Here is a 144,179-nt window from a genome sequence, read left to right as displayed (position 1 = left end):
GGCCCATTGAGTTCTAAAGACAGAAGTTTGTACTGGACTTGGATGGCGTGATTTCCTCCCAACTAATTCAGTAGTTCAGGATTAAGATGAGAACAGGGCTCAGGTTTGGGTGTCTTAAGGCAAGAAGACAAAGCACTGTGCTAGGTTGAATCAGTCTGTATTCGACAACCCCAACAGGTTCTCTGGATAATGCCTGCAGAGTTCAATCTAGGGAATAACTGTCAGTTCCAGCTTATGAAACAGACCCACCCAAACATCCATATTCTTGCATCCAGGCTGTGAATCCGCCAGCTTCTCCCTGGCTGCTCTACTTTTCCACTGACTGCTCAGAGCTCAGAAATCTACTAGTTGGGGCTGGTATTCAATCAATCATTGGCACAAGCAGCTGGGAGCCCTTGTCAACTCTGGGCAAAGCCAGCTGCTTTCAAGTCATGCATCCCCCAGGAATAACCTAGGCTTTTCCCACCATACCCATAGGAAGTAAATGCCCCAGTGTTTTTAGATAAGGGGAAAAACCAGCTAAGTCTAGTGATATTCTTGGGCATCTTACCAATGTGTCCAAAACTGAACTCATTATCTTTTCCCCCAAGCTTCCCTCTCTCCAAACTTCCAGATTACTGTAGAGGGCAACACCAATCCTCCCAGTCCCCAAGGATCACAACCCGGAAGTCATTCTGGATTCCTCACTATCTCTCAACACCTCCAACTGCCAAGTTCCTGCCAAGGCCTATAGATTTCACCTTTGCAACACCTCTTGAATAGGTGCCCTTCTCTCCTCTGACACTGTCACCTTCCTGGTGCAGATATAGGTGTCATCTTTGACTCATTACTCTCTCTTACTCTCCATATCCAAGCTGTCACCAAGGCCTGTTGATTGCCAAATACACTTGCCAAAATGTTGGGCATTATCATGGAGGCTCAGCCCAGAGCCCAAGTCAAAACAGATTCCCTACAGATAGGAGGGCCACCATATGTTCTTGTTTGTGCATGATATTGTGCGAATTGTACCAAGACCTGAAACATTTGAGCGTTTCTTAAGTCAGATCCATAATCACTTGAAACAACTGTGATCTGTCCACGTAAGAAAAATCAAGTGGTTGAAGAATGTCTATTGCTCCAACAAGAATTTATGGCTGACAACTTTTCCATCTCGTGTGTGTGTGTGTGTGTGTGTGTGTGTGTGTGTGTGTACAAATGATCCCCAAAGTCTCAGTGAGAGCTTCAATCTCATCAAGGCAGCTTGGTGTTGCAACATAGAAAGTGCTGAGCCCAGAGTCAGGAAGACCTCAATTCAAATCCAGCCTCAGACACTTGCTAGTCATGTGGCCCTAAGTCATTGTATCATTTGCTGCCTCAGTTTTCCTCAGCTGTAAAATGGGGATAGCAACAGAACTTACCTTCCAGATCAGATGAGATTATATTTATAAAGTACTTAGCGCTGTGCATGGCACACAGTAGGCTCTATATAAATGCTCATTCCTGATCCAATGCTCTTCTTACAATGCATTGATACAGGTGGCAGAAATGCTGGGTAAGTGGGTTTTGCCAAGCTATTTTAGCTTAAAGCTGCAAGTCTTTCCCTGATATGGATTTTCAAAAGCAGCAACCTTTTCCATATCCAGCCACTACTAAGTAGGATGAGGGGTGGAAATCTTCCTAAGGAAAATCCCTTTCAAGCTTTGGTGTGTACCAAAGGACTCTGACTGAATCCAGAAGCTGCATAATGATGAGTCCAGCGAAGCCATACCTGGAAGAAACCAGCAGTGACCACAGTACCAGTGGAGTAACATGGAGCAACATTCACAGGAGACCAGCAAGAAACAAAGTCTGGAAGAGAACGAGTGGCCAGTGGAGACTCTGTGGCCAGTGGATCCAGAGGGAGCAGCATAGTGACCTCCCTGGAGGACCTGACAGAGCAGAGGCATGAGCTGGCCATTGCACTGAAATGTGCAAGTCACCCATGCCCTACATGCATGCCTCTCATCATGTGCTCCCACTGTATTATCACTCCTCCCATTGACAGTGTATGTGTATATGGTAGGGGATGCCCCAGGCTTGGGGAGAGCTGAAGAGGGAAGGAAAGGATGCTATTTTGAGGGGAGAAGGCAGGGCAATTGGGGTTAAGTGAATTGCCCAAGGTCACACAGCTAGTGTGTCAAGTGTCCGAGGCAGATTTGAACTCAGATCCTCCTGACTCCAAGACTGGTGCTCTACTCACTGTTCCACCTAGCTGCCCAGGGAAGGATGTTTTATTGCTACTTTTCTTGTTTGTCTACTAACTGTTTTCACTTTGAACTGCGTCCTTGGTCAGCCAGTAAAGAGAAATGTCAGTGGGACTTGTGAATTATTCTTTTGAATGAAGGCAGCCCCAAGTACATTGAATTTAAGGTTGCCTTATGTAGAGGAGGGTATGCCCCTGGTTCCCATAAGGATATGAATAAACATACTCCACACATCTCCAGCGCCTGGGTTCCACTGACACAGCCTTCAAGCAGGCTCACCTCCATGCCACAATAAGGCATCAAACTAGGACTTATTAGAAGATCAAACCATTATGGGTTCATAAAATGATCCATTTTTCACACCTCCCTCAGCTGTGAAGGTAATTTAAAATAAATTATTTCAAAGTGGTCAAAAATGTTGGAGAATCATTTTGTTTTCTTTTCCATTAAAATACTAGCAAGCCGAATTTTTTTATGGGAGAAAGCCCTGTTTTAAGATGGGCTTATTAAAGAAATTAATTTAAAAGTCATTTAATTTGAGGAAGAGGGGATCTCTTAAGCTATTAAACCCACCTATTTTTCCTCTCCACTTTAGCTGATAATCTATAAACAAACACTTAACTGCATTAGGAAATCTATTTAACGGAATTTGGGGGTCAGCCTTCCTGTCCCATGAGGGGACCCTCTTGTATTATGAGAAGTCACTTCTCTAATTTAACTACTTTTGAATTGGGATTTTCATATCATGAGTTTTCCTAAACTGAGGCACACATGTCTTCAATATCATTCCCTTTAACTTCTTAGGAGACTGGTTCTTTCCCTTTGGTTATTTAAAGTACTTTATTACTTCCTTATAAACTTCTTTACATCTGACTTGGGCTTGGGATACATGTGTATGTGTGAGTGCTGAGTGAACTAAAAACCTCTGACTGGACACAATTTCCCAGTTCCCTCTCCTGGATCATTCCAAATATCTTTGAGATCTGCCACTAAAACCTTCTTAATCTTCCCTATATCAGATGTGCCATTATCTAGTTTACCACAGATTCTGACAAATCCTTCCCAAAAGTTTATGGTCTTTTCCAAAGTATTTCCCAGCACTTTCCTAACCCTGGGCCCAGTTCCTAAATAACCTCTATGTGGCCCTATGACTCAGATTTCTTTTTTTTGTCGGGGGTGGGGTTCCATTCTATTTAAACAAGGACATGTTCCAATGTCTTGGCCATTTCAGAAAACCACTTCAGGTTCTATGTTCACATCAAGGACATCTAGGTCCCTGGACTTAATTTGCTCTATTAACATAAAATAATAATTAATATTAACAAACTAATAGGCCCACGTTCTATTAACATAAATAATATGTTCTATTAGGATAAGAGGCAAAGTGGCATTTAGGGAAGGAGGGGACAATGCCTGTAAGGATCATAGGGGCAAGAGGAGGGATTTACAGTTTTAGCAAATAGGGAGTTTTTTATTCCTAGGAGAAACCTGAAGCCCAGAGATGCCCTACATCATGGGGTCTTCTGGGGGATTATCGATTATTATTATTATTATTACTAGCAAAAGGATTTAATCTAGTTTCCTTTAGATCACAAGTAAGTTCCCCTAGTATAAATATGATATAAAAGTTTAAATATAAATATAAAAGAGCATTAGCACCAGGATCTAAAGGGCTTGGCTTCCAATTCTGATGCTGCTAATTCCTGCTGTCATGTTAATTCTCCTCCCCTTCTTGATCTCAATTTCTCAATTTCCTCATTAAAAAAAAAGAAAGAAAGAAAAAAGGAAAGGTCGGACCAGATGGTTTCTAAAGCTCCTTTAGTTCTAAGTTCTATAATCCTATGAATTTCACACTCTTTGGAGGAGCTGGGTCAATTATGTAAAGTGAAGTGTGCCATATGGAAATAGCCACCCACTTCAACAGCAGCCCCCTCCCCATGGGTATGTTCGTGTCTCATGTGCACCCATGTATGTAGGAATCAATGTGAAATATGCACATCCACACAGACACAATGACAGATCACATTAAGAAAGATTAAGCTGAAATATCAGGTTTCTTAAGAGATGCTTCTGTGGTTCTTTGACAACCCCCAAGCTAGGAGCTGGAGATCTCCAGGATCAAGAAGCTTTGCCCCGCATGTTTACTTGCTCTGGAGGAGAAGGACAATGTTGAGTCAGAACCTGAAAGATTTTTTTAAACACACACACACATATACATATACAAACACACACATACACATACACACACATACACACATACACACACATACACACACATATACACACACACACATACACACACACACACACACACACACACACACACACTTTAGGGCCTCAAACTTAAGTTAGTCATTTGCTGCACAGCCAGGTTCATCTTTGACAGCCTTAATGGACAAATATCAACAGCATAGAAAGACATTAACTCACCACTTGGCACTTTTCATGCTTAGGACTCAGGAGCAGAAAAGAGCTGTGTTCTCCCTCATCCTGCGTGCACACATGTGGGCATGTACACACACACACACACACACACACACACACAAACACACACACACATAATTTCCTACCCTAATGGGTTTTCATTTAGCACTTTTTAAAGTTTATCATCATTATAATTCTTTTCCCAATTTTCCAAAATGCCCAACGGTTCACTATATGATAGAATTTCTAACATGCTCCCAAGTTTTCTACATAGTAACAAAGCAAGCCCTGCATTTAAACATCACTGTTATGAGCCTTTCCTCTGCCCTATGGGTCACCCATGATTTTGCTTCTTTGGGCATAAGTAAGCAGTGGTGTAGGATCACTAAAGACAGACATGTAAGAAGGAGCATAAAAGGCATGATCCAGGAAATGCATCATGGGGATTAAAATTGTCCAACCTACAATAAAAGAAACTGAGGCAGAGCTCTGAGCTAATGGCACTTTATTAAAGGGACCATGGTCCTCTCTAATAAAGTGGACCTCAGATCTTCCCCATCTGAGGTGCCCCCTCCTTCCAGGGCTTTGTATTTATAGAGTTTGATACCCCAATATGCAAAAGAGGCATGGAAAATACAGGATCCCATTGGGTGACATATTATGAATAAGCTAAAATAAGCAAAAATGATCTGTCAGTAGGACCACGAGTTGGGTGAAGCAAGGAATACCTCCACTGACTAGGGGATCATAAGATATATGGGCTCCTCCTTAGGGTAGGCAAGAGGAGATGGGACAAGCCATACATATGCTCCAAGAACATGTCGGGGGTGGGGCGGGACTTTTTGAACCATGCCACCACCCGTGCTTGGTTTGGTCACAGAATTGAGCAAGACAGGATGGAGATATCTTTGTCAGCACAAGTAAGCTTCTTAGTTGTTTAACAGGTAATGAACATTACATTAAAGTTTGAAGTCCTTCTATTGGGGCCCTTCTATTAGAATCTATATTCCTATGTAACTTACACAAAATATGGATTAATACACTGCTTATTCTTATACCTATTATTAGATAACTAAATATATATTACTAGATGAATGTATTGAAATATTTACTAGCAATCATTACCCCCTTAAAAAACCATAATGAACTGATTAATACTGATTAGAGTTTGAGTAGGGGTCCTCAATGAATCAACTTTCTTATTATGATTTGAAAAGGAACTGGTGACAAGAGCAAAGAGTCATAGATGGACAGTGTGAGCACTCCTTTGACATTCAGAGAATGATAAAGACCTAGAGGAAGGCTTCTAGAATGTTGGGCAGGTCCCCTTGGAGGCTTTCTGGGAGGATGGACTGGAATCCAGCAGGGTGAAACAATGTGGATGTTGCAGTAGAAACTGTCTTAGAATTGAAGCAAGGAGATCTGGGTTCCAATCCAGACTCCACTACGAACTATATTGTGACATTGGGTGAGGCATCTCACATCTCCAGGCTTCAGTTTCCTCATCTGTAAAAGGTGGGGCCTTAACAAGAAGGCTCCAAGGTCCCTCCCAACTCTAAATCTAGGATGTTAAGAGAGGTCTCCATGTGCTTAGTGCAGGGAGTCCCTACAGTGTGGTGGTTACCAGAAGAGCAGCACCTACTTACCATTTCCACTACAGCACCTTTGAATGAATGTTTAAATCATTTTACAAACCTCTTCTCCCTGGAGCCTTATAACAACTCTGTGAAGCAGGTATGACAAACTTTATTTACCATTTGAGGAAACATTTGAGGAAACTGAGGCTGCTCAGAGAGTTAGTGCCAGAGGCAGGATTTGAACCTAGATCATCCTGACTAAGACCAACACACAATCTAAGCTCATGGGGGACATGAACTGTGCTCTGCATGTTCAAGGAGGAAAATCGCTACCCCCTGGCACACGCCAGGCACTCAAAATTATGAGTCATTGATTTTAGCATACAAGGTGTCCCAAAAGTCATAGTACAAACCCTTAGCTAAGACTTTTAAAAATTTTTTTAAGATTTTTATCTAAAGTTATAAGTTCCAAATTCTATTGCTCCCTCTCTCTCCTCTTCCCCCTCCCTGAGATGGTAAGCAATCAGATATGGGTTACACATGTGCAATTATGTAAAACATTTCCATATTAGTCATTTCGTACGAGAAGACTCAAATAAAAGAAAAAAATGAAAGAAAGTGAAAACAGCATGCTTAAGTCTGTATTCAATCAATATCTATTCTTTCTCTGGAGGTCGTATGCTTCATTAGTCCTTTGGGATTGTCTCGGATCATTGTATTGCTGAGAATAGCTAAATCATTCAGCGTTCTTCATCAAACAATATCACTGTTGCTGTGTACAATGTTCTCCTGGTCCTGTTCACTTCACTATGTATCAGTTCATGGAAGCCTTCCAGGATTTTCTGAAATCGTCCTGCTTCTCATTTCTTACAGCACAAAAACATTCCATCACAATCATGTACCACAACTTGTTCAGCCATTCCCCAATTGATGGGCATCCCCTCAGTTTCCAACTCCTTGCCATCACAAAAAGAGCTGCCATAAATACTTTTGTACAAACAGATCCTTTTCGCTTTTTTGGATGTCTTTGGGATGTAGACCCAGCTAGGTCAAAGAGTAGGCGTTGTTCCAGAATGGCTGGATCAGTACACAACTCCACCAACAGTTTAACTAAGATTTTTATGGCTAAAGGAGTGTTTCACTCTTCATTTCTGCTACATCCTGGTTTTAAAATAAAGCAACAACAATTCCATTTACTTCCCGGGACACAAGCAGGCACTTAATAAATGTTTGTTGGATGGGCTTTACATTAATATATGATTTAACACATACCTCATTTCATTAGACCAAGACCTATAACGGACTCTATAGATCATCAGTCCAATTCCCTTATTTTACAAATGGGGAACCAAGACTCAGAAAATTGAAGTGACTTGCCCAAGATCACACAAACCAGAAATAGCTGAGCCAGGATCTGGAGCCAAGCCCAATTCTCTTTGTACCATGCCATGCATTCTCACAGACCATCCACATCCTCCTCCCACACTGACCTTCCTACTATTTCTTCCCTTCAGGCCTGGGGAGTCGTGACTCTAGCTATTTCCTTCTAACCTAACATAGAGAGTCCAACTTCAAGAGCTAAGGTCTCCATAAAAGGCACTAAAACCCTCTTCTTCCTCTACTTCATCTCAAGTCCTGTCATTACTGTGACCTCCCCACAACAGCTATGAATCACTCATAGACCCCTTGGCTCACCCAGTGCCACCATTCAGAAAAACATCTGCTCAGGGTTAGGGGCATAGTCCACAGCTTTAAAATTACTTTTGTTTGTCTGCAGTTTAGACACTGGAATAAAGCTTCCAAGTCTAACCAGCCCAGACTGAGATACCCAGAGATCAAAAACGATAGAAAGAGGATGATAATAGCACCTGCCTCACAGTGTCCTGACAATCAAATGACACAATGGATGTCAAGTGTTTTGCAAACCTTCAAGTGCTATTAGAGTCGCCACCTATTAGCATCACCCTCGGGACACCTCAAAGTTCAAATGAAGCACTATGTTGAAGAATCAAGTTCAAATTACTTTTGAATGTGAGAGTTTTGAACCCAGGTCTTCTGAAAAGCCATAAACCCATGGTTGTTTGAGATTCCGTGTCGGTAGGTCACTTACACATCCCTGATCACTTCTGTCATGCATTCTCTACTGCTCAGACCTTCCTACCTACAGCTCAAATATGGAGGAAACAAGGAAATGCTGTTGACTCATGAGAATTTAGGGGCCGGGGTGAGAAAGCAGAGCAGGGCAATTTCCACAATAGGAAATGAGCATCCACTGTCCCCAAAGACAACTTATAGGTTCCCACTGTAACAGTCATATAGAAACGAACATTTGTCTGAGCTAAAAGGGAGGTGGGGAGAAGAAGGCATCCTGGGGACATTGAGCCCCAACACATCAGGATCCCTGGTAGGGGTCATACATCACCCTTCTTACAGCAGCATCAATTGTTTCCATAAGACAGAGCTCCATCTTCTATCCTGAGACCCCACTACACTCCATCTTGCTCCCCGAGACCCTAATATCCTTAGGTAGAATGGCTGGAGAGGGAGGCAGCAGCTACTTCCCCTTAGAGCAGAGGGGAAAGGGAAAGACATTGGCAGCGACTATTGCTATAGTAAACATGCTCGCTGTCTGAAAAAGAGTAAACAGACAGCTCGTGGACTAGGGGGAGCAACCACTCCATTCCATCACAAGATGAAGGGCAGAGGTCCATGCTCTTTCACGACCAGGTTTCCTATGCATCTTTCGGCTAGTGTCTAAGACAGCAAGGATTGCTACATTCTACTTTTGATAAAATGATCTCAGAGATCAGGGTAATCAACATGTCAGAAAATGGCTGAAGCCCATAATGTGATCATTTCTCCCAGGAACTGGAGAGAGAAAGAGAGTAAACTAGAGTAGGAGAGAAGGCAACCCCAGGGGATCTGCTCGACGAGTGACAACCCCTGGAGACCTGCTCACCAAGTGACAGGACCCCTGGAGTGGATGTGCAGTTGTCAGACAGCCCTCTTGGAAATGCCACCTGGCCTCCCTCCCCTTCCTCTAATCTGCCTCCTGCCCTGTTCCCATCAAAGCCTCTAGCTGTGCTTGTTGGATTGGTTTTTAACACCTGAGACAAAGATTCGATTAAAAGAATAGAACAGCTCAAAGTAAACCAAAATTCCCAGTTTGAAAACATCACCCTAGATTCCTAGCAAGTTCAGCTGAGAGAGGAAGCAGTCAGATGTCTCTTTTCACTCTCATCCCACACAGTCAGCTCTTAATTAGTGCCTTTTGACTTACTGGTATTACTCCCCCCTCAAACTCACTCTGGCCTCAAGGTCAAAGCCAAGGCATAATAAAGCTTCTTCCCAGGTGCAATGATACTTTTTCTTTAAATAGGGAACACCAAAACACAAACTCCTCAGCTCAGCACTTACAGTCTCTCCCAGACTTCCAAGAATTTTAAGGGGTCTCCACCACAATCTAGTCCTCTGAGGACCTGAATACAAATCTCCAGTAAGCCAGAACCAATAAGTGCGTGCCAGCCTTTGCTCAAAAAATTGAACTAAGGTATCTCATACCCCTAATGGCTCCACATAGGGATATCCACCACCCCACTCCCTGTTGGAAGCCTAAATTTGCTTCTTTGCATCAACTCATTGCCTCTATTTCTATTCCTGCAGTCGAACCAATGTAAGTAGTCTCCAGCAAGACAGCTTTTGAAATCCTTTCAAACAGAAAGACTCCTATCACGCCCAACCCCACCAAATACCACTACCTCTAAGTCTCCTTTTCCCCAGATGAGCATCCCACTTTTTCCCAATCCTCATACAGGATAATCTCAAGATGCTCCATTATTCTATATGATCTCCTGTGGAGGGTTTCTAGCTTATCAACATCCTTCCTAAAATATGATGCCCAGAAATGTACATACTACACCAAGAACACAAGGTGGTCTGGCCAGTGTGGAGAAAGGTGGTGATGGGACTTCCACCTCCCAAGCACTAGACCCCATGCTTTTCAGTGAAGCCTTAGATCAATCTGGTGTTTCTGGCTGCTGTATGACACTGCTGTGTTCATTCCATAAGCATTTATCAAATACCTACTATGTGCCAGGTACAGAGCTAACAGTGGGGATACAAAAAAATGAAATAGGCCTCACCTTCAAGGAGCTTACAGTCTCTGCAAGGAGGAAACAATGTGAACATAGATAAGTAAATACATGATGTACAAAAATAAATTCAGATTTGAGCTTCCAGGCCCTTCAAGTCCTAGATCTTTTTAGATGAGCCGTCTAGACACAATTATTCTGTCACGTACTTGTGAAGTGAAAGACTTTACATCTATCATTATTAACTGATATTTACTGGATTCAACCCTCCTTTCTGGCCTGCCAAGAACTTCCTGGATCCTGCCTCTCACCCAGTGCATTGACCATCCTTCTCAGCTTTATATTATGGGCAAATTTGGTCAATATACCATTTCTTCTTTTATCTAAGGAGAAGGAGAGACTCAGGAAGAGGGAAAAGGCACATCTCACAGTACCAACAATAGCCTTTGAAACTTCACAAGCCCTCAGAAAGTGTACAAAGAAAATACTCCAGCTCTGCTCAGGAAAAACTGGTCCAAAAAGGCAAGAGGGAAAGACAGATCAGGAACTCAAAGCACCAGGACTGTACATTCAAAAAGTTTTACTATTTTAGAAGCCCTGCAGTCTTGAAGTCCACATAATATATATAAGTGCCTTCACAAACAATGGGTCATCTGGATCTCTCAACAGTCCCAGGACCAGAGAAGTCAGAGCCAGGCACATGACCTCAGATTGACACATTTCATAGGCTCACATTATACCTTTTGGGACTGCCATGTCGAAGGAGACCTTGGCAGGCATCTCTCATTAAAGATAAAGAAATTGAGCTTCAGAGAAATTGTGTTTTGTCCAAGGTCACACAGCTGCTGAGGGGCAGAGCTGGGATGCCATTTCAAAAGTCAAGTGTAGGGTTTTTTCAGCCACCTCCCCCCAACCCCACCTTGCCTTCTCATTTCACAGCACTTCGGTCCCATGAGTCTTAGGCAACTCTCATGTCTATTCCAGGCCCTTCCTCTGTTATACAGGAAACAAAACTCACCATTTCCACAAGGCCTTTTTCATAATTGTTTGCGTTCTTTGCATCCTACCCCAGATCTATTACAAGTTAAAAAAGAAAAAAAATCTGTAATCCAAATGGGGCCTGCCTCCTTCTTTCAGTGGCAGCAACATCCTAGGACTTGTAGATGGGGAACAAGGTGCCCTTTGCAGTGGGTGATACTCACATGGAAAAGGATCTTATTAAGGAGAAGAGTTTGGGTGAGTATAGCTCATTTCATTCTTAGGAGAACTGGTGAATGCCTATGGTTGAACACATATAAGATTATCTGAAACCAAGGCAAAAGGAAGTGAGTCATCTCCCCCTTCTTCCCATATCCTGATATTTTTCATCCAAGCAAAACTTTAGACCCTGGCTTGTTTGGAGGAGAGACAAAATTAGCCCAGATAAAGAACTCCAAAGAGAGGACATAGTCAGGAGACTAAATTTGATACCTAAAGATGAATTAACTTAGTATCCTCCCTTTTTGGTGGTGTGGGAATGGAAGGATATCTCCTGACTTGGGATTTCATTCATGCAAGGAACTCCCAGTGTGGAGATTCCCTCTACCAATTTTAAACTCAGCAACTCATTTGTAGCTTATAGTCTGAGGTGGTTCCCAGTTGAATGTAAGCTCCTTGAGGGTAAAGACCATTTCATTCTTTATATTTATATCTTCAGTACTTAGCATAGTGATTGTCACATAATAGGTGCTTCATAAATATTTGTTGATTGACTGCCAGGGCAAGGGAGAGATGGGGGAACTAAGAAGTTAAGAGACTTGTCCTAACTACAAAGCCCATGTGTATCAGAGGCAAGACTTGAACCAAGCTCTTCCTGGTTTTGAAAGGACTTCATTGGGGCAGCTAAGGTGGCACAGTGAGTAGAGCACTGGCCCTGGAATCCGGAGGACCTGAGTTCAAATCCGACCTCGGACACTTGATACGCTTACTAGCTGTGTGACCTTGGGCAAGTCATTTAACTGCCATTGCCCTGCCTTCCCTCCCCCCAAAAAAAGAAAGGACCTCATTGGCCATCTAGTCCAATTCACACATGAAAGAGTTCCCCACAGTAGCATATATAAGAACTCACATGTCATCTCTTCTTTTATTCACAGAGGGGGAGAGGGAAAGTCTCGGGAAGAAATGAGGGAAGATGAGCATCTCCAACGAGGGGGAATTACAGCTTTGCCATGAATCCCAATCATGTCACTGACCTGTGATTTGCAAACTCCCTTCTCTCTTCTGCCAGGCAGAGCAGTCAATAGAACACTAGGCTTGGAATCAGGAAAACCTGAGCTTGAATCCTGCCTCTGACAGGTATCAGCTATGTGACCCTGGGCAAGTCACTTAAGCTTTCTAGGCCTTGGTTTCCTCCTGTGTAAATTGGGGATAATAATTGCATCTATCACCAAGGGCTGTTATCAGGATCAAATGAAATGCCATGTAAAGACCTAGAGTGCTATAGAAACAAAATTATGTGGTTTCCACCCAAAATTGGGAAGATGCAACACCACCTCCCATCTACAGTATCTCTTCTTATTCATTCTCCACAGTCCTTCAAGAATTCCCAATGGAAGCCCGGCCAGCATATCTGCCAGTTCTCTCCAATGATGGAGTTCATCTTGGCCAGGGTGAATTGAATTCATCAAGGGCAGATTGATATTTTTTCTTACTACATCCTGAACTTATCTTTGGTACCAATTCCCTGTTATCCACTTCATCCTTTTCAGTCCAAAGGCTGGAAATCCAAAGGCCACCATCTTGCATGGCAAAGACAACAACAGCTAAACAGGAATGGAGAAGCTCCACCCTCCTTCCATTGTCAGTTATCCCCATTCCATCTATTCCCAAGCACTTATCTTTTCATCCTCTTCTGTTTCCAGGATAGCTTAAGCACTTTTTGCTTGGTCCTTAGCTCTCTCCACCAGCCTGGGCTAGTTCTGAGCTTTAGCATTCCTGACACTATTTGTACAAGACCATGCTGGGCTTTTTTTGTATTTACCCTCTGTTATCTACCCTTGGTTCTATCTGCTGTACCTATCTTTTTAAAATCCAGGTTAACTGGGGAGATCTCTGTGCCTCCATGTTTATGTAACATCTTTGGATCCATCTTTGGATAACTTTTGACTTTCCTCCTAACTGAAATCATCTCCCTTTGTGTCTTCTGCATTTCATTCTCAAGAGCTTTCTACCATGATGTCTAGGACTAACCCCTGTTGAATTTTGGCCCGCTTTTATGCTAGGCAGTCCAAATGGGAGGGTCATGACATGACCTGAGGGTCACAGAATATGCACCATCTCTGAGGCCTCACATCATCTTCCTTCCACTGGCCATCCCTCCAAGAGCAATGAATCATGGAATGAAAACTGGGCAGATGAAGAATATTGGTGCAGTGGCAGGGGCCAAGGTGCCCACCTGTTACAGGAATCATAAAACTGGACATATCTGCTTCCCAGGGGCATTGTGAGGAACCGATGAACAAATAAATGTAAAGTGCTTTGTAAACATAAAGTGTTATGATAATCTGGAAGGTACATGCAAAGGTTTTAGGAAACAAAATCATTTTATATGTTGTCTTTTAGGAACAAAAAGGGAACTCCATTAAGAACAATTAGAAAGAGTACTTGATTCAAAGTCAGAGGAATTCCACTACTTAACAACCTGTGTGACATCGAGAAAGTCACTTTCCTTCATGGGACCTTGGTTTCCTCAATTGAAAAATTAAAGGCTTGGAGGAGATGGCCTCTAAGTCCCTTCTTGATCTGGTTCTATGAGTCTATGATTCTAGTAACAATTAGACAACTGTGTTTTATCAATAAAAAGTATGAATTTTTTAAGCCTCTTCAAATCTGTTTTCTCCTTTCTCCACCAAGCCATGATAGAGTTAGGCCAGATGCCAAATCAACCATTTCTATAAAAATATCCAGGCTGTTTTTATTTAGGGCAGCATCATCCATTTAAGGAAGCAGCCTTGTCTGTTTCAATTTAATCAATCAATAAACATTTATTAAGTGTCTATTATGAACCAGGCACCATGCCAAGTGCTAGAGATATGAAAAGAGGCAAATGACAATCCCTGCCCTCAAGGTGCTCACAATCTAATGGGGGAGACAACTTGCCAACAAATAAATACAAAACAAACTATATGCAGAATAAACTGGGAATGATTAACAAAAGGAAAGAACTAAAAGTAAGAGGGCTTGGAGAAGATTTCTTTCCATGCTGTTGACAAATTCCCTGATAATACCATTCAGTGTTACACCTTTACTTGCTACCCTCTATGACAAAATTAGAAGCTAGATTGTGAGAGAAAGAGAGAGAGAGAGAGAGAGAGAGAGAGACAGAGACAGAGAGAGACACTAGAGCTTTGAAAAATTATTCTCTTTCTCCTTCTCATCCTAGCAATCTGAGGGTGCCATTTTGATTTACCAAGACACTTTTTGTTGCCTTTAAGAATGGTAAAAAACGTAGTCATAAACCAGTCAATTTAATTTTTTTTGTTTGTTTTTTAACAACAGCAAAAAAAAACCTAGGGGTCTTGGTTCCAGAGAATAGAATGTGAAACGTGTTTTCCTCTTTCTTGTGGGGGGGGTGGGGGAAGGTGGGCCAGGGTGCTATGGGTCTACAATGTTGCTAACACTCTCAAAGTCTGTGTTGGTATGTTTTACCTAACTATTTTTCCTTGTTACAAATGTAGCTCAGTGAGAAGTGAGAGCCTACTCTGTTGAGTCAGGTTCTCAAGTTCTGGCTACCTTCCCCCCTCAGGGTTCTAGGGATAACCCTGAGGGATGATGGGGTTTTCCTTAATTCTATTGACTGAAGCCCCTGTTCTGCTCTGTTCTTCCCAATATGGGTCACCAGTCATAGCTTGCAGCTCCCTTATATCACTGATTGACCCAACAATTAGTGCCTCGATAACATTTAACCAATAAACATCAATTAGCTTTTACAAAAGGATAGTTACTAAGAAGACAGGAAGAACAGAAAGACAAATACATTCCCCCAAATCAGTAGCATACTGTCCCCCTTATACCACCTCAGTCCCTGGGGAGAATAAGCTTAAGCTGAAAGTGGTTGCTAAAAAAGCATTTACCTCACCAAGTCACTGCCAAATGCAGCATCGCTGATGGATCAATCAGTCCCTTGCTTGAAGGATGTGGTGTCTCATTGCCATCTCCATTCACCATTGGGCTACATCCCAAATATCGGTTTTGGGGGCTACATCGGCTCAGCAGACTCATAATTGACAAAGTCAGGGATGAACTCCCATCAGCTTGGTGACACGGTGGAAAATTAAGAAGACCTAAGTTCAAATCCAGCCTCAGACACTTACTGGTTTCCTCTGTCAGCCTCAACTTCCTCATCTGTAAAATGGGGATAATCATAGCACCTACTTCCCAGGGGATTGTGAGGATACAAAGCATTTTGCAAACCTGAAAGTGCCATATAAATGCCAGCTACTATTATGAGGCTGCTAAGTGTGGTAGTGGATGGAGCGTAGGACCTCAAGTCAGGAAGATCTGTGTTCAAATATGGCCTTAGACACTTACTGATAGTGTGACCCTGGGCAAGTCACTAAACCCCTCTCATTCTCAGTTTCCTTATTTGTAAAATGAATGCAATGATAAAATTTATCTCCCAAGATAAAATGAGATATTTGTAAAGGACTTGAGAACCCTTCAAGTGCTGTGGAAATGCTAACTATTATTAGGATCATTATCATTATAACTATTAGCACTGGACCTCTGGTCCTCTGACCTTTGGAATCTGACAAGGTCATTTCATCTCTAATATTTCTGCAGACAAAACAGGGACAGGCCCGACTTAGGCCCATGTAGCTTTGTAGCTAGGTTACAGCAGTTCCTATTCCTTACTGAAGTGCAGCCAGGAAATGCCGGGGAAGACAATTTGGCCAGTTTGTGCCTTTGGCACGCATAACCACTTCTGGCTTAACAGCGAATGCAGCAGCAGCCCTTCTTGGCCAACAGGCATAGAACAGAAGCTGAAACTCACAAGGGAGGGGGTGGGGAGAAGAGGGAATCACACCAAGCAGAGCATTTCATTGCCCAGTCCTCTTTTACGCAAGAGGAGGTTCTTTATGCGGGGGGGGGGGGGGGGCTGGGGTGATGACTGTGGAGCTTTTATTTTTAAGGGAACCAATAAAATTCTTTAAAAGAAATTTAAAAGCTTGAGGTGGAGGCACTGGTATCCACTCTATTTCCTACGGAGAATGCATTTTCCTAGGGCTGTCTGGGAGGAAAGGCATGCCCAGAATTCTCAAAGAGGAGGTACTCTGTGCCATGGAACAACTGCAGTCCAGAATGTTCATGATATTCGTATAGATGTATCCTCCAGAGGGCCCAAGGAAGCCTTAACTTCAGCTTGGGAATCTTTGTTAAGGGAGGTAAGAAATATAACATTTTAAAGGCCTCGCCTTCCCCCATGCAATCTTCTATTAGCACAGACTCCAAATATTTACCTATAGCAGCTCATAAATAATTGGAGGAGATAGGCATGTCAATAAAAGTAGGAGCCAAGAGTCAAAGAACAATGTCCCACACAGGATTAGACAGTGGCACAGAAAGACTTCCAGGAAGCTAGGGATCACAGAAGAAGTCCGACAGAGAAAGATGAGTGTTTCTCCATCTATCTGAAGAATGAAAAACAATCCACAACTAGATGGCACTCTGTACCCATAAAGTATGATGCTGGGATCTAACAGGTCTTGGAAATAAAATCAGCAATTTGAATGGATGAATGAGAGGATCACACATGACCTTAGCTCAGGAAAATAATGCTGGCATTTCCAAAAAAATTACATGCTTGGAATTACCATAATATGACCTTATCCCCAAATAACTCCACTCCTTTTTATCAGAGCCAGAAGGGCCCTCTGATGCCATTCAGTCCAAAATCTTCATTTCACAAAGGGAGAGAGTAGGGCCCAGAGATCGAAGCCACACTAGTAGGGAATTCTGGAGCCAAGGTTTGAGCCCAGGCCTCCCAACTCCAGACCCTGTGTTTCTTCCATCATACCACTGAGAGGCCTTGAAAAGGGAAATCTCAGGTTTCTCTAGGACCTAGCAGAGGAGTGTACTTGTGACATTCCAGATGGTGAATCACAGGGATGGCTTGTGTTCTGAATCTCCCTCTTTAAATTCAATAGCCTTGTGAATTTGGCAAGAGGATATATGTTAAGTACATCTAATTCTCCTTTTCAGGAAGAGATCAATGGTCCTGGACATACTTGACACTGCATGAGCCTGCCCATTATTTTATCCAGTCTTGTGCTGCTCTCTAATGGAGCCAGTGGTACTTAGCATGTCTATGCAGACAGTGGGAGCTCAATGAATACAAATGGAGTTGGGTGCTAGCCCTGGCTTGTGAGTCCTCTTCTTTCTGGGCCTCTGCTTCTGCACTTCTGAAAAGTAGAGGTAGGATTTAAACAGGGGTTTCAATTTTTTTGTATCTTGGGAAGTCTGGTGAAACTTGGTGATGCCTTCCCAGAATTATATTTTTCCAGTGTGTAAAGTAAAATATATAGGATTACGAAGAAAATCAATTATATTGAAATATAACTATTAAAATATCTTTAGAAAACAAGGTCATGGACTCCAAACTAAGAATCCCTTAACTAGATGGTCTCTGTGCTTCCCTCCAGTCCTATGAGCCTGGGTAACATGCTTTAGACAGCCAGACCCCAAGATATCTGACTCACCAAACTTGACTTTGACGGATCAGCGAGCACAATAACGTGAGGGGAGTGACGTGGCTGGTGCTGTCCATGGTACCTAGCCCAGGCATACCTCGCATATGTGTTCTTTACTTGGATTCAAAGCTTTGGAGGTGCATTTGCTGATTAAGTCATGAACTTATTTTATCAAAAAGTATCTGATTCCAAATGAGAGTGCCTGATTCCATAGGGGAAGAGCATGGATGGGAAGAGCTCTTGATTTAGAGTCCGGGGATTTGGTTTCCAATCTCAGCTTTACCACTAACCACTTGTGTGTCCTTGTACAAATTACCTCACTTCCCTTGGCCTCATGAAGGAGTTGAATGAGATGAGCTCTGGGGTCCTTTCCAACTCTACATCTATGATCTCAGAAGGAATGACTAGCTTCTACTCTCAAATAAATAGTTCTTAAAAAACAACAAATCTTCCCCTTGATGTTCAATAACTCTGAGAAATAAATGCTTAAATGATCCCATCCATTAACAAAGCACTTTATTTGTAAAGATTTACAAGCAACAAATTAACCAAATGGATATATGACAAGGTAGCATTTTCAATTTCCATCTAGACCTAGCAGAAAGAACACTGGATTTGGAGTTAGTAGACCTGGATTTAAATCCTGGCTCTGACACTTACTCTCTATGTCACCTTGGCCAAGTCATTCACCCTCCTATACCTCAGTTTACTCATCTGTAAAGTGGGAGAATTGGACAGATGATCTCTAAGGTCTCTTCCAGGTCTAAATTCTGCAACCTTGAAGTTGTTGATTATTCTATCAGTCTGCAAGACAGTCTCTCCCTTTCTCTGCCCTGGAGTCAAGTTCCAAAGAGAGTCTGGAAACACATGTGTCTGTTTTTCTTGAAGAAATAATAAAGAATGTCTTTCTTTTCCAAAGCTTTAATTTATATTTCACCCCTTGGGCAGCCACATAAGGTCACATCAGCATCCTCTCCACCACTGAGGAAAGCCTCATGCAAAATGCTGCAGGCTTAGCTAGTAGCTCAGGCTACATAATAAAAGCTGGCACAGAGAGCTTTAAAGTTTGCAGCATATATTACACACATTATTTCATTTGAACCTCATCACAAATTAAAGAACATACATGTGGTGAGGTATGCATCTCCAGTTATATTCATCAATGCTAGCAGTAAGCACCACCGGTGGTATCATCTTTTAATTATAAAAAAAAACAATGAGGCAGCCTGAGAACTGGAACAGAATGCTGAGGAAAAGCTCAAGGCATTGGAAGCATTATAATTTCCTGGGAGGTAAAAGCTCAGTGTCGCCTCTTGAATTCCCTTTAGCCTTTCTCCTCTAACCCAACCCTATCCTGTCCCACCAGACCGAAATGGCAATTTGGCCATCTATTACAAAGATAAGTGTCAGGCAGATTGAAAGGATGACCATGGAAGACATAGGGAGATGAAGGAGACTGGAGAAAGAGAAAGTGGGGGAAGGGAAACAACTACTCACATACAATTCCCATTTGCTTTATACCACTCCATCCAACCCTCACCAACACACACCCCCACACATCCTTGTCCCTTATTCTAATGATAATGTAATGGGACTTTTCATACATACACAATATCTGCACAATCTCTGGGGGAAAGGGGAAAGGCTCCATTACACCACCACCACTAATAATAATGATGATGATAACACATTTACAGACTTTCAAAGTGATATATATATATAGATATATATAAATATATATCTATATATATGTAGATATATATAGATATATATATAGATATATATATTACCTCAATGGCTCCTCAAAACAAGCCTGTGAGGTAAGTGCTGTGGTTATCTCCATTTTATGGATGAGGAAACTGAATGTGAAAACAATCAAGTGACTTATCCAGGGTCACTGACAGTGGCTGAAGCAGAATTAGAATCTATGTCCTCCAGACTCCAAGGTCCACAAGTTAGCAAGCATACCATGTTGCCTCTCAAGAAAGAACAATGCGAGCCTTCCATCACTACCGCCATCTCAGAGGCTGTCCAAGTGTCAATTTGGGTTTCCTCTAGTGCCCCACCTGAAGAACCATATTTTGGTAATTCCTTGCTTAGTGAAAAATTCTGAGAGGAGTCAGGAGAGCTAATATTTTGTGTCCAGCTCAATCAGTGAAAAGCAAGTATGACCACACTTCAATACATATTTGGATCTCTTGGATGTGGGAACATCCTCCAGTAATACAATTAACCACCCACCCAAGCCTGCCCATCCTATGGGACTTGTCCATGTCCTCTTGTCAACTTACTAGCTCAACGAGCAATATCCAACAAGTTAAAAGCTTCCCCAGTCTCTTGACATCATGGAAGCACATGGGCTACCCAAACATTAGCCTTCATTCTCATGACCGGCCCTTCTTCTTTTAGGATTGCCACTTTATTCAAAGATATACTTGATACTGCTTCTCCTACATAATCCCTACTTTGAAAATGTGTTGCAACCCCTTCACAGCTACCGTACATCTCTCCATTGCCCTTTGGGTGACCCTCAACTCTAATTTTTCAGAGTTGGACCATTGTACTTCATGAAACTTCTTCATGGGTTAAAGGTAGGGTGGGGCTGGAAGGGTTTAGGGTGTCTATCCTAGAAAAGGGAAGTACTTGGCTACCTAGCTCAAAACAAAACATAAACAGAGTAAAAACATGTTGCAAAGCTAGCTAACAGCTGTCCTGATTTCACACCTTTTTCATAAATCTAGGTCCTATCCAATTAAGGCTCAATATAGAACATCCACACAATCCTGCTTTTAATTTACTAAAAATATAATTGATAAAGGATGCTCAAGAAACTATCCCTCTACACAGAGATTGGCACATTTGAATGAGTGTAGCATAATTTACCATCTGGGCAGAGAATCAATGCTTTAAAACATCCAGAAAGCCAGCACCAGGTGACTTCGGGCTAAGCCAATCAATATCTCTGGCCCATTAACTATCACAATTAGTAGAGTAATTATTCAATATTGATCTTTGCTGTCGGTTCACATTGGGGTAGTTTGCAAAATCACCTTTAACAAGTGGATTCACCTCTCCAAATTTAACCTGTCATCACAGCTTACTGCCACCAGATGGCAGTGCTGCCCCTTGCTGTCTACAATTCAGCTCTGCTCAAGGTCTCCAGAGCTAACCAAGATTGTCTCCTCTTCATTAGAGAATTCTCTTTTTTTCTTAATTTTCTTTTTTATTCATTAGGTATTTTATTTTTCCTTGACTCTTTATTAAAATAAAGGCTGGAATTTGTATATTTAAGGCTTGCAAAGTGCTTTGCAAATATTATCTCATTTTTTATCCTCACAACAATTCAGGTGGGTTAAGTGCTACTGTTATCCCCATTTTACAGATAAGAAAGTTGAGGTAGAAATTAAGTGACTTACCCAGGGTCATACATCTAGTAAGAGTCTGAGGTAGGATTTGAACTCAGGTCTTCCTCACTTCCAACACTATTCATTGCATCATCTAGCTGCCTCTGAGTTGTGTCCGGGCAGCTCAGGTTGGGCTGTGATTAGGGAACCATGCCTCAAGTCACAAAGACCTGAGTTCAAAACCAGCCTCAGATTTTTACAGTATAACCCTGGGCAAGTCACTTAACCTTTATATGCCTCATTTTCCTCATCTGTAAAGTAGAAGTAATGACACCACCTACTTTCTAGGGTTGCTGCGAAGGTCCAATAAGACAAGAATTGTAGAGTGCCGAGCGCGGCGCCTAATTGTTAGCTAGTACTATTGTTTTTGCATGATTGTCTTATGACCTTGTCCTCTCTTATCTAATCCTGGCTCTGATGTGCGAACAACGGCAGCTTCAACGCTCCTGAATGGCCAGTTAAGTCACACTCTTGCACAGTCCCACAGATCAAGGGTTGCTTGTAATCAGGATAAAAGATAAGAATGGCCAGGCCAATCCCCCTCATCCTAGGTTCAGTCCTACACTGATCCTTGGTCCTGATAGGTCACTCTGAGTTCTAAGATTCTTGAAGCTCACAGGATCATCACTCAAACCTGATGGTTCCTTTCCACCTCTGATTTGTGTCCCTGCTTCTGGCTCTTCTCTTACATCTGCCACCTGAGACCTCAGCCTTCTGAGCAAGTACAACTTGAACTGGTGACTGCAGAGACTTAGGTCTGGTTTGCCAAACTGGGAACTGAATGTCTGGTTCAGCCCTTTCCTAGTGCCAGCTCCCAATCTACTTCACCTGAGCCTCCTAACTGTTTAACTGTTTGTCAGCAATGGCATTAAATATTAAACTGTGACTATTAATATTTTCCTTTATTTCATAGGTTGAAGCATATAATTTCAACCAGAAATTAAACCAATGCAAATGAGTCGCTACAACAAGGAGATCAAAAGCGCCCAGAGAGTGCCGTAGTCGTTAAACATCTGATTTACTCTTTAAACAAACAGAGATGGCTGCCAAAGGCAATGCCAAGTTAGACTACAAACTCATCTGTGCAATTTTATGGAGGAGGGGAATGGATAATTATGAGTGGTGTTTTATCATAAAGCAAAGAGAAGTGGTGAAAGGTAAAACCAACATAAAGAAAATGGGGCAAGATATTCAACTAAGCAAAGTTATCCCAGGAGCTTTCAAGCATAAAAATGAAAGGGGACTACAAATAGGAAAAATGGAAAAGATCTGCAAAAATCATTTCAACAGGATGTTTTCTGCATCAAGGATAGTGAAAATGCCATGCTTGGACTCTACCATTCCACAGGACCTGAGGTGCTTACAAAGGAGGCAGAAATGGCAATCAAAAGAATAATGACATGGAAGGAAACTAGTTTGGACCAATTGTATAGAGGAGACATTTGTGCTAGATATAATCGTGAGGGCATCGATAAACCAATATATAAGGTCTCTAAAGGAGGGAAAGATACCAAAGGTGTGGCGGGGTGGGGGGGAATGTCAGACCTTACTAATTACAAAAAAATGTGGCCAAGAGAACATCAACCTATAGATCTTCTCTTCTATCTACACAATATCTTTAGGAGAGTCAGCGATACTTGAAGGCATCTTCAATAGGTATATTATTAAGCAATAAGCAGGCTTTTGTGAGAGATCATCAAAAAACAAATCCTATCTTTACCATCTCACAATTGACAGAAAGATGTAGAAAACATAAGCTCCCACTGTGTTTATATCTTGTTGATTATGAGAAAGCATTTGATCTGATAGAACAAAATATCAGCATATACACTCTTTTACAACAAGGTATCTCTCCATGTGTGCATCAAGATGATGCAGGATTCCTTGGAAGGTGCAACAACATAATTAACTCTGTTCAATGACCCTCTGCTGATAAACATCAGACAAAGTAGAGAACAGTGAGATGTACTCTCTCCATAGATATTCCCACCTATGATAGAAGACATCCAGCACAGAGTCCAGGGCAAGGAAAGATCCCCTAAGAGGAGGTCCTTCACATATTCCTGCTTTCAAATGTGATGACGGCATGAGGCTCCTGCTGAATGACTGCATGAAGCCTGCTGGAAGACATCTGTAATCATTCAATTCATTCACGCATTTTGAGGGACAGCCAATAGAACTTGTCCAACAGTGTGCGTATCTGGGTCAGACAGTACAGAGAGACAATGAGCTGAGCTCAGTATTAAACAGGAGAAGGAGGAGGGGGTGTGGGATTACTTTGAGGAAACATCAAAGCTCTTTTACTGATTTCAATCTTCCTATACAAAGGCCCACCTTTTCAACACTAACATTTTACCAGCGTTGATCCACAGGAAAGAGACATAGATACGATTGGTTTTGAAAATGGGTAGAGTCACAGAGAGGTTCGTGGACAGAGGGAGTAGGCTGCAACACATAACCATCAAGAAACTGAAGAACAGGAGTAAAGGAAATGTATGTTGGGAAGAGAAGATGGGCTAGTCACATGGCAAGATTGAGGCAGGACAAGTGAACAACTAGACAGCTAGGTGGCACACTGGATGGGTGCTGGAGTCAGGACTGGACTCCACCAGTGCAAACCTGGAGCCAGGAAAACCTGAGTTCAAATCCAGATTGACTCTGACCAAGGCACCTAACTTCTGTGCCTCAGTTTCCTCAACTGTAAAATTGGGATAACAATAGCACCAACCGCCTAGGGTTGTTATGAAGATGAAATGAGACAGTATTTATGAAGTGCTTATTAGCATAGTAGGCATATTGTAGGCACTTAAAAAATGTTTCCTTCTTTCCTTGAGGGCTGTCCTGATAGCCTCACAATATCAAAGAAAGTTAAGGAAGGCCTTCAAGTACTTTGAGTGGACGTTCTGTGGTGGACTTAGGGAAGAACACGGACCAGAGTAGTACAGGGTGGGCAGGCAGGGATGGGCTGCAATGAGAATCACCAAAAGGAACTTCTGGAATGAGATTGCAGACCTACTTGAATACTAATGTTTTCTAGAAACCCCCATAAGAAACCTCAAATACAATTTAATATGTTTCTGATTCCCAAATTTTCCTTCCCTGGATCCGAGTCTATTACCAACCTTCCCTTCACATCCCAACCTTCAGCATAACTGTTACAGCCTATTCCTCTCTGAAAAACAATGACCTTTTGTTTCAGCCACAAGTGATGTATTTACTCTGCCAAAGCCCTCCTTGGCCTTTTCTACCTTTTAAGAACCTTTAGCTTTCTCTCAAACGCTGTAGTAGAAGAAAAGGAAATGGAGAAACAGCTCTCCCTTCATTCAACAAGCATCTTTTTGGGGTCTCTGTGCCAGGCACTGTGCCAGGGACCAGCCCCTACCCGTAAAGACAGAGACTAGGTTCTCAAAACTCTCTGTATCATCATTGCCTTGAAAAGTAAGCTCTCCAAAACAGACTATTTTCTCTTTTGTTTTCTTTCTCATGATTTTTCCCATTCGTTATAATTCTTCTATGCAATATGACTGATGTGAAAATGTGCTTAATAGGAATGTATGTGTAGAGCCCATATCAGATGGCATGCCATCTTGGGGAGGAAGGGGGTAAGGAGAAGGAGAAAATTTAAAACTTATGGAAGTGAATGTTGAAAACTAAAAATAAATACATTATTTTAAAAAAAAAAAAAAAGCAAGCTCTCACTATGGCCCCGCTAAATGGCCTTCTCGCTGACACCCTCTCTCAGGACACCATCTCCTATCTCAGTGCCTTGGCAGGCTCACTCCTATTCAGCCTCTTAAAATCCCTGTTTTCCTTCAAATCTCAGTTCAAGTACCACCTTCTACCTGAGCCCTTCTTGATTATCCTAGTTGCTAGCATCTTCATTTCCTCCCCACCAAAAATCAATAAAATTACCTTTTGTGTACTTTGCATATAACGACACAGCAAAGCTTTGGAATTAGTCTTCCAGAGAAAGGCTGGCTACGTTGTTCCCAAAGCTTCCAGGAGTGTGCCTAAAAGGATGGGGTGCCGTTATTGTTGTTGCTTGGTCTTCTTTTCGAAGAGGACCAGTGATGTCACAGAGCGATGTCTGGCGTCCTGGGTGCATTGGGTCTAAGTGAGGCAGAGTTGCACAGAGTGCACAGTCATCGACATCCAGGGGCAGGACACAAGTCGGGAAGATTGCTGATCAATGATGCAGTGGATGAACTTGGCATCTTCAATGTCTGACTAGGCCCTGAGCGCTCCACAGTGCCTGCTTCAGCTGCCTACACAGTGTTCTCATCCACCCGTTCCACCTGGGGAAATCTTCATGTGCTTGGTGTGAACACTCCCCCAACTCACAGACAGTTTCAAGGCCCATCCTTTACCCTCAGTCTGGTTTAGCTGTCTGGAAACATGGTTTACTAGGTTGTGGTCACTGTGCATGCGATAGCTTCTTGGTATCAGATCAAGAAATTTTGTTGTGTTCCTCCCACCATGTAAACTGCCAGAGATTGGTGCCCCAATTACATTTAATCGATTAGCATTTACAAAGGGTTGTTTACTGCAAAGACATAGCAAGGAAAAAGTTACAACCATTTCCCCCAACACTTGGGGCCACATTCTCCGCTATAACTCCTGGTTCCTGGGAAGAATGGGCTCACACTTAACACAATTTTTACAACACATGGACCCCGCTAGTTCATTTCCTCATTCTCCCAGCCAGTTACTTGACTTTTTAGCTCTTTGTTAAGGTAGGACTCTTCTTCCAGTGTGGAGGGTCTACTGTCCCAAGCTTCAGGGGTTTTGTCCAGCTGTTTTCAGAGATACTTCTAGGGACCTGTAAATTTTCAGTTTTTCCAAGGTGGTATGATCTGTGCTCTGGTCTGGGAGTGACCACAAGCACTCTTTTCTCCCTTGGAACTGTGAGGATTCCCTCTCTACCACTGTCACAAGCTCTGCCATGCCAGAGCTCCTCCTTGCCCCAGGACCACCACCCAGGACTAAGACCCAGATCCAAGCACAGGCAAAGCAAGAGAATCCTGCTTCAGTCCCAGCAAAGAGATTTCTGTGATCCCCCTCTGATCAGCCACGTGATCCCCCCACCTTCTGTGGGCCAAGAGCTCCAGAAGCAGCCACTCCCACTGCCACCACCCTGGAGCTGGGGCTCTCCTCTCCCCCAGGGCTGACAGCCCTTTCCTATTGACCTTCTATATTGTCTTTGGTATTTGTGGGTTGAGAAGTCTGGAAACCACCATAGCTGCCAGTGATTCAGTCCCTTGAGGCCTGCTCTGGCCCCATCTGTGTTGGTTCAGCCCTCACTGGACTGCACTCCATTCATAGCCAGATGTGATAGATCTTTCCTGTCGACCTTCCAGGTTGTCTTGGGCTGTAAATTTGTTTCATTCTGTCATTTTGTGGGTTCTGCTTCTCTAGAATTTGTTTAGAGTCATTTTTACAGGTATTTGGAGGGTTTTGGGGGAGAGCTCAAGCAAGTCCCTGCTTTTAATCTGCCATCTTGGCTCCGCCTCACTAGTTCATTTCCAAATGGCACATGGCTAATGGATGGATGCATCTCAGCAGTAACTGCTGTGCTTGGCACACTGTCACTCATCAAGAGGCTTCCTGCAAATCCCAGAATGGATTCTACGTTCCGGACTTCTGCTGGTTCACACTACTGGTCTTTGGAAGCTCCCACACTTGTAGCCTCCTTCGCCTATGACGAGAAAGAAAAAACACAGCAGAAACAAAAGTAACAGAAGAGTCTTGTGCTTACAGGCTCCAGGTGAGAAGGCGCCTGAGGCCACCCCTACCTGGAAGCCCACAACAACTCATCCTTCTATAATATCAGTTAGCCTGGAAAGACTCAGAGTCAAGAAACTCACCCTGGCTTTATGTCTTTTGAATGCAACTCAATTCCAGCTACACGGACATCTACAATCCACCTCCTCATCATGGGGTTCTCAGAGTGAAACCAGGAAGTGGGACCCTTCCTTTCCAGTCCAAAAGTCTTTCTAGGGGCAATCTCTTCATTCTCTTCCATGTGGGGGATTGAGGATTTCATCAGCCCCCTATTAACCTTATCTATGGACATGTTGTCTCCCCATATAGAATGTAAGCTCTTTGAGGGCAAAAGATGACTTTTTTCAAGCAGCAAGAAATAACATTTCATGGGATATTTGGTAATCTTGAGTCACAGGGCTCATAATAAAGTATTTTTTAAAACCACATAAAAATAATTATAGCTTATACACCTACATCTGTTTCAAAGGAAGAAAAGATAAAGAAATACTTTTACAACCTCAATGAGACTGTCCAAATTAAATCAAAATATATTCCTAATGCCTAGAGACTCCTCTGCAAAGGTAGGTCCATGCAAGATTGGAGGGAAAATATTAGAAAACATATTCCAAGAATAGGGAATCTACAAGGAGCCAAAGACTGGTAGACCATTTGGAAACTTCATGTCTATACATCGTAAATGCTCAATTTGAGAAAAGAACTGAGAAGCATTGGGCACGGTGAGTATAAAATATATAATAGGAATTAACAGACAGGAAACAACTTTGCCCTGACATGGGAGTATTTAGCAAATTGTCTATCTGTATAGACATATCACCAACTTGTTAGAGCATCTGGAGCCTATTCGTAGATGACATTGTACTGATTACATCAATCCCTGTGATACTGCAAAGGCTCCTGAAGGAGACCAGAGGAGTTCCATGTAACAAATCACTAAGAAAAACTAAGTGAAGAAGGAATGCCTCTCGTCCAAGGCTATGATAGGTAGGTAGATGGACAAGCCATACGTTAGTAACATAGCAGTAGTAATAAATAGCTAGTCTATCATTTATATGGTGCTTTAAAATTGACAGAGCAATATATAGAAATACATTTGATCCTTATGATTGCTCTGTGAAACGTGGGCTACTATTACTACCATTTTACAGATGAGGAAACTAAGGCACAAAAAAGTTTAGTGACTTGCCCACAGTCACACAGGCAGGATTTGAACTCGGGTCTTCCTGACTCCAAATCTCTCTCTCTCTTTCTCTTTCTCTCTCTCTCTCTCTCACACACACACACACACACACACACACATATACATTATACACACAAATACGCAACTTAGGAGGTGCAGTAGATAGAGTGCAGATGATAGATAGATAGATAAACCTTTAGACAGACCATAAAAACATACAGTGAGCTAGACCCAGAATTGAGAAGGCTGATTCTCTTTCAGAAACTGCTTTTTTTAATGATCCTAAGCTTCTCCCTGAAACAAACATCTATCTTTTTTAAAAAATACTTTTAATTCTAAATTTGAACACCAACTAAAATGGACATTTTCGGATAGAGAGTGGAACAGAAAAAAGATCGCACATAAAACTGATAATTTGCTTTTCTTTTAAAATATATGATAAACATGTAACTTCAAGGTTGCCCTGCCTGTTTCTTGCTGGCCTTCCTTCTGCTCTCTTCTGCGTATTTTTTAAATCAGTCAATGATCCTTTTTTCATTTTAATTTTTTGGCTGCTGAATCTCTAGCTTCCTTTTCCATCCTCTACTACCTACCACCATCATGGCAGGGGGAGACATTATTTCTCTAAATACATATTTAAGCAAAACAAATTTCCACACTGGCCATGTCCAAAAACATATTTTATTCTGCATTTTGAGTCCATAATCTGCCAGGAGGCAGACACCATGCTTCAGCATCAGTCCTCTGGAATAAGGGTTGGTCACCGCATTGATCCGAGGTCACAAGTCCTGTTTCTTTACAATGTTGTTGCTGTTGTATAAATCGTCCCGCTCACTTCACTGTGCATCAGTTCATACAAGTCTTCCTGGTTTCATCCGAAACTATTCCTTTTGTCATTTCTTACAGCACATCATAGTTCATTACAATCATATGTCATAACTTGTCCAACCATTTCTCAGTTGATGGGCACCCTCTTGGTTTCTAGTTCTTTGCCTGAACAAATAAGGGCTGCCATCAGTATACTTTATATAAATGAGTCTTTTTCCTTCTCCTTTGATTGTTGGCATATAGGCCTAAGAAGTGGTATCTCTGGGTCAAACAGTATGCACAATTCAATGACTTTTTAGCAAAGCCCACTTTTTTAACATCACTGATGATGAATGACTCCAAGTCACAGGTTCTTAATTTTTTGTGTGTTGTGGACCCCTTTGGCAGTCCAGCAAAGCCTATGGATCCCTTCTCAGAATAGCATTTTTGTACGAGCAAAATAAAATATGACTGCAAAAGGAACCAAATAAATTGAAAGTTATCAAAATATTTTTTCAAAGTTCACTGACCCTCGATTAAGAAGGCATGCTCTAAATCATAGAAATTTGTAGTGGATGAAGAACAGAACTTCAAGATTCCTCCAAAGAACCCTTCCTCATCTCCCTCACTTTGGCTTCCTTTGAGTCCCAGATAAAATCTCACATTCTACAAGAAGTCTTTCCTGATCCTTGTCAAGGCTAGTTGTAGATTGTCTCTAATTTATCTTGTCTATATCTTGTCTGTAGCTTTTTGCATGTTCGCCCCCATTAAACTGTGAGCTCCCTGAGGAAAGGCACTGTCATTTGGCCTTTTGGGTCTCCTCAGCACTTAGCACAGAGTCTGGCGATGGTAAGCGCTTAATAAATGCTCATTGACCTGCCAGGGATTACAGCTGGACAGTGAGTTGGGTCCAGAATTTGCCTAGAAAGGATGAGAAGCAATGAAGTCCACATTTCTATGAATCACTAAGACAGATGCTGCCCATGACTCAGGCAAGATGATCATATCTAAATTACACTTGCATCCAAGCCGGTCAGTGCAATTTGCAGTCACTAATTGGCAGCCATAAATGGAGCTATTAACAGATAAAAATAAATCATAGAATTTAAGGAAAAGCAAATAAATGTCAAAGAAGTAATCCACACAATACTTCTGAGCAGTTATGGAGAGTCTATCTTTGCTCAGTTGGCTATCTGGTCTGAAGAAGCTTTTCAAGTAGGAAATAATTTATGTTCCCAGAATAGATCATGCTCGGTAATTTAGTTCTTTTAGCAATAAATCCAATTTCCTTTCCCCTGGAACACTGGTAATAGCGGCAGTGACAGTATACCTAAAGCAAGGTGCTATAGAGCAAACACTATTTACACCCCACAAGGAGGGAAGGGGAGAAACAGAGACAGAGACAGATGGTGGCAGAGAGACAGAGATGCTGGGGGCAGAGAGAGGGAAAAGAAAGGTAGGAAAAGCAAAGGGAAACCTGTCCTATGGGACAATCTGTCCTCTTCTTTTGCAAAGACTGGCTCTCTCCCATGCTTAGAATCCTTTCCCTTCTCATCTGAACTTAGAATCTCTGATTTTCCTGAAGTTCAAGTTCAAATGACACCTGCTAACTGGTCTTTCCTGTTCCCCCAACTGCTGATGCCTCCTCACTACCCAAAATTTCCTTGCATATATTTTGCATGAACTTACATGTGTGTAGAGTTGCTTTCCCATTAGAATGTAAGCTCTCTGGGGGCAAGGTTATTTAACTTCTGTCTTCAGGGCCTAGTATAGTATCTGATGGATTGCAGTCACTTGAGAAATGCTTGTCAAATAATGGACTGTCCTTTCTGGATACTCTCTTTCCCAGTGTGTGGTGGTTCTCTTTCTCCCTAACTCTCCTCAGTCTCCTTTGCAAGATCATCTGAGACCCACCTCCTTTGTATGAGTGTCCCTCAGGGCTCTGTCCTCATCTGTCCACAGATCTCATCACATTATTCCCCTGCTCAAGAAGCTTCTGTGGCTCTCCATTACCTTTAGGTTAAAATAAACTCCTCTGACATTTAGAGCCCAGACTTTTACTTTCCTGCTTCATATCCAAACACGTCCTATGTCCCACCTTGTTGTCTTTGCAAAAGCTACTTGGCAGGTCTGCTATACTATCTCTCCTCTCCACCACCTTTGGGAACCTTTATCTTCCCTCAAAGGACTGCTAGGTGGCGCCACAGTGCACAGAGTACTGGGCCTGGAGTCCAAAAGACCTAAGTTCAAATCCCACCTCAGACACTTTACTAGCTGTGTGACCTTGGGAAAGTCACTTAACCCTGTCTGCCTCAGTTCCCCATCTGGAAAATGGGCTGGAGAAGAAAATGGCAAACCACTCCAGTATCTCTGCCAAGGAAACCCCAAATGGAGTCACAAAGGGTGGTACACAACTGAAATGACTGAAAAGACTGTATCTCACATAACTTTGAATAGTACAAATTCAAATGCATTGGAATATTTCAGGGGAGTCATTTTTGGCACCAATTAGGGTCTAGCTGTATAAGCTTCTAAAGGGCAGTGACTGTCTCACTTCTGTACTTGCACCCCCAGGCCTAGCTCATTAAATGCTTTGAGTTTACCTCACAAGGTCCGATGTGTCAAGAGGGCTACCCATGCCACCATGAAGCATGTTCACCATTCCTGCCTCAAGACAACTATGTGGAGGTTTGGGGGGGGGGGCGGGGTGCTGCTTCCTACCATGTGTGACTCATCTCTGAAGGGCTTATACTCAAATGGGTGGATAAGGAGGCCCCTCCCCTTACTGGCAGCCCAGAGCCAGAAGAGCTAGTGACTCAGTGGATGGGCAAATGAGCATTGTCCCTTTGGCTGTCAATGAAGACGTTTAATTATTCCTTGTAATTTTACTGAATCCTGTTCTTCATGCATACATGGGAGTCTTAGGTTTAGTATTTCTTGTATAGGGATAAATCATCTGTCTCACACTTGATTCCTACTGTACATTAAGTTCCTTTTTTATTTCCTGTTTTTGAGACATAAGCCATAAGTAGAGACATCCCAAGACACTCTTAATGAGCAGAAGAGTATAAGAAGCCTCCTTAATGGAGGCTAGGGTCCATGGGCTGAACCACATGCCTGAATACAGGCCAAGGAAGGAGGGATAGTACCTCCCCCCCTTGCCTAGCCCCTGTAATAATGCTTTTTAATTTGATAAGGAAAGGCACTACATAATATGACCTATCATTAACCTTGACCCAAAGGAAAAGCAGAATACTTGGGAGAAATTTAAAAGCTGTGATAGGGTAGGCTCACCCTGCAAATTCAATCCCTTTTAGATGTCCATCAATTGGGAAACTGGCTGAACAAGTTCTGGTATATGATTGTAATGGAACACTATTGTTTTACAAGAAATGCCAAGCAGGATGATTTCAGAAAAACCTGGAAAGACTTACATGAACTGATGCAGAGTGAAGTGAAGAGAACCAGGAGAACATCCTAGGCAGTAATAGCAATACAGTATGATGATCAACTGTGAATGACTTAGCACTATCCAAGACAATTCTACAGGATTTATGATGAAAATGCTTTCTACATCCAGAGAAAGAACTTATGGAGTCTGAATGCAGATCAAAGCATACTATTTTTCACTTTTTTATGGTGTTTTTTGAGGAGAGGTCTGTGTTTTCTTTCACAACATACTAAAATGGAAAAACATTTTGCATGATTACATATGCATAATTATATCAAACTGCTTACCATCTCAGGAAGGGAAGAGGGGAGGGAAAAAGAGAATTTGGAACTCAGAATTTGTTTTAAAAACTGGTTAAGAAAAGACATGAATACAAAAAAAAGAAACTACCTTAATTTAATTTTTTAAAATGCTCTCTTTTGTAACAGCTTCGGCAAAAAAATTTTTAAATATATTGATAATAAAAAAGAAATTCAACTCTTTCTCAATGACTGCAAGTTCCTAATTTGATTATTCAAGTCCCAAAAGTAGTGATATAATCTAAAATTTCTCTAATAGTTTCAAATTCAAGAAAATTTCCAAATCATATAAAACAGTGTACTGATTATCCAAATATCTTTTATTTTTATATTCGAATACATGAAAAACAGGACAACTTGTTCTGGACCCTTCCAGAATTACATAGATGTAATCATTAACTTGTTAGTTCCTTTAATTCAAACTAAACAAATGAAAAAAGTAAAATCAGAGAAGCAAAAGGAAAAAACCGTTTTACTTAGTCAAAATTGTCTTCACTATTTCTGGTCTTTTCATCATACATAGCCAAGTTCTCCGCATCAAGCTCTTCCTTTTCTTCACATTCAGAATCTTTTTCTGGGTATGCAATTAACGTTATCTTAGGCAGTAGGAAACACTCAGCATTCAAAACCTGTTCAGCGGTCATTGAATTTCTACAGTAGATTAAACTGGACAGCAGGGTCTTGACATCATCATCCTGAAAACAAAACAGAAGAATAAAGGAAGACCAACTCAAAGCAAAGTAATCAGTTACATTGAGTGTAACCTACTTTTCCTCTAAATATTTTAATGAAACACAGAACTTACGGTATTATTTTCACTAATGCCACAGAGACATCCATTGAGTACATTCATGGTCCAAAATAAAGACAAGCATTTTAAAAGGGATAAAGATTCACTGCTGAATGACTTGAACAAAACAAAATTTCAGATCAGGTCCCCTTCTCATCTCCCCACCCCCATCCCTCACCCCCCCACACACACACACACTTTTCCCCCTCCTTTGAACAAACAAACAACAGCCAATCTTTCAAGGAGCTGCTCAGTCTAGCATTCAAACATTTTCTTATCATCGTCTCTCATTTCAAATTCACACTTTCCTCTTCCTACTATGGGAGTTTCTCAAGATAATCCCCTGAACTTTCCCAAATGTCACCCAGCCTATTCTCTTCTTCCTCTTCAATGTAGGGCTGGATCAATACAATGGACTAACTACCCACCCAACTACAACAGACGTTTTCTGGCTCTGGCTTTTCCTGGGTCAAATGTAATGCCAATCTCTCTTGCGTGGTGTTGTATCTCTCTGGGGATGCTGAGCTTGATGCAATCAGCACATCTTCCACAAAGGAGAGCAGAAGAACCTCCATGTTATGCCTTACGTGGATACTAAAAAAACCTCACTGAATAAACCTACCTTTGTATTTGCATCTATCAAGGAATCTCTAAGGTTCCATTTTACAAATTCTTTTTAAAAATAATCTTAGGAGGAGAGCAGTTTTAGTAACGATGAAGTGTACTCTATGCCCAGAATGGGTGGCTGAGCTAGAGCAGCGCTAAATATCGAAGGAGTTGAGTAAGTGCAGAAAATAAGGTCAGGTGTTACAGTCATTAACACAGATAGAGAGGCAGGCGTTCACGCATTGGGAGATGGGGTAGAGAAGGGAAATCCTGGAAGAAGCTCTTTTTTATTTTAAATAATCAAGCAACAGAATTGGATGTTCTTTGCACTTTCAGTTAAGTACGGGTCAATGAAGACAGGTTCCGCAGTATAAAACTCTGCACAGTCCCGACTGTCCCTTTCTCATATTTTCATCAAGCCCACCTCAGATGCAGAGAAAGATAATCCTCCACAATTTTAGAGACAAAGACATTAGCATATTGGTCAAGAGTTACTGATGCTCTCAATTGCTTTCTAGTGGCAAAAATCTTTGGTGTTTCCTTCCTAATCGTTAGTTATCAAAAAGAAGGAACGCAATCTTGACAATCCCTCAAGGTCTTCAAAATCATGTCTCCTCCAAGACAGATGTCATGTGTGTGCCTGTTCTGTTCAGCTGCTCTTCCCATTAGTTCAAATTTGGTGGTTCTGCTGCCATGGATGATGACAACAGTTGGTCCTAGAAACAATGTTAACAGATTTCTTCCCCTTTTCATCTCTGCTCTCTTCCTTCCAAGTCTCTCTGTATCTCTAATCACTTGCACATTCGGTGAAGTGAATGAAATACAAAAGAATTAGCTCTAACTGAAACTGGACACTAGATTTCATCCAGTTCACTTCAATTATTTTAAGCACTATATACTTAGTATTGCCGGACTTCTTCAAAGATTTCTCTTCTCCACCCCATCTCCCAATGCATGGAAACCTGACTCTCTGGGTTAATGACTGTTATAACTGATCTCATTATCTGCACTTGCTCAACTCCCTGAATATTTAGCTCTGCTCTACTTACTACCCATTCTGGGCATAGCTTAAACTGCACCATTACTAAAAAAAAAAAAACCAACAACTTCTCTCTTCCCTGAACCCCTCCCTATTCTTCTAAACCCCTCCCTGGTTCTAGTTTCATTCACCTTACTACCAGTCTGGGACCTGATGGTGTCAACCCCTATTAACAATATACTCAATGTACTGTCTACATCATGTGGAAACTAAGAGATTCCCAAACTATTGGAAATGGCCAAACAAACTATAATACGTGAATGTAATGGAATATTATTGCACCATAAGAAATGATAAAATGGACAGTTTCAAATGAAATTAAAAAGATCCATATGAAATGATGCTAAGTGAAATGAGCAGAACCAAGACAACAATTTATACAATATTATAAACAACAATTTTAACTACTTTAAGCCCCAATTACTGAAATAACAAGCTATGATTCCAGAAGACTGAAGGTAAAGCATCCCGCATACTCTCTTGACAGAGAGGGGATGGCATCAAAATATAGAATCAGACATACATTTTTTCAATGGCCAATAAAGGACTCTGCTTTGCCTAACTCTACATGTTTCTTAGGAGAGGGTTGTTCTTCCTTCAACGGGGAGGAGGGACTGGGTGGGAAAATGAGAGAGAGAGAAAATAAATGCTTATTAACTGAAAAATAATAAAATTAATTTTGAGAAAAATTTGCCATGCATAAAAAAAGTCCTCTAATAAAGTGCTTTTTTCCAGACCAATACTGGGAGGGGGGAATCAACGGCTTTTTAGTTGGGGATTTTAAATCAGAAATTTCTGATCAAATTAATGACTCCCTCTTTACTTCTAAGTATTCTGAACAACTGAAGAAAATAAAATTACAATAATCATCTTACAAGGAACTTTACATCTAAGGTCCCTTTCATCTCTAAAATTCTATGATTTTCTGTGTGTAATCCTGATTATGTACAACTGGGAATAGGTACACCTATTCTACATAATGTTAGTAAAATGTTGTCCAGCTGTGTCCAAATCTTCATTACTTCCATGTGGGATTTTCTTGGCAAAGATACTACAGTGATTTGCCATTCCCTTCTCCAGTAGATTAGGCAAACAGGGTTGAGTGACTTAAGTGCCCAGGGTCACACAGCTAGTACATCTGAAGGGCGGATTTGAAGTCAGGATTTCCTGATTACAGGGCCAGCGCTCTATCCACTGAACCACCTAACTGCCTCCCAGTAAAATGTTACCTGGAGCCTAAAAAACCCAACAAGGTTCTCTCCACCATCAGAGGATGCCTCAACTACTTGGCATTCTGCCTTTCCCATCATGAGCATCTCCAACACTAAGCAACTGCCTCAATTGCTTTCTTTGCTTGTACTCCAGGACTTGGAGTGTTGCGGAAGTCAAAGAAACTCAACAATCAAGTCCACTACAAAATTCAGGACACAATCTCCCAGCATGCTCACTGCTAATTCACAAGTCTTTTGTTTTTCTCAATACCATTCCTTCCCATGGTAAAGCTTGACCAGTGTTCTCATTCTCCTGCAACCCCACCCAATCTTCCAGGGTCCTTCCTCCAGATGTATACACTGAGAAGATGCCAGGGAATCCCATGGGCTGTTCGTCTGTCACCCTTCCCTTCCAGACTTGACTGTTCCACCTCTTCCTGATCATACAGCCCTTTGGGGCTCCATTCTTTGAAAATGTAAAGAATCCCATTAAATCCATATTATCAAACCTGCTCTGTTGGGCCCACCCCACTCTTCGACTATAAGCAGATGGCTGTGACTCCATGCCCTCTGCTCTACAGCCATTGGATGGTGGCTGTCAAACATCTGGACTTCACCCCTGGAACCACCTTAGGCTTGGAGCTGTGGAACTTGGTCTTACCTGGTCCAAGCCTCCTCTACACTCCCATCACCCTTTCAAATCATGTTCAAGGGTCAGCTCCAACCCAAGGCCTTTTCAAATCTTCCCAGTTAACACTCCCTCCTCTAAATTACTTTGTATTGTTTTATATGTAATTTTTCTTTATTTATCTGTATATGTGTTACTTTCCCTCAAGGGAATACAAACTCCTTGGAGGCAGAGCTTGATCTCTTTTTGTCTTTATAGCCCAAAATGTAATGCAGTGACTGACAGGCAGCAGTTGCTTAATAAATGTTTGTTGAATAGAACTGGTTGAAAAGGAAAGGTGGCATCAGAATGTGTGGGGACATGAATTCTAGGCAAAGAAACGTGGATATAAATAGCTCAATCCACCTCAGAGTCCAACATCTTCATTTCACTGACAAAAAAACAGAGTCTAAGGAAAGTTAAGTAACTGAGACACAGGATCTGTCCCCAGTCTTCCAACACCAGAGCCTGTTGGTGGACAATAGTTGCTGCTCACCAGAAATGGAAAGCCCAGGCATGGAAGTGACAGTGGACTCCATGCCCAGCAGACAGAAGGAAAGTGATGGCAGGAGGTGGGAGACAGGGGAAGGCCTCCTGAAGAACATGGCACTTGCTGAGGAGGGGTCCTTGCAGCAGCAGGAGGAAGGATGGGATAGAAAAGCGGAAAGGGAACGTGGAGTGAGGATGCTGGTGCAGCAGCTGATGTCATGGATCTGTGTTGGGAGGAAGAGGATAAGAACGAAGGAGAAGAGACAGGGGCACACACAGAATCAAGGCCTTGTTAAATGCAGAAGTATTCTTCCAACATCTAGCAAAATCTTTTATGTCAAGACCTATTCCAAAACTTCAAAATCTCCATACCTCCACACATGTAGTGAGTGATTCACAAGATAGGAAGCCTGATGGAAGGTAAAAAAAAATTTGAATGATAAAATAAAGTTCTTAGGATATCCCTTAATTAAACATTGATTTTTCTCTACTTTTCCTTATATTAAAAAAAATTAAATCCAGAGAGGACCCAAACAAAATAACTACAAAAGACAAAAGGTATCTAGCAATCAATCTACCAGACCATACTCAACAGCTGTACAGATACAATTATAAAATGATTTTTAAAGAAACAAGGATTTAAATAACTGGAGAGCTATTCAGTGCTCATGGATGAGCCAGGCCAATGTAGTCAAAATTAAATAATACCTAAATGACTTTACAGATTTACTGCCACAGTAAACAACAAACCAAGAATATACTTTATAAAACTAAACAAAATATTAACAAAGTGAACAATAAAATCTAGAATCTCAGCTGAAATAATTTAAAAAGTAGGAGTGGAGAGGAGGTAGATTATCACTTCCAACCTCAGACAGAAACCATAAGAGCAATTTGGAACTGCTTAAAAAACAGGAAAGCTGGAAAATAGAATAGACAAAGAATTCGAAATAACTAAACTCAACAACCTAGTACATGATAAACACCAAAAAACTCCCTAAGAACAAAGTTCTTAATTGGTAGGATTTGGTGAAAAAAACAAAAATCAATTGGGCAGAAATTTGGTTTAGATAAATATCCTATACCATATGCCACAATAAACATGGATGTGACCTGAAACAATAGGAAGGTGACTGAAGCAAGCCCTCATAGGTTGAGGACTGGCTAAATAAGCTTGGTACTTGGATGTCATGGAATATTCCCATGGTATAAAAGACAATGAATTTGATAAGCACAGAGAAACACTGGAAGGTTTTTAAGAATTAATGCAAAGTAAAGTGAGCAGAAGCAGGAAAACACTTTATAAGACTAGAACAATGTAAATGGCAAGAACAAAAAAACTAAAAGAAATGCTGTAAAATGATGAGGACCAACTGAATACAGACCGAAGCATACTATTTTTCACTTTCTTTTTTTTAGTTTTCTTCTACAAAATGACTAACATGGAAATATATTTACATGACTGCACATATATAACCAATATTAGATTGCTTACCATCTCAGGGAGGAGGAAGGGAAAGGAGGGAAAAAAAGAATTTAAAATTAAAAACATGTTTTAAATATTTTCAAAAATTATTTATACATGTGATTGGGAAAAATAAAATATGATTTTTTTAAAAAATTTTTAATTATATGACCAAGCTAGATCCCAAAGAAAAGGCATGAAAAGGCATCTCCCCCTTCCCCTTTTTTGCAAAGAGGGGAGAGAGACTAGTGAGACAGAACACTACAAACATAAGACTTTTTCCATGTACTGGTTAGTTTTGCCAAACAGCTTTTCCCCCTCTTTATCCTTTGTTATAAAGGGATGATTTCTGGGAGAAGGAGGAGGGAAGGAAATATCATAAAATATAGGTGATGCATAAAACAACAGATAACAATACAAATTAATTAATAAAAAATCAGAATCAAGTAATTAATAAATTTTTAAACTTCCAAATTTGAATACCCCAAAAGATTTTAAATTTGCATTGCCAGGATTCAGTTTTATCAAATTAGATCTATTTCCAATCACAAATTAAATCTCTCAACTTCAATCTTCCCTTGTTTCAAGCCAAATTAATTCCTTTCCTCCCTTATCAAGAAAACAAGAAGCAATCCTAACATACACAGGAGGCAAGCGTATTATTCCTTGAAACCTGCAAACACAAGATGACAAAGGGCATATTTAATAGCTCTGTGCCATGATCACATTAAGGTAATCCCAATCAGAGTCATCCTCTCTTGACTGTGATTTTTCTCCTCCCTAATACAGAAAATGTTTTCTTATTTTTGTTCTACTATATAATTTCAACTCACCTATACAAGCAGAATTTAATGCTCCTGTAAACTGAACAGACTCAATAGGGTCAAAAGCCAAAAACAGAAGACAAGAGAGTTTATGTGGAGGAAGTAAGATTTTGCCCCTCTTATTAGGGAGCTAACTACCATGTCCTGTCTCTAATTCCTCAAATTCAATATAAATCCCCTAAAGCTAGTCAAGGGCTTGTTCAGCATTCAGCTTGGAATTACGTAACTCTCAAAAGGTAAATCACATCACCAAACTACCAGTGTCATCACTGCCAATTTGCTGGGTGTGAGGTAAAACTTCTGAGAGGTTTTGATGAGCATCTCCCTTATTAGTGATTTAAAACATTCTTTCCTAGGGTTATTAATAATGCAATTCTTTTGAGAAATGTCTTGTTCATATCCCTTGATCATTTGTCTACTGGGGAATGGCTTCTTGTCTTATATTTTAAGAAATATGCCAAACTACCAAACTCTCATCTAAGAGATGAGCAAATCCCCTACAGCAATATAATAATTACAAACTAAACAACTACAGTGTCAGCTTATACACTAGTGAGAAAATGAAAAGTTTACATAATCATATACACAACAATAAAGGTAACCGCTTTGCAAAGGTCTAACACAAAATCTTTCTGAAAATGTACTACCTATAAACTCAAAATATTTGATCAACATACTGAAAATACAACTTCTACCTGTGAATAAAAAACTAAAATGCAGAACTGATAATACACAATTTCAACTTACACACAAATTTAATAATATTTAACATACAATCGAGTATTTTCTGCAAGCATGCATACCCAATAGGAAAAACAAAATCTGGATTGTTTCTTTAAACAGTAGTAAGGGAAAACCTACAGCATGCTATTCCACTGCCTCGAAGTCCTATTTCTCACCTAAGATTCTTAGAAAAACTTCCCTTCTTGGATGAATAATTCAAGGCATACAGAATTTAAAAACAGCAAAGGGCCAAAATGACTAGTATATAACTGAAAAAAATCATCTCCCTTTCAAAATTTAGAAGCTTTAAAATGATGGGTCTTTTTTGGTCAAACATTTAACAGATTTTAAATATGAGTCAAATACAAGAAGTTTACATACCAAATGAAGTCCATCTACTTCAGGAATTCCATCCTCATTTATTTCAAATTCTTCATTCTGAACACAAAGCTATAAAATAAATAAATAAAAATTCATTTTAACTTTGGAAAGTAAAAAAAAAAATTGTTATGGGCAGGAACAAGCTTTAATCACCTTTGATTCCAGATGTCGAAAGAACAAGGATTACTTAGAGGAGTATAGTGACTCTTGGATAACAGCTGCATCACAAGTTCACAATAAAGAAGAAATGTGCTTTTAATTTATTCCTTCCTCCCCCAGTCAGATTTGTGCTAAAAATGATTGGTTTGTACCAAGTCGGCTTCACCAACTGCCATAAACATTTAGCCCCATTATTTCTAGAAAACTGTTAATGACAACTCTGGACAATCCCACTTAATTCTCTCAGCATTATTTCTTCCCACCATCTAACACACCTTCATAGACTTTTTATCCAATATATCCATGGACTACAAACATTTTATTAGCCCAATAAAAATAAAGAGATAAATACATTCTGTCCTTAAAAATCACTTACTATATTCTAAAGCTACAGAAAAAAGGACTTTAAAATCTTTCAGTCTTCTTCGCCCAAAAAATCTTTGCAGCAAATTTCTCTGATGAAAGCCTAATGTACAACATATATAAGAAACTGATAGAAATATTGATGAAATGGAGTACATTTCCCAAATGATAAATGGTCAAAGACTATAAAGAGACAATTCTTAGAGGAAAAAATCCAAGACGTTGGATCCTATAAAATCCTATTAAAAGGTGCTCCAAATCATTAATAATTTGAGAAATAGACATTAAAACAACTCTCAAATTCCATCTCCTATCCCTTAGATTATCAAAAGGGACAATAAAAAAGGATGGTGAACAATGAGGGGTAGAGGGAGGCACATCCACCACCATTAGTGGGGCTGGGAACTAGTCCAGCCCTTCTGGAAAGCTTTCTGGACTTCTACCTCCAAAAGTTATTCAATACCCATGCCTTGTGATCTAGTAATACCATAACTAAGCCTATATCGCCCAAGAGATCAAAGAAAGAGAAAAAGGATTCACATGCACAAAAATACTCAAAGAAGTTCCTTTTATTTAGCAAAGGACTAGAAACTAAGGGAGTCCCTCATCAATTGGAGAATGTCTGAACAGATTATGGTATGTAAATGTAATGGGATATTATTTTGTTGTAAGAAATTTCAAAAAGGATGATTTGAAACTTGTAAAAAAGTTATATGAACTGATACAGAATAAAGACAGCAAAACCGAGAGAATAATCTATACAATAATATTGAAAAGAAGAACCAACTCTGAAAGACTTAAGGACTGCTCAGCGTCCACTAGACTGCAAGCGCCCCTCAAGCAGGAACTGCCATTTACCTTTGTGGATGAGGCAAGAGCAGGGGAGGGAGGACTGGGGGAGCTGGGAAAGGATCCTTGGGATCCTATGGTGATGTAAGAAACAGAAAATATTAATAAAAACTTTTTTAAAAGGAAAAGAAGCCAATGTGAAAAGTATATGGTGAGTATGAGGAGGTTTAATAAATAATAAATATGGAACTTAGAAGAACTGGAATAAAGGCTGCCATAGGAACATATCTGAGCAAAAAGGAGATGGGCTGGTCATGAGCCAGAGATACAGCAGGTGGGCAGGCAACGTCCTCTAACTTCCTGATGTCCGCAAGATATCAGAAGGAAAAGGTGCCACATAGGAACGAGGAACATCTCGCATTTTTCATGCTTTCAGAGATTGCCATGGCTAAAGAGTTAACCACCAGGAGACCAATCTGTTGCTAATGAACAGCACACGAAGTCTGTTCCCAGGACCCAACTCAAAGCCCTTCTATCATGGTAGAACCTGCCACAGTTTGTACTCCACTGGCACAGCCTTTGGACAACATGAGGTGACTCCACACCATGATGGGGCATCACAGTGAGAGTTGGGGAAAGAGGTGGTAAAAAATGATCGATTTTTCTTCAGCTCCTATATGTATCAATAAGTAGTCAATTTTATATGTCAACATACAAGGTAAATGGAAAGAGCTGCCACACAGCAATAAAGTTAAGTCATTCACAATAATGAAAACTAGCATCAGGTCCTGAGGTTAACTAAATCTGCACCTATATATCAGTGTGGGGAGGACCCATACTGATAAAAGTCACAGATCCTTAAGTGAGTGAATATTTCTTTCAACATCATTAACTCAACATCCTGTACTAAAGTTACGTAATGGCTCCCATCATTCAGTCTTTATTTCCTTCCTTCCCTAGAGACAGAACTGTGGCAGGAAAAGTATAAAAGCATAAAATGCCAGAATTCAGTTTTCTGAAATACATTCAAAGAAACAGTAGCAATAAATAGCTGATGAGAACTAAGCTATCTAGCACATGAACGGGGAAGATCTGGGTGTAATTTACAGGGTTCAGGAAACCTCTCAACATCTAAGTGTGACACTTTCTAGACAGATGGAAAACAAGAACTAAGGCTCACAAGCAGAGTGCACACTCACGTATGCTCACTGTCTACAGGGAATGGAAGAGACTCTTTTGGGAGCCATGACTTGGTTTGGCCTAGCTGCTGGCCCTGTTTTCAGTAATTCACTTAAGCATATCAAAAGGCAAAGTGGTAAGTTTGTGATGTCATAGTCCCCAACAAAGTGAATGTATTTCAGGGTAAGTGGTTTTTTCTAATCTCTTCTTCTGGAAGCACCAGTTAAATGAACTCTTCAAACACAGGGAATACCAACTAAGAACAGCCTCTCTGGAACATTCCTCCTATACTTCGTCAAATCACAGAAACCAATTCCTCCTTTTGGGGGAAAAGCGGCAAGGACGCCAAGGGGAAGAAGCCAAGAGAAAAAGAACTAAATTGATAAACAAGTACCGCCATCTCTCAGACTCAGACACTGATTAGAACATGGACCCAAGGGGAAAATCTGTGATGTACACATTAATCAGACCAAGGGGCTCAGAGAAGGAATGCTTTATCAGCTCTCAGAATACTGTCTCTAACAAGCACTTTTTAAGTGAATGACCATATCCCCCCAGATCTGGGTGCTGAAGAATGGTCTCACTTTGGGCAACAGATGTCCTCTGAGGAGGGCATGACAAAGATAATGTGCAGACGTGCACCCCAGTACCTCACCCAGTGTGACCACAGCAAGCCTTGCACTCCCTCAGATGGCCCCAGCCCAATACAGAGCATCCCTTTGTCTCTGCTCTCCAGACAAGTTACTGACAATGGTGCAGTCTCTAGACTCCATAGACCAGGTGTCAATATACAGGATGGCAAAAGAAAAAATAGAAGGCAAAAAAGAAAGCAGTCATTTCTCTAGTGGGCAGGTGCCTGCAACCATTTGGCGAAATTGTTGTGTTAACATCACGACAGTCCTACAGTGGGCTCTCCTTTTATAAACCCACCATCTACGAGAAAATTAGGCTAGAAAATCCAAAAACTTTAAGGGGCAGTGACATGGTCACCCCTGCACTTTAGGAAGATTAATTTAGCAGCCGAGTGGGGGATGGGCTACAACTCAGACAGCCCCCAAGCAGGCTACTGCGGGATTCCAGGCATAAGGGGATGAGGGCCTGGACCAGCAGGGTATCAACGTCAGAGGAAAGAAGGGAGCTTGTCCAAGAGAGGCGGCAAGGTGACATAGTGGACAGAGTGCCAAACCTAGAGTTGGGAAGACCTGAATTCGAATCCAGCCTGACACTTGCTGGCTGTGTGATTCTGGGCAAGTCACTTCACCTGTTTGCCTCAGCTTCCTCATCTATGAAATGTGAATAACAGCAGCATCAACCTCCTAGGATTGTGGATCCAACGAGACAATAACTGTAAAGTGCTTAGCTCTGGGCCCAAAAAGGGAGGCGCTCTGTAAGCGTGAGCTGGTGTCATCAGTCACCAAGGATGGGACTTGCCGATGGATCGGACGAGAGACGAGAGTGAGGAGTCGAGGGTAACACCCAGGTCACCTGAAAAGATGGCGGACAGTCGACAGTGAAATGGAAGGGCTGGGGGAAGACATTAAGGAGTCAAGATTTGGACATGCTGAGTTTAAGATGTCTGTATATGGGACAACCCAGTATGTTTTACCGTGAAGACTTTAACTCCTTAAGAAAAGGAAGGGAAGAATCAAGGGGAAAAATACTCCAGTAGGTGATGGTTAGCAATATATTAGAGAATATAACATTAATATTTTTAAAATATCGCTCTCTCCCTTCTTCTGATCCCAAAGCACTTCACATCCTTCACCAAACCACACTATCATAACAAATACACACATTTCTTCAGAATCAAATGACCTATTACTGATTTGTAGCAATCTCTAAAGCTAAAATACAATCAAGATTTAACAAAAAACACAAATTCCATTCAAAGGAAAGCAAAAGACCAAAAAGAAACAAATAAACGGTAATAAACAAATAGTAATAATTTGAACTTTAAATATACAAATAAACAAATAACATTATTTGTTTAAACCACACACGAAGTCAGGTAAAACACAGACACCTGAGCTGACAGCTGACCAGGATTAATAACCAGGACCAATCGCTTCTTCACCCTTTCAGGCATTCTAATGGCCAAACAAATGTTTGAATCTGGGGTTCTCCTTCCCCCAAAACAAAGCAGAGGCTGCTCCCCTAAGTGAATCATTAACGTCACTACAAGTTGTGACCACACTATTCAAAACACAGACCCAGCCTGGCCTTCTAGGAGATGCCAGGTTCATGTCCACATTTCACATCACACAGGCTTCTTGGGCCATTTTTCCATCAACTGAGAAAATGTTAGCTGAATTTATCGAACTCTCAAGAAAGAGGCACAAAAAACTAAGAAAAATTAGAATCAAAGTACATTTCCAATTCTCAGTTTACATTATGTCACACTTCCACAGCGAAGGCTCATACCTTTATCCTTCATACTAAATTACATGTAAAATTCAGAATACTCATATTTAAACAATAAACATATTGGCCTTCATTTTATATCTTTCTGGTCCCTCTCTCCTACACGTATGACACTGTTCTTCAGGATTGTAATGCTTCATATAACATCAAGAATTTTCCAATGTATTGATCAGTTTTGCTGAATTTCTTCTCTTTTTCTTTCTTTTAAAGAAATTATTTGCCACAAGCAATGGCTTTCTAGGAGGGAAAATGAGGGAAACTGAAGGAAATCTAACCAAAAAGAAATCAATAAAAGCTATTGTAACTGCAGTGCTGTAGCATATGTAATTTTTGACTCATTTCTGAGGACTTTACATTTCAACTCACAATTTCAATATTCCCTTAAAAACCCCCACTGCAGAGCGCCAGAACGAAATGCTTCTTTACAAAAAAAAAAAAAAAAAAAAAAGGCTTCACACGTAACATCACAAGGAGAAAATGTGAAAAACATTGACGACCGACTTTTCAAATACTAAGATAAGAATAAAAAACAAGCAAACAAAAGCCTCCAACCCTGCTCCTGAAGTGGAGAGATCCTCCCCTAGAGTGTTACTGGCCTGGGGCAGCCTTCTGACTGCCCACCCTGCTGTTGGTCAGAGAGCTCCTCTTGGGGTCTGCTGCACAAAGCTGATGCTGTCTCACTAGGGCTGCTAGGAGGGGATCTCAAGGCATCTTATGACAATTCCCAGGCACATTCGAACATTTGCCTCCTGCCGATCCAGGCAGCATCATAAGATACATTACTCCAATAGTTATTACTGCATAAAGTAGGAAGGCCACCATTAACCCTGCTGAATTTTTTTAAAGAAGCATCCAAACCAACCAGCCCCAGTTGTGATTGACTTTGAAAGACGAAAAAACTGAAAATTCCTTTTATATGCCTCCCACTTAACAAGAACAGACTTAAGCCAGGGCAGCTGAATCATAAAGGCAATTCCAGAAAGCTCTGGCAGAAGGGCAGCAGCATCAGCAGCAACATGGGGAATAAGGGAACTGGTCAGACCATACTCAATTCTGATCATAGGTTGAACACAACCAGAGCAACAACTTCTGTGTAGTGACTACTCTGACAAAGGAAAGATCAAGGGACACTGCATATAATGGTGAGGGAGATAAGAGGAAGAGGAAAAGGGATGGGGCAGGGGATAAAGAAACAGAAAACAACAGGGTCACTTAGAAAAAACTCATTTTCCAGCAGAAACCCCAGGGTTTTCTACCTAGAGGAGAAAGAGTTTACAGGAAAACAAGCTTGGAAGAAAAACTGGCTTTTAAAATAAAGTCACTTAAAGTCTTAGTCACTGCTAAATCTTCAACTACAAAAAATTGGCATCAGTCAAGATTTCAATAAGAAACGACTTACCCACAACAAAAGACAGCCATAAGCGTACAAGTCTGAAGATGGAGAAGCTGGCTGTCCCACTTTCAATTCTGGCGACATTAGGTTCAAGCCACCAATTACCATGGAATTCATAGCGGTACGCTGGCTCTGCACAGAAGACAAGGCATATATTTTTAAAGCAGCATAAAGTTTAAAGTTGCTTTTTAACTCAACACTTTCCACTCATCTAGCATGTGTTTTACAAGCTCCATTCAGATCTTTTTACATTCCTTCTTCTCATACTTGAAAATTACTAAATTTTAATTTTATGCTCTTAAAAATCCCTTTTGATTACTTAATCTTTTAATTAGTCCCATAAAATTAAGAACTCAGCAATGACTCTTCTAAGTCTAAACAAACTAAGTTTCAGATATATATTCACTGTTAATTGTTGACTCATATACTTAAACATTTAGGTTGAAATTTTATTTTCTAACAAACTAACAAGAGGTATCGTGCATTAAGGGGCAGAATGGCCGCTGAAGTCAGAAGCCAGCTCCTCCCTTGCTCACACACTGGCTATGCTGACTCTCACCAAGTGAGCGCATCTCGGGGCCCCAGCAACTCCCTCAAGGAAGAGCCCAGAGATCAGGTGCTGATCAATGTCACTGGAAGAAAGGAGGGAAGTCATGCACCAGAGCTCCTTTACCACGATGAAATGACAAGTACGAACCAAAAATAAGCAAGCCAAAGGTCAAGGAGGGCTTCTACAGTCTAAAGAAAGTCACTTCTCATATTAACCTCTAAAAAAGCTGAAATAAATGGTAGTTGTACATGTGAGTTGTTCTGCATGGGGCAGTAAGGAATGTATCACTCTGCAAAACAGCATGATTTGTGTTGGGGCCCGGCCTTGAAATCAGAAGGCCAAGGTTATACTCTCCATGACACCATCACGGCTCCTGGCACATACTGGGCACTTAATAATAAATACTGATACCACCCCCAAGCTCCACCTCCACTATAGGGATCTATTATTCTTAATCCAAATCATTAATCTAATTTTGAAATTTTTGATAATTTAAACTAGAAAAACTAGATTGAAGGTTTTTGTGCTGTTGGTAAGGAAATCCAAATAGAAACAATCTCATGGAAGGAATATTTGACGTGATCTCGAGTGGCTACTTTTTTATATATTAAGAGCAACCAAACGTCATACAATTACCACTACTACTAATAGCCTGCATTTACATAGTGCTATAAGGTATGCAATGACGTGACATGGTATCTCACTTGATTAATGAATTAAGTACAAAACCTCTTAGTTTGCCATCATGTATACTTGGGAAATGAAATGTCAATGTAAAATAACAAACCTAACTCAGACCCCTTGTGCCAATAACTCAGACTGGCCTATGTTTATTTCGTGTGCCAATCTGAGGGCTCCTAGGAACCCAGGCACATTCTATCAACAACTGTTAGAAATCACTTCCAGCCCCTGCACATAAAGACTCCTAGTCTTTAGGGAGAGGCTAGAGCAGAGGAAGTGATTTTTCTTTCAAAAATCTGAGGTTTTCGATGAGAACCAAAATGAAAGTGGAACATCCCCTCCACTGTCAAGTTAACTTCAGTTAAGCTAAAAAATCAATCATTTAAAGAAGTTATTTCCTGAGTACTTACTATGTACACAGTACTGAAAATAGAAATAAAAATTGCTCCATTAGAAAGGTGGATAATGCAGTGGAAAGAAGAGGATTTGGGGTCAAGAGACAGGACTTAAGAAGGGCATAGCTTCCAGAAGTAGAGAAGTAATAACCCCACTGTATTCTACCCCCATCAGGCCTTATTGGGAGTACTGTATTAAGTTCTAGGAAGCACAATTTATCAGGCTACTGACCAGCTGGAAAGTGTCCAAAGGAGGGCAAGCAGCCTGGTGAAGAGCTGTGAGTTTATGACACATTAGGATCAGTTAAAGAAAATGGGCACATTTAACCTTAAGAACAAAAGACTCAGGGGAAATGTTTACATACAAAAGGCATTAAACTTGTTACCTTTGACCCCACAGAGCAGAACAAGAATGGGAGAAGCCACAAAGAGGACAACTAAGGCTTGATGTCAGGAGGACCTTGCTAAAAGGTAGAGCTGCTCCAAATGGAAGAGACCGCTGAGAGAAGAGGTGAGCTACGCCTCCTTAGACAGCTTCATGACCGCTTGTCTGGGGGGCTCTAGTGCGATTCCTTCATGCATGAGGTAGAACAATTGGAGGCTAAGGTCCTTTCCAATTCTACAGTAATGCTGTGAAATGCTGGCTCAGTGATTAGCTGGGTGACTACTCTGGTTTCCTCATGTAAAATGTACACAACAGTACCTGTGCTGCTTGCCTCGTGAGATTGAAAGAAAAATCAGACCCGAAAGCACTCTATAAGTGGGTTATCACAAAGATAACTCCCTTATTGGAAAAACTGGGCAATATAGCTAACACAGATAATTGTAGAAAGACACAGATTACCCTCTGCTTCCCAATCCAAATCACTCACTCTGCCCGTATCCTTTTCCTGTATGGCTGTATCGCCAAACTGACTTTCACTCCCTGCCCAGTGTGCCCCCTTGGGGAGATGCACTAAAACGCTAGCAAAATGCATGTAAGCAGACAATGGGAAAAGTGCTCGAGATCATTTTCCCTTGAACCATCCCTGTACAAGGATCCACAGAGAAGAGATTTTTATGGTAGGCCTGTCATTAGAGTATGCTTTTTTAAGTACTTAGCATCTACTGTCAATGGCTAACCCAAACTAGGGCTCATGCATTTTTATTTAAAATTCATAACTCAATTTTTCAGATATCCTTGATTGCTATGCAATGATAACCTGTTAAATTGAATATCTGAGAAAATCTGTTTTATGTCAGCCTTTTGCATGAGGTGGCATTTGCTCAGAAAACCAGATGGAGATCTTCATTTGTCTGCTCATTTTGTGGAATACAGTATAAAAATCTCTCTGTAGCTTTATACAGATAACAGGCATTACTTTATGATTTGAAGGTGACTACATGAAAACTAGCTGCCATTACAATCCACGATGCACAAGAAGAAATATTTTTCCTTCTACTTTTTGCAAACAAACCCTTCACAGGAGCTCCACCCTCTCAGCTGACTGTTGTCAGCTGCATTTCTACAGATGGCTTGCTCTGCTAAGCAGACAGCAAAGTGAACCCATCAATTTCTCCAACTAAAGAAATCATCATCATTGGATCAGTACCCACCATGAATGGGTAACTTCAGGAGGCAGCTATTACCAGTCAAACAACATCAACCTTCTACTTCTGTGCCTTCCTACAGGCTGTGCCCCAGGCCTGGAGAGTATCCCACCGTCTGTGAGGCCTTCCTGGAGACAAGCCAAGTGGCTAACCCTCTGCTACTCTTTCCAAAAGTCAAGAGTGCCCTTGGCTCAATCTTGCTCTCGCCCTCTTCGCTCCCTCCACTGTGTCCTGCTGACATCTGTGTGTTTGCACCCTCTTATAGGGCTGTAAGCTTCCAGAAGACAGGAATGGTCTGATTTCTCATTTGACACTCCTGGCATCCAGCAGATCCAGCTTTGCACACAAGCAACATCTGAAAAACTGACTTTGTTCATCATGTCCTTGGCTTCCACGGTGCCAGCAAATCTTGTAAAATCTACTACACATGATTAATCTTTCAATGAATATTTCTTAATTACAGTGATACTTAGCTAACACATTTGACTGTAAGGTCTTGTTTCTTCTCTGTATTTGTACCCCTGGACACATAGCAGGCCTGAAAAAATGCTGATGACTGAGTGACATCAGGACTTCATAAGCATCGTTACTAGTTACACCACAATCAGTCATTTAAGGCTCTATCTGCAAACACTACTTACCCCTCCATTCCCCATAACAGGGAAACAGCAAACTGAACAAAGCTTGACATATCCCTTAGCTCAAGGTCCAAGAGCCTGTGTTTTAAACGTACACCTAAGTTCAGGACTACCTACTGATAACAGAGTACTCACATTTAAAGTCATTCAAAGAACCATCCCCAACACTAGACTTTTTACCACAGATTTGGTGAAGTCAAAATCTCCCACAATTCCTCGTTCTCGGTTCAAGACAAATATGTTGTTGTGATGCAGCGATCCATGGATGATGTTAGCTTTATGCAAAGTATGAATGCCATGCGCAACACCCTTCATGACCTTTAAAGCTTCCTAAAGTCCAACAACACACAAAGAAAAATCAAAAAATGGTCAACTCATTCTGCTCCTGGACCTTCTCTAATCATATCAGAGGCTCAATTTCCCATAAAGAAGCCCCCCTCAAAAAACTATGGTGATTTCTCAAATAGTGATTAATCAGAGTAAAGAAAAATAACTAAATGAAGGCCAGATGAAGTTCTAGATTTAAAAATGAAGAGAGTTTAACATTTTCCTATTTTTCCAGGGCAGCAAACTACCCAAAGTCCCTCTACAAATACTCCATTTAGTCGTTGTTTTAATAATAATTACTTAAGAAGAGTAAACTTAAACTGATGTTATGAGAAAGGAGAAATGGAAAATACTAAATAGTAGAAAGATTGGAGTCATACCTCATACTATATACTAAAATCCAATTGGATACCTTAGCTCAATGTTTTAAAGTCAGAAAAAAGTGGAAAGAAAGGAAGATTTGTTCTCTATGGCAGAGAAAAAAATTATAAAATGGAAGAAATTATAGGATGGTGGCTATGACTACCAAAAAGATTTTCTAAGATTAAAAAGTAATGTTTAAAGAAAAAAGAACAGGTTAGGAAAAAATCTGGATAAATACCTGTGATAAATATACCTTATAAACATCTGACATCCAGAATCAAAAAAATAATAACCATTCCCCAATGGAAAAATGGGTAAAATGGACAAAGCAGGCAATGTTCAAAGGAAAACACACAAATTGTTAATAACTAATTGAAATGCTATTCAAACTCTACCAAACAGAAAATGCAAATTAAAAACTTGAAGGCACCACCACACACCTAGCAAAAATTGGCCCCCAAACCCTAGAAACAATTATATTCACACATGCAGGGGCTAAAAGGAAAATGGCACTCTATCACATTACTGGTATCACTATAAACTTGTGTGAGATCTGGAGGGGATGAAGAAGCAATATAGTTAGTTATAAAAACCGCTAATACCCTTTGACTTGTTTGACCACTAGGACTACAGCTCAAGGACATTATTAAAAATTAATATATGGACATATGTGAAAGGGGGCAGCTGGGTGGCACAATGGATAGAGTGTTGGGCCTGAAGTCAAGAAGACCTGAGTTCAACTCTGGCTTAGATATTTACTGCTGTGTGATCCTAGGCAAGTCACTTCACCCTGCTTGCCTCAGTTTCCTCATCTGTAAAATGAGCTTGAGAAGGAAATGGCAAGGCTCCAGTATCTTTGCCAAGAAAACCTCAAATGGGGTCATGAAGTGTTAGACATGACTGAAACAACAATAACAAAAACATGTAAAAGACTCTCGGTTCAGAAATATTTATAACTGCTTTAGAGTGGCGGAAACTGCCCATATGCTGAACAGTAGCTATAGCTGAGTAAATGGAGGCATACTAAGATCATCAAATACTATTTCATCGCAAAAATATGAAAAGGCATACAGAGTGATGCAAAGTACAGATACTAGAATTAGAAAATAAAAATTACCTACCTACAACTGTAGAAAAATAGCCACAACATTTTTAAGTAAATGAACAGAGAAAAAAGACCAGAAAAGGATACAGCACAAATAAATCATGTTCCACTACCTCGTATTATTTTATTATCTATACAAGGCACAGTGTAATATGCAAGGGAAGAAGCAAATTAGGTACTTAAGAAACACATGTTACTGGAAGTTTCCTCCTATCTTCCTTGCAAGGCCTTTGTTGAAAAGTGGGAATTTTCAAGAAATACAGCATTTGTTAAGAGAGGAAGGATATAATAAGCTCCTGGGTTAAGATGCCCAAGAACTCTCTTCCACTACTTACTTCTGCGGACAAAGGCATGCTGGCCTGGACAGCACCCAGACTTGCCCTAGGGTAATAGGGGACCATCAGATAAGCCAAAGGGTCAGACTAAGAGCAAAAAGAAGGAGAGAAAATGTGATTCAAGAGTTACAATGAGGCTGACACAATTTTTAAAGTAAATAATGGACTTTCTAGCATGTTAAAAGGAATAACTTTCCAATGAAATCTGAAACAGTCCATTTGTACCGAAGAAAATCTTTCCTAGATTTCAAAAAGGAAAAATATGCACGAATTAAACTTGAAAAATCTGTATTTTACCTTACACAGAAAGAGAAACATCAAGGGCAGTAATCCCGACTCTTCCTTGGCCTCTCTCCAAGCCTTGTGGTAGCGGGCTGCTCTCTGGATCACTGTAGCCTCCGTGTCCGTATCAACAGAATAGCCCTAGAGATGAGAGACAAGGTTGCTGCACCACACAGGGAGAGGCCAACCTGGGCACCAGAAGGCCACCATCCACATCCCTCTGCTACTTCCTACTTAGCTATAAAATCTGGATAATATTATTAGCATCACAAATGGATTTTTAAAAAAACAACTTTGCATCAAGATGTCCTGATACAGATTTGGTATCCAAGATATCGGAACGATTAAGAAGAATATCTAAGACCAAAAGGCATTCATTCCCCAATGGGTAAGTAGTCAAAGGATGTGAACAAATGGTTCCCAAAAGAATTTTTAACTATTAACAGCCAAAAGAATGCTGCAAATCACTAACAATAAGAGAAATGCAAATCCAAATGACCCTGAGGCTTCACTTCACATCCTGAAAATTAGTCATAGTGGGAAAAGACGAGAACAATGTTAGAGGAGTTGTGGGAAGATAAGTACTCTAAGGCAGTTGATAGAGTGTGGCAGGTGGGAGGACCATTCTGGAAAGCAACTTGGAATTATACAAATAAAGTAATTAAAATGTTCCCACCCCATGACCCAAATTCTCTATTACTAGGCTTATTCCCCAAGAAGGCCAATGATAAAAAGAAAGTACACACACACGCACACACACACACTATAAGAAAAGAAGCATGTGATGAAGACATAGAAACATGGAAAAGATCAACATGAACAGATGCAAAGAGAATTCAGCAGAGCCAAGAAAAACACAGACACAAATGACCACAACAATGCAAATGGAAAAAAACAACAAAAAATTCAAAAGTGAATGTTGGCAAACTTATACAGAACAAGCACAGCTCAAAAGAAGAAATATGGGAGCTAATACCCCCACCCCCATCCCTCTGCAGAGGTGAGAGGTCCACATTACACAGATTTTCAGATTTTTTTTCCTCCTCTTTTATCTTTAAAAAATATTATTTGTTACATGAGATGAAGAAGAAAAAAACAAAGGACACCAATAAAATTTACTTAAAAACCAAAAAAGGAAATTAGAATTACCTAGCTCACCTGATTGTTGTGAGATTCAAATGGGATGACATAGCATAGAGCTCAATAAAAGCTTGTTGACTGACATGTAAAACATTAAATGACTATTATCGCACTAAAAATTGCAATATGTAATGTCATACTAAAGGCTACTTTGCTCCTATCTGAGTAAAGGAAGTGACACTGCAAAACAGATTATTTTCAAATTTACAAATATTTAATTACAATTTCTTTAAAATGTTTAGTTTTATCTGATTATCAAGTTAACAGCTTCCTATATGACATACTTCTAGGAACAAAAGGGGAAATCCAGCAGCACTCTGTTTTAACTAATAATCTTAGTTGAGCCTAACAGTAAGAAAAGCAGGAACTTTGATTCACAGGAATCACCAGAAGTCTGATATACAAAAAAATAAAAAAAGACTGGTTGGCTGGGGAAAAAAAAATAATTCCAATGTTCATCAGTGGCTGTCCAAGAGTAAATAGGAAGAAAAGATAGATACTCAATTACAAACATATTCTTCCAAAGAGAACCTCCATGATTTTTGGGTTGCTTAAAAGGAACCCCCACCCCAATTTAATCCTGTAAGCCTACATTAGCTACAAGAACCAAGACTGACCTTGAGAAGAACCTTCTGCCCATCCACTTCAGAACACACCAGAGGACGCTTGCTGCTAAGCTCTTTCATGGGCTCAGCGTCCAAAAGATCCCGTTCCAGGCTAACAGTCAAAATTCCTCCAGAGTTCTGAGTAACACATGTGGTTTTGTTATCATTAACCAAAGATACATGTACAAAGCACAACAAAAATAAAGCTTTCCCGCACTTTAACATCTGAATCATATTTTATCATCTATTATTGGTTGGTGTAGAAATGCCACTTGACAGCACACAAGCCCTGATGCAGGGCCTGGGAAGGCCATGTTCTCCAGAATTCTGCTGGTCTCAGGCCCCAAAGCCCCCTGTATTGATATGGTCTGGCTCAGTTCTCAAGCTTGTCCCTCCACTCCCTTCTCCCCAAAGCTGCCAAAGTTCCTTTCCTAAAGCTGTGCTGGACTGGCCATGTTCTTCCTCCACCCCACAAATCTCAGTAACAGCCCATTGTTTCTTGGATCAACTATAAGCTCCTCGGTTTGGAATTGAAATCCTTTCCACTCTGGCTCCCACTCACCTTTCCAGGCATCCTACAGTCCAGCCAACTAACCTTGCTGTTCCTCCATTCCATCTCCATGGGTTTGCACAGGCTATCTGTGCCCCGTGCCCGGAATGCTCTTCCTCTGCATTCCCACCTCGAAGAACGCTAGTCTTCCTTCAAAGCTCCGCTCCCATGCCACTTCCTACAGGAGGCCTGTCCTGAACTGACAGTGTGCTGCGTATCTACTTGGTTTGTATACTCTACTGACTTCTCTATGTAAACTTTGCCTTCTTCCCAAAAAATGTTAAGTTCTTTTATCAAAGGGATGGTTTTCCCTCATACGTAGTAGGTGCTTGGCAGCTCATGCTGAATGAACAACTAAAACTAAAAGTCTATCATGACCATACTTTTTCCAAGACCCAGATACACCAGGTGGATGAGTAAGGCCAAGCCAAAAAGCCCTTGGTGAATTAGCACCAAATAATGATCCTGGTGCCCTCAGTCAAGGGCAAGATTCACCTGCCAACCTAACCCTCTCAAAGATACAAATGCTACCTTCCTGGCTGGCTACATCAAAAAAGGCCGAGAAGAAATTGCTTTTAGTGGGGATGGGCTCAGTGGCATCATCCCTCCTCACTCGAGGAGACTGAGGTCTGCATTGCTTCTCTGATCCTCCCTAGATTACACCTCAGCCTTCCTGACACGCTTGCAGGGGGCACCTGGGCCAGCGCTGGTGCCTTCCAATGGGCCCAGCAACAGAACCACCCACAAAGGCAAACTCTGACAAACCCCACTCAGGTCTCCGTCCTTATGAGTCAAACAGGGAACAAGGGCAGGGGAACAATCATCACGGTGCTGCTTTATTTACAAAGCTTGAATATAGAGAACCCAACAGCTGCTGAGTGCAACTTTTCTTCTTTGCAGTGAAAATTTAAGATACCAAGAACCTTCATTTTTCTGGACATTTTCCTCAGATTTCACAGTCACCCAAACTTACCATGTATTTAAGTATTCCTGCTTCTGGGTGAAGAAGCGGTAACTCAGGGAACCACTTTTGCACCAAACTAGTTAGCTTCTCCTGAAATTAAAACAACTAGTCATTATTTGAGAAAATATATAGTTAATTTATTCAATGTTTCTCTTCAGAAGCATCTATTTTACTGTCTGCCTTCATTTCAGAAGCTTGGAAGTTTGATTTCAGTCATATATGCAGTCATTAAAAATGTTCAATAACTCATTTCAGACTTTGATTTAGGAACTAAAAATGAATATCCCTTTCCTATCCAGACCCAACCTTTACAAGTGGGAAAAAACCTCCTTTGCTTTCTTGAGAAGCCTTTATGTAGCTGTACAGAAAAAGCCCAGTTATTAAAGTTATTAAATATAAAATTCCAATCCACAACCCAAAACAGAAAGAAAAACTTCAATGTTTATACTAGATTGATACGAGTTTTTAAATTGCTTATTGGTACAACTGTGACAACAGTATCACAACATATGTGTAACTATGGGAAAGGTATTGAAGCCAATGGGCAAACCAAAGAAATTCTGCCCAAATAATTGCTCTCAGGGACAAATTTTCTGAATCCTCGTCCAGTCCCTGGCTATCTGCTGGAAGGAGAGCCCACACTGCTGAGTTAAAAAGAGATTCCTAGGTGATACCAGTAATTCCTGTATTAACAACTATATACAATATGAAGCCACATGCTGCTTTTCCTGGGACCTCCTTTTGTTTTCCCAGCATCCAAGGGACACAAGAAAAGGTCTGACCACTCCCATTATAGACAGGAAGGACATCCAGGTGACAGGTGGTGGCTGAGAGCCAGGAGCCAGACCTATGGGGGCCTCTCTATGACATTGGGCACTAGAGTGCCCAGCAGCCTGGAAGCCGGCTCTTAGAAGCCAATCCCTCAATACTTACATATTCTTCCTGCTCATGGTAAATTTTCTCAAAGACACAATGACGCAACTGAATGATTTCTTCTTTTATTTTTTCAATTTCAGATTCATCACAGTCATCAGCCTGTAATCAGAAGAAAAATCAAAGCTATTCCACATGTTTCTTAGAGGAAACTGAGACAATTTTCTGGGATGCTAACACAAAACAAGCATATTTACTATTACGATTCAGTTCATTTTAATACAACTACCCAAAAAGACTTTTCCCAAGAAAAGGACAGTGGTCAAAGAGGCAGAAGCTATCAGTAGTGAATGTCAATAATTGGGATTTTTCTTCTTGAGGATTACTACAGATTTTCTTCAGCAGAAATAAACCAATTGCTGTCATCAAAGATGAGTGAGAACTCGGATCTAAAAGCGGTTCACTTTCCAGTTGCATTCTTACGTTTAACTAGGTTCAAAAATCAGCCAAAAGCGTAGGTGTTCAGTGCTATGGCAATACAAAAGATGATCTGATCAGTCACCAAGTTCTCTCAGTGATTCCTTTTTGTGTTCCCCCATAATCCCTTGAGAAGCAAGTTATACTTATCCCTTCCACATCTTGACTTTTCCCCTCACAGCTTGGAGATCTTGGAACAGCATAAGAAATTAAATGGGAATTTTGGGAGAATTTTGAGAAAGCCACAGACAACATGCAAAGTCCAGCAGACAACCCAGAAAAAGTTTAGAAACTCAGAAATGAATAAAATATATGTTTAGGATTGTATAATATCAACATATTTTATCTTTTAAAACCAAAATTATACACAATTTCTGTTCTCTGGTATGAAGGCAGGGCCAAAAGTTTTATGCAGACTTTCCAGATAGAGGGGGTGCCACACACCCAACTCCCACAATACGGAAAGGACAACTTTGGTATAATGGGCAGACCTGGAGTCAGGCCAGCCTGGGTTTGTATCCCACACAAGACACTGATTTGCCACATGACCCTGGGCAAGTCACTGAATTTACCCAGACTGCAGTGTCCTCATCTGTCAAAGCAAGGGGCTGAACTACATGGCCAGCTTCCCACAGGCCCTTCCAGCTCTACAGTGATCACCGTGTGACCGATGACCATGTGGTGATCACATATGATCACACTGACCCCTTAACTGGCCTGTAAGACTCTAGAGCCTCTCACCTGGTTCTCTCTCATTCCCATCTCTCTCCTCTAACGGTTCCATCCTTGATCCTCACAGCCAGGCTAACATTCCTGAACCACTGCTTCCAAAAGTATACCGAATGACTTGTCTCCCCCAGCATCCGAGGCCCTCCACAGCCACCTTTCAGTCTTACCACTTGGGAAGACCCCATACTCATCCTCCCTGCCTTGCCCCTGACCCCTTTCTGCAAGGTCTCTCCTTTCCTCTGTGACCATCCAGATTCCACCCACCTCCTCATGCCAATCTCAAGTTCCAGTTCCTCCAGGACACATTCCTACTGTCCATGTGACTCACTGGACTTAGGCTTCGTGCTCTTTTGGTGAGCATTTCATAAGGATGTGTCTTATTTCCCCAACTAGATGGTAAGTTCCATGAAGGCTGAGACAATATCACACCCATTGCTTTGCTAAATGGTTGTTGGAGGAACAACCCTATCCCAGTCCAGGTAGGGAAACACAATTAACATACAGTAAGCAATTAAACAACAATAAGTGTTCAACTGTACAGTTACTGACTGAGTACAACAGGAATTCAGAGAACAGAAAAATTAGTGCAGGTAGGAAGAATGTAAGGCTGCTAGGTGGCACCACAGTGCACAGAGACTCCTTTTCCCGAGTTCAAATCTAGCTTCAGACACTAGCTATGTGACCCTAGGTAAGTTATTTGACCCAGTTTGCCTCAGTTTCCTCATCTGTCAAATGAGCTAGAGAAGGAAATGGCAAACCACTCCAGTATCTTTGCCAAGAAAATCTCAAATGGAGTCACAAAGAATCAAGCACAACCGACTGAATGGCAGGGGCAGCAGGGGTGGCAGCAAGGGCAGCAAGAAGGTGGCAAAAGCTAAGAAAGCCCTCAGGGCTCTTTAGGGAGATGAGAAGACTTGAGGAAAACACTGGGGTAGGGACACTTGGAGAATCCATAGTTTAAACAACATTTTGCTTATCAGTAAGGTTCTTCCTTCATTACAAAGACAACTCTTTTCAAAAGGCAAGACACTTGCCACTGATACAGTAATTCAGTTTCTATGCACAAATAAAAGAAGATTATAATAAAAAACAAAGGGCAGTTAGGTGGCACAGTGGATAGAGTTCCAGGCCTGGAGTTAGGAAGACTCATCTTCCTGAATTCAAATCTAGCCTCAGACACTTATTAGCTGTGTGACCGTGGACAAGTCACTTAATCCTGTTTGCCTCAGTTTCCTCATCTGTAAAATGAGCTGGAGAAGGACACGGCAATACAATCTAGTATCTTTGCCAAGAAAATGTCAAATGAGGTCATAAAGAGTGGGACATGACTAAATAACTGAAGAACAACAATAAAAACAAAGAATCGTTAACTGTAAGGAAAAAACTCAAATGAAATAAAAACACATTCTCCTTTTTTAAAAATTTAAAGATAAAATAATTTGCCATAAAAAAGCATTAAAAATCTATAGTCAATGGGAAAAATCAACAGCCAATTTCCTGACTGCCTGTCTCATATCACCTACTACATACAGACCGCACTACCAGAAACCCCTCAGAGCCAGGCTGAGCTATGCCCTACAGTGAGAACAAGGGATTATTAGCCTTCTTCAAAGGACCTTGAAATTCGACTCTACACTGGCACCTCAATTGTTTTGCTTACTACTACTAACAAATAAGAAGAACCAAACTATTCTCCCTGAAAGTTACACAAACTCCAAGCACACATTACCTGCGAATTTGTGTAAGAAACACTTGACCTGAGATTTCTGGCATGATACAGTTTATAACCAAGTCTTCAAAAAGATACTCTCATGGGTATGTACCCTTAAATTAACTTGGCACTATTGATAACTTAGCTTTTAAAGTAACAGTGCAATGCATTATTTTCCCTCTGAACTGCACATGAATTTAAATGTATCTAGTATACATTCCCAAAACCATGGTATCTCTCCCAGAGTTCAATGGGCTAAATAAGCCCTTTTCCCTACCGGCAGGTTCAGCCGAGGGAAGAACTTGGAGGCCCAAACTGAAGGTAGGCAGATGAGCTCTTGGATCTTCCCTAAGGTTCCAAGCACTCAGAAAAGATAAAGCTCAAGTGCGGCCTAGACCCCTCTGCATCTTCCCAACCCCTAAGCAGCTCCAAAAACCTTCGGAATAGAGGGACAGAAGGAGAAACAGACAACTTAAAAGGAAAGATCTATACCAGGGATACCAATCGAGTTGCTTTAAGCTCTATGGTATGGTATGGAATACCATACAAACTATTTAAGAAGCAAGAATGGTCCCACCCTGCCATAAAAAGATGGTAATACAGGCTCCATGCTTAAAGGCAGAGAAGTGGCACCATAGTGGACAAAGCACAGGCACTAGTGTTCTGTAGACCTGAGTTCAAACCCAGCCTTAGACATTTACTGTGTGACCACCACGTAACATCCATCTGCCTCAGCTGCCTTAAATGAGGGAGGTTGGGAGGACCAGATGAGAGCATGTTTGTAAAGCAGCCAGCACAGAGTGGGCACGGAAGAAACACTTCTCCCATTCCATTCCAGCAGTCCCATGCAACTCGTCTCTGGCAATACCAATTACAACAAGAAAAATGAAAGTTCTGGTTTAAGCCTTTCAGATTCCACAAACAAACAAGGTAAACTAACCCAAGGGTGGCACACAAAGGAAAAGGATGAAGAGGAACTCGTAGAACCAAGACATGAAAAATGAACGTTAAATGACAAATTAGCAAAGTTTCAAGTAAGAACTTTTCAACCTCAGATGACAAGGGAGATACTTCATTAATATGAAATCACCTTTTTCCTTACTTTAAGCTTTTGGAAGGAATGTTACTTTTTCAGGACTATTTAGCCTTTTGGAAACATGATAGAATATTATTTATGATCAAACCTATTTAAAACAAAGGAAAATGTGTTTTAAAACTAAGCCATTAAAAAAATTTTTTCCAAATTTTCAAAGTTATAAAGACATTCTGGGGAAACTGTAAAAAGGTGTCTGGGATATGAAAACTCAAAAACTAAACTTTTAAGTACTCTAATTTTAACTCTACTTTTTTGTAAACCAAATAAATGAAAAATGTGAAGTAATAACCATTTTCAGTGGTGATTTTCATCTGCATTATTAAATATTCATCCTCAGATTCCTTTAAAAAACAAGCTACCTAATGGAAGCCAATTTGCCTGCAACTGCCATGAGGAACACTTGCTGAGTAACAGCAGATCCCAGGCGTAAGCAAGGGTATCCATACCTCCTCCAAGTTGTTCTTTTCAACCAGTTTCCATCTCAGCTGAGCTTTTAAGCCTTTGAGAGTCTTCTTAATAGAAAGCAAATGGTCCACATTGGGGCTTTTATTTAGCCATTCCATAATCTGCTTCTTAAACTATGAATAAAAAAATAGTTATGACGCCATTGATTAATTCAGTCCATCACCAATACTTGAGTGTGTGCTGGTTAAGAACAGTATTGGGCATTGTGTGACATTTAATTTTTGAAAGATAACTAGAAGCTACCTTTGTGAAAAACCACTACATTTTATTGGAACCAAAGATTGAGTAAATTAAAATTTCAAAGCATCCACCATTACCCATGTGCAAAACACAGTATGCAAATAAGAAATCTCTCAAATCATGGATACCATAAAGATTTATAAATCTGTTTCTCTACAGTATCACATAACCTATTAAAGGACAGACTAGTATGGTATTGTGTTTTGTTTGCTTTTTCAAACAGACCCTACTAGGAGTAAATCTGGCTATTTAGTGGAACCTGGTTTGGTAAAAGTTTATTTTAAACAAAATTACATAATTCCTCAATTTATGAGTTACAATGGTGTCACCCAGGTCTACTAGTTTCTCAATTAGTCATTGTTAAATTTAAAATAAATTAAGAAAACCTAAGTGTTTTAGCTTAATGAATTTAGTATCTTTTTTATAAATATATGTATAATTTCAACTACAGAAGATCATTTCCATACAAATTTACCTCAAAACTCAATAGAGCACAAGCAATACTTGATTTCAAAAAGAGCAATAATAAAACATATTTCAAAAAAGAAAAGGACACTTGAAAATGTTAAATACTGCAAAGTGTCACCCAAATACTTAAGTGTAAGCAAACTAACCTCAATGCTGGCCTTGTATTTGGCTTGCACTACAGTGATGAGCCTCTCCTCCGAACGAATCTTTTGCAGGACTTCATTATATGTATTCAGGATGATCTCCTTGTCTATATCACCTTGCTCCTAGATGAAAACACACATAATGGTACAAAAAACACCAAAAGTCTTGAGTAAAAACAGGTCAGTGGTGATGCCACAGGCTCACAGATGTAAAGCTGGAGGGGAGGAACCTCAGAGGCCATCAAGCCCAACTCCCCATTTTACAGATGAGGAGGTTGAAGGCCAGAGAGGGGATGAGACTCCCCAAAGATCACATAGCCCAAAGCATTTGAGGCAGGATTAGAATCCAGGTCTTCTGACTCTGTGTTCTATGCCCTATCTACTATAACCGAAACTGCCACTAAGGAAAGGCAAGATTCTTAATTCCCTTCAAAAAAATGTTTCAAGTAAATGCCCTTTTATTTCCAAATAAGATAGAAGACTTTTAACCTAAAAAAGTTCTTTTTAAATCTTATAAATTAATTTCACTTCTCATTTAATGAACTAGAGCTAAGACAGGGAAGAAATAAAAGCTACAAAATGAATTTATGAAAATGAACATTAAGACAGCAAAAACTATCTGAGGGTTCGTAACAACTTGAAGAGGTACAGTGTAAGCTCCTCTAGGAAAGGGTCTGTTCGGTTTTCCTCTATGTATCTCCAGACTAACACACTGTTTTTGTACACAGTAGGCACTTAATAATGAAAAATGGCAGAAGTGGACTGAATTGGTCATTCTATCCACAAACCCCTTCAAGACAAAACCTAACTCAGAGGAATCAAGAATGTGTGTCAAATGAGGAAAAAAGTATATCTTGACCTGATATCAATAACTGGTTCTGAGAAAACATCATGCCAGGCAGGGTGTGCTAAGGAGGGCAGCTAATTTTATGAGAACAGTAATCTGTATGACAGGTGTGAGTCCTACCTGCATGCTACAAGCACTTAATGGTACATATGCCAAGAATGAAAAAAAGCTGCTAGGATTTCAAATAATTAAGAACACCACAACCCAAAAAAAGTGGCTTTGGAAAACTATCTCTAGATACCAGAAAAATCACCCCAATGCTGAGGTTGAGATAATAGAAAGAGCCTCATGAGAAACTTGAAGTGATCCCTAATTTTAATACGGGCAGGGCAAGGGGTAGGGTGGAGACAGCAGAGCAGAATGACCACTTGGTTCCTGAGTCCCAGGGCCACCTCTCTGAGCTTTCTGCCCGTGAGCCTTAAGAACTTTAACTCTAGCTTCTTTTCTGTAAAATGAGGGACTGTGACCAGATGGCCTCTGGGCCAGAACTCTATGACATTCCCAAAGGAGATCCTGAGGGGAAAGGGTACCAATGAACCTGGTCAATGCCATCTCGGTTCTCTCCCAGATCATGTCATCCATAAGGAGTTCCTTCAAACCAAAAGGTTGGCAGGACTGAGTCATTAATTAGTATAGCAAACTCACCCATTTAAAAGATTAGCATTAGTTTTCATCTATTTAAAAGAAACCTCAAATTCAGCTTTGAAATTAAAATTTGTAACAGACCTTGCAAGGCACCTGAAGAAACCTTTCCATGATCAGATTTATCAAGTAAAATTATTTTTAAAATCACAAGTCACTTTCCTTCCTTTCAACTGTATACATGCCATAAAATATAGTGCCTGTACATATCTTAAGGACAGTAACTCACAACAAGAGAGATCTCCAGCTCTTTGCAAACATCAGATTCAATCTTCTCCAGTATTTCGTCAACGTTGCCAATTGCTTCTTCAGAATTCAGAGATTCTTCATCATTTAGATCAAAAAACTTAGTTGAAAAAAATTGAAATATGCACAAAATCAAGATTAATTTATTGAGCTGCCTTAGGTTTAAAATTTTTCTAAATTTAGCAACTAATAGTTGAGAAAAGAGTTCAGAGGTAAAACCCAAGTAGGGAGTGGGTAAGAGAACATTCAAGTCATCCAGACCAGACAACTATACCCTAGGGCAGGAAAAACTCTCAAATGTGATGGCCACTTTAATCTTTCAAAGGTCATGAAGAATGAGAAAGAAGCCGAAGGATCAGAAAAGAACAAGTATGGCCCAGATTTATAATAAAAGGAAGAGAATTAAGTCTGCAAGCCAAAGGCCAGGAAGCTTCACTTCAATCCTTGCAAAAATTATAAAACATTATTTTCAAAAGGTTGTGAATGTCCAAAAACTAGAGAAGTAACCACAAAGACACACCTCTCCTCTTCATTGCAGAGGTGGGGATCTATGAGTTTGGAACACTGAAAGATTGAGCTGATATGTCTGTTAGGTTTGCTATTTTTCTCTGTTTTTTTATTCTTTGTTAAAAGAGATGGTTCTCTGGGTATGTATGTGAAGGAGGAGAAATATTTGGAAATGAAGACAAAGGAAAACAAAAGAATATCAATAAAAATGTTTTTAAAAAAGACCAAGTCAGGAACTACATGAAAGCAAGCAACAAATCACTGACAAGAAGAATACAAATTAAAACCGGCACTTTACCTTCCACGATACAAAGTAACAAAAAATTGCAACAGACGAGATTATTGTTCACCAGGACAAGCTGACCTTCTGTTGTTGCTTCTAGGAAGTAGTTCAACCATTTAGGATTTCGGAACTTGGAATTGTACAAAAAGTAACTAAAACATTTACTTCTTTTAACCTAATAACCCCACTATTTGGGGTATGCCCTAAGAAGACCAAAAAGAAAAACAAAAGTGCAGTGCTCAGCAAAAATATTCCCACCAGCCCGCTATGAGCGTATCCAAGAACTGCAAACAAAGCGGCTGAAAAACTAGGGTGTACGACACTCTCAGCAATCTCATCAGGTCCCAAGCATTTACTCATGTACATATACAGACAGAGTGACAGATGGAAGGCAGGAAGGAAGAGCCAGAGAGATAGAGAAGAAGAGAGAGCAACAAAAGACAGACACAGAATAAGAGAGAATTTCCATTCCTAGACTTTCCCTTGAGCTTCACATCCCACCTCACCAATTCAGGCAGTTAATAAACATTTATTAAACTGTGCTAAGCACTGGGGATACAAAGGAAGGCAGAAGACAGCCCCTATTCTCAAGGAGCTCCCAGTCTAAGGGAAGGGACAAATATGCAAACAATTATGTACAAACAAACAATATACAGGATAAATTAGAAATAGTCAGCAGAAGGAGGCAGTAGCCTTCAGGCATTAGAATTAAGAATTGCTATTGGACAATTCAAAAATGATATGTCAGAGACATATCATCCTTCCCCACAACCCTCTTCCAAATTTCCTATTTCTGTCCAAGGTTCCCAGGTTCAGAACCCTCAATACCACCCTCAACTCCTCATTCTCCCTGACCCCACCAAGCCAATCTGTTGCTAAAACTTGTTATCTCTATCTCCAAAATCTCTCTCAAATCCAACCTTTCTGTCCACTCACACAGGGTCTCCCTGCCTCCAATCTCTCCTCACTGCAGTCCATTCTATACTAATACCTGTCATTGTCTTTAAACACAGATCTGACCATGTGACCCAACCCTCCCACCCAATCAACTCCAAAGATTCCTATTGTCTCGAGGAAAAAGTATTTATTCCTTTGTTTACTTTTGAAATCTCTTAACAAACTGGCCTCACTGAACATCACTAGCCCTCCTGCATTAAGCAGTCCAGCCAACAGGCCACCTCTCCATTCATTGCTCACAATGTTCCTTCCCCTATCTCCGCCTGTGCACTGGCCACTCCTTGTATGTCTGGGAAGTGCTACCTCCCTATCTCTGCCTCAGAGAGTTACTCTTTTCCTTCAAGCCATGGTTCAAGCACAATATTCTGCCTGAAGCCTTTCCTAATATCTCTATGCTGATAATTCTCAGATCTATTTATATAGTCCTAACTTTTCTCCTGACCTCCAATGGTCAATCTCCAGTTGTCTATTGAACATCTTGAACTAGGAAAACTGAAGACACTTCAAATACTAACATGTCCAACAGTTAAGTTGTTATTTTTTTCCCCAAAAGCCTCCTCTGTTCCACTTACCTATTGCCACCTGCTGGCCCACACCCCTGGTTTTGCACACTTCACAGCTACCCCCAAAGCCTACTATGAAGGATGCTACCAACTTCCCAAGCATCCAGGCTCACAACCTAGTGTGAGCCTCATGCCTCATTATCTCCCTACCACCTCCATATCCAATCAGTTGCCAAGCCATGTGGATTCTACCTTCATACATCTCTCAAATTAGTCCCCTTCTCTGACACAGCCACCATCCTGGTGCAAGCCATCATCACCTCCCATAAGGCCTACTGCAATAACTTGCTGGTTGGTCTTTGTACCTTAAATACCTCCCAACTCTAGTCTATTCTTTACTGAGTTGTCAAATTGATCCTCTTAAAATATAGATCTGATCATATCACAGCCCCCCTCATTTTAATAAATTCCAGTGGCTCATTACTTTTAGATCAAATACAAAATCTTCTGGGTACATTAATGCACTTGCTGGAGATGAACTGGTCTAACCATTCTTGAAAGCAATTTGGGATTACGAAGTTAGTAAATGGGAGGTACCCTTTGATTCAGTGATGCCACTATGAGGTCTAAACCCCAAAGAGATCAAAGAAAGAGGAAAAGGCCTCATATGTACAAAGATATTTATAGTAGCTCTTTTCATGGTGGCAAAGAATTAGAAACTGGAAGAATGTCCATCAATTGGGGAATGGCTGAACAAGTTATTATATATGAATGCAATGGAATACTGTGTTGTATTGTATTCTAAGAAATGAAGAGGATGATTCCAGAAAAACCTAGGAAGATTGTATGAATTCATGCAAAGTGAACTGGGCAGAACCAGGAGAAAATTTTTTACAATACCAACAATATTACAAAATCAAACAATTCTGAAAGATTTAGGAACTCTGATCAATACAATGACCAATCATGATTCTGGGACTCATAGTGAAGTAAACTATCCATAATCTATATAGGGAGGTGATAGACTCAGAGTGCAGATTAAAACTTACATACATGCTTATATGTATTGCATACATATGTGTATATATGTGTTTGCACATATATATATTTGTGCATGACTAACAAGAAATTTTTTTCCTTGACTATAATGTATGCATATATATATATAATATGTATGTGTGTATTTGTTTTATTTTTCTCAATTTATCAACAGATGAGGGAAGAGAAGGTGGAAGGAGAAGAATTTAGAACTAAAAACAAAATAAATTTGAATTTTTAAAAAACTTAAATTAAAATTAAATGCAATGCTCTGCTTGACTTTTAGAGCCTTTTAAAAACTAGCCCTCCCTACCTTTCCATCTTCTTACACATTAATCCTTCCAAACTTGGTAATACACAGTGACACTGGCCTTCATGCTACTGCTTGAACAAGAAAGTCTATCTCTCAAATGCAGAGTTTTCTCTGGCTGTCCCCAGAATTCTCTCCCTCCTCATCTCTGTCCCCTAGTTTCCCTCAAGTCTTAGCTAAAATCCCACCTTCTGAAAGAAGTCTTTCCTGATCCCCCTTAATGCTAGTGGCTTCCTTCTGAGATGATTCCCAGCTTATCCTGTATATACTTTGTTTGCACATCATTGTTCATATGCTGCATCTCCCATTAGATTGAGCTCCTTGAGAGAAGAGATTATTTTTGCTTTTCATTTTCCTTTACATCCTCAGGGCTTAGCACGATGTGTGGCATACAGTAAGTGTTTAATAAATGCTTCCTGACTGGCAGACTGATTCTAGGTGATGCCATTGCTTGGGGGATACAACACAATGACTACAACCACAGAAATCAAAAGGTCACTAAAAGCAAGTCAAATTTCAACTAAATGAAAACCCCAAAATGGTCCCAGAGTACAGGTCACGAAAGTTCCTCTCTCAAGGGAGAGTCTGTCTCCTCCAAGGGTGGGCTATTATCTATACTGCCAGATAGGCCCTCTTTCTATATCAGATGTTTGGCTTAGATGTTTTCCTTGATCACAAAGGAGGGTCCAATCTGGAAAGAGTATGAAATGCTCATTTTATGAAGACAAAAGTCATCAATGAAACATCTTTAAAAGTTTAAATGAGACCAGGTCATGACAATTTCTTTTCTTTCAACTGGGTTATGAGACAGATGGTAGATTAGAAAGAAATCTTGTAGATTTAGTTTACCTAGATTTCTGGAAGCTTTTGACAGAATCTCTGATTCTATCCCCCAAGAATGAGAGATGGAAAGATGTGGGCTGGACAACAATACACCTAGTTAAATTTAGAATTAGTTGAATGTTCAGAACTCAAGAACAATAAGTAATGAACTGATGTGAATTTGGAGCAAAGTCTCCACAGAATGCCCTAGAGATAAGTCCTTGGCCCTTTGATGTTCAACTTTTTAAAAAAGATGTTTCTTTACATCTTTTAATATAATCCTCATTTTTGAGTAAAGAAATACCTCTCCTTCCTTCTTTTATCCATGGGGCCTATCCTTGTGACAAAGGTTAAGAGAACAAATCCAGCAAATCCTGTTTAATACATCAATTTTTCAATATTTTCATACCTTTATGAAAGTAGATTTATAAAAGGTGAAGGGGACAAAAATGCTTGTTGTTAACTACTAAAGAAAAAGGCCTTCCAAATAATGATAATGATAGTATAATACTAAATGTTACTTTAAGCAATATCTAATCATTAAAACACACTATTAACACATGCTGCAAAACCCAAGAATTAAAAGAAAAACTAAATCCCTGAAGTATGTGTATATATACATTTGTATTAAATGAGGAAAACACCAAATACCTGTTGCCTAACTTTGCGCAAAGGGTTATTCAACTGTGCAGACCTCATGACTCAGCAATACCACTGCTGGGTCCAAAGGAGATAGAGAAAAGGGAAAATGAGCCATATTACAAAAATTTGTAGAGCAGCTCTTTTTGTGGTGGCAACTGAGGAGGCCTCCTTCACTTGGGGGAATAACTAAGCACCATATTGATACCAGGCCAGGCCTATATATAGTGGGCATTATATTGATGTTTATTCCCTTTTCCTTCCCCTTACCCCTCACAAGGTTGTTCTAGAACCCCTCAAGAATCAAGAAAATGATGTGTCCACACACATGAAGTTAAAGTTTTTAAAAAGTTTGAAATCAGGACAGAACAGGACAGGAAGGGCAGGGGTCTCCTACAGACCTTGGCGGGCAAGCGCTGCTTTACCTTTATAGTGGAACTGAACCACTTAGCGAGAAGCTGTAGGGAAGTATCTGTCTCCATTCTGACTCGGTTAAATTCCTCTCGCTTGCCGTGTTTCCACTCATAAAACTTCTGCAGGATTTCTTCAGCGTTTCTCACTTCTCTTGTCTGCCCATACACGGCCTCTAAGGAAGCAGACAATTCCTAAGAAGATATTAAATACCATTTTTCACCAAGAATGTTAGTGGGCACCCAGAATGCTATTCGTCAAGAATTTTTAACCTATGGTTCATGAATTTGTTGGGGTTTTTATATATTTTGAAAATGCATTTATATCCTACATATTTCAAGTTATATTTTTTAAAATAATATTCTGAAAAAGGCTCCAGAGGCTCACCAGACTACCAAAGGTATCAACAACACAGAAAAGATTAAGAACCTCTGCTATAAATGGACTTTAAAAACAAAGAAAGCTTTTGCTATAATTATATCACTTATTATCTCTGAATACCAGAACTCAACTCCAAATTAGGATACAAAGTTATGTTTTTAAATTGGAAATTCCCATTCTTCTCTATCTAAATCTGCATCTCCACAAAAATATAGTACATTTTCAAAGGCATGATATAAAGTTCCTGCAGTATATGACAGTGAACATGCGCATTCATTTCAAGTATGCCAAAGGACATTCATTTTGGGACTTGCAGAAGCTGGCTTTGGCCTCTCCCTGCCCAATATTAAGGAGGCCTTCTTTTCTCAAAACACACGTGACTTCCACATGTGTCTCTGCCCAGATGTTTCCAGTTCCTCTCCTTTGTACTTCCCCCCTTCCCATTTCTGGCTGTAGAGCGACTACCAGTAGCTCCCTCCTCCCACCCACCATAGCTATCATATGCCTTTGTTCTGCTCAATACCATGCTAATGTTCTTTCATTCTATGTAAATCCTACATGACTTCTACATACAGAACAAAGTCACCCCTCTCCATGAGCATCAAGCTAATGTCTTTCTCTTTTGCTTCTCCCAAGATCAGCATCTTCTGTGCTATCCACGGCTTCCAATGCAATCCAAGCAATGACCCTATCACCAGTGCCTGGTACAGTAACCTGTGCTTAGTAAACATCTAATCAACATTGGCTGAATTGAATTTACCAGCCCAGCTAAAGAAAGAGCTGCTTATTCCCATCAGCATCGGATAATGAACTGGACTGCCTTGCAAGAGAAAATACAACAGGTCCTTACTTATTGAATACAGTGAACAGAACAAGGCGGCTCACATATAGAAAGTCACAGCACCTCAAATGATACCAAGCTGTTCGCTGACACAAAAACCCATCTTCCTAAGTGGTAATTCTTAGCTTTGAGACCTAACAGCACAATCTATGAAAAATCAAAACTGCAAATAAGATACAATCAATGTGTCTATAGCATTCTCCTAATCTGCCACTCTGGTAACCCTGGGGTAAAAAAAGGAAAAGAAAAAGAAAAAGAGACCTGATATGTTTACCCCAGTATACCTGGAGCTCAGCTAAAACAAAATTAATGACTTTCATGCTATCATCTGAACAAGGTGGAGAGATGGGGGGCTTGGGTTAGCAGATTCAAAACTGGTTCAGTGGTCAAGAGCCAAGAAGTCATCATTGATGGATCACTTGAAGAAAGGTGTCCAATGGTTCACCCAGTGACTGGCCTTCCATCAACAAATTAGAATAAAGGCACAGACAGCATGCTTATTAAACATGCAGAGAAAATAAGCAAGGAGAGGGCAGCTGGAAACCATGACTATCCCCAATACAATCTCGACAAGCCAGAACAATGGACTGAATATAGAAGATAGGGATCAATAGGGATAAACATAAACTCTTTCACTTGAGTTAAAAAAAAAAAACCAACTTTCTTCCTCCAGGAGAGAAGAGGTATGACTAGGCAGCAGGTTACATCAGAAGATCTAGGGGCACCTCCTTCCCTTCTTGGCAAAGGTGGAAACCTATGGGTGCTGAATACTGCATACCCTCTCAGGCTTGTTTGATCGGGTCAATCATATTGCTGAACTCCTCTTTATTCCCACTTTCTTTTCTATCCTTTGTAATAAGAGATGGCTCTCTCAGTGGAGAAGAAGCAATATAATGGAAAATTAAAGTGATGTAAAATAAAAGAGAACAATTAAGAGGTAGAAATAAAACTTTTTTTCCAAGAATTACAAGCTATCCCCCATCACATATGAAAGACTGCTCCACAGAACCAGGGGAACACTGCCCACAAGAACAATAATATTGTTAACAATGAACACTGTGGAAAGACCCAGCTATTCTGATCTAATAATCCAAGACAATTCTAAAGGACTCATGAAGAAAAATGCTTCACATCTCCAGGGAAAGGGCTAATGGACTCAGAGCATACACCAAAGCAAACTTTTTTCACTCCATGTTTCTCCCTTTTTTAACTTATTTTTTTGCCACTTGGTTAATATGGAAATGTGTCATAGCACATGACTTCACAGGTATAACTGATATATCACTTATTCTCAATAAGTGAAGGAGGGGCAGGAGAGAGGGAGAGAATTTGGAACTCAAAATGTTTTAAATAGAATATTAAAAATAAATAAATAAAAAGTATAACTCCAAAAAAGAAAAGAAAGATTACTCTCCATCAACAAGAGAAATGAAAATTAAAACTGAAATTTCACTTCTTATTCAGCAAACTGACGAAGATGACAAAACATGGAAACAGTTACTATGTTCAACACACTGTAGGAAGACAGCATAGTAACAGACTCCTGGTAGATCCATAAAATGAATTCTGGAAAGCAATTTGTAACTGTGGGAAAAGAGCGAACGAACTCCCCTTTAACCCAATCATCTCATCGCTTGGCATACACCCTGAAAAGGTCAAATAGAGAAAGAAAGGTCCCATGTATGACACTATGTTCATAAGGGCATTTTTTTGTGATAACAAAAGGACTGAAAACAAAATGAGTGTCCACTGACTGGGGAATAGTTGAATAAGCGTGGTACGTGAACATGATAGAATATTATTATTCCACAGGAAATGATAAATACAAAGGATTCAAATAAACGTGTGAAGATCTGCATGAACCATACAGAGTGAAACAAGCAGAAACAGGAATACAACATATGGACTACAAAGTATAAAAGAAAAGATTATTAAAAACAAAAGCATACAAGTAATTGCAATGAACAATCTTGGCCTAAGAGAAGAGATAAGGAAATGTACCTCCCTCCCTGTTGGAGAAAAGATGATGAGTGCACAGAACCCTGCATGTGCAGTTGGATATACTGCTACTTGAGTAAATCTAATTGCTTTTCTTTATTACCAAGGAAGGGTCGTGGGGTGGAAGTTGAAGGAGGAGGAAGAGTTTAGTTTGAGAAAATAACAAAGCCGCTGTCATACGAAAAAGTGTTCTAAAGCACTAATACTTAGAGAAACACAAATTAAAACAACTTTGAGGCTCCACCTCACATCTGTGGAAGACAGCAAAACAGAAAAGTGCCAAATGCAAGAGGGGCCACTGTGCTTGGCCCTGTGGATTGGTCCAGCCATTCTGGAAGGCAATTTGGAACAATGCCAAAAAAGCTAATAACCTGTGTACAACTTTTAACCTAGCTATACCACTACTAGGCCTATACTCCAAAGAAATCAAAGAGAGAAAAAAAAGATAAAATATACCAAAAAAATTTAGAGCTGCTTTTTTCTTTTCTTTGCTGTTGTATGTTTTACCAAAAAAAAAAAAAAGCAGTTCTTTTCAAGGTAGATAAAAACTGGGAACAAAACAGATGCCCACTGATTGTAGAACAGCTAAACAAACTATGGCCTGTGAAAGTAATAGAATATTCTGTACCATAAGAAATAACGAAAAGGACAGTTTCAGAGAAAACTGAGATTTCTACCTATTAACTGATGCAGAGTAAAAAGAACCAGAGAACAATTTATACAATGAAAACACAAGAGGAAAATAAAACTTAAAACAACTTTAAACTCTGATCAACACAATGATAAATGAAAGCCCCCCCCAAAAAAACACCCAAAAAATGAAAAAGAATGCTGCATTCCCTTTCTGATGGAGGTGATGAGCTTAAAGTGGAGGAAACACATGAGATTTTCAGACATGGCCCAAGTGGCAATTTGTTTCACTGGACTACGCCGCAGTTACATATTAGGGGCTTGCAGAGTGGGGATGGTGGTAAGGAGGTGGAAAGGGTCTTTTTCTTTTCTCAATGAAAAGGGGGAGTTGGTGGGAGGGACAGGTTAATTTTTTTATTATTATCAAATGAGGATGAATGTGAGAGGACTTCTCACGGCTAAATGCTATGCTATTGTGAAATATAATTGTTACCGGCAATGGTTTTTTTTTTTTTTAAATTGGCTGTGATGTAAAAAGAAGCAGCATCAATAAAACTTTTTCTAACTAAGGGTGTTAGTCAACTCTAAGAGCAACGTGAGACCAAAGTATAATAGTGCACACAACAAAATTAACATGACCTTAGGCTGCAGTAAGGATCACGGGTTGTAAAACAAAGGCAGTAGGCATCCTGCTGTATTCTTCCCTGGTCAGCAAACACTTGCTCAATGCTGGGCATTCCATATTTCAATCAGTTAAGTGCCTCCTCAAGGCCAGGCATCTGGACTCTCACACCAGCAGGGTCTCCCTGCCACATGTCACTCCCCGCTCTGTGTAGTCCTCCACTCAGCTGTCCAAGTGATCTTCTGAAAGCACAGGTCTGACCATGTCCCACCTCTAGTATCAAACGATTCCTTCAAACCTTGCCACATCCTTCCCTGCTCCCAGTCTTTTTATACCTTACTCCCAAACATGCGCTCTTCCATCCAGTGACACTGGCCTCCTGGCTATTACTAGAGCAAGACACTGTATCTCTCAGCTCTGAGCATTTTCCCTGTGTCCCATGTATGGAATGCTCTCCCTCCTCAATTCTACTTCTGTATTCTCTGGCTCCCTACAAGTCTCAGCTAAAGTCCTACCTTCATCAGGAAGCCTTTCCTGATCCCTCTTAGTTCCAATGCCTTCCCTCTGATGATTATTTCTAATTTAACCCATACATAGCTTATTTCTGATTTGCATGTTATCCCCTCTATTAGACTGTAAGCTCAAGGGCAGGGATTGTCTTTCACATTTCTTTGTTTCCTTATTGCTTAGCAAAGTGCCTGGCATATAGTAAGTACTTAAGAAATGTGTAAGGACTGCTAGGCATTGAGTTTTGGGGGGGGTTTTAAGCAAAAAATAGTCTCTGTTCTAAAGGAACTTACATGCTACTGGGAGACACAACATATAAATAACAAAATACATTCAAGATTATGTACAAAGTCTATGACACATAATTTCAGGCAGGAAAGCACTACCAACTGGGGGCACCAGAAAAGGCGTAGTAGTAGTAGTAGTAGTAGTAGTAGTATGGCTGACATGTTCTACTCACTGCTTCAAAGTTTAAAAGTTGCTTTTATACCCATTACCTTATTTGAGCCTGACCACAGCCCTGCGGGGCATATAGCAGTTACTTTTAATTTAAATGCATAGGACCACTGTTAAAATTATAAAATAAAATAGTAACAATAACCAAGAGAGTAAAAATCCTGCTAATTCAAAAAGAATAAATACAATTTGGAGTTTCTATGAAATAATAATAATCTTACCCTCATTGTTCAATTCGTTTTGGTTTAAAAATAACAAATCATTAATTTCTAACCTGCAAAGTTTTCAAGCGGTTATTAAGGGATAATTCATCCACTTCCACAATGAAAACTTCAACAGCTGTATACAACTTCTGACGGACTTCATTCCTCTTGGCTATCAATATATTACCTTCATTCTGTGAGGGGAAAAAAGCACCATCAATGGACCATCTGAAGTCTACATATCAAGGCACATAAGAGAAAAACCATCCTCTACAACACTATATATTTAGTTTTATGTTCTCAGATCTCAGTTCTCAGATGATAAGTCTCTTTCCTTGGATAACCAAACATAGATGTCTGCCTAATTATTTTCATTAATCTAAAATTTAAATTAAAAAGTGGATGCTCTGAGAACATCTAAGACTTTTATGCACATGATGGATTCCAAATAACCTAATCTAATAAGAGCATCCTAGTCAATCTTATATTGAACAGAAACAACCACATGAAACTGATGCAATACTTTGTTTATATCAAAATAAGTTAGGAGGCTTTTATTTAGCACTATTAGAACACAGCAAAGTCTTTTATTTTCTTTCTTTCCTTTTAAGTAGTATTTTATTTTTTCCAATTATATTAAAAACAATTTTAACATTTTTTTGTAAAATTTTGAGTTCCAATCATATAAAACATATTTCCATATTAATCATGTTGTATAATGTGAGAATTGGTGGAAGTAGTTTTGTTTCCACAGAGTTGAAAATATCCCTCTCCCCTTCCCTCCTTCCCCACCCCCAGCTTTAGCAGAATGTAATTCAGGTGACTCATTAGAACCAGTTCTAATCAGAGCTATAATCTAGCAGAGACCAGGCTTCTGATTGGGTTAAAGGTTAAAGGCTTGTACAAATGCTTAAGGAGCTGTTTGAAGAAGGCATGATGTGGGCAGTTCAAGGGGTTGCATCTGGCCAATGAAGAGCCAGGCAGGAGATTCCAATTAGGAGCCAATAAAAGGACTGGCATTTGTCTGAGTCCCTTGTTTTTTTTTTCCTGTACTCTGTTCAGGGATGTACCCATTTATTCAGGAGGAATAAATGTAAGATATAATTAAAACCTTCTTGGCCTTCCAATGAGTATTGTTTATTCCTAGACAATGTAAGTTTCTAACATATAAGAAGAAACAGAACAAAAGGAAAAAACTACAAAAAATAAAGTGAAAATACTATGCTTCAATCTGCATTCAAATTCCATAGTTCTTTCTATAGGTGTGGATAGCACTTTCCATCATAAGTCTTTTGGAATTGTCCTGGATCGTTACATTGCTGAGAAGAGCTAAGTCAATCATACTTGATCATCATTACAATATTGCTGTTACTGTGTACAGTGTTCTGGTTCTGCTCACTTCACTTTGCACTAATTCATGTAAGTCTTTCCAGGTTTTTCTGAAACCCACCAGTTCATCATTTATTATGAGCACAATAGTATTCCATTACGTTGATATACTATTGTTCAGAGATTCCCCAATTAATGGGCATCCCCTCAATTTCTAATTCTTTAACACCAGAAAAAGAGCTGCTATAAATATTTTTGTATATGTAGTTCCTTTTTCCCTTTTTTATGATCTCTTTGAGAATCAGACCTAGTAGTGGTATTGTTGGATCAAAGGGTATGCACAGTTCGGTTGCCCTTTGGGCATAGTTCCAAATTCTTCTCCAGAATGGTTAGATCAATTGCAACTCCACCAAAAGTGCATTAGTGTCCCAATTTTCCCACATCTCCTCCAATATTTATCATTTTCCTTTTCTATCATATTAGCCAATCTGATAGGTATAAGGTGGTACCTCAGAATCGTTATAATTTGCATTTCTCTAATCAACAGTGATTTAGAGCATTTTTTCACGTGACTATAGATAGCTTTGATTTCTTCATCTGAAAACTGCCTGTTCATATCCTTTGACCATTTATCAATTGGGGAAGGATGTCTTTTATTTTCAAAGAGAATTATAATCTTACCCACTCTACTTAATCCTGAGGGTCAGTGACTGGGGACAGAATTTTCTTTGAAAAAGAACCTATATCCCCTGCAGGGGATGCAGCCAATTCGGCTAAAGGCAAATTAGCTAAGTATTACAGTGGCTGGGCCTGGAGTTAGGAAAACCTGAGTTCAGATCCCCATTAGCTGTGTGCCCCTGGGTCAGTCACAGCCCCTGTGCCTCTCGGTTTCATCAGAATAAAATAGAGATAAGAGTGCCTCCCTCCTGGGGTTGTTATAAGGATCAAATAATCCAATGGACACAAAGCACACTGCTGTGCATCTTAAAACACTCTGCATAGGAGAGTCATTCTTTGACCATTCTCTCTGTCCCATTGGATCAAAATGAGGATGTTGACTAGATAACCTCAAGGTGCTGGCTGATGCTCTAACGTTGTGATTGACCAGCCCATATGGACTCCAGGACATCCAGGGCCCTCGTTGGTGCTGCATTTCTGCCAATCCACCACAGAGAAGGCCCAAAGCAACCACAAGCAAGTGTTGGGCTCAAATGGCCAGCAGAGCTGGGTGTGCTGCTACTTTAAAGCCTTTCCTGAGAGCTGAGTGGTGACAGATGATCCCTAAGTGGTGTCTGGGCACCCAGGAGGGCTGCAAGGAAGCATAGGCACCCAACCTGGACCTGGGTGGGAGAAATGGCCTGACGGCTTGTCCCGGGCTCTGCTTCACTCTCTTCCACCAGCTACTCCCTTCTGTCGATAATATGGCCCCCTGAAGGGGCTTCAGCTAGCACAAAGGAAAGGTGGGAAAAGACCCAGAGGAGGAGGAGGAGGAGGAGGAAGAAGGAAAGGAACAAGTGGGGCTACCAGAGAAAAGACTGGCAGGAGAGGTCCCTCAGGGTGAAACACCCCATCACTATTCCTCTTTCTGCCCTCTTGCTGCTTTCCATCTACTCGATGAAATGAACTCAACATCAAAAATGTGCAAACTCATACAAGATTGGTGAAAGACTTCATGGTTAATAGCAATGAGAGAGAATGTACAACAAAAGAATTTATAGCCACAAAAACACTTTTTTTGTCAATCAAAGACGCATCATGAGTAAGAGGGAATGACATCATAAAACTGTCTGGAAAAACTATTCCCAGATTTAAGAAACCTTTTCCCTAATTTAAAAGGCTAATAAGCTAAAAATTCTGAACTACACTGGGGCACATTTTACAAGGTGTTACATACAGTACCATCTACAAATATATGTTTGTGTGTGTGTGTAAGAACAAACAAAAGCCTATCTTAACCTAGACCCCATTTAAAGTCAAGCTACAATCACTAAGCTCTGAATTAAAACAGGCTGCCATAGATAAAATGTAAAAGGTCAGAAAATTTCAAAACTTCTATGACCTGCTTTCTTTGAACATACCTATCAGATAAAGGAAAGCTTTGTTCCTTTGCCAAGTCCTGTAAAGTCCTATTCCTAAGCAAAACTGGAATTAGGTTGGGATAAGTTAACAGGTTCTCAAAATGTAAATCTTCAGTAATTTCCTTTTCATGGGGAACTAATGAGGAATCAGTGACTTAATAGGTATCTAAGAACAAGAAAACAGGAACATTCTTACCCTTAAGCTAACCAACCAATCCAACTCCCTTTAAAGTCTTCTTGTGCTCCAAGTGGAGCAGGAAATAACCAGCATCCCTCCCCACAACCTCCTTCCTCAAACTGGCCTTCTGCCCAGAATGAAGTCAACCACCTCTGAAGCAAGAGGAGCAAATCACCTAGGTGACTGTGAAATTTAAAAGACCCAATTCACCCTGGATCTCTTCTACAATCGCAGAGATTAACTCCAGTGAGGCCTGTTATGACACAGATCCAAGTAGTTCTCCAGTTTCCCCACACAGTAGCTACTTCCTTTCTGGTCTTTAAGAAATTACAGCTCTCTCCTGTCCCTTATTTCTCAACTGAGTTTTCCAACAGGTCAAAGGCAATTGAGTCACTCTCTAATGTTCTCCTGAACAGTGGTGACACAACAAATCTCCTTGGGAAGTCAGTGAGAATATATCCTACTGAGAGAGATAGCAGCAACACACTATTGGTCTAGGCTGATGGGGTATTAGGGAACAAATGCCTTCTGCACCTGCTAGAAGAGACCAAGACCAGCCCCCAAGGCCTGACTTCCCTACTGACTCCTCTGTGGTCCCCTATCATGAGAGACCACTCCCAAAGTCCAGAAACAGAGGACAGAGAATGAGACATGAGGAAACCAATATCCCTAGGCGCAGAAGGCTGGACTGGAAGCAACAGGCAAAATTCCCTGGAACCTAACCCTTCCCATTTTTCTTTCCATGGACAGTCAAGAGATGATAATGAGAAAAAAGAAAGAAGAGAGTCCAAGACAGAGAGCTTGCTTCATGCTCCTGAGAGTGAGCTCTTTCTGTTTCTTTAGTGACCACTGCACACCTGCTTATGAAAGTCCTCTCTAGTCAGTGTCTCCCCTTCCCTATTCAGGGTTGGGGAACCTGTAGCCACCCCTGCCTTAGATCCTCAAAGCAGGAGGAAAGGAGCCATGAGAATTTTTCATGACAAAAGACTCATGTACAAGGAGAAGATGGAACAAGGACCTCTCCAGGAGTTTAATTAAAGAGGTTTCTTCAAACAACCCACTTCTCAGTGACTGGTATTTTCAATCACCTGTTTCCCAAGCACAAAGACCTCCTTACTTAATTTGACTAGTGAAAGAAGAAAGGGTTTTATTCATCTGAGAACTGATGCTCTGAAATTGCCTGGCTCTGGAGACACAGCTTAGTTTTGAGAAAGAGGAAGTCACAAACATAGTGTCAAGTGACGCCAGATAGCATTTATAGAATGCTTTAAGGTTTCCAAAGCACTTTCCAAACACTACCTCATTTGAAGCTGACAACAACTATGGACTAGCTCTCTGGATCACCAGACACCACATTTTTCCCCTTTCCTCTGGCCCACAAGACTGTCTGAAGATACGCTGAGCTCGAGGTAGAAACAGGAAATGCAAAGCTAGATGTCTTGCAGGCAGCTGATGATGACACAGGCAAACCTCAGAGGACTATCGAAGGTTGGTTGTTGCTGCCCAAGGCCCTGTTAGCTTTGTTTGGGTCCATGGGCTCTCATGGGTCTAGCCGTCCTCTCTATAGATGAGTCACAGGTCTGTGTTATCTGGCTCTAGTCTCTCCCAAAGTCCAACCCACATCACCAGCTGCCTAACAGACATTTCAAATTACATTTCCCAGAGACATCTCAAACTCAACTTGCCTCATCCTCTTTTCCCTCCACCAACCCACTCTCTTCTGAACTGCTCTATGTCTTCTATCAAAGGCACTACTTATCCCCCCAGCCTCCCAGGTATCCTCTTCGGATCTTCACTCTCTCTCATCCCACATAGACAACGATTTGCCAAATTCTGTCAATTCAAGCTTGACCAAGCACATCACATTCTCACATACTTGTGCTCTCTCCCCCCCCCCCTCTCTCTCTCTCACTCTCTTGCTCTCTCGCTCTCTTCTATCCCTTTCTCTATAGTCACATAGCAACTACCTAAGACCAGGCCCTAATCCCCTTATTGGGAATTCTGTGCCCACCTCCAGTCTGTCTCATTTCAAATCCGCCCTCCATACAGTAGCCACTGTAATCGTCTTCTCTGACCAGAACACTCCCCTGCTCCAGAAGTGTCAGAAGCTCCACCTGACATAGTATCACATACAAACTTCCCTGTCTCCGAAAGTCTCAGTCTGGATTAACTTTCCTACCCCTGTGTTATGGGTTTTGTTGTGGTTCTTTACACACAATGTAACAGATTCCAGCCTCCTCTCAGGCCATGCATGCACCTCACCTTGGCAGCTTAGAATCCTTAGTCTCCTCTCAATATCAGCTCCAGCATTGCCTTAGATGTGAGCTGACACCCTCAGCCACTAATGCCTTAGCCCCCTGCCAAAAAACTGCCTTAAATTTATTTTGCATATACAGATAGCATTAAATGCCCTCTCCCCAAGAATGTAAGCTCACTAAGGGCAAGAACTGTTTCATTTTTGTCTTAAATATTTCCAATGCCTGGTACAAAGCAGGCACTGAATATGTGTTGACTGAGTAATTAATGAAGACCCAGACTCAACAATGAGTCATCCTTCTTGGCTTCAAGACATGTCCCAAAGTGACAAGCATTTCCTCCATTCATAAAAACCACAAGTAACAAGAGGGCCAAGGACAGGACCTGGGACAAGAAACCTTTCTCCAACCTGAGATTGGTACAGTAATAACATTCTGAGAACAGTTTTAAAACAGATCCAAATGTACCTGTCAACTAGCCTACAATTTTCCCATGTTGTCCATACGAGTATTAAGAGACTTTGTCAAAAGCTCTGGTGAAATCTAGTCATGTGGTATCTGGAGGCATGCCCCAATCTACCAAATTAAGTCTCTTTATACCCCAAAAGGGTTTTAAACAACATTTTAGTAATGGGGAAAGACATGGAGTAAGACACTGGACCTAGGAGTCACAACCTCACATGCTCTCCATGGGTAAAATGGCAACAGTATCTACACCCCCCCCCCCCCCCCCCCCCCCCCCGCCATCCAGGCTTGCTTGTGGTGATCAAACGAACCATATAAATACCTGTTCTCTTTTAAAAGGTGCAACACAAATACAAAGTAGTCCCTAAGTGGATGCAGCGACTCCACCATCATATTGCCACACCTAAAAACAAAGAAAAGAAAAACTGTCCACCTTACCACATTCTGACAAATCTGAATCTCCTCTTGAGCCAAGTTGTATTCCTCCCATATCTTCTCCAGCTCATCTAAGGATGACGGAGTGACCAAGTGACCTTCAGCCACTACTTTGACAGCATCGGAGAGGTCGTCTCCACAACGAACATTGATGTTTGCTCTCCTATTAATGGGGGGGGGGGGCGGGGAGAAGGGGAGGGAGCAAAACAAAAAAACAAATTTTTGGAAAAGGGAAGTCTCATGATAGAAAAGATGAATACCATTTAATATCAATGAACTCTAAATAAGTTTTTAACTTCTCATCAGGTCTAGATCTTCCCCACTAACCAAAACAAAAAATTAAATTCTTCCTAAGCACATTTCTAGGAGCTAAAATTTACTACATAATTCACTTATTAAGTTTTCCATGTCCTTCCTGACATGTCATCAAAGTTTCCTAGCTTTTCTTTCCATGGCTGGCTACTTACACGTTTCCATTCTTAAAGGTTATTTCTTCTTCACAAAAATAAAAACTCAAACTCTGCTATGAAATCCAGGACCCCCTCTTTACCAAATACTCTTCTAGGGAAAGTCTGTCTTATGTCAACCTACTCATAAGCCCAACATGGCCTAGCTCAGCTTCCAAAGGGCAAAGAGGAAGGCTAAGAAGCAACAGCTTAGGGAGGAGTGTTTGTTTAAAAAAAAACCTGCAACCTGTTAAAAGTTTATAAAATTAAAGCACTGATAATCTGTCAAACAAACCTATAAATCTTCTCTCTTTTTAACATCGAATTCAAAAAGAAATCGGTGATTTCGTCAGCTGAGAGAGAACAATCCATGACTTCATCTTCATAGGGAATGCTCTAAAGTCTGAACCAATGCAAACCCATCTAGGCCTTTGCAGCCAGACAGCTACAGAGTTGCCCAAATCATAAGGAAGTTAAGCTACTTGTCCAGATTACACAGAGGCAGCTTTAGAACCCCTATTGTTCCTATGAACCCAATTTCTTACTATCCACAGTGCAACACTCCCTCTTTTTTTTAATAATTTTAAAAATCACTTAAAAACAATGCAATAAATAAGAATCTAAGAGCCTACTTCATGCGAGGCAATGCACTAGGGAGACAAGACGAAGATTTCCCTCTACCCTCAAGTCAACCCTGTGACCTGTGACAATGGGCGGTGCTCCTCTGCAATGAGCTCAATCATTCATAACAGGGCAGGTGCTGATTACACCAAATTCTCTTCAAAGCTTCAGGAAAAACAGCTTCCATTTTTTTGTTGTTTGATTTTTGTTTTTAAATGAACAAGAGAAAGCAGGAGCTACACTAATAAAACCAACTCCAAAATGTAATGAGTTTTTTCCTCTATTTTCTTTAAGAGTGACTTCACCTACCTGACTTCTTTCAATATTTCAACCTTTGCAGCAAGACTCTTTATTCTTGTCCCTACGTGGGTATGCAGAGTGTTTTCCAAATGTTTAGTCAGTTCCACGGAAGTCGCTTTTGCTCGCTGAAAATAGGAAAAATGCATGTGGGTATGGCGACAGGATAACGCAATCCTAAAACTGAAATGATTGGGGGTTTTTCTTTAAAAAAAAAAAAAGATGCATCTAAAGTTGGGTTAGATGCCACACAAAACCCAGATGGCACAGGGAAAGACAAAGAACGTGTGTCTGGAAGACAGCATCATGTTCATGGCAGCTTGAGGGAGAGGTCAGATCATTTTACTCTTCATACAGAAATCTGCCCTCAGAACTCTAAAATCTTGTCTTCCCTATGAGCTCTATGTCAGCTTATACAGCCAGAGGAAGTGAAGTATTTCCCTGATACAGAGCAGGTACAATTTCCCTGCCTGTGTTATTCCAAATAATTGGCCACACTGGATTTTCTAGAACAAAGTAATGGCATTAGTAATATTAAATTATCTATATTTAGCTCTGGAATTTGTTGTATGATTTTTCCCAGAAATTAAGTTTACTGTACCATTTACCAGCTAACAAAAGGTGGCCCAGAAGCAGGCCTGAGTTGCTTACGTAAGAGTTAACATTTGCCCCAGATAATCAAAAATTTACTTGTACTACATTTTTTTAACAGAACAGCATATTTTAAAATTTCAGAGCTACCTTATTGATTTATTTCAATTCTAGTATATAGAGATGATATATGACAGTTACATTAAAACATTCATTGAAATCAAATCATTAACATTTAACATTAATAAAAACTACATTTGAAATTGAAGTCAGATTTGGAAGAACAAAAGATGAATATTATCAAAGGAACTAATGAAAAAAATGTACTGGAAAAAGATTTGGCAATACCAGATCTTAAACTATATTATAAGGCAATAATTATCAAAACTATCTGATTCTAGCTAAAAAAAAAAAAAAGTAGATCAGTAGAAGAGAGGAGACATACAATTTATAGCAGCAAATAAATATAGTAACCTGGTGTTTGGCAAGTATAAAGACTTACGTGTTCAGGACAAGAATTCATTATTTGGTAAAAAATATTGTTGGGAAAGCTAGAAAGCATCTGGCAGAAACTGGGCATAGACCAGTATCTCACACCATTTACCAAGATAAGGTCAAAATGGATACAAGACCTAGCTATAAGGAGAGATATTGCCAGAAAAATTGAAGAACATGGAACATATTACCTATCAGAATTATGGATAGATGAACAATTTATGAACAAACAAGAGATAGAGAGCATTGTGAGGTGTAAAATGGATAATTGTCATTACATTAAATTTGAAAGTTTTCATACAAATAAAAAAATGTAGCCAAGATCAGAAGGAAAGCAGAAAACTAGGGAAAAAATTTTATAGACAGTTTCTCAGATAAAGGTCTCGTATCTCCAGTATATATGTCACTTCTATAAGAAAATGAGTAATTCCCCAATTGAATAGTCAAGGGATATGAACACGCAGTTTTCTGATAAGGAAATCAAAACAATTTATAGTTATGTGAAAAAATGCTCTAAATCATTACTGAATGAGAAAAGAAAATTAAAACAACCTTGAGATATCATTTTACATCTATCAGATTGGCTAAAATGATAGAGGTGGAAAAATTGGAGCACTAATACACTGTTGGTGGAACTGTGAGCTGATCCAACCATTTTGGAGAGCAATCTGGAATTATGCCCAAGGAGTTATTCCCTTTGACCTAGCAGTATTAGATCAGTGTTAGATCTGTCCTAACAGTATTAGATCTGTTCCCCAAGATGATTAGGGAAAAAGGAAAAGAACCTATATGTTCTAAAATATTTATAGCAGCTCTCTTTGTGGTAGCAAAAAATTGTAAATGCCAGGGATGCCCATTGATTGGGGAATGGCTAACCAAGTAGTGGTACATGATTGTGATGGAATACTATTGTGCTATAAGAAATGATGATCTCAGTGGTTTTAGAAAAGCATGAAGAGACCTCCACAAAATAATGAAGAGCGAAATGAGCAGAACCAAGAGAACACAGTAACAGAATAACAAAAGAATACAGGAACAGCAATGTCATCTTAAGAACAACTTTGAGCTGACTATTCTATAAACACCCAAATTAACTACAAAGGATATATGAAGAAAGGTGTTATCTGCATCCAGAGAAAAAACTGACATATATATATATATATTCCTACACATATATATATACACACATATTTATGTCTAATGGTAACCATCTCAGGGGGTGGGGGGGGAGATTAAAAAAAAAGTTTTATGATAATTGTTGTATATTTGAAAGGAACAGCAAGTTGTATATAACAGATCTGTAGTTTCAGGTGCAATCCTCTTTTTTCTATTCCACTTTGGTATGGAAATGCATGTTTTATTTCTTAAGTTCAGAATAAAGAGGACAAAAAGGAAAGAAACTAAAGTCAGCCCTCTCTTTGCTTCTCCAAAGTAGACTGTCCTCCTCAACAAATCCAAGGAGTTCTGTAGTTTCTCTAGATTTATTCCACTATTGGAGGATTCAAGGTATGTTGCCTTTACCCAAGTTCAACCCCAAAAGCCTAGAGTGAATTCCCTTTTAGAATTTTTACAAAACCCACTCAAGGAATCGTTGGCGTGGGACTCTTCTTTCTACCTAACTTGGCTCTTAAATCACCTGTGCCATCATGGAGCTCCAGTATATACTTTCTTGGGCGCCCTTTCTTTTTTTTCCCTTAATATGACTTAACTCTAGACTTCAGTCAGCTGCTTCCTTTTGAGGTTAGAAGGAGAAGAGTGAAAATAGAAAAAGAGTGGGTCATCCACACACCCCTAAGAAAACTAAACCAGCCTCTAGTTGGGCTTTTCCAAGGTGTGGAGTCCACTCACCCACACCCACACACACACACACACACACACACACACTCCCTCTCCCCTCCCAAGAGGAGGTGTCCAGGCTATACCTGCAGCTCCAGGGAAGTCTGCTTGACCTTCAGTTCCAGCTCTCTGCAACTTTCAAGCAGGGCCTCCTTCTCTGATTTAAGCTTTTCATTCTCTTCTATTAGCTTCTGGTCCTGCTTGATTTTTTCCAGGCTGACATTTGATCCCAAATTAAAATCACCAACAGCTAACCTATCCCTGTTAAAAAAGAGTAAGAAACAGTAAAGTAAAAGGAAATTCACCTCAGTTTTAAAACCCAGCAACCTGAGATGAGGAACCCAAAACACCTTTGACATTGCCCATGATAACACTTGTGACCACATCCAGGTAAGCTGGGTGACTGACCCATGCTGAACATTAACTAGTGTGCAACATACAGACATCTGGGGAGAAAAGGCTAAAACTCCTACTTAAAAAGAACAACACAAAGAAGCAGGAGCAGCTTCCTCTCATTCCTACCCAAAAAGTATATACAGGAATCTCACAGTAACACAACAGAAAGTAGTTCTGCCCTATACTCCTCCACCACTGGAATTGGGGACCAAAGGCCCTCACTATCAGGCTGTCTCCATGTAAAGGTGGCAAACTCTGGCCCGAGTCTCCAGGAGAACACCCTACGCTGAGGTACCAACCTAAGCCAGGCTTTCTGCTTCAAAGTAAGTCACAATGTCATAAATACAAGCACTTGTCAAAAGTACTTCATTTCCCCACACCACACTATTAAAGGTTCAAAAACTATTCTCTATTTTTTTTCCAAGTAAAAATGGGCAAATGAGTATAAAGCATGCCTATACTTTAAAAAAAAAAAAAGAGGAAAACTCTAAGACCTTCTTTTCTACATCTGCCTTCGCAATTAAAGGTTTAGTGGTCTTTTAAAATAAATCGGAGAATTGTAAGAACCACCACCATGAAAGTGCCTTTATTCTTGGACCCTCCCATATTACTCATCACCTCTCTGATGAGGCCTTAGAGACACGTCATCACCTATTTACAGGATCGGAAATGGAAATCAAGTCTAGTGTGAGGCCAAAAAGTCAGTGGCGCTACAAGGACCAGAACCCACATGCCCTAGCTCAGGTCAGGGCCATCCCATTATGGCACATGCCTCTCCTCTGGGGGAAGCAGCTCTTAGGAAAAGCTAGTCCTTTCCCACCAAAGACTTACTTGGGGAACGTGACAAGAGTTTTTGCCTTTAGGTCAGGAACCATTCGCCCATTGAAGCGGCCCTTTGGCCTGGTGAATGCTGATGGGTTGGGTCTATGCCCCCAGAGAAGAATAGGGCTCTTGAGGTTTCCGATGCCAAGCTGCCCAGGGTCTGTTTTCCTCTCCTCAGGGGCATTACTGCTGGAAGGGAGTTTGCATTTCTCTGCATATCCTTTCTTGGCCACTTCTTCCCCAATATCCACATTACCATATTCAGCCTGAGCAACAATTGTACCATCCTGGTATGTCACTTTATGTCGCATTTTTATCTCCTTTTCAAAAATCAAGCTCCCCAAAAATGATCTGCCCTAGGAAAGACAGGAAAGAGGAGGGTTATTAAATTTCACATAAGAACACCTTCTTGGGGTCAGTCATAGAACTTGGAGCTAGAAGCAAACTGATTAGATCACCTACTGCAAACTCTTCATTTTTACACATGGACAAACTAAGGGAAGTTGAGGTGCCTCAACCAAATCCACACAGTAGAAGCAGAAGCAGGATTTGAACCCAGGTGCTCTATGGCCATCTCTAAAAGGTTACGTATGGGATTTGAAAGTGCAGAGTGGAGAATGGCAAGAACAGACTCCCAGAATTGGAGCATATTAAGAGGTGGGAACATCAAGGATCAGGTCATCTAACCCTCTCCATTTACAAAGGGGGAAGCTGAGGCCCAGAAAGGACTGGCTTGCCCAGAGTGTCACAACTAAAACGGAAGCAGTTAGGGAGCTCAAGGAAGAGAGCACTGGACATGGAATTGGGAAGCCCTGAGTTCAAATTCTGCCCTACTCAGCATGGTGCAAAACCTACTGAGCTGGCCCACCATCTCTTCAAGCCCAAGACTAACCACATAATTCCCCTTCTTAAGAAGGGCTGATTGTTCTGTGCAAGGATAGCTCCCATGCCAGCTCCTTTCTTGATCTCCCAGGTTCACACTCACCTTCATATACACTCAGACTTTGCACACAAACAGCCCCAGCATAATGTAACCTTTTTGAGGGTGGGGTTGTTACTCTGTATCCCTCGCACAATGCATTTGCACCTAGTCAACATTTAATAATCTTCATTAATTAGACTGGTCCAGGCATCACTTTCCCCAGTCCAAAGTGACTGAGGCCTAGAAGTTCAATCCTCTCCAGGTGAACAAAATGCCTAGAAGGCCTTCAATGTGCCTGTACCTGAGACTGTGCCATTTCCTCCCCAGCAGCCACTGACCCAGCCTGGATACATCTAGAGCTCTTGCCAACCCCTTCAAAATAGGGAGATATTCTCCCCCAACCCCACCCCCAGCCATGACAGTCAGCTGACTTTTTTTTTCAACAAGGAAGCTTTGCTCCCAAGGAATTTTTTAATTCTTTTAATGTTCTAGGAAGTCTTAACTTTCACCTATGACTAGAGTTCACAATTAATAATAGTTGGCACAGGTTAGATTGCCCATCTTAAGTCACCTGGTTATAGGTGGACTAATTTACACCCAGGTTCTCTGACTCTCAGTCCAGTACTCCCCCACCCCCACCCCACACCCAGAAAAACAAGTACTTCTTATTCTCCATCAACCACTAAAAGAACTTCAATGATCCTGTCATAAGATACTGGTGAAAGAATGCACAAGACCTCTTTCTCACATAAACAACTATTGAATTAGCTCAATTTCTATAAAATTCAAACAAGAAAATATAATTTCATTAGACAACTCAGTTGTCAAGAGATACATTTTAAATGCCTCATTTCTGTCACATCTAATAAAGGGTTTTTTCCCTTGATCCTACAACAATTCCAGGGGCAAAAGTTACATGAAGATCTAAGAAAGATGAAAAGATGTTAATACCTACCAGAATATAAGGAAAAACTTCTAACAATTAGAATTGTCCAAAAATGAAATGGTCTGCCTCAGGAAGCAAGAGTTTCCTCCCTTACGAGAGGCCTTTTAAAACCTAAATGATCACATTCCAGGGTTGTTACAGATTACAACTGAGGCATGGGTTAGTTAGATGATATCCAAAGTTCCTTCTAATTGTGAGATACTGTGACTACAAGTTTATCCTTTCCTAGAAAGCCAAACCTAGTACAGTTCAAAAGGGATGCTGTGCATTGGGTCATAATTTCTGCAAAGGCAGCCAGAATGTCTGCTCCTAGGCAAAGAACTCCAGACTGAAGACAGACATTCTTCCCCTTCTACTTTCTCCCCACCTTTCTCCTTCTTTTCTTCTTTTTTTTTTGTTTTTCCCTCTACTAACACTGCTTTTGCCCCCCTTTTTTCCCCTCACTGGTGGCTATATTTTAGATAGTTTATTTAGGTCCTCAAAAAGTCTTAACAGGAGAGAATTGACTTCCTTACCTCAGGTCTTTAAGTGGCAACCACTGCTGTAGCTCATGAGTTATATGCTCACCTGTACTGTCTAATTTAGAAGGGAAGCTCTTTTAAGATAGGGCCTTTATGTATGCCTCATTCTACATAACTGCTACAAGGCTAAATAGAAATCAGATATCTACAAAGAGGAGTTTGAGTCTGGCATTGCTCATTTAAGGGGGGAAAACTCAGCTAAATAACATTGTTCCATGACACTAAGGTTCAACGATGTCTCTGTCTTAGGTAGAAAAAAAGTTACTACCTACACCAGTTTCCTCATATAAAACCAATAAAAATGTGGGTAGATCATGAGTGAAGTCTCTTTCAGCTCCGAAACTGTATGCTTCTAAATATATATGGTGGGTGTAAACAGGTCTGTACTGAGTCAAGTCAGATTTTTAAAAGTACTTATAGCTGATTGTATATGGTCATTTAAGCTTACAATCAATCACATAAGAACAGCTATTTTCACCCAGATTTGACTCAATTCAGCATAGAGAAATGTTTCCTTTAATGATGACAGTGTTGAGAAGCTACTTTACACAAAACACCTGCAAGATTCTCAGAAAAAAAACCAGGTAATTACAGGTACCAGGAGGAATTTTAATTGTGTGTGTTATAATCTCAAGTTACTTTAAACTAAAAAAAAAACAAAACAAAGCAAAACACTGCTAAGTAAAATAGAATCCCAGAGCAAATAAGCAGGTAATTTCCTGTTACTGGAAAAAAGCACAACAATCATTGCAAAACAGAGAGTTGGGGGGAAGCTCAATTAGAACAAAGCTCTGAAATTACTATCCCCTTCCTTGGATTGTATCTCATTACAACAAAATCCTAAAGAAATGAATAAGTTAGAACGTAGTTAAGACACACTGCATTTGCAACTGCAGCTTGCCAGTGTAAGAGTCTGCCAATCCCCAAATTTCACTAATTCACATTCTACCAACTTGGAATTTGAGATGTTGAAGAAGATTGGCAAGTTTGCCTTTGTTCAAAGACAACTGAAAGAAATAATATAAACAAGGTTATGGAGAAAATGCTTGAAATACATCAGAGGATACATTTTTCATGGCTTTGCAAATCAGAAGAATTGATTTATATGTAGCTATACTAAACTGCAAAAATCACTTCTATATTTAAAGTATGCTCAGGACCTTTTTACAAAACAATTACATGTATTTCAAAACCTTATGATATATTCATGATATATTTGTGATATTCAATGAGCTCAATCCTAACTCTATGATTTATGCTACCAACCTCCAAAGACAGAAGGGATGGACTCGAAGTACAGACTGAAACATCCACTCCCCCCATTTTTATAAACTTTGATACAGCTAATGGAGGAATGTGACTTGCTTCACTGTACATGTTTCTAATGGGCTTTGTTTTTCTTATATTCTCAAATGGGAGGACAGAAAGAATGTGAACCTTAAAGTAAAATAAAATTGAATTTTAAAAAATAACTTTGACTCAGCAAACAAACTTTAGGGAGTTGCCAAATGGTCTTGCTCAATGTCACAAAGCTGGAAGCAGTTGAGAGAAGAAATCAGAAGCAAGTCTTCCAACTCCAAACCAGCACTATCTACTACACCACCCTTCACAGTGTGCCTTCCTCTATGTTTTTGATCAACTTGAATAAGGATGCCGAGTTAATGGATAGAGTTTTGCTTCTGAAGACCTCCTAGACATTGCAAACTATTGCTACCTGGTACTTTAATATCATATTTAATATCACATATAAATTAGTTTATAATTCAGACTAACCTTCCTCCCAGCCTAAATTAGTGGGATTTAATATATTTTTATTTCACTGAGATTTACCCAAGATCCCCCATGTCCCTTTTCCAAGGAAAGGGTCTCAATATCTAAAGTTCATTCCCTCAATTACATTCAATCTTAAAAAGTGAGGATTACTTGCCTGGTCAAACTGAGTAACTTCTTGTCCAGAGGGAATTTGTAGTCCCCAGAGCCTGTATTTTTTGGCTACATCAGGAAACTGTAGATTCAAAGGAATCTCAACAATTTCAGAGCGATTTAGAATCTCTGTATTTCCATAGTCAATGTACCTCACCAGACACTGTGAGAGAAAAACACAAAGGAACAATAGAAACAGCAGGGCCAAAATCCAAGCAGTTTAGCTCCTGTCCCAAGAGAAAAACCAGCTTGTTACTTAGATACATAGTTATGTTTCCATTCCATCAACTACCTGTGAGCTTCATAATAAATCACATGTGCCGTATTCTCTCAAAACTGTCAATCATTTACTAAGCACGTACTGTAGGCCAGGCACCAAACACTTTTAGAAACGAAGCTAAGATTGCTAAGAAGCTCTGCTATAACTTCAAAATAAATGAAACCCAAGGCCCAAGGAATAAGTAACACTTCAGACAATATTTGTTTGACTTTTAAATGCAATTTTAAAAATTTGGCATCTTTTAAAAAGATAATGCAGGATTACATTTCAACAATCTACCTCCTACTTCGGATGTCAAGTGGCCATAATAATTCTGCATTCTTTACCTCAAGGTGGGAGCAAGTGTGTCACTCTAAAGGCAGAAGGAAAGTGGAAAGGAAATGCCATCAATATTTATTAAACATGTACCTCATGCACAATACTGAGCTAGATGCTAGGGATACAAAGACAAAAAAAAATTCACCATCTTGCCTTCAAGCAGCAAACAGTCTACTGTGGGTAAACAAGAAAGTATGAAGCATAGACAGAGTAATCCCAAGAGTAAGAGAGTATGGTGGCCAGGAAGAGGAGGAAGAGATCATGAAGGCCTCAGCTTGAAGGTGGCACCTTAGTTATGCCTTCAAAGAAGCTCCAGATTCTAAACGATGCGAGGAGGAAGGAAGCCTACTCCCAATACAAAAGACCACTTATGCCAAAGACAAAGAAGCTGCATGAAGAGGGCCAGAAGGCCAACTTGACTAGAACAGAGAAGGAATATGAAATATAACTGGAAAGGTGGCTGGGAGCCATACTACAAACAGAGGAGTCTAAATTTTGCGCTAGGGGTAAGTGAAAGCCAATGAAGATTCCTGAGTAAGGGAATGACATCGTCAAAGTCATACTTTAGGAATACTTATTGGTCAGCTGTGTAGAGGTTGTCTGTGGCAAACTGGATGGAAGTAGGGAGCCAAATTAGGAAGCTATCGGGATAGCCTAGACAAGAGAGAAGGGCCTGAAGTAACTATAAATGTAAAGAAGGATATGCATAAAAGTTGTTGGGGAGGAAGACTGACAAAATTTGCAACTGACAGACTAAAGAGGATATGGGGGGGGGGGCGGAATCAAGATGGCGGCTGGAAAGCAGGGACTAGCGTGAGCTCCCCACCGAGTCCCTCCAAAAACCTATAAAAATGGCTCTGAACCAATTCTAGAACTGCAAAACCCACAAAACAGCAGAGGAAAGCAGGGGTCCAGAACAGCCTGGATGGTCTCTGGGTGAGGGCTATCCTGCACGGAGCTAGGAGCGGAGCAGAGTCCAGCGTGACTGGCGAGGACCAACCAGAGCAGGAGCTGGGCACAGCAGGCCCTAGCGGCCCTGAATCAGTGAGCTGCAGCAGTTACCAGACTTCTCAACCCACAAACACCAAAGACAGTGGAGAAGGTTAGTGGGAAAAGCTGCGGGAGTGGAAGGAGTTCACGGTTTGGCTACCGCCCCGGGGCAGCAGAGGTGGGGCAGCTACAGAAGTTCAGCTGCAGTTGCTTCTGGCCCCAGGCCCACCTGGTGGGAGGAATTAAGTGGCGGATCAGAGCAGGAGCGCACAGCCTGCTGAAGATCTAAGCCCAGTCCGGGTTGGGGGTTCTTGGGGAAGGAGGAGTGCTGGTGTGGCAGAGCTGGCGCAACCCCCTCCAAAGATGGAACATAGTTCTCTAAACTCTACAAGCAGTCATACCCCACTGAAAAACTCAAGGGTCAAGTTAGTTGGCTGGGAATACGGCCAGGCAGTGAAAACGAACCCAGATTCAGTCTCAGACTTTGGATTCTTTCTTTGGTGACAAAGAAGACCAAAACATACAGCCTAAAGAAGTCAACAAAGTGCAAGAGCCTACACCAAAAGCCTCCAAGAAAAACATGAACTGCTCCCAGGCCATGGAAGAGCTCAAAAAGGATTTGGAAAAGCAAGTTAGAGAAGTAGAGGAAAAATTGGGAAAAGAAATGAGAAGGATGTGAGAAAACCATGAAAAACAAGTCAATGACTTGCTAAAGGAGACCCAAAAAAATACTGAAAAATATACTGAAGAAAACAACACCTTAAAAAATAGACTAACTTAAATGGCAAAAGAGCTCCAAAAAGCCAGTGAGGAGAAGAATGCCTTGAAAGTCAGAATTAGCCAAATGGAAAAGGAGGTCCAAAAGACCACTGAAGAAAATACTACCTTAAAAATTAGATTGGAGCAAGTGGAAGCTAGTGACTTTATGAGAAATCAAGATATTATAAAACAGAACCAAAGGCATGAAAAAATGGGAGACAATGTGAAATATCTCATTGGAAAAACTGCTGACCTGGAAAATAGATCCAGGAGAGATAATTTAAAAATTATTGGACTACCTGAAAGCCATGATCAAAAAAAGAGCCTAGATATCATCTTTCAAGAAATTATTAAGGAGAACTGCCCTGATATTCTAGAGCCACAGGGCAAAATAGAAATTGAAAGAATCCATCGATCGCCTCCTCAAATAGATCCCCAAAAGAAATCTCCTAGGAATATTGTCACCAAATTCCAGAGCTCCCCCATTCAAGGAGAAAATACTGCAAGCAGCCAGAAAGAAACAATTTGAGTATTGTGGAAACACAATCAGAATAACAACCCAAGATCTGGCAGCTTCTACATTAAGAGATCGAAGGGCTTGGAATACGATATTCCGGAGGTTAATGGAGTTAGGATTAAAACCAAGAATCACCTACCCAGCAAAGCTGAGTATCATGCTCCAAGGCAAAATACGGATTTTAAATAAAATAGAGGACTTTCAAGCTTTCTCAGTGAAAAGACCAGAGCTGAATAGAAAATCTGACTTTCAAACACAAGAATCAAGAGAAGCATGAAAAAGTAATCAAGAAAAAGAACAAGAAAAAGGAATTGCAAGGGACTTACTAAAGTTGAACTGTTTTGTTTACATTCCTACATGGAAAGATGACATGTATGATTCATGAGACCTCAGTATTAGGGTAGCTGAAGGGAATATGCATATATACATATATATATATATATATATATGTTTATGTATATATAAGTGAATGTGTATGTATGTATATATGTATGTGTGTGTATGTATATATATGTGTGTGTGTGTGTGTGTATATAGATATATATATATATATATATATATATATATATATATATATATATAAAAGAGAGAGAGAGTGGACACAGGGTGAGTTGAAGATAAAGGGAAAATATCTAAAAGAAATAAAATCAAATTAAGGGATGAGAGAGGAATATATTGAGAGAAGGAGATAGGGAGTGGATGAATGGGGTGGATTATCTCGCATAAAGCAGTTCTGTGGGAGGAGAGGAATGAGTGAATCTTGCTGTCATCAGATTTGGCCTGAGGAGGGAATACCATACATACTCAATTGGTATCTTACCCCACAGGAAAGAAGAGGGAAGAAGATTAAAAAAAAAAAAGGGGGGGGTATGATGGAGGGGAGGGCAGATGGGGATGGAGGTAATCAAAAACAAACACTTTCAAAAGGGAACAGGGTCAAGGGAGAAAATTCAATAAAGGGGGACGGGTTGGGAAGGAGCAAAATATAGTTAGTCTTTCACAACATGAGTATTGTGGAAGGGTTATACATAATGATACACATGTGGCCTATGTTGATTTGCTTGACTTCTTAGGGAGGGTGGGTGGGAAGGGAAGAGGGGAGAGAATTTGGAACTCAAAGTTTTAAAAACAGATGTTCAAAAACCAAAAAAAAAAAAAAAGTTTTTGCATGCAACTAGAAAATAAGATACACAGGCAATGGGGCGTAGAAACTTATCTTGCCCTACAAGAAAGGAAGGGAAAAGGGGATGGGAGGGGAGTGGGGTGACAGAAGGGAGGGCTGACTGGGGAACAGGGCAACCAGAATATATGCCATCTTGGAGTGGGGGGGAGGGTAGAAATGGGGAGAAAATTTGTAATTCACTCTTGTGAAAATCAATGCTGAAAACTAAATATATTAAATAAATTTTAAAAAAAAGTCAAAAGTTAGGTGGAGACAACATCAAAGTCACAAACCTTGGTGACTAGAAATATAAGGATGCCCTTGACAAAAATAGGGAAACTTAGGAGGAAAGAGGAGGAAGAAATAAGCATTTGTTTAATGTTAAGTCATTTTTCAGTCATATCCAACTTTATGACCCCATTTGGGGTTTTCTTGGTAAAGATGATGGAGTGGTTTGCCATTTCCTTTTCCAGCTCATTTTACAGATGAGAAAACTGAGGCATTAAGTGACTTGCCCAGGGTCACCCAGCTAATAAGTGTCTGAGGCTGGATTTGAACTCACAGAAATGAGTCTTCCTAACTCCAGACTCCATGCAGTGTCAGCTAGTGTCATTAAGTACCTATTAACTATCCACTCCGTTAAATGCTTTACAGATCTTAACTCATTTGATCACCCTTCAATGTACCTTACCAGAAACTGTGACAGAAACATAAAGAAACAATATAAACAAGAGAGCCAAAATCCAAATAATGTAGCTCCAGTTACAAAACAAAAAAAAAAAGGGAAAAAAGGTAGGATGGCTATGAGGGTACACAGGAATTCCATTCTGGAATATGCTATATTTTAGATGTTGCAGGAAGACTTATCCAGCATATCCAACTCTAGGTCTGGAGAGATAAGGGCCTAATCTTGAGATCTGGGAGTCATCTGCATAAAGCCAATATTTGAAACTCAAAGGAACTAATGAGCGAACCAAAAGAAAGAATACCAGTGGAATGGAGACAGAACACCACAAATATTTATGGCCAAAGACAGAGATGATTAACTAACACAGGATACCAAGAAAGAATGGGCACGTAGGCAGGAAGAGGATCAAGAGATGGCAGGGTCACACAAGTCAAGGGAGGACAGAGCAGCTCCAAGGAAGAGGTCAATATTATAGAATGCTACAAAGATATTACACAGAACGAGGAAAGGGGTTGACGGAGGGAACAGAAATAGGAAGGGCAATATTTCCCTCCTAGCCCCAATTATGACCGGTTACACTCTGTAACTGGATTCATATGTAATTCTGCACAGCTTTCTCCTGTCTCCAGAAACTTGGCTATATCACTCATATTTCAAAATACAGCCATACTTTCTTTAAATGCTGTAAAAGCCAATTCCACAAGCTTATTATGTGAACTGACTACTTTCAATGTTTTTCTTCACCACCTATAAAGGCACTAAGCTCTGAGAAACCCGCAACATGGAAACCAAAGGAGAAAACTACTCAAAAAGCCACAAAGCATTAATCAGTAAATGGTAAAGGACCATGCCTAAAGACAGTATGATTATCATTCTACCAATTAAAGCCAGGTATTTAAGGCCCACCACCAGCTGGTTCTATCCTCCTTCTAACCTCAATTCCCACATTACAGTTGAGCCAAAGCGGATGACTAGCTGTGCCCTGAATGCAGCAAGGAAAGTGCCAGGCATTCACAGCCCCCCAAGCTCCAGATGCACCCCCCTCCCTTCTGTTCCTCAGGAAGCTTCTCTTCCTTCACTGCTCAGTTTAGGCTTGGCTCCAGGAAACCTTTCCCCCCACCCCCAACTGCTGTTAATGTTCTTTTGCTCCCCAAATTACCTTGCATTTACTTACCTGTGTGTGCTTTCTATGTCCCTAAATAATGCAAGCGCTTCGAGGGCAGGGCCTTTATGTTCCTGGTGTTCATTTCATCAAGGTTTGCTAAACTGGCTCCTGTTAGCCAGAGGGCCTCTTTCTACTGGCTAAATAGGAGGGAGGGACAAAGGACCTCAAAGGGATCTAGTCTTAATTCCCTCGTTTTAGAGAAGATGAGCAAATTAAGGCCCAGAGAGTTTCAATGCTAGGCTCAAGATCATACACCTTCTGTCTCTTTTCATTAACCATCTACATCTAAGAGACACGAAGTGACCATCTATTTCTACTGGGTAACTTCAGAAATTCAAACACAGAGACATTCTCAAATGTACAGACTGCCCCCACCCCTGACTGATTCTAAAGTTAATAACTACTGATGATACTCAAAACCATTTCTGTTTTGCATCCCAGAGTTCACAGTTCATATGTCATCAAAGCAAAAGAGTGAACCCTTTGTGTCCTGCCTTTTCATCGCTGACGACTTTCTGCACTTTACATCTGTACCAACACTTATCTTCAGAAAACAACCCAGCATAAATCTGCAAAAGAGAAAAATGAAGCAAGATTATCCATCTACAAGCATTAAATGATGTTGGGAAGACAGAGCTTAAAAAGGAAAAAAGTCCCATTTTCTTTTTTTTTTTTTTTTGTGAGACCATTTATTTACAAAGGAGTTTCAAAACGTTTCATCCTTTGCAGCTATGATCTAGCCTGCGGCAAAACGGCCGTCTTTACGACCTGGGCATTGGCAAAAAATGACAAGAAACCGGAACTCCACCTGATTTTTACATATGGGGGGATTTTAACACAAGGGGATACCAGGGAAGCAAAGGTCACACATCCAGAAGACGTGCAGTCTCAGCCTTCATCTCAGGGTTGTGATGACTGACCTCTGTCTGGGCAGGACTCAGCCCCAGAGCTCCTGAAATCCAAGGCAATCCAACTGGGCCACTGGGTGATCTGGGCTCAGAGGACTGGGATCTGAACCCCGAATCTGCCATCTGGATAACCTTTCCCTCTCTGAGTCTCAATGACCTCCATGCCTGGAACGCTTTCCCCACCGACCTCCTTCAAGCCACACCTAAAACCTCAAGTCCCAACACAAGAGCTCTGTCCTGAACCCCCTTAACGCCAATGCCTCCCCTCTACTGTATCGTTTATGCAGTTTTTTACACGTTATCTCCTCCATTAGACTGTGAGCTCCTGGAAGATATGAGTTATTTTTGTCTTTCTTTGTATCCCAGCCCTTAGGCCAGTGCCTAGCATTAATAAACACTTATTCATTTGAAGGGATGGCATCAGATGGCCTCCAAGGTATTTCCTAGCTCCCAATTTGATGTTCCTGTCCCTTTTTATGGCTATCCAACCATCCCATTTATTTCAGACCCCACACCTGCAAAACTTCCTGTGACCATGGGAAAATCACTTGACCTTTTGGGGCCTGTTTCCTCATCTTGAGAAAATGAGGGGGTTGGGCTGGATGACCTCGAGGTCCCTTTGGGCTTGAAACATCCCATCCTGTGGTTTTAGAATCATCCCTGGCTACTCTCCAATCAGACTCCTGAGCTCAGTCTCTCCTCCCTGTCTGTCAGTGAGTGAATCACTCCCAAAAGCAAACACATTTTAATATAAACCAGAGCTAGATCTCATTCTGAGGGCCCACTGGCTCTCACGGCCAAAGGTCATCACCAAATGTGTCTCTAGTGAAAAGAGGAAATGATGGCAGCCTCAGTGGACTGTGACTCCCCTCCTCCCCATGAGCAAAGATAAGAGACAAGAAGGACATGCTCGTTCAGGCCTCGTGAAGCCAGGTGAGATGGGGCTCGGCCCTCTGAGGTATGTCCAGAGGGGTCCCTGAGTTGTAAGAGCAGATCTTAAAGACCAGTGAATTCAGAGAGGGCAGCAAGGAGATCCCTCCCAGACCAATGCCATCCTTCCCCATTCAACACCTGTAATGGAGATGCTGTTTAAACTTTAAATAACTTTTCACCCGAAGGGAGCTCTGGCCTATGACTATATTGGAGCCAGCTGAGTTTTCAGCTCCCTGGGAGTGAGAGAGGACTTTGCGGGGAGCTCAGTCACTCTCTGGCTGGTGAAAGCAGGACACAGAAAATCAAGGTCCTTCCAGGTCCATCACCTTGGATGGCTGGAGACTTGGTAGACCCTGCATGAGCACTGACACCTATGAGCATCCCCCAGAGCAGGACTCCAGGGACCCAGAGAGGCTCTGTTGGCCTGCCGAAGGAGTCAAGGCCAGGCTGCCTGCCTTGAGCCCCTGTAGGGCATTTACACTTCTAGCTGGGCCTCTTGGATGGTTCAGGTTCTGAGGTTGGCCTCAGTGTTCTTCTGGGGTGTGTTGCTGTCACTCAGTAGCACTCCTTGTGTGAGACAGAGCACCCTGCTCGAGGCAGGAAAGGTTTAGCACTGCCTACTCCAGGAGCCAAACCGATGAGGGACCGATGGCACCGAGTTAGTGGGTCAATGCTCAGCGGAAGGGGACTGCTTTCCCTCGGCTGCCGGCGGCTGCTCTGAAGGCAGGATGGTTTCCAACTGAAAGGACATGAAGGTGCTCTTCTTAAGCTTTTTTAAGGGACTGTCTGTGAAGCCTCGGTCCTCCACACTGAAGGCCAGGGCTGTGAGGCGCCCAGCTTTCCTCTTCATGTTCCTCCTGGAGCCCGAGGCAGCCGTGTTATCAATCACGAGCTTCCTCACAGCCCCCTGCTGCTCTTGGACAGCAGCTGTGAAAGGAGGGAGGCCGTCGGTTTTCATGGAGCCAGATCCCTCCTCCTTTGGGTCCTTCACAGAATCATTCTCAGAAGACAAGCAGACTCAGCGATTAAACATGAGGAAGAATGGTGTGTGTTTGGTGACGGAGCTGACGGTCGTGCGGAAACTGAACACCACAGGGTCCAGATGCTCGTCCCAGTCGTGCTGCTTCTCCTTCACCATGCTCTGGAGGGCGGCCTTCAGCAGCTCGGTGGTCGCCTCGTCCAGGCCCATGGGATCGGGGGCAGCAGACGGCATTAGGGTTTGGGAGATGCTCCAGTGTTCTCCCAGGTGCCGGCTCACCTCTTCACAGAAGGCCCAGCTCTGACTGGAGTAGATATTTTTGGAGGCACCAAATCTGTAGAAGAGACTGGCCAGGGCCTTAGCCACCGAGAGGGCATCCTTCTTCCGCACTGGGATGGCTTCAATCCACTTGGTGAAGTAATCTGTCACTATCAGGACATGTGTGTTGGCTCGGGCTGTCTCTGGGAATGGTCCTTGGAGCTCCATGCTGAGGATCTCCCAGGGGGCCTCTGCCTTCACTGGCCTCACCTTCCTGACCATGTTCTTGGCATGCTCGGCATTCTGGCACGTCTGGCACATCCTGATCCAGTCTACCACATCCTTGACGATCCCCAGCCAGTAGTAACGACTCTGGATACGATGCACTGTCTTCTTTTGGCCCAGGTGGTGGCCAACCTCAGTGAAGTGGCTCTCTAAGAACACCTGGCCGTCTCTCAGGGTCCACCACCACCTCCCTCTTCTCCTCTTTCTTTGGTCCCACATAATACAGGCGGCCCCCCTCAAGCACAAACTTCTGCGTGTAGCGCTTGAGGTTCTTGCGCTTGATGGAGCCGAAGGCGGGAGGGAAGGCGCCCTCGGCCAGCAGGCGCCGGATGTCGGCGAACTTGTTCCCGCCGGGGCCCGGGCCGGGCGTGGTGGCCGCCGCCGGCGCCGTTTCCTCCTCCTCCTCGGGCCCCCGTGGCGGCCCCGCGGCCCCGTCCATGGCTGCGGCAGCAGCCGCCGCGGGGGCAGCCCGCAAAAGGCCCCATTTTCAAGAGTCAGAATGAACATGAACACAAACGGAGAGTCTCCAAAGTCTCAGTGCTGTTTCAAACTTAAAAGGCACTTAGACTTTTGGGATACCATGTATAGAATATTGTTTATTCAGCAGCTTTAGATAAAACAGGCTATATTAGGCAGAATAACAGTTGAGGCACAAATGGTTATAGTCTATTTTTTAACCCAGAAGATGTCATCAAGTCTAATTATGGAACTTGGGTTATAGCCAAGAAAGACTTACATACTTCACTAATGTATTAGTTTGTGCACAGCAAATCTTGTTAAGACCCTTAAAGTCTAGCAGTTTGTATCCTTTAGCTAGCTCTTTCATGCTCTGAACATTTTCATTAAATTATATGCTTTTAAGCTGTAAAGGGGAAAAAAACCACTGTAGGATAAATTTACCCTTTTGGATACGTGAGGTAAAGTGGTTATCTCTCTCTTTTTATTGTACTGATAAAATCAAGTGAATCGGACCTCTGGGAGACTTTCCCTGTCCCCTAGATGGTTCTCTGGGTCACAGTCAGAGATATGCTCCCTATTATGGGTAAAAATACCAAGGAGTAGCTCTGTGGCCTGAATTTGCTAGGACTACCACAAGTAGCCAGTCATCCACACAAAGAAGGAATCAGACTGGCAACACAAAACATGCAGGGAAAACAAAAGAATTCGGAGAGAATTCAGAGACACACTTGTTGTTGTCTCCAACATTTTCCTGACTTACCTCCACTACTGGGGATCAGGGATCCAAGATACACAGCACTTTCCTCTGTCCATCATGCTCTTGGCATCTGACCTCCCTCCACTACACTCTCAAGGTCCTTATACGAGGACCAAGTTTTATCTGAAATCTCTAAGTCCCACTTTCCTCTAACAAGCTGATCTGTACACCGAGGGAATCATGTTTTACTAACTGGACCACCCAGAAGGGAGAGAATGAGAGTGTTAATCAAGGATCCAAGAAGACAACATATTCATAAAAAATCCTTAACAGCTAGATCACAAAAAGGTGAAGTCTGCCCTCCTTTAATGAATTTGAATGAAATTAATTTGGATGTTTCAAAGCAGGAAAAAAAATCCAATTTAATTTAAATATTTATTAAGCGCCTACTATTTGTGAGGTAAAAGCGTGGTTGGACCTTCACATATATGAAGAGGCGTAGGACAAAGTGAGATATAAGGTGCTTTGGAGCCAGTCAAAGGCCTTAAATACCAAACTGAGGTGTTTGCATTTTATCCTAAAGGCAACAAGGAGCCTGGGAAGGGTTTTTAGCAAGAGTTACATGGTCAGACCTGTGCCTCAACAGATTTTAACGGTGGTCTGAAGCCTGAATCAGAGGCCAGGAAGACCAATCAATTAGGAGGCTATCACAATAGTCAGATCTTGTGGCGATGAGGACCTTGGCAGAGGAAATGAAAAAACAGTCACCATAAGCCCTCCCAGGCAAACATCTCAGTTTGGTATTTAAGGCCTCTGATTGGCTGGCTCCAAACTACCTTATATTTCACTTCATCCTACATATGTGAAGGTCCAACCAAAATGGACCACTTATTAAGTGGGTACTTAATAAATGTTTAAGTTAAACTGGATTTTTTTTCTGCTTTGAGAACATCCAAATTAGTTGGTTACAGGGCATATGGCCCTGGTCAAGAAGCCAGACTTGGATCCCTCCTTACATAACTTCAGAGTGGGTGAAGTCTGAGTTTGGGAAAGCACCCCTGTGGTTTCTTGTTTGTTTTCACTGGGCATGGCCATGAAGCTACATTTAATCAACTTAAAATTCACTTCGTTTTCACTCACTTAAACATATAGGCTGCTCTCTGCATTGCTAAAGGGGAATACTCATATTACTGAGATCAGATCCAGCCAAGCACATACATGCTAAGAGTTCCTAGTCATATCATGCCTTCCTTTAGGATATTCTAAATCATATCCTCTCCTTTGAGCATTTATACTGTGACTTCTAGAGCTGTGTAAATTTATTAGAATTGCAGTTCATACAGGGTCTAATCACACATTTCTTACCAAATATCAAAAATGTACTATACACTCCAGAAATTAAGAAAACATGATCTCAAATTGAGACAAAAAGAGGAAAAACAAGAGTAAAAGAATGAATAGCATGATTACACCAAAGAATGGCTCACCTTGTTGAGGTCGGGATTCCCAAAAACTGAATTGGACTGGGGGCAAACTTCAGCCAGAGCACTGCCTATCTTCACAATATCGTGATTTCTACTGATGCTCTAAGTAAGGAAAAATGGCACGGAATTAAAGCAAAGGGGCGAAAGCAAGAGATAAATGTGTTAACTATAATCCAACAGGTTTGCATTAATTACAGTTTTATCTTCTGCCACATTAAGTACTATGGCAACTATTAAACTATTTTTGTCTAGAATCTACAATTTCATTTGCATGGATATTGCCCACACTGCCACAGATTGCTTCTACAACTCTGTAAATGGTATCCATGATTTTCTGTGGCCAAAAAATTCTATCCCCCTGTAGGGAACCTAGTGACCAGCCCCTCTGAATTGAGTTAGTCTAGCCCTCAGATCACAAGTGGTTAGCTGCCTGGCCCACATTTTAAGCCTTTGCTTTGGGATAAGCCCTGCTAGGCCCTGTATTCCTTGCACCTCAACTCTGAGAAACAAGATTATCTCCATGCCACAGTGAGGCATGGCAAGGAGACCATAACCAAAAACAAAACAACACAAAAACAACCATACCAAAAACAAAAAACAAAAACAGACTTGGGGGTTTTAAATAACAGACCAGATTTCTTCACAGTGATGAGAAGAAGTTTCTCCACCTTCCACCCCTCAACAGCACATTCCATAGGGTGTGGATGAAAAGACTATTTCTTGGAAATTCCTCAAGTCACATGGGATTCAAAGCCATTAGAGTCCTATTCATTAAGCTCCTCAAAGACATTAATTTTAGGATAAAATTCTACGGGATTAAGAAATCCCCTCTCTGCCTCCTGGGGATGCCTGGAATCCAATCCCACTGTTTAAAAAAAAAACCCACTAGTAGAGTTGTACATTCCTTGAGGCTCAGCAATTCCAAATTCCAAATCCCATCAGTTCCAAACCAACAGGGAAGTCAAAGCTTCTAGTCCAGCTAACACTAACAAAAATCCCCTGTACAACATCTTCAACAAATGGCCATCCAGCCTTTGCTTGAGGATAAGGAGATACTCACTCCATTCCATTGCACTTTGAAATATTCCCTTACTTCGGGCATAAATTGCTTTCTTTGCACCATCCATATATTATTCCTAGTTATCTTTAGAGAACTCTAGAGGTGATCCTGGGTTCTACCAAGTTGCAGAGGCAATCTATGGCAGTTCATAGTAATAAACTCATCAGAACGAGTCTAACCTCTTTTATTTGTGACAAACTATCAGATACTTAAAGACAGCTACCATGTCCTAACCCTTCCTCCCCCAAATCTTCTATTCTCCAGGCTAAACATCTCTAGTTTCTTCAACCAATCATTATATGGCATGAATGCAAGGCCTTTCAAAATGGCATCCAGAATCAAATCAGAACATTTCTGATGTGGTCTGAATGGGTACAATATAACTGGAATAGCTCCTCTGTGGTCCCAGACACAATGAACCAAAGAATGCATTCACTTCCTAGGCTGCCAAATCATACTACTAACTCATACTATGAGTTTAGGGTCCACTAAAACCTCCAAATCTTTCTCAAACTCCTATCTAGCCATGATTCCCCCACGCCTACTTGTGATTATGAAGCCTGTTTTTTTAGTCTAAACATAAGATTTTATGTTTTTCCCTTCCCTAAATTTCATCTCCTAAGAATCTACAGTGCCTTTTTCATGTACTTTAACTAGGTGCACTGTGGTATCCAAATCAGAGGCTACTATATACCATATGTCTTTAACACTGCTCTATCAAAAAAAGGTTGGTGGCTGAAGATGAGTGACCCCCATATTTTTGTTTACACAAAATAAGCCTTCAACACCCAAACAGTATTTTTACCTGTGCCCAAAATGTGACTGCATCTTCTACATGACTTCCAACCACATCCTCAACTGAAACCAGAATGACAGGAAAAAATAAGAAGAGATTCAACATTAACTTGCTCTTAAACACAAGAATTTGTATTATCAGTACCTTTATTATAGGTTACGTCTTCATCCATGTCGACAGCCCCTGAAAAACTGAAATTATTCAATACCTTGAATATAGTAAGGATAATAGATTGCAACCCTGAAGAGACACCTCATTAGTAATCTAGACCAACCCTTTCATTGTACAGGTGAAAAAACTGAGGTCCAGAAAAGATACATGAATTGCCCAAGATTACACAGATAATAAATAACAGAACCAGAATTCAAACCCATCATCTATAAGGTGATTGAAATTCCCCCATTTTTAACTACTTCAGGCACTGAATATTCTATTTCAACTATAGTCCCAACCTGGCACCATTTTGGAAAGCTGACATGGAACTAGCAAAGGCAGGTCTCTGTTCTTGAAATCCCAGCCACAAGACAGTAGTTGACTGTTTTCTCTACCAATAGTGCCCCCCAAGACTTTTTTTCACAAAGTAGGTAATGCAAATGTTTCCTGCTCCCTTACAAAACACAGCCTCGATTACTAAAGTCTGTCTTTTATTTTGCTAAACATTCACTCAAGTTTACAATATGAAAGCAGAGATACACTATATTCTGGTCAATTACATTACCAAATGGATACTTGACATCTTTTTCTGTAATAAAGAAACTGATGAAAACAGAAAAACCTGGACTTGATCATCAGAAGGCCTGGACAGGTAGGTCTCCAGCTCTGTTACTTACTAGCTAGCTATATATAGGACCCTGAGAAACTAACTATATATAGGACCATGAGAAACCTAACCTCTGTAAGCATGAATTTCCTCACCTGGACTGGAGGATAACAATGTTTCTACTACCTAACTCACAGGACTGTTGTAAGGAAAATTTTGTAAAACAACTGTGTAAATGTGCAATCTCATTGAAACATCAGCTAGTTGGCATAGGTGGTGGGTTTCACAAAGAAATCAGATCCTTAAAAAACATGAAGGGCAACTTCACAAGTGCCATAAGGAAAATGTTTAAAATAAAATACGGAACTGCTATGGCTTGGGCCTTTATTATTAAAGATTTTGAAATCACACAAACACTACAAAAGGGGATCAAATATCTTCAATTTTTCCTCAAATACAATCGTTTCCCTCATATACTGGAAGCAAGGCTAATGGTAGACCAAGTACTTCATCAGAAAAAAAAAAATAGAAACCAGCATTCCTATTAGTTTATCCTTCTCAAATTAAAAACAGTATCGAACACTTGGGACACTGATTAGGAAAAAAAAAAATTAAAATGAGGCAGTTTAAACTACAACTTGAGAGAAAGCATTCTCTCACCTTAAGCCTCTAAAAATCCATCCAAAGAAATTCCCACAAACCTTTAAGCTCTCAACGTTATCTTCCGATGAGTAGGAAGAATTAAACTAACTTCACTTTAATTTTTCTAGAATTGAGGACAAAAGGCTGAACACTTTGAAACACCGTCTCTTTGACAGGCGGTTTAAAATAGTTGAAAAGGCTTTGAATGCAGTACTTCATTCCAAAGCCTCTCACAAACACCAATTACTACACTAGCACCTGTAGGGCATGGGAAAAGTTTCAATCTTTAAAAACTAAATTAGGCAAAAATGTTGTAAGATCTTGTCCAAGACAACCAGTTTGGGAATGAGACTAGAGTGAAGATTCTTACCATCACGTCCCTAAACTTGGTATAAAAAATAGTTAGAACAGTATATAAGGGTAAAAGTACTTATATAATTAGAAAGAGCGCCGGCCTTGGAGTCAGGAAGAACGAGCTCAGTTCCCGCCTACGGCACTTAACGCTGTGTGACTCTGGGCGAGTCATTTTGCCTGCGTATAAAACGGGCGTCCCCGCTGGTGGAGGATAAAACAACACAATAAAGCCAAGCACTATATACAAATGCTGGCCATTAACATAACTGGTTTCTTTGTGTGTTTCGTTTTCTGCTTTCAGAAACACCATCCCGGGTGGAGGTCCGCAGGCTCTCACCGGATCGCACACAAAAGGTAAAGAAGCCTCGGACCAGATAGGCACCCTATGCCTTCCCTCGGTAAACGAGCTTTCTTGCCCACACTACGCCCTCGCAGGAAGGCTGCACTAGTCTGAAGAAGAGTGGAAACGCTTTCTCGTGCACGATGCCCGCCCACCCCATCCCCCACCAAGCCGCGATCTGGACGTGGAGGGGCCCGCAGCCCTCGAGGACTTTCTCATAAAACTATCAAAAAGTGAATGAAAAGCCCATTACAGGGAAAGAAACACAGGGCGACATACTGAGACTGGTGGGGGGGAGGGTCGTCGTCCCCTCAGTGGACCAACGGGGAAACTGAGGCCCAGAGAGAGGATAACTCACTGCTCCATGGACTAAGAGCTGGAGCGGCCTGACCGGCGCTGCCTAATCATCCCCTCATTGTACAGATGGGGAAACTGAGGCCCGGAGAGACGAGAACTCAGCACGGTGGACCGAGAGCTGGGGGGGGGGGGGGGCCACTCACTGTACAAATAGGGAAACTGAGACCCGGAGAGGTGAGAAATAGAACGATGGGCTGAGGGCCCTCGGAGAACCCTGCTCCCCTCACCCCCCCTGCGGCAGACGAGGAAACTGAGGCCGGGGAGGGGCCCACGGGGCACCTGCCCACGAACCTCTGGGCCCTTAGCTGGGCTGGTCCTTGGTCAGCAGACCCAGGGTCCACCACCGGCTTCTCCTGGGCGGGGGGCGCCCCACTCGCGACGGCCCCGGCCCGGGCTCTTCACCCACTCGCGCCCTCCCTCAAGCCCACGGACATGGACGCGACACCACAGGCGACCCCTCCCCCAGCTGCCAGCTGCCTCAGTCGCTCGCCCGCTCGCTCCTGGCTGGCTCGCGCTCTCGCCCCGTCCCACGTGACCGCGCCCCGCCCCCGCTCCTCGCACCTCGCGCGCCACCACCACCGCCGGTTTTCCCGGCGGGCTCGGCGCCTGCGCACTGAGGCCCAGCCGTCGGGGCGCCGGAAGAACATGTGGCGCGGCGCTACCCCTTCTTGCGGGAGGCTGCTTCGGGTGTCTCCAAGGCGACCGCGGGGAGGGATGGCACGCGGAGGAGGGGGCGGGCTTTTATTATTGCTGGAGCAGGAGGGAGGCGAGAGCTGGAGCTGGGCGGGGCGTGCGCCTCTGCGGCGCTACCTCGCGTGGGGCGGTGGAGCGTGGGGTGTGATGGACGGACGCTGCCTCGAGCCTCGCCCTCGCGCCCACGCTCTCCTCGTGGAGCGCCGGAGGCCCAGACCAAGCAAGGGGAGAAGTGTATCCGTCCCCTCCCAACCCCAGCGCCTCCCTGCCTGGGCTGCGGTGAGAGGAGGTCAGCACCCTCCCTCCCCGACGGCGACACCCGGCGGGTGATGGGATAGGAGAGGACTAGCACACCCATCCCCCACGCACACATCTCAACTGCGCTGGAGGAGGGCATTGGCGCCCACCCCACCCGGTGTGGGGAGGCGAGAGGAGACTGGCACCCTGCCTTGTCCTGCGCTCCCACTCGGAGGCCCACACGCCTGATCGCGGCTTCTTTCTCCTGGCCCCTAGGACCAGCAAGCTGGACATCCCGCGCTTGATTCTTCTTACCCTCTGCCTAGTAGCCTGCAACCTCAAGAGCCAAACTTGGGTTTTTCCGTGGCCAAAGGCCCTTGGCCGTAGCCCACCACGACCCAGATGTCATGGTTGGGCGGCGGCTGCCAAGCATACCAGATGCCCCCACCCGAGCCTGTCGATCGCTGCCGCTATCACTTTGCCCAACTCGATGCCCTTCTTGCACATTAATCCTTTTTTCTCGATTGTCACATAGAGGGCAGACTTGGGAAGCCGGACCTAATCATGAAGTCCTGCCTCCAGCTCTTGGAATCCTAGAGACGCCGAGCCAGCCATCCCAGTGGCCCCAGGCAAGTCTAATGCTGACCAAACAGTTGCTTTATTATCTGTAGTGGTGGGTGCACTGGGTATTCCCAATACTAGTGGAATCCTGGCCTAAACAAGCATGGTTACAGTCTTACTCTGCATTCTCTCTTCCGAAACCACAAGAGGCTGGGGGTAACATTAGACACCACCACTCCTAGGAATATTTAGGTCTGTGCAATCATACAATTGGTAGACCTAAACCCCCTGTAGTGGCAATGATGGGAACCTGAATTCGAATGAAGCATGCATGTATTAAGGAAGATCTCAATTCAAGTTCTACCTCTCTCCCAGTTCACGTAAACTCTTTATATTGAAAAATGCAAGTTTAAAACAAAAATAAACAAAAACACCACCTACTTGGGTCACCAGATTGTGGCATTTAAATGGATTGATGCATTTAAAGAGCTTTTAAACACCAGAAACTGAGAGCTTCTCCCAACTCCTAGTTACTGATCAACATCTCTTGGAAAAAGTTTGGTGTTGTGTTTTGTTTTTACTAAGTAAAAAGATAAAGTTTTTTTACTGATTAGAAAGGAAGGGCCACACACCCACGCACCCCCCACGGAAAAGCAATCAATGAGTTGATTAAATTGGATTCAAGCTGGCTAGTTCTTTTAAGAACCAGCAGGTGATCTGACTTGGTGGCTGATATAATTCATTTTCTAAAAGATTTGATAAAGGTTAAATGCCTGTAGAATGAGCTCTTAACTAAAATGAAGCATTTAGATTATCTGTGGATTACATGCTTTAGGCCCAATGAATTCTTTAATGCCTCTTGAAAATTAAATATACCTCCCCACACTGGAAAACTTGTTGTTCATTGATGTCCACCTCTTCGTGACCCTGTTTGGGGTTTTCTTGGCAAAGGTACTGGAGTGGTTGGACATTTCCTTCTCCAGCTCATTTTTTAGGGATGAGAAACCAAGGCAAATGGGGCTTAAGCCACTTGCCTGGGGTCACACAGCCAATAAGTGTCTGAGCTCAGGAGATAGATGAGTCTTTCTGGCTTCAGGCATAGTACTCCATCCAGTGTGCCACCTGGCTGTTCCTACATCGAAGATGGATTTTTTTTATTATTTATTTAACTTACTGGTTGATGAGAGGAAGGAAGGTAGGAAGTAAAGAGATGGAGGGGGTGAAGGATAGGTAAATAGCACCAAAATGAAAAGCAACCTTAACAGTATGTAGTTATCTTTGAATGCTGTAGGAAGCCATGTTGTGGCTCCTCACAATGGTACCCACCCCTTACTGGTCAGGTGAAATCTTGAAAAAGTCCCCAAAAACATTATAGGCCACACAAATATTAAATTATATTTGAGCTCGAAGGCCTCCAAAGAAGAAAAATACCCCCTCCTAAAAAAAATTCTCATTTTACTCCTAGTTTCATCTATCACATTCAGCCTTGAACAGTTGAACTCATTTTTTTTTTTGAAGAAAGTTAATGAGTTTTGTTTTAATGTCAAGAAAATTATTTTGCTGTTGGATTTACGTGGCTCTGTTATTTCCAACAATTATATGTTGCTTATTTTTCTCACATGTAAAGAAAAGTTTAAGATTCTTTTTCTTTAAATTCTGAGTTCCAAATTCTTTCCCTCCTTCCCATCCCTGCCCCCTCCTTGAGAAGGCAAGCAACTTGATAGATTATAGATGATTTGTACTCATTTTGAAAGGGGAGTTTGTGTAAGAAAAATTCACATTTAAAGTTTTAAAGCTAATATTTGATGAAATCATGACATCAGATCATCTGCAATATCTTATTGAATGAAAACCAGTTAAACACTATTGAATAAAAACGTTGGTAAAGGCATCACTTTATTAGTAGACATAATTTTTTTTTCCTATCCAAGTTCACAGTCCCCTGAAATCTACTCCACCCCACTCTCCATCAGATTAGGACACTGTTGGAGGTGATCCTTTTTCCAGATGTGAGTAGATCATTCTAGGTCCCACTTATGGTATTTGTACCTAGTACAGATGCCATGGGTGCATTTCTACCCCTGCCAAATGAACTGAAGCTTTGAGTGGTTCATTTGCATAAGAAAAGGCCAGCAGAGCCCATGAAGGCCCACCAAGGACCTTGCTTTTTAGGAGCACTCCCCCAGACCACAAGAAACTAGCACTTATTAATTACTTACTATGGACCAAGCCCTGGCTGTCTAGCTACTCAACCAGAGAACCTTAGAGTTTAAAAAATAAACAACTGGGAAACACTGAAGCCCAGAGCCCCAAATTCATACACTCCCAGCAGTCTGATGGGGACCACAGGTGGTAAGACAGCAAATTGCCATTCCCTAGTTAGAATCTAGCCTGCAGAGAGAGACTTGGGAAGGCTTCTGCAGGTCAATGGAAGTTAGACGAAGAGCTCTCATAGAGAGGACCTACATCTTTCGTTTCCTGCTTGGAAAGAAGCCTTGAAGCTGAGATCATGATGGAACAAGAGAAAACCTTGTGCTAGTCCTAGGCTAATGGATTCACCCCCCAGTTGAGGACTACAATCTGAAGCTGGAAGTGATGGAAACTATATCTGCCCCTTAAGAACCAAGTCCAGGGGGTCAATGGAAACCATCCCCTCAGTGCTATCAGAGTTGCTGTGCCCAGACTCCAGGGCTCTGCAGTTCTGTGGTTGTGAGTTGCTCCAGCCACATGTGGTCCCTCCATATGACACTCACCCCCATGGCTATCGTGGTGTATATTTGGAGTTGAGGCAGGGCATAGAAGAGGGGAATATTCTGTTCTGGGTAGCTAAGAGATATTTGAGTCGGCCAGCTGATTGTTAATGGGAATCACAATTGTAGGGGTTCCTGAGCTGTTATTTTAGAAGGGGAGTGCTACAGAGGGCCCTTGCACCCTGAGAATAAGAAATTTTCTGGGGTTCTACCCCTCGAGTCTTAATTGTAAGTGGGAGGAGTGGCCCAGAGAGGAATGCTACAAAACAGTTTTTGTTGGTTTTTTTAGGAGACATGGTCTACTTTTCCCTTGTCAATGTATCCTTAGGAAACAATCTGCTGGGACCCTTCTCAAAGCTTTTCCAGCACAGTAGAACCTGCCACTGGTCTAGTCTTCTATTGCCAAATCACCTCCAGACCACCAGGAAGCACCAGAGCAGGCATTAGGGGGAGACCAATATGCCATGCAAAAGCAAATACTAAGTTTCTTTCCACTTATCCCATTGCAGAACTTAACAAAAGGGCTTATTTCTTGCATACTTCCTAGCTATGTGACCCTAGGCCAAGTCACTTAATCTCTTTTTGCCTCAGTTTCCTCTTCTGTAAAATGGGGATAACAATGGCATCCCCTTCCCAGGGTTGTTATGAGGGTCAAATGAGATACTACTTCTAAAGCGCTTGGCCCAGGGCCTGACACAGAGGAAGAGGTGGCTGTTATCATTACTCTTCCTAATAGTCAGGTCCCTTCTCTTTCGATTTCTGCCTGTCAAGAAAAGAATCAGGATCCCAGATTACAGCTTCCATAGAGCCCTTTACTGTTGATAAGCTAGATACAGTGAGGATGGACTTCTACCAGGCACTGGCTAGAAATGTACAAGAAACAAGTCCTTGGAATCCAGCTGTGGTGGTCTGGAAGCAGATGTTGGGGGTGAAATGGATTGCTGAGGCTGAGTGTGTTCAGGGCTGGCCACCTGCTGCAGTGAATGATTCACTTTTGCAGACAAATTACCCTGCAACAGAAAGATGTTACAGTTAACAGAAGGAAAAAATACATCTGGCCCTATTAAAATCAGAATTTAACATATTCAATAGTTCTTTACTATTTAAACTAGTAACCAAATCATAATTTTTTATTTGAAAACATCTTTGTCAAAAAGTAAATTCTTCCATTTTTACAGTAATTAAGCATGCGATAAAAATCATTGTAGCAAAGCCTTAAATAACAATGTTTAACTGTAATTATGTTATACATTATCACTTCTCCCTGGCTAGTTTTACTGTTCCAAAGTGCTGTCTTGCCAAGGCAGAGGAAGAAGGAAAGCTTGATTTGAGGTCAAAGCAACCAAGGTGAAGCAGCTTAGCACATTCAAGCGCCTCACCTTCTCCTTGCCTGACCTCAGAGAAGTCAATGAACCTCTCGGCCCATCAGGTGATCTGGGTAAATGGGAATTGTTTCTATCATCTCGTTTTCTCATATCTAACGTTCCACTAACTATATAAAGCATTAGAGCTGAAAAAATGGTGACTCATTATTTCCAGTGACTGGAAGTCCTCAAACAGTGTCCAAAGGGCCACAATCTGACAGGACTAATTCACAGTCAATGTTACTCATGATACATTTTAGAGACAACTTTTTGCTCCACGCAGCAAATCAAAGTATCAAAATGTACTTTTAATTCACTCCTTCCCCAACTTGGAAGTTTATTACTTCAGTTTTACCCTCTCCCTCATTCATGAGCCATACATATCTCATGCCAGCTTATTGCAGAAGGATTGTGCCTACCCCACCTGGGAAGAGGCAAGAGGCTTCCGCTGGCTCCCTTGTGATCTTGGCAACCAAACTATGCCTCCAGCCCTGTGGGTCTCTAAACATGTCTAATGTGCTTCTAGAAGTAGTCGGCAACCCCAGAGCCTGCCAGTACAAACAGGCCTCAGAATCAGATGGGCACATGAGGGGGACAACCAAAGGGCACATTTAAGCCATCACATGATTCTGCAACCATAAAGAACACATCTTCATTACAGATTGGTTATTTATTTCATCTATCTGGCTGCATCCCTCATTTCTCCACCATAGAAAAATCTGGAATTTGGATTCAAATGCTTGTAACAGTCTGAAGACTTACATTTTAGCACAAATGTTAGCTTTAGAGAAACGGCAAATTCCTATATAAGAAACTATAATAACTGAATAAAGGACTCTAACTCAACTAAGATAACGCACAGGGAAAACGAGGCATTTTCCATAAGGTTTGGCTATTTTGACTCTAAATGTGAAACCTGCCTTAACATACTTGTAAAATGCCTTCACTGCCACTTCAACATCTGTTCTCCTGAGAGGGAAAAGTATTAGTCCAAAGATATGATATGACAGAAACTTTCTGCTCTGCTTTTAGATAGCCCCCCTAACCCTTTCCCAAAGAGAAAGAGGTAGGTGGGAGGGCCCAGGATAAGTACATACCACATCATGTTCATTTTGGCAAAGGGAACTTAACTCCCACAAATGAGCCCAAAGAAAGGCTAAGGATGTACTTTAATGCAGTACAAGTATTCCACAGACCGCAGAAGTGTATCTACCTACTGCAGTGACATTTGTTCATCACGGTGGTCAATCCGTTCCTTCCATCCTTAACGTTTCATCGTGGATGGCGACGCCCCTGCTGCTTTCTTCTTAGTAGCCTTTTCCATTTTCAGCTATAAATAAAAACATTCACACAGTAATATTGTAGAGAGATCAATCAAAGATCAACTGGCATGTAACTTTTATCACTTTATTATTTTAGGAAAAGTCGGCATAATTGCTGACATTGATCTGCTGGCTGCTTAGAAACCCCAAACTTTCCAAAAGTCAGAAATAACTGGGGAGAACAGATGTGAGACAACAGCATCTTAATAACTAAGCATACAGTAAGACTGAAATCTCTCGTTGAGGCCACCCCCTCCACTGTGCCCTTCATCGGATCCACTCCTGCTTCCTCTAGGACTCTGTCCTTTTGCTCATCTTCTCCCTTCTGACTCTCCATGTCTCAGCTGCCTTCTCACCCTGGCCCATCCCTCTGCCATGCTAGGCCCCTTCTACCATAGGAAGATCCTTCCAGGGGCTGCCACTTTGGGAACAGGCCCAAGCCAGCTGTGCTTCATTCCTGTCCTGGCTGTGCTTCTGACTCTGGACATGGCCACCACTGTACCTGTGTATGCTTCCCTCCCCATCCTCACCGATTTTCACATGTTCCAGTCTCCTATTAGGATGTAAACTCCTTGAATGCAGGGACTTTCCTTTGTATATCTTACAGCCTAGCACGGCAAACACCTAATAAATGCCCACTGCCTGACTGCCCCCTCTCTTTTTGACATTCAACGTCCCTTGTCTACTGGATCCCTTCTTTGCTGATGACATTCTTCAAGCTCTCCAGTCCACTCCCCACGCAGCTACCAACTTAGTATTTTGAAAGTACAGAGCAGGCCATGTTAGTCCCCAGCTCCAGAAACCCCAATGGATAAGGTATAGCCTCCTTAGGCACTTCCCAAGCTCTTGGCCATGCCAGTTACCATGTGCCAAGCTATGTGCTTTGTGCTGGGGGTGTAGAGACAAGGAATGAAACATCTCCTACTCAAAGGGGGCTTTCCCTGAAGTCCCAAATGAGCAGGGGGCCCCCACCACCACCTCCCAAAATTTTAAAATTAACTTTTTACATATTTTAACTTATCTATATCTATCTATATGTTGTTCCTTTCCACTACTACCATCAGCCCTTTAGAATATAAGCTTCCTAAGGGAAGGACTTTGTTATTCCTATAGCAGAATGGATTAGAAACTAGAATCCAATAATAGGTTGTGTACAAGAGACAAGCTTGGGACACAAAGACACACACAGAGTTGAAATGAAAGGCAGAAGCGGAGGCTGTCATGCTTCAGCTGAAGTGAAGAGGGCAGGGGTGGCAATCATGATCTCAGACAAAGCAAAAACAAATTAGACCTAATTGAAAGACATAATCAGAGAAACTATATTTTGCTAAAAAGTTACCACAGACAATGAATATCAAAAAATTTTACAGCAAGTTTCCCTGATAAAGGCCTCATTTCTCAATATATATATGGGGTACCGAGTCAAATTTTTAAAAAATAAGAGCCATTCCCCAGTTGATAAATGGTCAAAGGATAGGAATAGGCAGTCTTTAGAAGAAGTCAAAACCATATACAGTCATATTAAAAAATGCTCTAAATTACTATTGATTAGATAAAGGCAAATTAAAACAACTCTGAGATACCACCTCACAATTACCAGAAATGACAAATGCTGGAGGGAATGAGGGAAAATAGGTATATTAATCAGCTGTTGGAAGAGTAGTGAATTGTCCAACTATTCTGGAGAACAATCTGGAATTACAGCCAAAGGGCTATCAAACTGCATACTCTTTGATTCAGCAATGCCACTACTTTATGTGTACCCAAAAAAGATCCAAGAAAAATTAAAGGGGCCTATTTGTAAGCAGCTTTTTGTGGTGGCAAAGAACTGGAAATTGAGAGGGTGACCATCAGCTGAGGAATGGTTGAACAAGCTGTGGTATATGATTATGATGGAGTAGTACTGTGCTATAAGAAATGACAAGGGGGTGGATTCAGAAAAAATATGGCAAGATCTATATGAATTGATGAAAAATGAAGTGAGAAGAACCAGGAGAGCATTATGCATGCTAATAACAATGTTGTAATGATGATCAACTGTGAAAGCCTTGGCTACTGATCAGTACAATGATGCAAAACAATCCCAAAAGACTCATGATGAAAAAGTGCTATCCCCCTCCAGAGAGAGAAGTGATGACCTCTGAGCACAAATTGAAGTGTAATTTTCTAGAATTCTTCTTTTTGCCTTTTTTTTGCAATATTACTCATATGGAAATATGTTTTGCATGATTTCACAAGTACAACTGATAAATTGTTTGCCTTCTCCATGGGTGGGGAAGTGATGGGAGTGAGGGACAGAATCAGGAACTCAAAATTTAGAAAGAAAATAATGTCAAAAGGAAACAAAAAAAGGTTATGACTCAGCCGGGAAGGCGAAGCCCGGAACAACTGCAGACTTCCAAGGCACGAGTCTCTTCCCCTGGGTATCCTAGGCACATCCCACAGGCCGCTCTCTTCTATCTAGCGAAAAGGTTTATGTGGCCTTGAGGAGGCAACCCTGAGCTAATCACAGGCACCAACCTTTCCCAAGGCCAAGTCTCCTGAGACATGGATCTCTCATGAGCCAACACATTTCTGATGTGTGTGTGTGTGTAAAAATATCCATTCATGATTAGCAAATCACTAAATCATGCCTATATTTACAATAAGATCCTCACCCAGTAAAAAGTTACATGACTGAAGCCCTTCCTTATCAAAATTCTAAGTGTCATCGAAACTGTGCTTCCTGAACCTAACAAAATAATCTGTGTGTGCTTTTGTTGTGCTCTCTGCAGATCCTCTAGAAATTAACTGTGGTAATGTGCCTGCTATTAATGCTGTGTTATGGCTTTTGTTCTATGTGATGCTTAGTGCCAAATACCAAGCAAGAAGGAACCTAGCATGTACTTTTAACAATCACTCTGTAAAGGCAGTGCATAAATAGTCTGAGTGACTTCATGACAAGTAAATGCTTAACAAAAGCAGTGAGAGAAAAAAAAGTTTCTTCTTTACCCTTTCCTGGTAACGCCTTTCAAAGTAAGCCATATCATCTTCATTAGGTCTCCTTAAGGAAGATGCTTGATTACTTGTACCTAAAAATGTTTTTTAAAAAGATTAATCTAAACATCTAAAATTTATTTTATACATTTTGAAAATAGTTTTAAGTATTAAAACTCTCTAGAAGGCTTCCATTTCTTTTATCTCATTATTTTCATATTTTTATTATTTAATATTTTTAGTTTTCAACATTGACTTCCACAAGATTTTGAGTTACAAATTTTCTCCCCATTTCTACCCTCCCCCCCACTCCAAGATGGCATATATTCTTATTGCCCCATTCTCCAGTGTGCCTTTCCTTCTGTCACTCCACTCCCTACCCCCCCATCCCCTTTCCCCTTACTTTCTTATAGGGCAAGCTAGATTTCTATACCCCATTGCCTGTATATCTTATTTCCCAGTTGCATGTAAAAACAACTTTTTTTGAGCATTTGTTTTTAGAACTTTGAGTTCCAAATTCTCTCCCTTCTTCCTTCCCCACCTATCCTCCTTGAGAAGGCAAGCAATTCAACATAGGCCACACATGTATCATTATGCAAAACACTTCCACAATAATCACATTCTAAAAGACTAACTATATTTCCCTCCATCCTGTCCTGTCCCCCTTTATTCAATTTTCTCCCTTGACCCTGGACCTTTACAAGAGTGTTTGCTTTTGATTACTTCTTCCCCCTATCTGCTCTCCTTCTATCATCCCCCCTCTCTTATCCCCTTCCCCCTACTTTCCTATGGGGTAAGATACCCAATTGAGTGTGTATGTTAGTCCCTCCTTAAGACAAATATGATGAGAGCAAGATTCACTCATTCCCTTTCACCTGCCCCCTCTTCCCTTCCAAGAGAACTGCTTTTTCTTGCTACTTTTATGTGAGATAATTTACCACATTCTATCTCTCCCTTTCTCCTTCTCCCAATATATTCCTCTCTCATCCCTTAATTTTATTTTTTTAAGACATCATCCCTTCATATTCAACTCACTCTGTGCCCTGTCTATATATATGTATATTCCCTTCAATTACCCTAATACTGAGAAAGGTCTCCTAAATTACAAATATCATCTTTCCATGTAGGAATGGAAACAACAGTTCAACTTTAGTAAGTCCCTTAAGATACCTCTTTCCTGTTTACCTTTTCATGGTTCTCTTGATTCTTGTATTTGAAAAGTCAAATTTTCTATTCAGCTCTGGTCTTTTCACTGAGAAAGCTTGAAAGTCCTCTATTTTATTGAAAATCCATATTTTGCCTTGGAACATGATACTCTGTTTTGCTGGATTTTTATCTCATTTTACACACAAGATTAGAATGCAAAGCCTACCACCCTGAGGGTATGTGCTAGGAGGTAACAGTTATATAGGATAACCGGTAACAATTTCATTTTTCCTGCCTACCTTTGATTTCTAAAACATTAAGTGTTGTGAACACCCCATACAATCACTGGGGAATTGAATATCACTGTGCTGCATTCCCTTTGGGATGGCACAAAGGACTCAGGTTCTCCATCTGGAGAACTTCTAATTCAGAAAACCACAAGCTATGATTTTGTGTCTCTTCTAATTCAGCTGAAGTGAAGGCTGACATAGCAAAGATGGCCACCTCTAGTTCTATCTTTTCAGTAGCTCATGAAGCTTCTTAATTTTCCCCATGGATTAGAATGAACAAATAAAATCTTATTGAAAATCAAATCCCTTAGGAAAGTGAATCATGGCTACCTGGTTTCTGAATTGAAATAAAAACTCTCTTAAGTTAACTCATTACCACCCAATTGCCTACCTTGAACAGAACTAGATGGCTCTTGAAATGCTCTTAGAAATGGGTGGTCTGCAGCAGTAGTCGGAGATTCCAAAATGTCAAGTGGAGGTGCACCTAAGTAGAAAAGCAATTAAATGGAAAAATGAAATCACCCTCTGAAGGATAACAAGAAGATGCACACCAGTAGGCATCCCAGGATCTCAGCACCGGAAGAGACCTCGGAGATCATCTCAGTCAATTCACACCCAAAGCCTGGGTCCCCTGTAGAACATCTCCTCTCTCTGCTTAAAGGCCTCCAAAAATGAGAAGCCCTCCACCCCCTCACAGGCAGTGCATTCTATTTCTGGAAAGCTCTAATTACAAGGCAGTTTTTCCCTGCATTGGAGAAGGAAATGGCTGAGACAACCCCAAATGGGGTCACCAAGAATTGGACATGACTGAACAATGACTCAACAATCAACTTTCCTTACATGGAGCCTAAAGCTACCTCTGGGGCCAAAGAGAGTGAGTTTAATCCCTCCTTTACATGCCAACCCTTCACAGACTTGAAACTAGCTTTCATGTCCACCCCTGAGTCTTCTCTTCTCCAGGATAAACACCCCCAATTCCTTCAGTCAATACTAATCTACCATAATCACCATTCTTGGTACTTCCTCACCCCAAGTACTTCAGTTAAAATGCATTTAATAAAATACCAAAACTTTCTGTATTAAACAGTTTAAGCACAATTTACCTCATTACAGGGCAAATCCATCTTGTGAAATGTATGGTAGGTGAACAAGCATAATATAGAAAAAGTAAGAGTCACAGAGGTCCCTAGTGATTCATAGGAGGTAAGACCCAAAAGGAGGGAAAGAATAAGGCTTGTGACCTTCTGTCTACCTTAAAATGCCCAGAATATGACTAATAAAGTGAACTAAGGCATATTCATCTAAGGAGACAAATACTCCAGCAACATCCTAGTTTGGAGGGCAATCCCTCCCGACAGCAGCTGGCATCTGACTCGGTGGCACCTGAGGGTCTGAAAGCATATTCTACATGCCACTTCCTTCTAATCCCCCTTGCCAGTAAGTTAGGTACCAGCCTCATCTGACCAGGAAGGTAGGTGGCCCATGCTTATGTAGGAAGGTTGCAGACAGGATTGAGAACTAATTTTCTCTTGTTACTGAATCCAGTGAGGGCAAGAGGAGAAGGAGCAACGACCTAAAGCCGCTGCCCCCATGAAGAAGTGAGAGAAAGCAGCTCCTATTTTTGTCTGTTTTCTCTACCAAGAAGAGTGCTCCTTGTGCCAGAAGGGGCAGCATTAAAATGCTTGCTGGCTTCCAGGGCAAGATGAAACATTAGATTGAGACTATGCTGGGAGCCTTCTTACATGATTAATGGTAATCATTCTCATTTTTCAAATAAATAGCTCCTAGGTAAGCTCTTCTACCCCAACATGACCCAATCTCCCAATGCTGAAAGGGAAAAGGCATTAAAAATGGTCAGGGAAAGAGAGAAGGCTGTTCCTGTGTTTACTCTGTGTGATCTTCATACAAGAAGATACAAAAGGAACCCAGAAATTAAAAAGGAATAATCAGATCCTAGCATAGATGCCCAACATCACTCTCACCAGAACAAGAGAACAGAGGCAGCAAAGCAGAGAAATAGAAAAGTACATTTAAGTAGAAAGCATAAAAACCAAATCAGTCGGCAATAATCCTTGTCACACGCCATAAATGGCGAAGAATACGTAAACATAAATTGGGAAGAGATAATAAAGAAGATAAGGGAGGGAATGCTGGAAGTTATTATAAAACCAGGCAAGCCTGACTGAGCAGCTACCGACTTCCTCCACCAGTAGTGATCGACGGCTCCCAGTGCCCAGCTGGATCACAACCAATGCAATAAGGAAAGCTCTGAAGGCAACTCATGGACATACCTCTGGAGGAAGAAAGGGCAGGCAGAATCAGTGCCAAATTGTTCACATCTAAAAATTCTGGCTCAACATGAAGGAGGAAGAGGAGGAAAGTCCCTTCAGAACTTTCATCCCCTCTGCCCTTGCTAAAAGCTTTCACAAAAGACTTTCTGCACCAGAAAGGGATGATCTACCAAAAGTACACAGGGAAGAAGATGAAGACTGAGGCCGGAAGAAGGAAAAGCAGGAAGTGTTCACAAAGACATCTCAATGCCCATAAACATAGGAATTGACGGGCCCAAGTATGAGGGCCTTTTGCTTTTCATCTTTGAGTCTTCAGAAGACAGAACTAGTCCAAAGCAGGCATTTCAGATGGAATGTGTAAACAACAAGATGCTGGTTGGAATCAGGCCACCTCTAAGCATCAAGCGTGTGCATCATCACACATCTTTCCTGGGCCAAGAGCCTTCCTGCCCAAGAGAAGAATGTGGGGTGTCAGATACGTAGGCAAGCAGGGCCATAACCTGTGTCAGAGGCAGGACAGAGGCCAGAGCTGCCCTTCTCTGAGGCCCCTCTCTGTCCAGCAGGTAGCATAACTTCATGCCATATTTGGGGAGGTTGTATTTGAGGCTAGTGAGAAAAGAACTGTAAATATGTTCACGTGTGCATGTCTTTTGTTATAAAAGTTCCATGAAAATCAAACATTGAAAGAGAAGCATGGGAAGATTCATTATTGGAACTGATGGAAGAGGAAGCCAGCAGGGCCAAACAACCAGGATGGGTGAGGCCTTGACCAACTACCTGCAAAAAGCAATGCAGCAAGCACACTGGCTGTGGGCCAGGGCCCCTCTTGCCCTTCCTAGAGACCATGGGCAGTCGCTGCCAGCATAAACATAGGAATTGTTTGCACTGGGGTTCTCCTTTTTCAGCAGGCTTTTCAGAAAGAGGTATGAAATAAAGGTGACAACAAAACCGTAGATGGCACCCAAGATGTTCCTCAGTAAAGAAGCGTGACCCATTCTACCACAAAACAAGGTGTGCCAAAGATGCTTTCAGACACCAATATCAGTTACCCCCTCTTCCCCAGATGGTCACCCACCTATTCCGCTGTCATCTAGTCTCATGTAGCCTTCTGCTAGTGAACTAAATCCTGTTAGTCCTCCCATTGCAGCATAAGGAACATCGTATCCCACGGGCTTTCCCAGGGCGAGCCTCTCTTCCTTAGTTTCCACCACAGTCTCGTGTGTATATGCAGGATGACCACAACTACAAGTAAAGTAGCTATGAAATCCTGGGCATTTGTTACCTGCATAAAATCACAGAAAAAAATGAACATTTGTCAACATTCCATGATACGGTCCTCCCAACTCCAGGCCCTCAGCCCATTCACGGCTCATCTGATAATACAAATAAGGGCATAAAGCAACAAGAAACACCTGGGAAAAATAACAGCGGCAAGAGGACTGCAGAGCAGCAAACGGACCCATGAAGGGATAGGAAGGCACTGTGGACAAAGTGGTAGACTCTGAATCAGAAGGACCTGAGTTCAACTCCTGCTCTGGGCACTCTCAGCCTCAGCTCCTCATCTGTCCAGTGAGGACAATCGTGTTTGTAGCACTTTTGAAACACAGCTGTGACATAATCTGTGCAAAGTGCTCCTACAACTTCAAAGTCCTATATATATATATATATATATATATATATATATCAACTGTGATTATTAAACCATTGATGTGAGTACACATTTACCCTTGGGAGTTAGGAGCTGATGGGAAGAACAATGGACAGAGGATTGCAGAAATGCAGAACGTCCTTCTGTTTTCCCCTCAGGATCCATGTAGACAGTGTCCCAAAAAGTCTTAGTGCAGCTTTAAACTAATAAACTGAGGGATCAGATCCAAGAGATAGTTTGTTTAATGAAAACTCAAGCCATCCATACTTACATGGAAAGCAGGGAGTATGGCCAGGCTTTGCCTATTTGCATAACAGAGCACGGATCTACCCTTTGAAGTCATCAAAGACTCATTCCATTAAAAATGACATTCTAAAAATGTGCTCTACTGCACAATGAAATTTTAACTTATTTCAAAAATAACTGAAATAGCTTCATATGTATAACCTAGAAAATGGATATATTGCTTTTATTTTATATTCATTCTATCTAAATCATAATTTCTCCAAAAGGATGTGTTTAATTCAGCATAATGTACCCTATTTGTCACGTACTGTGTTCTACCAGCAAACAAAGCTGCCTCAAATTCTTTTGGGGGCATAGCTGGATAATAAATAAGCAAAATCTGAAACATCAGTGCTTACAAATACCAGCACTAACTCCTGTAAAAAATGTCTACAGATGACCTCCCAGTAATATGCATTAGTAATGCATAATTTAATTGACTAAATTCCCACTATTCTAAAAATTTCTCAATAAGCCCAAAGAACAATTACAATGTAAACTCTGTGGCTATTAGTAAAATGACTGGTTTATAGCATCTAAGATTTCTGCTTATGATACCAGCGCAGAAGAATATAATTAAAGCAATTCCTTTAAAAAGAGAGAGAGAGAGAGAGACAATGGTACCAACATTCATTGCTCATCATAATTTCTTCTTTGTTGAATAACCCAGTAAGTGGTTCAAATCCATGCGAAGAAAAAATGCAAATGGTCACTTAACACAGAAATAACCCAGAGACGCCTTCCCTCACTTACATGTCCTGCAAACCCTGTCTGAGTCTGCGCTGTGTTGGTCAGCAAAATGCTTACACTTGCACCGAACCGGCCGACTTCCGCTTAAAGGCACGTAGTAGAAGGAGCTGCAAGGGCACTGGCTCACTTTGCAAGGCAGGGAAGTTGGGCGTTCTGGTGGGATCACTTCAAAGTCAGTTTTATGTTGTTTATACCTGCAAAGAACATGGAAACGAATCAGAGACAGTGAGTAAGCGCAGGGAAGCCAAAATTTACCAGGATTCCCATCTTTTAAAAATCTTTCAAAAATATTTAGCCAAGTGATCCTCAGCAGAAATGGAAAGTCTACATCAACCCATCAACTGAAGAATAGCTAAACACAATGTGGTACATGACTATAATGGGACAGGAGATGCTGTCCCAAATGGTGAATGTGATGAAGGCAGAGAAGCGCAGGAAAAGCTGTCTTAACTGATGCAGAGAAAAGGAGGGAGAGCCAAGAAAACAATGCAGACACGATGACTCTGACTGTAAGTGGAAACGATGACATAACAAACGCTCAGAAGTGAATATCATAAAATTATCGAGCTCAAGCAGGACTCGAGATACGAGAGGACACCCCTTTGTGGCGGTGGGAGGGCCACAGGTGCTACACAGTGCACATTTTCAACTTTTTCACTGTATTGATCATTTGCACTGATTTTTTTTCCTCTTAAAAAAGACTATTTGTTATGTAGGATAGCTTTCTGGGAGGGGGAGGGGAAAGAACATTGGGGAAAACTATGATGATGTAAGAAACCAAAAACATCAATAAAAATTTATTTTTTTAAAAAAGTCTGCATCAGTTCTTGTGCTTTGGTAGGAGAATAAATGAAGCATTGTTATTAATGCCTTCCAGCCTTAATTATACCATCCTCCTACAAAGACAGTCTTCCCTCAAACAGGAGCTTTTCTTCCCTTTTTAAACGTGCCTATTGTAGTGCTGGTTTTTTGCTACCTCAGAAGTCAAAAGAACCCAGGTGTTCATTAAACAACACAGTCTATTAAAAACAACCATAACTAGAGAATAGTGTTGGACACTTCCCCATCAGAGCACATTGGGGGTATGGTGTTCACATCTAGGGGCTCCCTTTTAGGAGGCTATAGAGGATCTAAATGAGGGCATTCAGAAAGATAAAGGGCCTCTTCATGGGAGCATGAATATAGGAACAACTGGACAAATCGAGACTCAGAGGGACATGGTAGCGACCCTCTTGTATTTGGAAGTCTGCTAAGGGGAAGAGGGACAGATCCCAGAGATTGTAACAAGGTGTAATCAACAGAAACTGCATGTGGGTAAACTTGGCTCAATGTCACAGCAACTCAGAGCTATGCAAAATGGTAAGATTTACAAAGCACAATGTAAACAAACACTTCCCAAACAGTGAGAGCAGCCTGGAAGTAGAAGGGGCTGCCTCGGGATATAATGGGATCCCCTTCAGTGGGGGTGTACATGTGTTACAAGGCTGAATAACCAACCACTTGCTAGAGGTGCTGATGAAGGGGCCTTTGTGGTCACATACAGCGGGGCTGGACAAAATGGCTTCTGAAATTCTACTCCTGATGTCCTCATCAAGGCCATTATTAAAGTCAGATAACCCTCAAAAGCTAAAATGGTCTGTGAGCACATCCTTCATCAGTCAGCAAGTTCTCTCCAGATAGGCAAATCACAACCTGTCTGGGCCTGCCCATCCCATTCTCCTCCTCTGGTTCCCAGGCTTCTTTCCTCCTGACATCCTAAGGGGACCAAAGGAGCACTCTAGCTGTCCCTGACATCCCTCCCTCTGGCCACATGACCAGCCCATCTTCTCTTTCTGCCTTCCAATTTCCCGAGGATGTCTTCTGCTTCTATTTCTCACACTTCTTCGTCAGAGTTCCTCACCAGCGGCATGTTGCTGCTGTTCATATCAACCAAGGGCCTCTCTATTGCCTTCTGTGGGAAATTAATTTTTAATTCTTCAGAGACTGTTGTGTTCCACATCTTACGGCCATAGAGTGACACCAGTAGAGTGTTGGAATTCACGCAAAATAATAAATATAAAATAATTTAGACTTAGTGTTGCAATGTCATCAAAAAAAGTTACATATTCAGACACAGATTTCCATCCATGACTGCCTTTCCTGAATTGCTATGATCTGGGAAAGGGAAAATTAACTCCTAAATAATAAATCTGAAAATATTTCATAAAACATAAGCATTATTTCAGAAGAAATGCAAGTTCAGACAGGCAAAGGTGAGACTATTGAAAATTCCCAATGAAGGAAACACCTCACTAAAAGTGAAAGCATTATGAAAGTCTCACAACTGCTGAGCTTTCATACAGTAGGCAAAAGAAAGGAGTTACTTTAAATGTTTCTTAAGCTCGAATAACATATATTTAACTCTTTATTCTATTTAATGGAGAGAATAAGGTTAACAAATCTGCTTAATGAAATCCCTCCAGAAAAAAAACTAGAATTTCATTACCTTCAGAACCTTTTGGCTTCAACGGTACCATGTCTAAGCAAATTAGGCCCAATACGCCATGCATAAACATATTTTCACTGTGTATTTATCAAGTATCAAAGTGCGAAAAAATATTGTTTGGGGGAAATTTTACTCCAAATACAAACATGTTATTAGATTAGTTCCTTGCAAGGAAAATTTGGTTCTAACAAAATCATATATTTACGCAAAGGAAGTCATATATATAGAGAGGGAGGAGATAAAACAGATCCATCAATCAAGTTTGTTGAGTACCTACTAAGTACCAGATACTGTGCTAGGTGGCCAGATGAAGTTATTACAAATGAAACAGTGCCTGCCCTTAAGAAGCTTACACTCCACTAGAGGAACAGCTGTACAAAGCTGCTTGACACACAATATATACAATTTGCCATGTACCAAGTAAATTCAGTTGGGGGATAAGGTCTGGGAAGGCTAGACCTGCTTCATCTGAACCTTGAAGCAAGCTAGGGATTCCAAGAAGTGGAAGTGAGTAGGGAGAACCTCCGAGGTAAGCTTGTGGAAGATGGAATATTGGGCACAGGAAACAGGAAGTGAGCCGGCCTGGGGAGAACACAGAGCACACTCAAGCTGGCATCTGACAGCTCTCCTCTTTTTCACAGTCAGATGCTTAGACAGGGACTGGTCCCATTCTGTCACTTCTCAGTCTCTCCTCCACCCTTCATAAACTGCCTTCTGGTCCCACCACTTACCTGAAACTGTTCTGTTCAAGGGAACCAATGAGTCTTGCCTGATAGTGCCAGTGGCCTTTTCTCAGCCGTTGTTCATTCCTTCTGCGTGACCTTCTGCAGCTGGGGCCCATGTGCACCACTCACTGCTCCTGGGAACTCTACTCTCCCATGGCTTCTATGGTACTCTCCTCTTGGTTTCTTCTTAACGTCTGCTCATCCCTTCCCAGTCTTTTTCGCTACATAATCATTCTCACGCCTAATAAATGTAAATATCCCTGGTTCTATTCTCCTCTGCCCACAATCTCTCCCTTGGAGATTTCATGAGCTCTCATGAGTCCAATTATCATCTCTCTACTACCTGCTGGACAGCTCCCCCTCGATGTCGTACAACTATCTCAAGTTCGACATGTTCAAAACAGAACTCACTATATTTTCCCCAAAACCTATTCCTCTTCCAGATGTGCCCATTTCTCTTGGGGAAACCACCATTCTTCCTATCACCTGGGTTCATAACCTTGTTGTTACCCAAGACCCTTTCCTCTCCCTCAGTCTCCACCTCTAACCAGCTGTCAAGGCTTGTCAATTGAAAAAGACTGCTGGGGGTCAGGAAAAGCCTCATGCAGGAATTGGCACGTAGCCTGAACTTAAAAGGAAACGAGGCATTCTAAGAGAAGGCAGCATCCTCCAGGTATGGAGGATGGCCTGAGCAAAGGCATGGAGGCTGCAGTTAACAAGCCCCCTCCAGCCGTGTTGCCCGAACACCTGGCACCTTTCTTTGGCCTTATTCTCTAGTACATGGGCCCTCAGTAAGCACACAGCCCTCTCCCATGTCTGTGCACTTACTCCCACAGGCCATCCTCCTTGCGTGTCACAGAATGTGCCCATTCAGAACCTTTCTCTTCTTCCAATCTCTTCTCTTCTTCGGCTCAGGTGTGACTGCCCTCTCCTTCCCCAGGTGAAGGGATTCTCTCCCACTGTTCCTAGGGCACTTTGTCTAGGCCTCTCCATTACACTGTCCCCTCTAGATCTCTCATACTCTTGTCAACAAACCTCCTTCCCTACTAAACCTCATTCTCTCGATCTCCCCCATCTCAGATCTTCCTTCTCTGTGTCCACAATGCAGTCTTCCCCATGTTCGACCCCAGGAGAATGTAAATTCTTGGAGGGTGGGGACAGGGACTTGTCCTAATATTGGTGTCTCCATCACCTTGTGCAGTGCTTTGCACAAAGTAGGAGCTTAATAAATGTTGGCTGAGTTAAAGGAAAAGAATCGAGTCATGTAGTAGAGCAAGGAAGAACCTGTGAGCAGACTGAGCATTAGAGTGGTATCCCCAAAATGTTCAGAGAAGCTGGGTGAGGAAGGCTCCGGAGAAGATCTATGGAAAGATGGGGATCAGAATAACCCAGAACAAGAGCATGGATCGGTGAGGATCTGACCTAGAACAGGATGAGCCACATCCATGAGATCACTAATGCACTCAAGTTTAGGACAGAAACAGCACTTTCACTATGTTCCCAGAGACACAAGAGAACTTTCCTGAGGCAGGAATTAGGTCAAACTTGGGGGGAAGTGAAGGGCCTGTTTGAGACTATCTGGGTATCGAGAACAACTAGATGTTCCTAAGAGTAAATCATAGAAGACCATCAACAAAAAAGATTTCAACTCCAACCTTTTAAAGTTTCCTAATAAATAAATTCATGAAAATACGGGGGCAGAGCCAAGATAGTGGCTGGAAAGCAGGGACTAGCATGAGCTCCCCACCAAGTCCCTCCAAAAACCTATAAAAAATGGCTCTGAACCAAATCTAGAATTGCAGAACCCACAAAACAGCAGAGGGAAGCAGGGCTCCAGCCCAGGGCAGCCTGGATGGTCTCTGGGTGAGGTCTATCCCAGACAGAGCTGGGAGCTGGTGAGGACCAACCAGACCAGGAGCTGGTCGGAGCAGGCCCTAGTGGCTCTGAATCAGTGAGCTGCAGCAGTTACCAGACTTCTCAACCCGCAAACACTAAAGACAACAGAGAAGGTTAGTGGGAAAAGCTGCGGGAGTGGAAGGAGTTTGTGGTTCAGCCACCGCCCCCGGGGCAGCGGAGGTGGGGCAGCTACAGCTGCAGTTGCTTCCGGCCTCAGGCCCACCTGGTGGGAGGAATTAAGTGGCGGATCAGAGCAGGAGCACACAGCCTGCTGAAGATCTAAGCCCAGTCCGGGTTAGAGGTTCTTGGGGAAGGAGGAGTGCTGGTGTGGCAGAGCTGGCGCAACCCCCCCAAACGTGGAACATAGAACTCTTTAGTCTACAAGCAGTCATACCCCGCTGAAAAACTCAAGGGTCAAGTTAGTTGGTTGGTAATATGGCCAGGCAGTGAAAACGCACCCAGATTCAGTCTCAGACTTTGGATTCTTTCTTTGGTGACAAAGAAGACCAAAACATACAGCCTAAAGAAGTCAACAAAGTGTAAGAGCCTACACCAAAAGCCTCCAAGAAAAACATGAACTGGTCCCAGGCCATGGAAGAGCTCAAAAAGGATTTGGAAAAGCAAGTTAGAGAAGTAGAGGAAAAATTGGGAAGAGAAATGAGAAGGATGCGAGAAAACCATGAAAAACAAGTCAATGACTTGCTAAAGGAGACCCAAAAAAATACTGAGAAATACACTGAAGAAAACAACACCTTAAAAAATAGACTAACTCAAATGGCAAAAGAGCTCAAAAAAGCCAATGAGGAGAAGAATGCCTTGAAAGTCAGAATTAGCCAAATGGAAAAGGAGGTCCAAAAGACCACTGAAGAAAATACTACCTTAAAAATTAGATCGGAGCAAGTGGAAGCTAGTGACTTTATGAGAAATCAAGATATTATAAAACAGAACCACAAAAATGGAAGACAATGTGAAATATCTCACTGGAAAAACCACTGACCTAGAAAATGGATCCAGGAGAGATAATTTTAAAATTATTGGACTACCTGAAAGCCATGATTAAAAAAAGAGCCTAGATATCATCTTTCAAGAAATTATCAAGGAGAACTTCCCTGATATTCTAGAGCCACAGGGCAAAATAGAAATTGAAAGAATCCATCGATCGCCTCCTCAAATGGATCCCCAAAAGAAATCTCCTAGGAATATTGTCACCAAATTCCAGAGCTCCTGGATCAAGGAGAAAATACTGCAAGCAGCCAGAAAGAAACAATTTGAGTATTGTGGAAACACAATCAGAATAACAACCCAAGATCTGGCAGCTTCTACATTAAGAGATCGAAGGGCTTGGAATACGATATTCTGGAGGTCAATGGAGCTAGGATTAAAACCTAGAATCACCTACCCAGCAAAACTGAGTATCATGCTCCAAGGCAAAATATGGACTTTCAATAAAATAGAGGACTTTCAAGCTTTCTCAGTGAAAAGACCAGAACTGAATAGAAAATTTGACTTTCAAACACAAGAATCAAGAGAAGCATGAAAAGGTAATCAAGAAAAAGAACAAGAAAAAGAAATTGCAAGGGACTTACTAAAGTTGAACTGTTTTGTTTACATTCCTACATGGAAAGATGATGTGTATGATTCATGAGACCTCAGTATTAGGGTAGCTGAAGGGAATATGCATACATATATGTTTATGTATATATATGGGTGAATGTGTATGTATGTATATATCTATGTGTGTGTGTATATATATATATACATATATATATATATATATATATAGAGAGAGAGAGAGAGAGAGAGAGAGAGAGCGGACACAGGGTGAGTTGAAGATAAAGGGAAGATATCTAAAAGAAATAAAATCAAATTAAGGGATGAGAGAGGAATATATTGAGAGAAGGAGATAGGAAGAGATAGAATGGGGTGGATTATCTCGCATAAAGGTGGCAAGAGGAAGCAGTTCTGTGGGAGGAGGGGAGAGGGCAGGTGAGGGGGGAATGAGTGAATCTTGCTCTCATCAAATTTGGCCTGAGGAGGGAATACCATACATACTCAATTGAGTATCTTACCCCACAGGAAAGAAGAGGGAAGAAGATAAAAAAGGGGGGGGGGATGATGGAGGGGAGGGCAGATGGGGATGGAGGTAATCATAAACAAACACTTTGGAAAGGGGACAGGGTCAAGGGAGAAAATTCAATAAAGGGGGATGGGTTGGGAAGGAGCAAAATATAGTTAGTCTTTCACAACATGAGTATTGTGGAAGGGTTATACATAATGATACACATGTGGCCTATGTTGAATTGCTTGACTTCTTAGGGAGGGTGGGGTGGGAAGGGAAGAGGGGAGAGAATTTGGAACTCAAAGTTTTAAAAACAGATGTTTAAAAACAAAAAAAAAAGTTTTTGCATGCAACTAGGAAATAAGATACACAGGCAATGGGGCATAGAAATTTATCTTGCCCTACAAGAAAGGAAGGGAAAAGGGGATGGCAGGGGAGTGGGATGACAGAAGGGAGGGCTGATTGGGGAACGGGGCAACCAGAATATATGCCATCTTGGAGTGGGGGGGAGGGTAGAAATGGGGAGAAAATTTGTAATTCAAACTCTTGTGAAAATCAATGCTGAAAACTAAATATGTTAAATAAATATAAAATTTAAAAAAGAATAAAAAAATTTTAAAAAAATGAAAATACAATAAAAATGCTCCTAAGACACCTTGCATGACATGCCCCATGAGATTCATGGTCCAATCCCCTGAGCTTTGTGCCCCAAGTCTCCCTACCTTTAAGCTGGTCACTCCCTTCCTGGCTGCCACCACCCCTGATAAAACGAGACCATCTTTTCCAAAGTCAACAAGTTGGACAAGGGGAGAGTCATGCTGTGATGCTGAACCAGCAAACCTGGGTGCAAACCTGAGGTCCAAAATGGTTTTAAAACATTTTTCCCATACTATAATAAACATCATGGAACACATTCATCCATCTTTATTTCAACTATGGCATCTGCTAGTGGATTATTTTATTATAATTTCACATTTTCTAGTCATCAGTAGAAAACTTAAAATCATATCTTACCTGTGTGTACAAAAACACTGAGTTTCTGGGCCAACAAGCTTACAATCCATGCCCATGGGCGATCGCCAGCTCACAAATAATCTGTTTCGTAATCGCACTGGTAAAACTTTATTTTTGTATTCTTCATATTCTTCAGGAGTGAAAAGTTTCCCTCCATCATCCTCACCAACAATTCTACAACAAAATTATTTTTTTATAAGTTTGGGGTATTTGTTTTTCAGAGAAAGACAAATTAAAATCTAAAACTCAACACTCCTGAAATAGATTACATACTCAAGTAAAGATTCAACTTCTCTGTCTTTCATGTTAATCAATCAGAGAGCAGTGAAGACATCACTAAATGTGTCAGACCCCACACCAATACTAAATGTCACTTTGGCAACAAAGCAGTAACAGTTGAAAAGGATGGTTCCCCAAATCCCTGGTTCGTATATGAAAGCCTGGAAATGAAAAGATCAATAAATGAATAAATCCATAGCAACGAGATTTAAATTAATGTGTTTCACAAGACTATAGCACTTAGTTTATTATACATTCATCTGGATTTTCTCCTCTTTCTGAAGCCAACTAAAGTGCCTTCTGTCTCCTTTTATCCTCCTCCAGGATTAGCCAAAGGGGCAGGTCTGAAACGCCAAGGCATTTATCATTCCAAAACCACGAAAATGCTCACTAGTGCACACAGGTGACGCCAGCTCCAGCCAGGGCTACGCACTAGAGACAGTCCCTAGCAAGCACCTGCTTCCAGCCATAGAGAAAGGCGCCTATGGCGCACTAGGCTAGGAGTCAGCAAGACCTAGGTACAAATTTCACTCTGACCCTGTGGAGCTGGGGGATTCTGGGCAGGTCCGCTGACTTGCCATCTGTAAGATTGGGGATAACAATACCTGGAGCACTTGTTTCTCAGGATTGGTGATCGTGAGTAGTGGAAGAGCTTGGCGAACTTTAGAGCACCAGCACGCTATCACTGCCAATTGTCTCTGTGCTTAGTTTACATAAACCCCTCACTCTAGGGATTGAGACTGGGCTTACTATTTTAACAATAATAAAAATGCTAAACGGAGGCTAAACTTCCAATTGTCATACAAAAACTAGAGGAAGGGAAAGGGAAAGATAAGTAGTCAAAAGTGAAAGCTTTTCCTTTTGAATGTATGCCTCTACGATGCCATTTGCAATCTGCTACATTATGTCCCACTTTCTCTCCTACAAGGTGTTATCATCTTAAGTCTCCAGGCTTCCGAATCAATTGATGGTAGGTTGGGGGTGAAGGAAAGGCACACCCTACATCATCTTACGGCCACTCCTCTTAAATGGACAAATAAAACATAATTTTTAAAATTATAGCACTTTGTACTATTGAAAATGATTCTAAGCTTTTTAATCAATTTAATGTCATGAATATGATCACAGTCAGTTGTCTCATTATGACAAAGAATTCGTTTCTCTAGTAGATGCATTCCAAGATGCAAGGAAGGAAGGAAGGAAGGAAGGAAGGAAGGAAGGAAGGAGGAGGAAGGAAGGAAGGAAGGAGGAGGAGAAGGAAGGAAGGAAGGAAGGAAGGAAGGAAGGAAGGAAGGAAGGAAGGAAGGAAGGAAGGAAGGAAGGAAGGAAGAAGGAAGGAAGGAAGGAAGGAAGGAAGGAAGGAAGGAAGGAAGGAAGGAAGGAAGGAAGGAAGGAAGGAAGGAGGAGGAGGAAGGGAGGGAGGGAGGAAGGAAACAACTATTTATTAAATGCCTACTGTGTGCTTTTTTGTAAGTATCTCATGTGATCCTCATGGCAACCCTTCCAGTGCTCTTACTATCCCCATTTTACAGCTGAAGAAACTGAATCACAAAGAGGTTAAGTGACTGGCCCAGGGTCTCCCTGTTAGGCAGGTCAGCGCTGTAGTCACTGCTCCACCTAAGCAGCCCAAGTAGCAGAGGAATGAACGTGCCCGTAGAATTTCAGTCTTCAGACGTGAGCGTTACCGTAAAGGGCGAGGATCGCCAGTAGCCCTAACCCACAACAGACTGGCCAAAGACCGTGCCGAGCCACAGGCTGTCACAGGACGGTATAACAGGTGAGGGGTTAAGAGTCTATGTTTCAGGCTAATGGTAAGGCTCCCTTGGAGATCTGTGATTTAACCATCTGTGGTGAGGGAAACCCAAGAGCTGCTCTCTGCCTGATCCTACAGTGAGTACTTTTCTACAGGGGTCTGCCCTGTTAATGGTATACTGGGAGATTTTCCTGGACCAGCTCCAGGTAAGGGTATGACAAGCCAATTATTGTTCAGCCGTGTCTGACGCTTTGAGACTTTTGGGGGGGGGGGGGTTCTTGGCGGAGATACTGGAGTGATTTGCCATTTCCTTCTCTGGCTTTTTGTACAGATGGGGAAATTAAGGCAAACAGGGTGAGGTGACTTGCCCAGGGTCACACAGCTAGTAAGTGTCTAAAGCCAGATTTGAACTCAGGAAGATGAGTCTTCCTGACCTCAGGCCCAGTGCTTTACCCACCGAGCCACCTAACTGCCCTGGGAGGGAGATCCAAGCTCAAATCCCACTTCTGGTGATTACACTATCTTTTTCCCTTGTAGGGCTTCAGGTCTTTCTCTCTAAAATGAGGCATGTCAGAGTCAACGGTCTCCGCGTCTGATTGTGCTGAACCTTCTGTATGAGGCCCTTCCTGATTCCTCCAAGTAAGTGCCTCCATTGGCCCGAGTGCCTGTCCTGTGTCTCCCCTCATCCGTGGCCGTGTCATTTCCTAATTCTTTCCATGTGTTCTCTTCCCTCATTAGATTGTAAGCTCCTTGAGGGCAGAGAGCCTGGCACGTAGTAGGTGCCTCCCAATAGAATAGAGCCTCAGGTGTACTATGTACTGTTCTGGGCTCTGGAAACACCGAGGCAAAAATGAAACAATCTGCGCCCTGCAGGAAGGACAGGAAAAGAAGCCAATGGTTCTGGAATCAGGAAACATGGGTTCCAAACCCACCTCTAATCTTACTACCTCTGTGACCCTGGGCTAGTCGTTTCTCCCCTCTGGGACTCAGTTTCCCCATATGTAGAAAGAGGGCCTTGGAGTGGACAGCTTCTTAGGGCCCTTCCCACTCCAAATCTATGATCACTGTCTCTTCTTTCTGAGCCCATTATCCTCTCTGGAAAATAAAGCCTCTGAGGTCTAACTCCAGATCTGAGACCCTAACTTACTTTCCCTTTTTGGGACTCAGTTTCCCCAGCTGCAAAGGTGTAGGGGAGAGGTGTTACATCTGAGAGCTTCAGCTTGAGGGGTTAGATTTGGGGCTTCCTCCCTGCAGTGACTTAGGAAACGCTTCAGTTCAGCTCTGGGCTGCCTCAGTTTCCCCAGAGTAAAATGGGGGTGGGGGTGATCTCTAAGGTTGCCAATTCACAGTGCCAGATTTAAGGCTTCTTCCCTGGGTAATTTTGAGCACGCTGTAGCCCAGCCTTAGGCTGCCTCAGTTTCCCCAGCTGTAAAAATAGGGAGTGTTGCCACTGAGGGCTTCAGCTTAAGGTGTCACATCCGGGGCTTCCTCCCTGGAGTGACTTGGGACAAGTTGCGGTTCTGCTCTGAGCTGCCTCAGTTTCCCCAGCTGTAAAAGGTGCGCCAGACTCTAAGGACCACCCCCCCCAGCTCGGGGCTGCCTCAGTTTCCCTGGCTGTAGACTGGGAGGTGCGGCCTCTGAAGTCCCGCCCAGCTCCGGACGGCCTCCCGAGGTCCGGTTCCCGGCTGCCTCAGTTTCCCGCTCCACGCAGCGGTCGAGCTGGCCCTCACCTTCGGTACTCCAGGTACTCGTCCACGGCGGCGGCGGCCCCGGGGGACAGGGTCAGCCGCTCCATGGCTGCCTCCCGGTGGCCGTGATCTTTCTGCCCTCTCAGCGCCGCCGCCGCGAACAACTCGCCCCCAACCCGATCTTTGCAGCAGTCCGTTACCCTGGAGACGCGGGAGGCTCGCGCAGCCACCGGCCCAGGGCTTCCAGGCGCAGCTTAGGGCCTCGTGCACGGGCGCGCGCGCGGCCACGATCACGGTCATGATCACGCGGATGCTCCCGTGCAACTCCTCCGCCCTGGGCTTCAGCGCCCATGCGCAGATAGAAAGCTTGTTCCTCCCATTTCTTCCCCCGCCGCGGTACCGGAAGACCCCAACAAGTGGATACAACGCAGCAACTTTGTGTACACTTTGTATCCAATTTTGTCCCCCAGTAGTTACCCCACACCAGTCCCTGGCGCCTAATAAATGTTTCCCAAACGGATCCTGTGGTTTCCTTGGTCGTGCCCTCTCTGAGGCCTTGAGAGTCTAAGGAGTAACTTGCCAGGGTCTACCCTGAACACTTGCACACAGCTCCCATTATCATGTTTGCCTTAAGTCATCTCCTTCACTTATTAAACACCTACTGTGTGCCAGGCACAGACACTGCGGATACAGAGAGGCGAAAGACGGCCCCTGACCTGGAGGAGCTCACAGGCTAACGAGTGAGACAACAAACAAATGTGTACAAACAAGCTAGACAGGAAATAATACGTGAAAAACGGGGGCATAAGAATGAAAAGGTGTTGGGGAAGCTTCCCTGTAGAAGGTGGGGTTTTAAAGGTTAAGTTAGGGTACCCAAGAGGTAAGGATGGAGAACGTCTAGGTATGAGGAACCGCCAGAGATAATGCCCAGACCTGGTGGAGTGTCTTGTTCTGCGCAAAGCTCCGAGTTACTGGATTGAAGAGCACATGTGAGATGTAAGAAGCCTGGAAATAGGGGTGGGAGTTCCGGAAGGCTAGGTTATAAAGGGCTTTGAATGCCAAGCAGAAATTTATATTTGGTCTTGGAGGTGATAGAGTTTATTGAGTAGGGGGTTACATGCCCAGAGACACTTTAAGAAAATCATGTTCCTAGCTGAATGGACAATGGATTGGAGTAGGGAGAGACTTGCAGGGAGCAGACCCACCAGCAACTTTTGCAATAATAGTCCAGATGTGGGGTAATGAGGGGGCCTGTACCAGAGTGGGGGTGGTGTCAGAGGAGAGATGTTGCAGAGATGAAACAAATGGGCGATGTTGCAGAGGTGAAATAGATGGGAGATGCTGCAGAGGTGAACTAGATGGGAGATGCTGCAGAGGTGAACTAGATGGGAGATGCTGCAGAGGTGAACTAGATGGGAGATGCTGCAGAGGTGAACTAGATGGGAGATGCTGCAGAGGTGAACTAGATGGGAGATGCTGCAGAGGTGAACTAGATGGGAGATGCTGCAGAGGTGAACTAGATGGGAGATGCTGCAGAGGTGAACTAGATGGGAGATGCTGCAGAGGTGAACTAGATGGGAGATGCTGCAGAGGTGAACTAGATGGGAGATGCTGCAGAGGTGAAATAGGTGGGAGATGTTGCAGAGGTGAAATCAACAGGCCTTGGCAACAATTCTATACGGGGAGTGAGAGATAAGGACAAATAGAAGATGATGGGTAATTGGTAAGATAGTGTTTTTTAGACTAAATGGTCCCAGTTCCTTCAATTAGTCATCATATAACATGTTCTCCAGTTCCCTTAGCAGCCTCATCACTCTCATCTGGACACTCTTCAGGCTGTCAACATTACTCCTAAAATGTGTTGCCATGTTCAGGATGTACTAACATAGGTGGGGTACAGTATAATGGTGCTATTGCTTTCCTGGTCCTAGATACTATGATACTCAGTGCAGCCTAAGAGAGAATTTGTTTTTCTGGCTGCCTGATGGCACTGGTACCTCATTTGAGCTTGAAATCCACTAAGACCCCTGGATGTTTTTCACATTAACTATGATACACATTGGACTTTACATTTACCTTTTAAATTCTTATTATTTTTGGATCATTGTTCTACGCAGTTGAGAACTTTTTGAATACTGATTCCATCATTCAAAGGGAGCTATCTCTCACAGCTTCATGCTATTTGCCTTCTATGCCTTCATCAAAGTCACTGATGAACATTTTTAAATGGCACGAGGCTAAGATAGATTCCTGGGGTCCTCCACCAGTGCAGGTCGCTTCACTAAAGGGAGGAAGCCCCTTAAACCTTGGGATAGACAAATTTAAAACAAATAAGAAGGAATGCTATTTCATCTAGGGAAATAAACTTACAGAACTCCCCAAAGTAGCACAGGCTAAAATTATACGTTTCAAAATGTATAAATTTTGCATATGCCTCTATATGTACCAGGGTACTTCTTTTCATTTTTGGCTTTGTATTCCCAAAGTCTGTGCATATTTTAGGTGCTTAATAATTGTGCGTTGGTTGATTGACTTTGATGAATGCATGGACGACTGAGCCATAATGAATTTCAAAGAGAAACAAGGATATTTTTTAATATCCAATCTTGGAAAGTGACATCAAAGAAAACAACCACATCTTTCTACAATGGATCTCTTAGTGCTTTTTTCAGAGACTATGGATTTGACCCTGAGTAATGATTGTTATATTTAATTGCAGGTTTTTCTCTGTATCTCAGTTTCTCCAACAGTAGAGTAAGAATAATGTCTAATACTATTATCTACCTTCTAGGAGGCTCGAGCACCTCAGTCATTTCCTTTGTGTAAAAGCTAATCCATGTAAATTCTAGGTATCATCATCATTATCCACACTAAAGATTCAGCGCATGTTATGTATGTGCAGGACATTGTGCTACTCACTGGGCATACAAAGACATGCAAAACAGTCTCCTTCTGCCCTGAAGAGGCTCACACTCCATTTAAAATGACAGCACAGATCCATAAAATGAGAGGCAATATGGGGAAATGAAAAACAAAGGAAGCGTCTGCTCTGGCCTACACAAAAGGCACCTTTTTTCTGTCCTCAGATAAAAAAATTAGAGAAAATGATGCTCCAAGACTCAGAGGAAAATGGAGATGAGATGAAAGAAAAATATCAAAGGACAGAAAATGTTTCTAGGAAATTATATTTTATTAATAATATTTTTCATAGTAAGAGGCAGCGTGTCACAATAGATAAAGAGGCTGGGCTTGGAGACAAAAGGCCTGAGTGCAAATCTCATCTGTGTCACACAAAGCTGTATGAGCATGAGCTTCAGGGCCCAGGGCAGATCTGCAGAAACTACAAATTACTAAGAAGTTGTGGTGGAGGGAGATCCTGACAGTCCTCAAACTGCAGGACTCCCATAGGAGGTCTTGTCTTCTCTGGCATGTCTGGCCACTAAGGTACTGTGTCTTCACAATTTCTCATCCTCTTGGTTAGCACAGACAGTGTTTTTAAAAATCACTTTTTGAATTCCATTGACTGGCAATTGCATTGGGCACGTGGATTATACATCACATTTTGGACAACTTTGTAGATTTATACTTGGATCAATATGTCCCCACTCTCTCCCCCTCCCTTTATTGCTCCCTCAGAGAGATTTTTGGTAATGAAATAGCTTGGGAGGCAATGGTAAAAGGGTGTGCTTTTGTTAGTTCTCAAGCAGAGGAAGAATGTGAACTATAGCTACATATGACCCAAAATGAGTATGATGAAAATGTGAGTGACAAGCTCTATGGTCCCTGCTAGCTCCAAATCCCATAATCCTCTACTGCATTCTGCATCATGTTCTCCTGATATCTGAGCAAGTCATCTCCATGGGGGACCATAGTCGAGTGTAGCCTCCTGGTGGATGGCAAGCTCCCTGAGGGCAAAAGTTAGGCTGCTCTTATTCTTCAGTCCATAGGGCCAAACAAAGAGCCTGGCATATGGGTACTTAGCGGCATCTGAATGTGGTTCATTGGATTGCTTTCCACGGACAGACCCTGGCACACGCTGAGAGGACAGGGTCTTGTAGACCGTGAAGCCTTCTCAATGTAAGAAAAGAAGAGAGACAGACAGACACACACAGAGAGAAAGACAGAGACAGAGAGGCATACAGAGAAGGATGGAGACACAGAGAGACAGAGACACAGAGACAGAGAGACAGACAGAGAAATTCTGTCCCACAGGATCTGGAACTTGCGAATACAATGTTGTTGTACACAGCACTTAGAACAATGTCCATTCTTCCTCCAGCATGCACTGTTCTCTCTAGTCACTATTGTGTAAGTTTCCATTTTTTCTAAATAACCAAAAGAAAATTGCATTCTATAATTGTCCCTAAGCTCTTGAGAAATAACAAAGGGATTTTTCCCCTATGTCCAAATTTACTGACTTGATATGTGACGTGGACAAGTTGCTCCCCCCTACTAGATGACAATCTAGAAGTCAATCATATAATAACACATAGGGCGTAGATCTGGTGTCTCCATCAAGGATAGGCATTTCATTGGCATTTGTGGGTTTCCCTTTGGAGATTTCTATTTTTAAAAATTGTCACTTTTTAAAAAAATATCACTTCTCAATACTACCTTTCTAACACACACATTTCATCCACTTTCCATCAGTGACTGTCCACTTTGCTCCCAGTCCTTCATGATCACATATACACTTACACATATACACACACCTACACATGCATGCACATGCATATACATACATACTCACACATAACACTGCTCTGAACATTTTCCCACTTCTTCTCTCTGTCTTGGACCCTCCTCGGGTCCTGATTTCAGGAAGCAGAATAGAAGAGAAGGGAAAAGTCTGTGGTCACTTCTTCAAGCAAAGAGAGAGGAAGCTGATGGAAAGAAAACCAGGTGATAACAAAAGATAGATCGTATTCAATCCCTTTTTTTGTTCTGCATTATATACTGGAATAGTTTTTCTTGATAATTGCTACTAAAGATCATGGAAAGGAAAATTTTAAATATCAAACATAAATTGTAAAATATCAAATATGAAAGATTAAAACATCAAAAATAAAATTTTAAAACATCATATATGAAAATTTAAAACCTTAAAAATGAAATTTTAAAATATCAAATATATATTCAAGCTGGTGTCTTGTTCAAGTACATAAGGATCTCTGAAGGACACCAACTGCCTCAGAAAACCACTTGTTAACACATCTATGTTCTACTGTATTTTTATTTATTTTGTTAAACATTTCCCAATGACATTTGCATCTGGTTCAGACCTGAGACCACAGGCGATATGTGTGACACCTCTGCATTAGAGGCTGCAAAGCCAGGAGGCAAAGAAAGGCCTCACCTTTGTTACTGACAAGGGGCCAGGCAAAGCTTGATGGATAGAGCAGCGTTTGAGTTGAGCTCAAAAGGATGGGTGGGAATTTAACAGGCGACGAATCATCCCAGCTGTTTTTAAAATGCTACACATTAATTATTCTTTTGTTATTTAGGTGAAAGATGAGACTTTAAAATCTAACATATAAATTGAATAAGATTCCTCTATTTGTCAAAATGGAGAAATAGGAGAGGCCCAGGAGAGACCCAACTGGAAGAAAAGTAACATCGGGGGTAGGGGGACATTGCTGCAGAATGGGAACAGAGGAGGCTCTGTATCCCTAAACCCAGGCACTTCGATAATAAACATTTCCTGATGCACAGAGGACAATATGTCTACTTGCAACATATGAAGAAGTGATTCAGTGTCTAGTAGTGAATTTCTTAAGATTGAAGCAAGCATGGTACCATAGGAATTAGTGGTTGTGTATATGAATCCTGGCTCACTGGCACCAGTGACCAAGTGGAGCAAGTCAGTGAACCTCTTTGGGCCTCATCTACTTCCTCTGAAAGATGAGGGGGGTTGGACTAGAAGGTCTCTGCCATCCCTTCTAGCTCTAGAAAGATCTGTGCTCCTGAAATGAAAACGCATAATGGGGAAGGTTTCAGATCCTGTTTGCCTCAGTCACTTGTATACTCCTTGACAACTGAGAGGTCATGACCACACAATTTGCCAAGATCACTTCTTTTTTCTTGTGCTTGAATGAAAGATTGAGATTCATGGTATTGAAGTTAAGAGAAGGAAAAGACAGGTTTTTAAAAAGTGTATCTTTATAGAAAAATAATCCTTTTTTATTTAAATTGCTTAATTTTTAAATCTGAATATTTTATATTGTAGACCAAAATCTAACCTTAAAGATGACTTTTTGTTAGCCTTTCCTGTATTACAACTTTTGTTTCAGTCAAGAATGACAGCCACCTCAGCAATTCTTCTACATACACGTCAAATCCTGTTACAAATACCAGCGATTAAAAAGAAAGTACCTAAGAAATTATTCCCAGGCTGTAGACAAGGGATCATTTATTGCTTGTGCTCTCTTTCCTCAAGTTATTTCATGTTAATTGAATGCTTACTAGCTGTATAACCCTACCCAAGTCATTTAACCTGTGCCTTGGTTTCCTGCTCTGTAAAATGAAGAGGTTGGACTGGATGGCCTCCAAAGTCGCTTCCAGCTCTGATTTTATGATGATAGGACCCCTGTACCTGTTATATCCACCCCACCTGCATTAAAACATAAGGTCCTTGAGGTCAGAGCCCTTCCTTCCTTTAGCTTTCTTTCATTCTTTCTTTCATTGGTTTGGTCCCTGTACATGCAGCACCTTGGACAGTTCCCGAACTATCCTTTCATTTAAAAGAACTGTCCTTTCATGGAAATGGATACTCCCTGGACCAACTCAGATCACAAGCCTCAATTTAATAGTGATCGAAAATTGCCTGAGACCCAGAGACAGTAAAAAACTTGTCCATGGTCCCAAAGCTAGTAAGTGCCGGAGGTGGGCTTTGAGCCCAGCTCTTGCTGACTCCAAGTCCAGGACTGTATCTCTCTTCTATTCCAACCTGTTTCTCCCCTTTGCATGTAATTAACAATGGACACACATGTGTTGAATTTAATTAAATTATTGGAGCAACACTGATAAAATAAAAGCATGAGATAGCGTAAGAATTTGAATAGTTCTTTGGAATTTGTTATCATAAGACTTGATTCTGGTAGGGTTGCTTAGAAGTTTGAAATTAACTTGATTCCGATTCTGACTTGCCCCTCCTGAGTTCTTCCTAAGTATTTCTAAACTTCTTCACAT

The 144,179-nt window shown here is 41.5% G+C and overlaps 2 protein-coding genes across 3 annotated transcripts; both read right to left on the bottom strand.

Moving 5' to 3' along the window:
- Positions 1 to 33,439: 33,439 nt before the first annotated feature.
- Positions 33,440 to 106,528, bottom strand: STK31 (serine/threonine kinase 31). Of its 2 annotated transcripts, XM_036762160.1 has the most exons (23): positions 106,471 to 106,528; positions 106,336 to 106,388; positions 104,474 to 104,572; positions 98,962 to 99,036; positions 92,593 to 92,751; positions 88,286 to 88,632; positions 87,145 to 87,319; positions 84,149 to 84,264; positions 82,776 to 82,935; positions 76,104 to 76,226; positions 70,409 to 70,588; positions 64,908 to 65,024; positions 63,193 to 63,312; positions 62,320 to 62,451; positions 57,921 to 58,022; positions 56,997 to 57,077; positions 55,486 to 55,611; positions 53,744 to 53,869; positions 53,447 to 53,533; positions 51,497 to 51,646; positions 47,469 to 47,594; positions 41,159 to 41,227; positions 33,440 to 33,658 (listed from the first exon to the last, which is right to left on the bottom strand). In XM_036762160.1, exons 1-23 carry the CDS (start codon positions 106,496 to 106,498, stop codon positions 33,440 to 33,442), a joined length of 2,970 nt encoding a protein of 989 aa, XP_036618055.1. In that variant the 5' UTR covers positions 106,499 to 106,528. The 2 variants fall into 2 exon arrangements, with proteins under 2 accessions (XP_036618055.1, XP_036618056.1); XM_036762161.1 differs by lacking the exon at positions 41,159 to 41,227 and having other exon boundaries at positions 106,471 to 106,513.
- A 7,307-nt stretch (positions 106,529 to 113,835) lies between these two features.
- Positions 113,836 to 137,098, bottom strand: FAM221A (family with sequence similarity 221 member A). The gene is made up of 8 exons (XM_036761419.1): positions 137,034 to 137,098; positions 133,272 to 133,445; positions 125,096 to 125,286; positions 123,485 to 123,691; positions 120,510 to 120,602; positions 118,698 to 118,777; positions 115,602 to 115,714; positions 113,836 to 114,030 (listed from the first exon to the last, which is right to left on the bottom strand). The coding sequence occupies exons 1-7, from the start codon at positions 137,096 to 137,098 to the stop codon at positions 115,649 to 115,651; spliced, it is 876 nt and encodes a 291-aa protein (XP_036617314.1). The 3' UTR covers positions 113,836 to 114,030; positions 115,602 to 115,648.
- Between the last annotated feature and the right edge of the window lie 7,081 nt (positions 137,099 to 144,179).

Source organism: Trichosurus vulpecula, chromosome 5 (genome assembly GCF_011100635.1).
Source record: "Trichosurus vulpecula isolate mTriVul1 chromosome 5, mTriVul1.pri, whole genome shotgun sequence".
NCBI classification, from domain to species: Eukaryota; Metazoa; Chordata; class Mammalia; order Diprotodontia; family Phalangeridae; genus Trichosurus; species Trichosurus vulpecula.
Note: the sequence above shows the minus strand (reverse complement) of the source record. Positions and strands in the feature narration are given on the sequence as shown.

Bases quoted from the DNA above. Each gene is read 5' to 3' on its own strand.
- FAM221A (XM_036761419.1), bottom strand. From the start codon at position 137,098: ATGGAGCGGCTGACCCTGTCCCCCGGGGCCGCCGCCGCCGTGGACGAG. The intron at 125,287-133,271 runs GTAAGATATGAT...TGTTCTTTGCAG, and splicing joins CAGTGTTTTTGTACACACAG to GTATAAACAACATAAAACTG. The intron at 123,692-125,095 runs GTAAGTGAGGGA...GATTTTATGCAG, and splicing joins AGACAGGGTTTGCAGGACAT to GTAACAAATGCCCAGGATTT.
- STK31 (XM_036762160.1), bottom strand. From the start codon at position 106,498: ATGGATGAAGACGTAACCTATAATAAAG. The intron at 84,265-87,144 runs GTATAGCCTGGA...TCCTATTTTCAG, and splicing joins AGACTTCCCTGGAGCTGCAG to CGAGCAAAAGCGACTTCCGT. The intron at 62,452-63,192 runs GTTAGTTTGCTT...TTTTATTCATAG, and splicing joins AATACAAGGCCAGCATTGAG to TTTAAGAAGCAGATTATGGA.